The 120,337-nt window shown below is 38.1% G+C and overlaps 5 protein-coding genes across 13 annotated transcripts; 4 read left to right on the plus strand and 1 right to left on the minus strand.

The window, feature by feature from the left end:
- Window positions 1–1,754: 1,754 nt before the first annotated feature.
- On the minus strand, window positions 1,755–6,141 carry LOC127451455 (serine/threonine-protein phosphatase 4 catalytic subunit B-like). 2 transcript variants are annotated; one of them, XM_051716183.1, is made up of 9 exons: window positions 6,044–6,141; window positions 4,358–4,639; window positions 4,134–4,185; window positions 3,997–4,047; window positions 3,717–3,818; window positions 2,889–3,062; window positions 2,623–2,749; window positions 2,303–2,492; window positions 1,755–2,174 (listed from the first exon to the last, which is right to left on the minus strand). In XM_051716183.1, exons 2-9 carry the CDS (start codon window positions 4,465–4,467, stop codon window positions 2,045–2,047), a joined length of 936 nt encoding a protein of 311 aa, XP_051572143.1. In that variant the 5' UTR covers window positions 4,468–4,639; window positions 6,044–6,141; the 3' UTR covers window positions 1,755–2,044. The 2 variants fall into 2 exon arrangements, with proteins under 2 accessions (XP_051572143.1, XP_051572144.1); XM_051716184.1 differs by lacking the exon at window positions 2,889–3,062.
- A 612-nt stretch (window positions 6,142–6,753) lies between these two features.
- atad5a (ATPase family AAA domain containing 5a) lies at window positions 6,754–24,414 on the plus strand. Of its 2 annotated transcripts, XM_051716192.1 has the most exons (24): window positions 6,842–6,876; window positions 7,002–7,076; window positions 7,338–7,414; window positions 9,185–10,908; window positions 10,995–11,073; window positions 11,176–11,331; window positions 11,455–11,596; window positions 14,089–14,167; window positions 14,286–14,467; window positions 14,563–14,711; window positions 15,100–15,250; window positions 15,408–15,770; window positions 15,951–16,047; window positions 16,612–16,691; window positions 16,798–16,937; window positions 17,129–17,300; window positions 17,383–17,538; window positions 17,699–17,926; window positions 18,003–18,067; window positions 18,173–18,353; window positions 18,450–18,577; window positions 19,873–20,741; window positions 20,903–21,061; window positions 23,792–24,414. In XM_051716192.1, exons 3-24 carry the CDS (start codon window positions 7,364–7,366, stop codon window positions 23,868–23,870), a joined length of 5,430 nt encoding a protein of 1,809 aa, XP_051572152.1. In that variant the 5' UTR covers window positions 6,842–6,876; window positions 7,002–7,076; window positions 7,338–7,363; the 3' UTR covers window positions 23,871–24,414. The 2 variants fall into 2 exon arrangements, with proteins under 2 accessions (XP_051572151.1, XP_051572152.1); XM_051716191.1 differs by having other exon boundaries at window positions 6,754–7,076.
- A 65-nt stretch (window positions 24,415–24,479) lies between these two features.
- LOC127451460 (arf-GAP with dual PH domain-containing protein 2-like) lies at window positions 24,480–57,648 on the plus strand. Of its 2 annotated transcripts, none has more exons than XM_051716194.1 (11): window positions 24,480–25,675; window positions 26,432–26,562; window positions 26,764–26,855; window positions 28,333–28,415; window positions 32,169–32,278; window positions 34,264–34,413; window positions 34,619–34,702; window positions 36,064–36,126; window positions 36,409–36,486; window positions 36,787–37,015; window positions 37,112–46,375. In XM_051716194.1, the coding sequence occupies exons 1-11, from the start codon at window positions 25,588–25,590 to the stop codon at window positions 37,138–37,140; spliced, it is 1,137 nt and encodes a 378-aa protein (XP_051572154.1). In that variant the 5' UTR covers window positions 24,480–25,587; the 3' UTR covers window positions 37,141–46,375. The 2 variants fall into 2 exon arrangements, with proteins under 2 accessions (XP_051572154.1, XP_051572153.1); XM_051716193.1 differs by lacking the exon at window positions 37,112–46,375 and adding an exon at window positions 56,385–57,648 and having other exon boundaries at window positions 24,613–25,675.
- A 4,692-nt stretch (window positions 57,649–62,340) lies between these two features.
- Window positions 62,341–95,517, plus strand: LOC127451103 (mitochondrial Rho GTPase 1-A-like). 5 transcript variants are annotated; one of them, XM_051715529.1, is made up of 20 exons: window positions 62,341–62,695; window positions 64,205–64,263; window positions 64,470–64,551; window positions 64,697–64,749; window positions 64,841–64,894; window positions 65,057–65,109; window positions 65,849–65,957; window positions 70,341–70,442; window positions 70,722–70,820; window positions 71,229–71,337; window positions 71,435–71,555; window positions 71,785–71,869; window positions 73,985–74,130; window positions 75,003–75,103; window positions 75,199–75,329; window positions 75,438–75,521; window positions 75,622–75,744; window positions 76,033–76,235; window positions 79,549–79,671; window positions 93,948–95,517. In XM_051715529.1, exons 1-20 carry the CDS (start codon window positions 62,659–62,661, stop codon window positions 94,063–94,065), a joined length of 1,992 nt encoding a protein of 663 aa, XP_051571489.1. In that variant the 5' UTR covers window positions 62,341–62,658; the 3' UTR covers window positions 94,066–95,517. The 5 variants fall into 5 exon arrangements, with proteins under 5 accessions (XP_051571489.1, XP_051571490.1, XP_051571491.1 ...); XM_051715530.1 differs by having other exon boundaries at window positions 64,706–64,749; XM_051715531.1 differs by lacking the exon at window positions 79,549–79,671.
- Window positions 95,518–96,376: 859 nt separating this feature from the next.
- On the plus strand, window positions 96,377–105,457 carry LOC127451107 (uncharacterized). 2 transcript variants are annotated; one of them, XM_051715539.1, is made up of 10 exons: window positions 96,377–96,450; window positions 96,626–96,703; window positions 98,095–98,127; window positions 98,237–98,323; window positions 102,183–102,283; window positions 102,375–102,505; window positions 102,983–103,087; window positions 103,197–103,259; window positions 103,379–103,444; window positions 103,642–105,457. In XM_051715539.1, exons 1-10 carry the CDS (start codon window positions 96,382–96,384, stop codon window positions 103,746–103,748), a joined length of 840 nt encoding a protein of 279 aa, XP_051571499.1. In that variant the 5' UTR covers window positions 96,377–96,381; the 3' UTR covers window positions 103,749–105,457. The 2 variants fall into 2 exon arrangements, with proteins under 2 accessions (XP_051571499.1, XP_051571498.1); XM_051715538.1 differs by having other exon boundaries at window positions 103,379–105,457.
- Window positions 105,458–120,337: the final 14,880 nt, after the last annotated feature.

Raw genomic sequence — 120,337 nt, forward strand, 5'->3', positions numbered from 1 at the left:
CTTACCATACCAACATACCTCTTCACAGACTGTGATGACGCGTTTCCGCCTTATTTATCAGCATAAATCTTGCTGTTGTTTTTAATATTATACATTTTTAAAATATTTAGTGTAAATTTATAACATTATGTTTTGTGTTATATTACCCTGGAATTCGTTTTAAAAACTGAATTACCACAACTGCTGAGAGAGTGACAGTAAATTTGTCATCTTCTCCCATCTGACTGTCTTAATCCACCTCTCCCTATTTTTTTTTCCCTCTTCTGGAATGTCATTCAAATGTAATAGTGTATTTTTTCTTTTGGTATTGGAGCAAATGGTTATGTGAAAATAATGTTTGCTGTGATCTTCCATTCCCCGCTGTCGAAGTTTACCCTGCAAACGTTTACTTCCGTATTCCAAAACCCGGAGTGAGAAAAGGTACATTCTGTGACCATCGAAGAAAAAACAATATCCATTTCAATGCAATTTAATTTTCCTGAGCAGGTTGATACGCGCTTGCTTTTGTGTATCATTTGAAATGCGTACCATCATGATCAATCACTTTTATCAACAGTTGCTCCTCCACAGCCTGATTCCAAATTGGTTCTTTTTGTGTGGTTCTTTGTATGCAGGAGCACTTTGATTTGACATGAGCATAATGTTGCCATATTATTTGAAACTGCTTTAGTAACATCACATTACAGAATTTAAAAATAAAGTATTTAGAGAAGACCAGTGAGATGAATGAAAATTCTCTCATCATTTACTCACCCTAATGGCACCCCAGATATGCATGACTTTGTTTCTTTTGCTGAACACAAATTAAGATGTTTAGAAATATATCTCAGCTCTGTAGGTCCATACAAAACAACTGAATGGTGATTAGACCTTTGTAGCTCCATAAATCACATAAAGGAAAAAGTTTTCCATACAACTCCAGTGGTTAAATCTATATCTTCAGAAGCCATATGATAGATGTGGGTGAGATACAGATCAAAATTCAAAGTCCTCAAAGATCAAAGTGCTTTTTTACACTAAATCTCCACTTGTGGTGCCTGTTTAGTTTCACTTTCACATCTGAAAGTGAAAGTGGAGATTAAAGTAAAAAAAGGACTTAAATTCATATCTGTTTTTCACCCACACCTATCACATCACTTCTGAAGATATGGATTTAACCACTGGTTAACTTAGTTATTTCTGATGCTATTAAAGTCTGATCACCATTCACTTGCATTGTACGGACCTAGAGCTCTTTGTTTGTGTTCTGCTGAAGAAAGTAAGTCATACACATCTGGGATGGCATGAGGGTGAATTAATAATGAGAGAATTTTCATTTTTGGGTGAACTGTCCCTTTAAGTGTAGGATAATGGAGAGGAATAAATGGAGATAACTGTGAAAAGGATTTTGAGAACAGTGTATAGAGAAAAATTTGTGCGTGTCTTCAGTTCCAGCACATTGCATTAGGGTTAGCGCAATGATGATGCAATTAGACCCTTTGCTTCACTTGCGCTTGGGGGGGGGGGTCCAGTGCTGGACCCCCTAGATCCAGCACTGGTACACTACACTGAATTCAGGCATGAAAATGTAATATTTTCCTCAAGGATGAAGATGCTTTGAACGTGAACGGTTATTACCCAATCACATATATAGGTAGATTTTTTTTAACCAGCTTTAAAAAAAAAACCCCAACAACATTACAACAACTGTAATTACATTTTCATGGAAATTCCCTTTTTTGTGCAGATGTTCACATGCAACTAAATAAACCCACTCATTTTATTGTTTTTGTTGGTAAAAATATCACTGAGTTTGAAAATACAAAACTACCACACAATAAGGAATATTCAAAACAGGTTTAAATACTTGCACATCATTTTACAATATTCTGGGGGGAAGAGGAAGGAATGTGGAAAGCTAATGAGGAACGGACAGTAAATGCTGCAACTGCTCCATTCACAGAAGTACTGAATTTTGTGCAGAATAAAAGTTGGCCAGGGGAAAAAAGTATTTATTTAAAAAAGTCTATACAGGCATTTCCGATGCTTCTCCCAGACTGAAAGGTCAAAGGAAGTAGTCAGCCACAGGTTTCTTAGAAAGGAGGCCTCTGGTTTCCTGAGGAGCAGCTTCAAATATTATAAACTCCTTCTGGAGATGCTCATCAAGTTCCAAAATGGCTGCCACATTACCACACCTAAAGAAAAAAAATAATACAAGTGTAAGGAGGACAATTCCTGAGGAGACAAGTCTGCATAATGTACTCCAATCATTCTTATGTACAAAATGTATGGGACTAAAGTATGGCAGGCAAAAGAAACACACCTATAACAGTAGTTGGGAGCAGACCACACCGTCAACACTGTCTCATTGAAATGCCACTTATAGCCCTCCATAACTAATTGATGAGCTCTACAGATCATGCTGATATCATTGGCAGCATTAAACTGAGCTACCACATCACTACCAAACAGATATCCAGCTCCCCTTGGACTCACACCCCACCCTGTGGTGTCTGGAGACAATACAAAAAAGCAAAACGAATATTAGGTTTGCAAATACAGCATATTTTGAAGACCTTTATGTCACTTTATAGTCCAAACATTTGGATTTAAAGAATGGGCATGGAAGGCACTATGTCTCACCCTCTGGGTCAGACCATAAAAGGTCACACATAGGTCCATCGTGAGGAACTTCCTGTTTTCTATCAATGGTTCTGATCTGGTCTAAAGTTTGAATGGATGGAGAAAGGCCACCATGCACACAGAATATCTGGGGGCAAAGAATTGGGGAAAAAGATTAGGTTTACTGTCAATGGACTGTTTATGCCAAGTACAATAGAAAAAAACAAAAATGTATATACTAGTTTGAAAGTACAGAAAGTGGCTACTAAAAATATAAGAGGACACACCTTGCCATCAACAATGGCCGAGAGGGACAGGTAGTCAAAAATTTCTGTGCAGTATCTCCAGACTGTCACAGAGCCATATTTTCTAAGACATTCGTCATAAAAACCATAAACTTGAGTGATCTGCCGTGACTCATGATTCCCTCTGATCAGTGTAATCCGGTCAGGGTATCGAACCTGAAGTCATAAATATAAAGTAATGAGAATAAGTGCTGACTACGAGGTATGGAACAGGCTTAATGCAGCTATTACAAGATTAGCGTTCTCATTAGCTGCGTTTCCACTATCAGGCCAGTGCAATCCAGGGCTATCAACTGGTCAGCAGGGAACAAAAGCCTCAGACCTCGAGATGAAAATCGATCTGCATTCCAACCATCGGGCCAATAGCCATGCAGTGTTGACATAAAACCTGCCCTTATTAATATACTGCCCTGGTGCCAACGCCACACACCATTTCACAAGCAAGAGGGAAACTCAAGCTAAGCTAACCCTCGAAATGAACATGGTGGAGACTGAAGCTGCCATTTGTTTGCTTATTTTGGTGTTTGCTTGTTGGACCATTACTCAGCAAAACTCTACCTTTGACACTGACCCCACCTCAACCCCCAGTTGGCTTTATTTGGCACAAGGGTAGTCGGGGGGCCAAAGGTGCTTGGCCGTTGGCCCTGAGGAGCCATGATGAAGCCCCGGAAGTGACAGTGGGAACACAGCTGGCTCTGGCAAGCACTCATTTGGCCCGATAGTGGAAACACGGCTATTGACTTCATATTTGGGGTGTTTAAAATTGTCTGGTTTTAAATATCTGTGCAAGCTTTGCAAGTCAAAGTGCACCTTCAATGCTAGCAGCAATAGAAACGTCTCCACACTGTAAAACCCTCGGTCCACAAAGTCTCCCATGAAGAGGTAGTTTGTCTCTGGAACTTCACCCCCCACCTGCAGACACAGAAGATGATGATCAGAATCAAAGGATAGTACAATGATATGGATTTTAAAATGTTACAATCTATTTAGGTCCATACATGTGCCCGGTGTACAAATGTCAATGTAAAAAAGTGTATCTATGGTAAATCATGTCTGCATTTCCAATTCAGTAGTACCTGATGGTACCTACCCTGAATAGCTCCTTTAGATCATAAAACTGCCCATGTATATCACCACAGACCTGAAAATGAAGAAAACAAAAGAAATGGGTTTCACAATGACATAATGCTTAGACATGGCAAAAAAAAACTTTATAAAAATACTCACCGTAACTGGGGAATCGACCCTCTGGACATTACTCTCTTCTACCAGGATCTCCCTATCATGTCAGACAGACAAAGACATCCACAATTCATTTTTAAAATCAACATTGACTCATTTAAATGTGGGTTGTGCATAGCTTTTCTGTAAAAATGTGCAAAACGAATAAAGCATGCATGGGATGAGATAACTGGTTTCTACCAAGTGTCAGGTGTTATCGGTAGTATTACCTTGCTTTGGCACATAGCGCCTTGACTTCATTTTCCTTGATAAGATCACAGCGTCTGAGTTGCTCGATCTGTCTGTCCAAGTCAATGACATCCCCCATGTTGACACACATGCATATACTCTCAAAGAAACACTCCTCAATGTGAGGCTGATTATAAAAAAAACTCTCTCACTCCCTCTCGAGCCCTCTGATAGTCTCACAGAGACCATACACAAGACTATAAAGTTGTGCACATCCTTACACACACCGAGATGATCCTGAGATGTTCAGAGATGAGAAAAGACTGCAAAATGAAGAGAAAAATAAACATCAAACAATCATGCTTGAAAAATAACTTTAAAAAAAGTGGTCCTAAATAATGCAAATAGAGCACTTTTTCAAAATGGTTTAGTGTTATGTTGAGCATTATATATATATATATATATATATATATATATATATATATATATATATATATATATATATATATACACACACACACACACACATTATGCTTAACGTACGACGAATTTAACCTAGAATCTACAATTGCTGGGTTTTAAACACGTCATCGTTTTGCGAATAAACCTTTTCCATCACCTTAATGCGCATTTTACCTAATGCGAAACTCTAGAAAATCCACCTCCTCCTAGCACATTCAATTTTAAGCTGAATTTAGAAAGTTTATTAGCATATTAAGCATTTCCATTCAGGATTTTTTATGCAAATTTTCAAAATGGCATAAAAATAGTTGGATGGAAACCTGTAACATATTAGGCTTGCTAACGAGGTCACATAAGGCGGGTTTCCATCCAACTACTTTTATGCGCATTTTGAAATTCGCTTAAAATTTCATGCTCTAGGTGGAGGTGGAGTTTCTAGAGTTTCGCATTAAGGTGATGGAAATGGTTTATTCGCAAAATGATGACGTGCTTTGACCATTCGTGCATGTGTTATGAGTGTGCGATAGCTTGGTGTGACTAGCCCACCGAAAGGTCCGACTTGGCACAGAATTCCTTGAACATAGCTCTTGTGATTCGGAAGTGTTTGACCCACAGCAGGTCGATAAAGTGGGTCCTCACAATCCGCCAGAACAGTTTTGAAAGCGAGCGCTCCCAGGTATTTGGAGACTGGCGGTGTGTGGGCATCGCAGCTATTTCATCCCACATTATATCAGATATTACACTTATTCTGCGGTGTCTCGTGGATGCACTTAATAAAATGAGATACTTGCTCTAATCTTGAAAATAAAACTGTCCCCAAAGCAGGGAGAGGTCATTCAGCTGCTCCATCAGGACGAGGCGGCTCCCTCATGATAATGCGCATTATGCAGAGGATGGAAAAGCGCAACAATTAGTATTTTCTTAAATCGAATATTTAGAAATGCGCTTAAAAAAAATGCAAAACATTTTGGATGGAAACCCAGCAATATTACCTTCTGTACATTTTAAATACATTAAAGCAATTTAAAATGATCTTTAATGCAACTACAGCACGAACAATTCAGCTTTCACTTGATCTACAAACGAAATTAATTGCAAAAATTAGCACCAAAAAAAAAAAAAAAAAAAAAGTGTACAGCCAACGCGGTTAGCGCGAATGCTAGTTAAACAACGCAGTGTTTGCTTGAGTTTTCTAATGAGAGTACGTCTAAAATCAAGATTGCATTTTACATGTTGAAATGTATTTGTAAACGCATTTAAAATACCTTGGGCTTTGGATGAGAATATTTTAAGCATCAGTTTCTTTTGCACATTTTAATTTGAAAAAGTGGCGTTTGTGAGAGTGAACGCACATCAAAAGCCCATAACAAATGTTATGATCTGTCTTCAAAATAAAGGTTTTGATCACCTGTTCTACACAATGACACATTTATTGTCTTTATTAATGAGAGCAAAAAGGATTTCATTCGAAATAAAAAAAATTAAAAAAAATTCACAGGAAGAACTTTGATCTGTTAGGATATATTAAGAATATTAAACTATAGTGTAAGTGTCATTAATGAACAACATATATTTTTGGCAGTGGCAAACGTATGCTTCACGGTTTATATAATTGGGATATTTGAAATTTGTGTTGACAAATTTATATATATATATATATATATATATATATATATATATATATATATATATATATATATATATATATATATATATATTATTTGTAAGGTCATTAAATGTTAGGGGAGTTGTTTTTTTTTAAAAATTATTATTATTATTATATATTTATTTATTTTTTACATGTACGTTTAGTTAATTTAATTTACGGTTTATTTTTGTGTCAATCCTCCACCAAAATGAATGTTATTATTTTGAAATCTAATGTCGTTTGAAAACGCGATTTTCCTGTTTCTGAATGTATGACGACACGAGCTGTGATTGGCGCAGCCGGCGCGGTGAAAGACATCCGTGATATTTGGCGCCATTTGTCGAAAACAATTCAACCACACTGTCTAAATGCTACATTATTATATAATATGGGCTCTAACTGGTAGCTTCAAAAGCACTATTGATTTTCATACATTGTCACGAAAGACGGGTTTGTTAATGTTTAATAACACTTGTTATGTTTATTTTTAGCCAGTTTTTGGCATTTGTGTCGTTGTTTGGGAAATGTGTAGCTAGAAAGGCTTTGTTTTTACTGAAATTCATTGTTGTATTCAGATAGCTTTTTATGCCTTTTCCAACTGTAATTTTGGAGTATGTATCAACGTATCCCTAAAGGAAGGAAAAGAACCGGTGAGTGTCTGCATGTTTGTGCTTTATCGAAATAAACATAATTGACAGGTTAACTTTCTAATGTCTAGTAGTTCGGGTACAGTAGTATAACTGATTGACAGATTATGTGTTTTTATAGAGTTTATTCATACTGTAAATGGAATTTAGCCTTATTCAAACTCATGCTGTAAAACGTAAAAATTGTCATCTTGAAGAAATGTTTATGTATCTGTTTTTATATTGTTTAAAATATTTTTGTTTTGAACTGCTGAATGCATACAGGTTTTTAGTTTGGAGGTAAATCAACAATGGCTGGGGCTGTTGCTATGGCAGCTGTCATGGAGGATTTTGAGGGTCAGGTATGTGTTATTATGATCTTGTTCTGTATGACTTTCTTCTGTTGAATAAAAAAAGATGTTAAGCAGAATGTTAAAGAGATTGATTAACATTATCTCAATATTTACTCATGCTATCCCAGATGTGTATGCCTTTCTTCTGCAGAACACAAAGATTTTTAGTAGAATAATTCAGCTCTATAGGTCCATACAATGCAAGTGAATTGTGACAAGAACTCCAAAAGCTCCACAAAGTTGATACAGTCAGCATAAAAGTAATCCATAAGACTCCAGTGGTTTAATCAATGTCTTCTGAAGTGATCCAGATGGTTTTGGGTGAGAAAAGACCAAATATACCCTACTGGTCAAAAGTTTTGAAACACTTGACTGAAATGTTTCTTATGATCTTAAAAATCTTGAAAAGGTGTATGCTTAAATGTTTGAAATTGGTTTTGTAGACAAAAATATAATTGTGCCACCATATTAATTTATTTCATTATAAAACTAAAATTTTTGAAATTGATGACTTGGACCAAATAATAAAGAAAAGCAGCCAATAAGTGCCCAACATAGATGGGAACTCCTTCAATACTGTTTAAAAAGCATCCCAGGGTGATACCTCAAGAAGTTGGTTCAGAAAATGTCAAGAGTACATGTCTGCAAATTCTAGGCACAGGGTGACTACTTTGAAGATGCTAAAATATAACAGTTTTGATTTATTTTGGATTTTGTTTAGTCACAACATAATTCCTATAGTTCCATTTATGTTATTCCATAGTTTTGATGACTTTACTATTGTTCTAAAATGTGAAGAAATAAAAATTATATAAAGAATGAGGGTTTCAAAAATTTTGACTGGTAGTGTAACTATATAAATAAATATAAAAAAACATTTCTCCGTACATCTTGACAGCAGTCTCCTTGGCGATCATGATTTCAAGCTTGATTAGACTTCCTACCACTTGACGCATGCCCAGAGCACTAGATGGCGCTATAGGAAGTGTAATCAAGCTTGAAATCCCGATCACTGAGGAGACTGCAGATATGAAGATGCACACGAAAAAGGAGTTTTACGTTGGTCTGTTTTCACCCAAAACCCACTGGATCGCTTTAGAATACATTGATTAAACCAGCATTTTATGCTGACTTTATCTCCTTTTTGGAGTTCTGGTCACCATTCATTTGCTTTGTATGGACCAACATAGCTGATATATTCTTCTAAAAAGCAGAAGAAAGTCATACACATCTGGGATGGCATGAGGGTTAGTAAATGATGACACTGATTTCATTTTAGAGTGAATATTCCCTTAAAGAAATAGTTCACACAAAAATGAGAATTTGCTGATAATTTACTCACCCTCAGGCCATCCAAGAGATATCTGAGTTTTTCTTCATCAAAACAGAATTTAAGATTTTTAGGATTTCATTTCAGGCCTCCTTTAAACAATGCAAGTGAATGTACTCCATTTTTTTGATGGTCCAAAATGCATATTTAGGGTGCATCAAAATAATCCACACGACTCCAGTCGACAAATAAAGTTCTTCTGAACCCAAATGATTGATTATTTTTAGAAACAAAACAATACTTATATACTTTTTAACTACAAATGTTCAAAAAAATGGAGGACATTCACTTGCATTGTTTAAAGGAGGAGGCCTGAAATGAAATCCTAAAAATCTTAAACTCTGTTTTGATGAAGAAAGAAACTGGATGGCCTGAGGGTGAGTAATTTATCAGCAAATTTTCATTTTTGGGTGAACTATACCTTTAGCCTTAAATTTCTGTGCCTCTAGCCTTGCAAGAAATTGAGGAAGGATGCAGATCCACCACCTGTCAGGACTATTACTAATTACTTTATGCCTAAGCAAGTGGAAAAACCATTCTCCCCACCACGGTCAAACAACATTATGGACTACTTTAAGAGGGCCTTGCCTGCACAAGAAATAAAAAGCTCTCCAGTAACTAAAGAGAACTCCCCACAATCTTCAGAGCAAGTTAGAAGCCCTGAAATTCTAAGCAAATCTGTAAGGGCACAGGGTCAGAAGCGGATAAGAAAGCCCAAGGAAAACAAGAAGTACAAACAGGAGGATGCACAAGAGGCCACAGATGATGTTGTCTTGATCGAGAGCCCCAGTGAATCAGCTGTGAAGGAAAGAGCCATCTCCTCTACCAGTGGTAGTGATACTTCTGACCTTCTGACTCAAACTAGTCATGATGTCTCTTCAGATAAGGAATCTGGTGGGAGGAAAAAAGCCACAGAGCCTGATCCAAATGCCATGAAGGTTAAGAATTCTGTGGAAAGTTCTGCACCAAATGATCCTGTGGAGGACAAGAGTAAGAGCAAGAAATCTGCTGTTAGGAGAAATAGAAAAGCAAAAGGTAGTTGTGAAGAGACTAGGTGGTGTGCCAGTGATGCTCAAAAGTCTGAGCAGCCAATTTGTGAAACTAAAATAGAGAGCAGTGCAGATAAGTCACCCACGCAGAGTAGCAGCACCATCAAAATATCATTTGAAGACTTCCTGCAGAATCATAGCCAAGATCAAGATTTAGGTAATGCCATTCCCAAGTCTGACAGCATTGTTCCTGACACTGTAAGTGAAGGCAACACCTGTAATGATCAGAGAGACTCTGCTATTGGTCTTGTGCAGGTGTCGCCCCGAACTCTCACGATCCAAGCAGAGGTGCATCCCATTTCTCCTGATCATGAGTCAGTCAAGGATTCCAAAGAGTTGAAAGTTGCATCTATTTTTAGTAGAAATAGAAAAAGTAAAATAAAAGAGGACAAGACTTTGTCTGTTCCTACACCAGAAGTTAAACCAGACATATTCCCTGACCACAAAAGGAAATCTAATGTTGTTCTTCTGGAGGAAGATTTGGAACTTGATGTGGTGGAGTCCAGCCCCATGCCTAAAAGCATAGAGGCAGAAAGAAAGCAGTTTATGAATGCCTTCAAGCAGCCTAGCCTTGATGGATTGAAAAGCAAAACCAACAAGGGTCAGAGCAAGCAGAACCAGGTTGAAGAGCAAGTTCCTGAGGCAGTAGACAAGGAAGATGTTGAACAATCTATGGAAAACAAACCAGAAGTGACCAGCTCTGAGCAGAATAAAGAACAGAAAAGCAGTACTGGTGGGGGGGAAAAGCAAGTTAGGAAGCCTGGGAAGAAGGGAAAAGCAAAGACAGCCGAAGATGCACTAGTTCCAACTCAGAAACCCGAGGAACTTCCTACGGAAATGGGGGTTGACAAAAAAAGTAGCCCAGCTGATGATGATGACGACAGCAAACAGACTGTAAGAGAGCTGAGGAGGTCAACCCGAGAGCTTTCACGTAGACAGTCAGCCACTGTGCTTGAAACAGATGCCACGTCACAGAAGAAAGGGAAGCAAGAGAACAAGGTAAAAGATGATGTGACCCAAAACACACCCTCCTTGGCCTCCACCCCAAAGGTTCACAGGCCGAAAAGGGGCATTTATAGAGCTGAAATGGTCTGCCCACCAGACACGAAAGGCAGCCCTATCAGGTAAAATCAACTTTTTTTAACGTTCCATAATCTTTTAATCATTTTCTTGTGTTTTATTATCTTTTAATCCACTTATTATCTACCAGGATGCGAATTACCAGAGTACTTCCATCATCTGCCACAAAAGCTGGAGATTTTGAAATATCAAGTCCTCTTGCCACAAAGGTAACTAACACTTCTGAATGTTTTCGTGGCGATGAGAATCATTTCTTATGTAATTTGCAGATATTACTGGTTTATGATAACACACAAAAATCTCTTTGTTAGGAATTAAATGCATGTAAAAAAAGAAAACAAGCTAGAAAGCTGGTGCAGAAAGCCAAAGCTCTTCAGCAAAGTAAAAAGGACACTACTAAGGTGAAGGAAACTCCACGACGCTCTTCAAGAAGCAAAGAATCCATCATTAATTACTGTGAGGATGAGGTATGATAGTGAATGCGTTTTGCTAAGTACACTGTAAATTTTACATTTTTCAAGAACTGCTGCTAATAATTGCTGAAGTTATTTTCTCATTTGTGTATATTTCTTGTTGATCCTTCCCTTTAGGAATTAGTAGTGTTTTTGGATCAGAGTAAAAGCACTCCAGTCACTTCACAGGAAAGTGGCAAAAAACAGAAAAGGCTTCGCAGTTTAAATGAGGTTTTGGGGAAAGTTACAGCTCAAAACAAAGAATCCAAGACACCTGCAGGTAAATTACTCCTCTAAAATAAAAAAAATATGAAAAATGAAAGCTGACGTGTATACATTTTTCGGCGTTAAAATACTTTCTCCTGTCCCAGCTTAATATGCAGAGACAACTTTAAGAAAGCCATTCGTAGGTTCATTTTCTCGAAAACTGTAAATACTGCCTCTGTGGCACTTTAAAAGATTCCCCTGTATATTTTCAGTGGCCCGTTGAGCCCTACACAAAAACATTGACTCGACCAATGCTGTGAGTTGGGGGCGGGACTATCGGATTGTTCGATCAACGGTAGTCTCGCGCAACCAGATCTTTTTTTATTATTATTATTATTATTATTATTATTATTATTATACCCTTTTCTCCCCAATTTGGCATGCCCTATTCCCACTGCTTACTTGGTCCTCGTGGTGGTGTGGTTACTCACCTCATTTCGGGTGGTGGAGTACAAGTCTCAGTTGCCTCCACTTCTGAGACCATCAATCCACGCATCTTATCACGTGGCTCGCTGTGCATGACACCGGAGACTCACAGCATGTGGAGGCTCATGCTATTATCCACGATCCATGCACAACTTACCACGCGCCCCATTGAGCGAGAACCACTAATCATGACCACAAGGAGGTTACCCCATATGACTCTACCCTCCCTAGCAACCGGGCCAATTTGGTTGCTTAGGAGACCTGGCTGGAGTCACTCAGCACACCCTGGATTTGAACTCACGACTCCAGGGGTGGTAGTCAGCGTCAATACTCGCTGAGCTACCCAGGCCCCTCGCAACCAGATCTTTTGACTAAAACGGCAAAGGTCTGAGATACACTATATTGCCAAAAGTATTCACTCATCTGCCTTTAGACGCATATGAACTTAAGTGACATCCCATTCTTAATCCATGGGGTTTAATATGATGTCGGCCCACCCTTTGCAGCTATAACAGCTTCAGCTCTTCTGGGAAGGCTTTCCACAAGGTTTAGGAGTGTGTTTATGGGAATTTTTGACCATTCTTTCAGAAGCACATTTGTGAGGTCAGACACTGATGTTGGATGAGAAGGCCTGGCTCGCAGTCTTCATTCTAATTCATCCCAAAGGTGCTCTATCGGGTTGAGGTCAGGTCTCTGTGCAGGCCAGTCAAGTTCTTCCACACCAAACTCTCTCATCCATGTCTTTATGGACCTTGCTTTGTGCACTGGTGCGCAGTCATGTTGGAACAGGAAGGGGCCATCCCCAAACTGTTCCCACAAAGTTGGGAGCATGGAATTGTCCAAAATCTCTTGGTATGCTGAAGCATTCAGAGTTCCTTTCACTGGAACTAAGCCCAGCTCCTGAAAAAACAACCCCACACCATAATCCCCCCTCCACCAAACTTCACAGTTGGCACAATGCAGTCAGACAAGTACCGTTCTCCTGGCAACCGCCAAACCCAGACTCGCCCATCAGATTGCCAGATGGAGAAGCGTGATTCGTCACTCCAGAGAACGCGTCTCCACTGCTCTAGAGTCCAGTGGCGGCGTGCTTTACACCACTGCATCCGACGCTTTGCATTGCACTTGGTGATGTATGGCTTGGATGCAGCTGCTCGGCCATGGAAACCCATTCCATGAAGCTCTCTACGCACTGTTCTTGAGCTAATCTGAAGGCCACATGACTGTAGCGATTGACTCTGCAGAAAGTTGACGACCTCTGTGCACTATGCGCCTCAGCATCCTCTGACCCTGCTCTGTCATTTTATGTGACCTACCACTTCGTGGCTGAGTTGCTGTCATTCCCGATCGCTTCCACTTTGTTATAATACCACTGACAGTTGACTGTGGAATATTTAGTAGCGAGGAAATTTCATGACTGGACTTGTTGCACAGGTGGCATCCTATCACAGTACCACGCTGGAATTCACTGAGCTCCTGAGAGCGGCCCATTCTTTCACAAATGTTTGTAGAAGCAGTCTGCATGCCTAGGTGCTTCATTTTATACACCTGTGGCCATGGAAGTGATTGGAACACCTGAATTCAATTATTTGGATGGGTGAGCGAATACTTTTGGCAATATAGTGTAAATAGTAGCTTCAAATGGCCAAGAACCACCCAGTTAGACAGGAAACGCCCTCTAAATTTTTGAGGACTAACCTGGCAAACTCAAACAAATCCGGTGATTATTTCGTCCTCAAAAGCGCTCATTGTATCAACCGGGATCCTTGTGAACACGATTCTGTTTCCAGGTGGACTGATGAAAAGTCCTGTGTGCTTCTACTCATGGAAGTTCCATCAAACCAGCCAATAAGATTTGCGCTGAGTGGTGCAAGAAAGCTTTTTGCAATTTTGTGTGGTATGTGCATCAGAAAACAATGTTTGTTTTTAATTTTTTAAATTTTTTTTTTTTATTCCATATGGTGTTGCTAGTGAGAAATTATACATTTCAGCTTGAAGAAAATGAATTCAACATCTGCTTTTTCCCCTTTTTTTGGAAGGTTTGAAAAAAAAAAATTAGATTTCTATTTACTTTTTCAGCTTCTAAACTGGCTCCTCTATTTGTTGAGAAAAAAGCACAGAGACCATCAGGTGTCATCTCCATCTTTGACGACAGCAGGTTTTCCACTATTAATTTCAAAATAATTGAACAAACATGATCTCTTTAATTCTCTGATTTTCACTATGTATTGTAAAAATTCTAACAAATGCCTTGACCTCAAACTGTCCCTTTTTAGTCAAGAGGCATCAGAGAACTCTCAAAGTGATGAACAGTTCAGAGCAAAGAGAGAGTTTCTAAAGAGTGGCCTTCCAGAGACATTTAAAAAACAGATCGCAAAGACAGCGGCTAGCCGAGAGGCTTACAGTCAAGCTTGTGCTTCATTCCAGACAGTGGTGCATATCCAACAAAGGGCTTCAGGTAAGTTAGCATATCATTCGTTTTCTTTTTGGAGGACCATGTTTATGTGTCCTTGGGGGAATGAGTGTGCTAATTTCTCTCCTTTTCTTTGTCAGATTGTTCAATCTGGAAGCTCCAGTGGCCTTTAAATCCCTTCCTAATTTGTGTAAAGGAGTCCTATAATTTACCATCTGTACCACTGATGATTTTGGAGAGGTCTTTGGGTTTTACTACAGTTCCTACTAAGAGAACATTTTCCCAGCGGGTTGGTAGTTTTTATTTATTTATTTTGTTGACATTTAGTAAACATAAAGAGAGCGTTCACCCAAAAATGAAACTTCTGTCATTATATAGTCTCCCTCATGTTGTTTGAAACCTGTATGCTTTTCTTTCTTCCACTGAACACAAAAGGAGATCTCTGGCAAAATGTTACCCTCAGTCACCATTTACTTTCATTGCATCTTTTTTCCATTAAAGGAAAGTGAATGGTGACTGATGCTAACATCTCCTTTTGACAGAGGTTTCATTTTTGGGTGAACTGAGTCTGTGTTTTTAAAGGTGAGTTTTTCATTGATTTATTATGTGTGAGTGACAGTGATATAAAATTCTCCATCCATTTTACATAAGAAAGGTAACTTTTCTTTTACGTCAAGGTTTCTTGCTGTCGGAAAGAGATTTCTGAGCCTGTCAGACAGCATCTTTTGGAGGAGATCAGAAGCTCAAATCCATCTTTCCCTCACCAAAGATTCTTCACACTTTTCGTTAAGAGACACGAAGACTACATCCTTCAGGCCTCTGCCTCAGGTGACTATAAAATACAATGAATTACATCATTGAACATTTGTTCACAGCCTCAAGAGATGAACATACTGTAAGTCAAAAGGATTTTCTTTTTTTTTGTTGTTGTGTTTTTAAAAAAATTTTTTTTTTTTTTTTACTGTATTTATTGTGTTCTACATAGAACCTGAAGGTGAGTCTAAAACATTCTGCCCTGCTGGATCATCAGAGTCAGGCATCGGAAGGAAACGGAAGCGTGTGGATGAAGGGGAAGGAACCGGCAAAGTGGGGAAAAAAACAAAGTCCAGTCACATAGAAGGGGAGGTCATATTGATTGAAGGAAGTCCACCATCAGGGAAGTCAGGGGGTCTGGTAGCACAGGGTGTCACTGAAATTAAGCCTTTTGGCCGAAGTCGAAGAGGTCGATCAAAGAGACAAAAGCAGAAAGAAGAGCCCAAACCTGCAGAGGTGACCTCACCTGTGGGGAACCAGAGTGATTCTCCCATTACATTGGTTTCCCCTGTCCCAGGAGCTACAGGCACAGAAGGTGAGAAATGAAATGAAACAATGTTAAGAGGCAGTTTTATTTACAATAGTTAATCTATGTAAAGTGTGAATAGTTGTCTTCCTATCAAAGACAACTTTAATGGAAGGGCTTGCATGTGTTTCTTAAATTTACTTAACTGTTTGATGGTTTTAATATTGTTGTTTATTCTCTCTCTTGTAGATGGAGTGAAAGAGGATGTGCTTTGGTCAGAGAAATATCAGCCACAGCACTCCGATGATTTAATTGGAAATTTGGAATCTGTTCGGAGGCTACACAGGTCTTCCCTTTTAATTGAATTTCATTATTAACCTGGAAAGTGTAATCCAAGATTTTGAATCATTAGGCCTGTCGCGATTATTAAATAATCATCTGATCGCGGTTATTTGATCTAACCTCCGTTATTTGAGATAACCGCGATTTATTGTGCACTTTAAATTTCAATCACATTTTACCGTCCAAATAAGGGAATGAATGGCGTGTTTGTGTCTCATTTAATTGTACGTCTCCGCGCCATGAAGAGTTTGTGAAGATTAACTGCTGCTGAATCAGGATTGAAGTGCTGTGATTCATGTTTTTAAAGCCTTAAAAAATCATGTAAAAGTTAAATATCAATACATTTCTTCTTAAGGTTTATGAAGCACACATACACCTCTGACAAAAGTTTGATATTTGTATGACAGTTAATCGTCATAATTACGAAAGCCCTAAAACAAACAATTAATCATCATAACTATTTGTTTGACAATTAATTGTCAGCCAAATTTCATAATCGTGACAGCCCTAGGAATCATCCTATTTCCTAACTGACATGTGTCAATTGATAATGTTTGATTACTTTTAGCTGGCTGAAAGAGTGGAAACTCAGAGCTGATCGGGAGGAGAAAAGGAAACAGCAGGAAAAGAAGCAAGAGGAGAGTAATGGTATTTAAAACTTGCACACAGAGGCTCAAGTACACAGTACCTGCTGTTCTGTCTGGCATATTCACAACTCTTAAGTCCTAATTGTCTTATCTGTATATCTATGCAGACTCTTGGCTCATAGGTGATGGTGGTGTGGGACTGGAGGAGATGGAAGATCTTCTGTGTAACACACTGCTTATCACTGGACCTACTGGGGTGGGCAAAACTGCTGCAGTGTATGCCTGTGCTCAGGAACTGGGCTTCAAGGTCTGGTTCATTTGTCAATTCAGATCCATATTTTAGCATGTTTATAAAATGTACACTGTATGTCTTGTATGTACTCGTCTTGTTATCTCTGAAATAAGGGGTTGCCTCTTGAAATTCTCATTTTGAACACTGTCTGGTGTTCTTTAGAAAGAGAAATTTTGCAACCCAGCCTGTTGGTTTTCTCCCTCAAGGTATTTGAAGTGAACTCTTCTTCACAAAGAAGTGGTCGTCAGATCTTATCCCAGCTGAAAGAAGCCACTCAATCCCACCAAGTGGACATTCAGGGTGTTAATGCCCACAAACCGTCCTACTTCAGCAATTATAGCAGCACCAATTCCAATACTAGGCCTGGCACCTCTCCCAGTATGTGCACATCCCACTGTTAATTCTTTTAAAAACAATTTCCTCTATCATGATTTCTCATTACATATTCCTCTTATCACAGGAAAGGTGAACTCTCCCAGAAAGCCGCCTCAGTCTCCTCGAAGTGCTCCGTCTAGGCGAGGAGGCTTGGCTCCTACATCTCTGACCAGTTTCTTCAAAGCAGGTGGAAGGGCTACAGTCAAAGAAGCAAGCAATCAAGAAAAGAAAGCACAGCCTGGTAACAATGAAAAACCACTGATCTTAGTGAATCATCACCAAACATGAATATTGAAGTTATTTTTAAGTTTAACCTGCAGACAGCCTTATTTTGGAAATTGTTAAAAGGTTAATGTGGCCGAGCTTCCTCAATTTTTGTTGCTTGCTTTCTTTTTTGAAAGCTTGTCCAAAGAAGTCTGCTAAAGCAAAGGAGACTGACAGCAAAAGCAAAGAGTGTCCCTGTGAAACACCAGCAGGGATCTCTACTGAAGATCAGGGCAAGAGAACCGCAACATCCCTCATCTTATTCGAGGAGGTGGACGTCATATTTGATGATGACACTGGGTTCCTGGCTGCAGTAAAAACCTTCATGACCACAACCAAGAGACCAGTGATTCTTACAACTAGTGGTAAGTGGAATTAGAAAGTCCATAAATGTGAGTTTGTAATGAATGAATTGGTCATCATAGGACCTTTTTCTTGCAGATCCTACCTTCATTGCTACATTTGACGGGTACTTTGAGGAAATCCATTTTAAAGCTCCTTCAGTGGTAAGGACACTTAATTGTTTTCTTTTTCCTTTTGCAAAGACCATGTATCCACTATGTTGTTATGTGCTTCCTAGCTGTGGTAGTCAAAGCTTTGGGATCTTTCAGGCAGATGTGTCCAGTTACCTACAGCTACTGTGTCTGGCTGAAAACATGAGGACAGACGTTAAAGATGTGTCCTCACTGCTGGAATGGAACAGATGTGATATTCGTCAGAGCCTCCTGCACCTGCAGTTCTGGGCCTGCAGTGGTGGTGGACAGCAGGTGCAAAGGCCTCTACATTCCTCAGGTAACATATTTTACCGATTCAGAAAAGAGATGCTAAAAGCTGTATGCCATCATATGTAAATATGTGTAATGAGAAACACTTCGTTTTACCCCATAGAGCTCAAAAGTGAGGTTAAATTCGTCAAAGCTGAGTATAGTTTACCACCCTGCCACACTGCTTGCACAGAGAGTTTGCTGGGGATCCTGAATGTGCAAACAGAAAACATTGCTGATTCTCTACTGAAGGTGAGTGGTTTTTCATCCCTAAAAAATAGCAAAAATGTCAGAGCATTTTCAGACCTGTAGCTTGTTTGATTTGTTCTGAAACAAGGGCTAAAGTTGTTACATTGTTGCATTTTCTTGGTTTGGTTTGCTTTCACAAGACAACATTTCAAAACGACCAAAACTGTTTCAATAAAACTCGCGTGTGAGCAAACTGTCCCCTTATTGGTCGCAATATTTGCACGCTGTTCCAAGGTTAACATATCCATTGATATACTGATTAAAATTAAATACCTGTAAAGATTTGTCAACCGTTACAAATTTTCGAGTATTGTTTGTCACGCTTATGCAAAATGTCACCGCATGATACAGACTGCGTGTTCCAGGCAGAGGTTGCGCTGCAGAAACACATTATCCGGCACGTGGATGATACGAGCTGTAAAATTTATGTCATTTTTATTCGTCATTAGTTGTTTTTTCATTATTTCTGCATTGTAAAGTGCCTGTTCTCACGGTCACTTCTGACTCTCTCTCTCACACACACACACACACACACAGCAGAGTGAAGCCACATAATGTTTATATAACATATCTTTTTATCTGACAGAGAGAAGTGATCACATGGAATTATAAAACAACTCCTATATTAAATGAGCAATGATGTCTAATATAGTTGCCAAAAGTCTATATCCACATTTTGATTATGAATTACAGTGACGTGCTGGCCCACAGATGTCTTCTCTAAAGACCAATCAGGTATGATCATGGTTTTTATAGGGATATTGTTTGGTTCATTGGTCCGTTGGGTCCGATTGCATTCTCACCACAACCGAACTGCTCCAGGGTTCGTTTACAGTCGGGCCTGTTGTTTTGGAGTGGATCCGAATGCGATTGCCGTGTTCATATATATACCTAAATGAACCGAACTAAGGGAGAAAATGCACCAGTTTCTGAAACAAATTCTCCAAATGAGCCAGGTGTGAAAATGCCATTAGAGTTTCCACGGAATTATCATGGAATTTTAAATGCGTTATTTGTCCAGGTCTGGAGTAGTGAGGTAAATTCTTAAAAGTTGTGAAAATGTACTTATATAGTGAATAGAAATTCTTCTATTTTTGCTCTACTCTAAAATACATCATCAGCTAGATTTTGCTCTGTGAGTGTTTGTGTAAAAACAGCTAGGATGATGACATCAGTCTTTCCATTGAGAGTAATGGCCTTAAAATCTCAGGAAATTTTTTTATCTTATTGGAGGCATTTGTACATTAAAAGGTAATATAATTTCATTTCAAGCATTTCAAATGATTCCCATTTCTTAGCATGAGTCTTCAGTACTAGAGAGCATGAGGTGCTGGGATCTTCTCTCAGAGGTCCAGAGAAGGGGAGTAGATCTTCTCTACTCCAATATGGAGAGTCTACTCCCTCTGCCCACTCAACTGTTATCGCTGTCAACCCTCAAATCACAAGCACCACCAAACCCTCCACCCCAACCTGAGCAAGTATCTCAGGCTGTAAGTTTAAAAGTTTTGAACGAGACCTCTGATGATGGAAGTCCTCTTAAAGTGTCTTCCATAATGAGGGGGAAGAAGAAGCTCATCATGGCCAATAAAAATGTTTTCCAGTCTGACTCCGAGTCAGAGGATGAGTTCCTCTCACTGCCCAAGCCCGACAATGCTCCTGTTCAAAGAACTAATGCAGAACTAGCAGATCAGCCTGTGAAGGAGTCTGATGTATCTCAAGCTGCACCCCTAAAACTGAGGTGCGCTGTGTTAACTGAAGCCGATAAAAAGAAGAGTGTGCCAGTGTTGCAGTGCTTGAGCAGTTTAGCAGAGTATATGGACCATATTTCCTTCCTGGACTCATCAATGCACTACCAGCCCTCACAGACTGAGGGTTCCTGCAGACCACACGACTTTGTCTGGACTGGTGCAGAAGTCAAGAGTGGGATGACCGATGAACTTCGGTTACAGTGGGACAGCCAGGTAAATGGGGTCAGTGCAGAGGAAATCCACTCTGCACTGGGGCATTTAAGTTTTAGGAAGTGCAGGGCAGCAATCACTGAGGCCTGGGGAAAAGCTCAGGAACTGGAGGAGGACATACGAAGAAAGGCAGAGGAGGAACTCACCCTCCCCGTGGCTCCACACAGACAAGGTTTCAGTCTCACTCAAGCTATGCCCTGTGAATCAAGGTGAGAATTCAGCTTTTATGGAGCTTATTGTTTTCATAGAAAACTGTAATAAATATAATCCAGTCTTACTTGGATATGCATTACATTGACTTCATAATATCCTGTAAGACCGTTGATGCAAGGCATATTATAAGGTGAGAAGGTATTATCGTGTTTTACAGGGTGATGGAGAGGAGAAGCGAGGTGATTAAGTCAGTGCTTTCCAGCAGGTTGGCTGGAACTCTGGGAAACCGGGCAGCAGTGGCTCTGGACTACCTCCCCTCTCTACGTAACATCTGTAGGTCAGAGAGACTGAAGGAGCAGGGAAAGATAAAACGCAGGTGAGTATCAGCTATCCAAAGTACAGATTTATTAACATATTAAGTGCTTATTAGAATGTTATGTTAATGCTCATACATTTTCTGTGACATTAATGAATGCAGAATGATACATTTAAACTATTTACATTTCATTTTTTAAATTAGGTTTATTACTGCTTTATTATGGCAGATATCCGTTTCTCAATAGGAATCTCATTCCTGATTTGTCCACTAGGTGGGGCGCTAACTAGAAGTCAGGAATTTGTTCAGAATTTTTATGCTACATGCATCTGTAAATTACAGCGAAAAACCATGTATCAATTTGGGAATATTATTTTATTGAACACACCTCAGTTTAAGGTTTTTCCCAGCAGTTTTTTGGCATTAGGGAACTTGCTAATATTCATAACTTAAGAACAAGCCAAACCTGCATATAAAATCAAAAGGCATTTAAAGGGATAGTTCACCCAACAATTTAAATTCTCTCATCATTTACTCACCCTCATGCCATCCCAGATGTGTATGACTTTCTTTCTTTTTAAATATTTCAGCTCTGTAGGTCCATACAATGCAAGTGAATGGTGACCAGAACTCCAAAAGCTCCAAAGAGGAGATAAAGTCAGCATAAAAGTAATCCTTAAGACTCCAGTGGTTTAATCAATCTCTTTTGAAGTGGTCCAGTTGGTTTTGGGTGAGAACAGACCAAAATGTAACTCCTTTGTTTTTTTTTACTGTACATCTTGAAAGCTGTCTCCTTGGTGATCATGATTTCAAGCTCGATTACACTTCCTATAGTGCCATCTAGCGCTCTGCGCATGTGTCATGTACTAAGAAGTGTAATCGAGCTTGAAATCATAATCATGCCTAGGGACAGCAATGACAAGATGTACAGTAAAAAAAAAAAAAAGGAGCTATATTTTGGTCTGTTTTTGCCCAAAACCAACTGGATCGCTTCTGAAGAGATAGATTAAACCACTGGAGTCGTGTGGATTACTTTTATGTTGACTTCATCTGCTTTTTGAATTCACTTGCATTGTATGGACCAACAGAGCTAATATATTCTTCTAAAAATCTTTGTGTTCTGCAGAAGAACGAAAGTCATACACATCTGGGATGGCATTAGGGTGAGTAAATGATGAGAGAATTTTCATCTTTGGGTGAACTATTCCTTTAAACCTATTTACCTATAATTTTTTTAATTAGAATTATTACTGCTTTATTGTGGCAGAGGTCTGTTTCTCAATAGGAATCTCATTCCAGATTTGTCCACTAGGTGGGGCGCTAACGAGAAGTCAGGAATTCATATTCAGATTTTTTTTATGCTACATGATTCTATAAATTACAGAAAAAGACCATGTGTCAATTTGGGAATATTATTTTATTTAAAAAAATACACACCTCCGTTTGTTTTTTTTTCCCAGCTATTTTTGGCATCAGGGAATTTGCTAATTTTCATAACCCGTAAAGAACAAGCCACACCTGCATCTAAAATGAATAGGCATAAAGCTGGTTTCTCACCACTGAAATAAATACATTTTCATTTTAAAAACTGACCATTGTCACCCTACCGTATACCTTCATTATACAAAGTATATTCACTTTTGAATTCAATACAACAGTTTTTGGTGTACATAAAGCACTATAACAAACCTAAATTTTTCATTTATAACATTAACTGCTTATACAAATAGGTGTGCATCCATCAACCTATGACACAAGGCAACGTGCTTATAAACTCAAGTATCTGTTTTGTTGCTTGTTAAAACAGATGTTTAAGTCAATGAATCATGCTTATATGTTTCCTATCTTTACAAAAGTAACATGAAATGGTCACTAGCCAGGGGCACTCCTTTGACCACCCTGATTCAGTTTTTTTTTAGACCTGCAAAGTTTCAGTTTCAATTTTCAATCTGTGAATTTAAACTTGCTTATATTTATCACAGTGGTTAAAACTACACTATGTCTCATAACCACTGGGGACCTGCACCCTAACACCTCTTAGACAACACACCCATGTTTATGAACAGAGGCCCCCGCTCTAGAAATATCTATAGTCTACCCTTTGTTAGACTCTGTACAAGTGAGTTCACTTCCAGTTATTCAGATGCCACACAGATGTTGAATAGTGAAAAGGGATACACCCTTTGCACAGTGGGTGGATTTCAATAGTTATTACTCACAGCATTTACAGCATGCAAAAGAGTTCAAACAAAACTGTCAACACCACTATGTGGTTCATAAAGTTTAAACCACTTTATTGATGGCTCATGATGCTAACCACAGCTTTGTTTTCCCAACGTGCATCTCTAAAATTAGCCAAAAGTATGTGTTCTTATGCCATGCAATAAATAAAATGCAGGATGTTTAATGCTGAATCTGTTTTCATCCTGATGCTTATTATTTGATGAGCTTTCAAGAAAGTGTGAATTTTAAACTTGGTTGTGGTGCACACACAGCATGATAAACAAAATGCAATGGAGGAACAGGATGTGCGTTTTGCAAAGCTTAAATAGAGCATGAGGTCATAAATGACTAAGTGGTGTTTTGTTCCTATTATAAATATTCTTATCCACACATATGTCTGTTATACTCTTTCAAAGCAGCATTTAGCCAGCATTTGTGCTGTGGACATGTCAATGCTCACCATTCTGCCATGTTATCACACTGACTTGACTTGTAGTGCTAAAAACCTACTTAATGATAATTTTATGTTAAATGTGGAACTTCAGTGTCCTGTTTTTTCCTTTTCAGATTCCTGCACTATTTGGATGGCATACACTTCACTCTCCCCAAAAGCACAGTGGAGTTTCTAGCTTCAGAGTTCCCATAAATAACATCTTTAGGCAGCCACTTAAGTGCTGCTGGTAAATATGCATTTGTACAGTAATATATATATATATATATATATACTCGGATAAGGAGTGTGGTTTATGTTGTCTTGTGTACAGGACTTATTTGTATTGATGTTTTAAATTAGCGTTTGCGCATTATGAAGATCAGTATGTATCAGTATTTTCTAAATGTTTTATCAAGTAATAAATTTGGATTTGCTATTTGCAAGCAAACAAGTTTTTTTTTCTTCATTAGAATTGTATGTAAATTACAAGAACTCTGTAAATGTGATGGTGCTATAAGAACTTGTGTACAAATATGATTTTACCTGGTTGCCCGGTTTATTTAATCATTTATGTGGTCAAGGCATGGAACTCGGGCGTTAGATGTTTTTTTTATTTTTCATGAAACATACGTCATGAATGTCCTGTGTTCACTTCCACAGTGAAACGATCTAGAAGTTTTAATCCACTTGAATCCAAGACAACAAATGTATACCTGTTGTTTTTTTATTGTTATTTAAAAAAAAATTACCAGTAAAAAGCCAATGATTGTTGATCTTGATGTGATTTATGAAAGTTGACATTTTGGAAGAATAAGTGACTGAAATTACTGGCTTACTGGGCAGATTCTTGTCTGGCATGATTTAAATTATAGCAGTTGTTACCACCTTAAAGGGATATTCCGGGTTCAGTGCAAGTTAAGCTCAATCAACAGCATTTGTGGCATCTTTATTACCAAAAAAAAAAAAAAAAGGTTACAGTGGGGTCACTTACAATGGAAGTGAATGGGATTTTTTGAGGGTTTAAAGGCAGAAATGTGAAGATTTACACGGAAAAGGTTGGTACGTTTTATCACACTAAAATCATGTTAACACACATAGTTTACATCTTGTGGCTATACTTTTATAACAGTATTTTAATGTTTAGGGATTGGCTCCATTCCCTCACTGGAACACAGATTTTTATTTATGTAAAGAAAAGGAGGGGCAAGACATCATAATTGTGGTAATCAATATGCAACAAATGCTGTGGAATGAACTTAGTACTGTACAATGAACTTGTACTGAACCCGGAATATTCCTTTGATAATCAAAGGTAGGGCAATCTAATGGATTTGTGTTAAGGGCCGTTCCCACCGAATGAGTTTGTCAGTCTGCGATCTTATCCATTGTTTTCTATGTAAACGTGCTCTAGACTTTTTTTTTTCCTTTCTCCCTCAGTAAAAAAAAAAAAGAACAAGTTTTAAAAGCGCATCTCGAGACATGGGCTCATATTTATGCTTTGTGTAACGTCAAGCTTTTATAGCGCAATAACGAGTTCGTTTTGAACGGCCCCTCCTGTCCTTTCATTATTCACATATTGTCACTGTCTGCAGAATGCACTGTCATCGTTGCCTAAATACTCTCGTACTCATTGTAGATTAATGCCAGTAGCTGTGTTTATTTAACTAAGCAGATGTAGATTGTTTCGCTTGTTTGTCCAGGAAGTATGAAGGGTGTTTTTTAGTAGGCTACTTGGATGCTTGCGGAAGACCTTGTTGAGTCCAGCCGCTGGGACCGCAGTCAGTTTCGAGTCTGATGTGAAAGGACCACCACAAGGATCACTGTGTGAAATCTATCGGCGGAACGACTCTCTCCGTGATAAACTACCTGTCAAAACCAGAGACCAACGAACACGGCTTAATTTTAAAAACACATGTAAATTATTTCGCTTATGGCAAATCGGGAAAAGAACAAAAAGGAACTTCTAGAGTTGGTGAAGCTGCCAGAGAATAGTTGCTGTGCTGACTGTGGAGCTCCAGGTGTGTACAGTAACACCATCGCAGGCACTAAGCGAATAGTGCTTTGTCTGCTATTGGCAAATGCAAAAAAAAAAAAAAAAACAATGTGAATATTCTGATGAAATTATATTTGTGTTGTCACAAATTAAATGGAGTGGCATTTGGTGTTTCTCCTGCTGTTAGTTTTCAACTGACGCACTGTTTGACTGTATCAAACTGCTTAAAGATTATTCTACAGTTTAAAGTATTTTTATAAGAAGGCAAGGGTAAAAACATGGCTTAGATCGATGTAACTATGGTTTATATTAAATAAGCTCTGATGTTATGAAAAGCAATAGCTATGAACACAATTAGAAACTAGAACTACAATGTGTTCACTCAATATGTAGTATAAATTATTCCTGCCAAAATGATTGACTACATTTAGTGTTAAAGTGAAATATAACCATGGTAAATTTTCCGTGGATTGCTAAGTAATTGTTGTCATCATTTGGAACCAAATCCAATCCACCAGATCTAAATTAAAATGAATTTAGAATCAAAAAAGATTCTACTGGATAAACTGAAATTCTAAAAAAAAAAAAAATGAACTGTCCACTATGATTTTATTTTATCCTTAGTGATTCTAATTTGAGCCCTTTAGGATTGGTTTCAAATTATGATGGAATATTTTTTATTATTAATATTTATTTATTTAAAATATACATTTGACAGATATGTTTGTCCATTCATCTTTAGTCAGTGATTAATTTATTTTCCATTTATTACCATTTGAAGAACCAGACTGGGCTTCATGTACACTTGGAATATTTGTGTGTCTGAACTGTTGTGGAACTCATCGCAATCTTCCTTCTGTAAGTCGTATCAAATCCATACGCCTAGACTTCTGGGATGACGAGGTTGTGCAGGTATGGGGACTGACCTGGGAAATACCTGCTGTGAACATTATTTGACACATTATTTCACCAACATTAAATTGTATTGTATTTTGATGACAAAACGTCGTTATTTTTTGCATGGTTTTACATCACAGAATATAGTGATTATATTATGTCATGCATGTGAACCCTCATGTCATTGTATTTCCTTTCGAATATTCGGTCGAGAAGTTCATGAAGGCCAATGGAAACAGAGCTGCCAAAAACTTCTATGAGAAATTTGTCCCTGTCTTTTATTATCAACCCCAGAGAGGAGACTGCGAGTAAGTAGTCCACCCTTTTCTGCAGATTTAAAAGTCAAACTAAACTCCTAAACTAATTTACTGCTGAATAACTTAAAACATGTTAAATTTGTATCGTGATAGAGCAAATGTATGTTTTGGGAAGTTTGGGGGGAACAAAGGCTGATCAAGCAAACATTTTGCTGGCAGTGAAAAAGGCTGTGTACTATTGTTGGTCACAGTAAGAGGAACTACTAATTCAACCAAAGGGGTTTCTGGTATTGAATTCTAGTTCTTTGATTCTGTCCACAGGGTTGGGAGGGTTACTTCTGAAATGTATTCCACTACAGATTAAAGAATTCATGCCGTATAATGTCATTTGTAATGTATTCCGTTAGATTACTCCAGGTCAGTAACGTATTCTAAATACTTTGGATTACTTCTTCAGCACTGGTAGATTTTTTTTAACTTGTTTTGCCTATAAAAAATCTGCCAGTACAGTAAGACAAAATACACGTTAAAAATACATTCTCTGAAAAACCTAAATATCTTATTCAGTGTTGCCTCTAAAACAAAATAAAGAAAATTGATCTTGTTTTAAGATATCTTAAATATCTTACTAGAGAAAAAGATTATGATCTAATGTGGATTTTCTTGATGAAAAATATGATTGTGTCTGGTAACAGGCACATGCAAAATGGCTAGAAATAGCATTTTAGCTTAGCTTAAAGCTAAATGTTGACATGAGAATTTACTCTGTTTATTTCTATTTCTGCTGCTCCAAACTTACTTTAAACTTACTACTTTGCCTGCTCATATGAATGTAACACATCTGAAGAAAGTGTTTCACCACTGTTCAAACCCTCTTTGAATCAGGACATTTATATGGATAAATGTTTTCCAACTGAATAGACAGAATTTTAAATGAAACAAATGAAAAGTAATCTCTTCAGTAATCAAAAAACTTTTTGAATGTAACTGTATTCTGATTACCAACTATTTAAATTGTAACTGTAGTGGAATACAGTTACTAATATTTTGCATTTTAAATATGTAATGCCGTTACTCCCCAACCCTGTCTGTCCATAGATCTCTTGATATGCTACATAACATGCATTTGTTGCATTAGTTAATGGAATAGTTCACACAGAAATGAAAATTTATGATTTACCAACCTTATTTTTGTTCCAAACCCATATGATTTACTTTCTTCTATGGAACACAAAACGAGATGTTAGGCGCAGAGTCTCAGTCTCACCATTCACCTTCATTGCATCTTTGTACCATACGCTGAAACATTCAGCCTAACATCTCCATTTGTGTTCCATAGAAGAAAGTCATAGGGGAACTATTGGTTTAAATATATCATCATATTCGGCTGAACTCATCGTATGTACCTTGTTGTTATATAGTTGTAAGTGTGTGTTTAGACTTGCACAATAAAATAGATAGTATGATTTACACATTAATTGACTGAAGCATATAACTGAACAAAATGGATTCTGTGTGTACTGTTTAGGGTGTTGAGAGAACAATGGATTCGAGCCAAATACGAAAGAATGGAGTTTACAGAGGAAAATACAGAAAGACCCTACACAGCAGGTAATCCAGTTTAGTTCCTAGATCTTTTCTTATATATATATATATATATTTATACATACACACACACACACTGGCAGCCAAAAGTTTGGAATAATGTACAGATTTTGCTCTTATGGAAAGAAATTGGAACTTTTATTCACCAAAGTGGCATTCAACTGATCACAATGTATAGTCAGAACATTAATAATGTGAAATATTACTATTACAATTTTATTTTATTTTTAAACTACTTCAAAGACTTCTCATCAAAAAATCCTCCACGTGCAGCAATGACAGCTTTGCAGATCCTTGGCATTCCAGCTGTCAGTTTGTCCAAATACTCAGGTGGCATTTCTCCCCACACTTCCTGTAGCACTTGCCATAGATGTGGCTGTCTTGTTGGGCACTTCTCACAGACCTTACAGTCTAGCTGATCCCACAAAAGCTCAATGGGTTTAAGATCCATAACACTCTTTTCCAATTATCTGCTGTCCAATGTCTGTGTTTCTTTGCCCACTCTAACCTTTTCTTTTTGTTTTTCTGTTTCAAAAGTGTCCTTTTCTTTGCAATTCTTCCCATAAGGCCTGCACCCCTGAGTCTTCTCTTTACTGTTGTACATGAAACTGGTGTTGAGCGGGTAGAGTTCAATGAAGCTGTCAGTTGAGGTCATGTGAGGTGTCTATTTCTCAAATTAGAGACTCTTGTTTAGTTGTATATTTGGCCTTCCACATCTCTTTCTGTCCTGGTTAGAACCAGTTGTTCTTTGTCTTTGAAGACTGTAGTGTACACCTGAGTGTGAAATCTTCAGTTATTTGGCAGTTTCAAGCATTGTATAGCCTTCATTCTTCAAAACAATGATTGACTGATGAGTTTCTAGAGAAAGCTGTTTCTTTGTTTTTTTTTTTTTTTTTTTTTTTTTGTTGCCATTTTTGGCCTAATATTGAGCTTAAGATATGCCAGTCTATTGCATACTGTGGCAACTCAAAAACAAACACAAAGCCAATGTTAAGCTTCATTTAACAAACCAAATAGCTTTCGACTGTGTTTGATATAATGGCAAGTTTTTTTTCTAGTACCAAATTAGCAATTTAGCATGATTACTCAAGCATAAGGTGTTGGAGTGATGGCTGCTGGAAATGGGGCCTGTCTAGATTTGATCAAAAATGACTTTTTTCAAATAGTGATGGTGCTGTTTTTTACATCAGTAATGTCCTGACTATACTTTGTGATCAGCTGAATGCCACTTTGGTGAATTAAAGTACCAATTTCCTTCCGAAACAGCAAAATCTGTACATTATTCCAAACTTTTGGCCTCCAGTGTATATATACAGTTGAAGTCAGAAGTTTACATACACTTAGGTTGAAGTCATTAAAAAAAAATTTTAAACAATCCACAGATTTCATATTAGTAAACTATAGTTTTGGCAAGTTGTTTAGGACATCTACTTTGTACATGACACTTGTACTTTTTCCAACAATTGTTTACAGACTATATCACAATTCCAGTGGGTCAGAAGTTTACATTCACTAAGTTAACTGTGCCTTAATGCAGCTTGGAAAATTCCAGAAAATGATGTCAAGCCTTTAGGTAATTAGCCAATTAGCCTCTGATAGGCTAATTGGAGTCAATTAGAGGTGTACCTGTGGATGTATTTTAAGGCCTACCTTCAAACTCAGTGCCTCTTTGCTTGACATCATGGGAAAATCAAAAGAAATCAGCCAACAAAAATTGTGGACCTCTACAAGTCTGGTTCATCCTTGGGAGCAATTTCCAAATGCCTTAAGGTACCACGTTCGTCTGTACCAACAATAGTACGCAAGTATAAACACCATGGGACCACGCAGCCATCATACCACTTAGGAAGGACACGCATTCTGTCTCCTAGAGATGAACATAGTTTGGAGCGAAAAGTGCAAATCAATCCCAGAACAACAGCAAAGGACCTTGTGAAGATGCTGGAGGAAACAGGTAGACAAGTGTCTATATTCACAGTAAAACAAGTCCTATATCAACATAAACTGAAAGGCTGCTCAGCAAAGAAGAAGCCACTGCTCCAAAACCGCCATAAAAAGCCAGACTACATTTTGCAAGTGCACATGGGGACAGAGATCTTACTTTTTGGAAAAATTTCCTCTAGTCTGATGAAACAAAAATTGAACTTTTTGGCCATAATGGCCATCATTATGTTTGGAGGAAAAAGGGTGAGGCTTGCAAGCTGAAGAACACCATCCCAGCTGTGAAGCATGGGGGTGGAAGCATCATGTTGTGGGGGTGCTTTTCTGCAGGAGGGACTGGTGCACTTCACAAAATAGATGGCATCATGAGGAAGGAATATTATGTGGATATACTGAAGCAACATCTCAAGACATCAGCCATGAAATTAAAGCTCAGTCGCAAATGGGTCTTCCAAATGGACAATGACCCCAAGCATACCTCCAAAGTTGTGGCAAAATGGCTTAAGGACAACAAAGTCAAGGTATTGGAGTGGCCATCACAAAGCCCTGACCTCAATCCGATAGAACATTTGTGGGCAGAACTGAAAAAGCATGTGCAAGCAAGGAGGCCTACAAACCTGACTCAGTTACACCAGATCTGTCTGGAGGAAAGAGCCAAAATTCCAGCAACTTATTTTGAGAAGCTTGTGGATGGCTACCCAAAATATCTGACCCAAGTTAAACTATTTAAAGGCAATGCTACCAAATACTAACAAAGTGTATGTAAACTTCTTACCCACTGGGAATGTGATGAAAGAAATAAAAGCTGAAATAAATCATTCTCTCTACTATTATTCTGACATTTCACATTCTTAAAATAAAGTAGTGATCCTATCTGACCTAAGACAGGGAATTTCTACGATTAAATGTCAGGACTTGTGAAAAACTGAGTTTAAATGTATTTGGCTAAGTTGTATGTAAACTTCTGACTCAGCTGTGTATATATATATATATATATATATATATATATATATATATATATATATATATACACACACACACACACACACACACACACACACACACATACTTGCTGAGCACTTTATTAGGAACACTGTGGTCCTAATAAAGTGCCCGACATGGTTTTCTGCTTTTGTAGCCCATCCGTCTCAAGGTTCGACATGTTGTACATTCTGAGATACTATTCTGCTCACTTCAGTTGTACAGAGTGGTTATCTGAGTTACCGTAGCCTATCTGTCAGCTCGAACCAGTCTGGCCATTCTCTGTTGACCTCTCTCATCAACAAGGCGTTTCTGTCCACAGAACTGCTGCTCACTGGATGTTTTTTGTTTTTGGCATCATTCTCATTAAACTCTAGAGACTGTTGTGCATGAAAATCCCAGGAGATCAGCAGTTACAGAAATACACAAATCAGCCCAACTGGCACCAACAATCATGCCACGGTCGAAATCACTGAGATCACATTTGTTTCCCCATTCTTATGGTTTATGTGAACATTAACTGAAGCTCCTGACCCGTATCTGCATGATTTTATACATTGCACTGCAATTTCTTTATTTTTTTCAGGAAAAACTTTGCAACAATTCATATTTGGTGCATATCAAGAAATTCAGTAAAGTCTCACTGAAAGAAAACTACTGAAAGTATTTAATAAAAAATACTACTGTATATGATTATGCTATGCATATTATAGTTGGCTAGCTTCATCCACTCAGCTTGGTTCAGTATATATTTGTACTTGCTTTATTTGTACTTAGTCTGCTTGTATTAAGGATATAATAGAAATCTTTCAATAAAACTGTTTTGCCTGTTGCTAGGTGTCTATGAGGGCATGTTATGGAAGAAAGGAAAGGATAATGGACAGTTTCTCGAGAGGAAGTTTGTTCTTTCAGTGCACGATTTTACCCTCAAGTACTACAAGGAGGATGTAAGGAAAGCAACATTTTTGCTAAGCAATTTTTTCTGGCTGGAAATCCTTAGAGGACATGGCGGTAATTTATTTCTGAAATAGTTTTGAGATCCCTTGCAATAAATTTTCCATGGTTTTACTATAGTAACCATATTTTAAATTTGACATTCATTTGTAAAACCATAGTAATAATACAGGAAAATGAAAACTATGGTAATACAAATCATATTTTTGTGGTTATTATGGTTTTACTACAAATACCGGGGTATTTGTAGTAAAACCATAGAAACCACAAGAATTACCATGGCTAATCAAATCAAATCAAATAAAATCACATTTATTGTCACACAGCCATATACACAAGTGCAATGGTGTGTGAAATTCTTGGGTGCAGTTCCAATCAACATAGCAGTCGTGACAGTGATGAGACATATACCAATTTACAATAACATCAAATTAACACCGCACAATTTAAAGTCAGATATACACATAATTACACACAACAATATACAAATAATAACATACACTGTACAGTATATGATACACACAATATAAATACACATTATTCAATAAAAATAAAAAAGTATATATAGAATGTACAGTAGGTTGTTTTGTACTGTATTGACATTCAGGCTGTCGGTTGATAGTCAGTTGTTAAGAGAGAATATAATATAATAATAATATAATTTATGACAGTCCGGTGTGAGATATAAGAGTAAGAGTAATAAAGTGCAGTGCTGATGTATTTGATCGTGGGAGATCAGGAGTTCAAAAGTCTGATTGCTTGGGGGAAGAAGCTATCATGGAGTCGGCTGGTGCGGGTCCTGATGCTGCGATACCGCCTGCCTGATGGTAGCAGTGAGAACAGCCCATGGCTCGGGTGGCTGGAGTCTCTGATGAGCTTTTTTCACACACCGCCTTGTATATATTTCCTGGAGGGAGGGAAGCTCACCTCCGGTGATGTGTCTGGCAGTTCGCACCACCCTTTGCAGTGCTTTGCGGTTGTGGGCGGTGCTATTGCCGTACCAGGCGGAGATGCAGCCAGTCAGGATGCTCACTACAGTGCAGGTGTAGAACCGTGTGAGGATGTGGCGGCTCATTCCAAACTTCCTCGGCCGTCTCAGGAAGAAGAGGCGCTGATGAGCCTTCTTCACAACGACTTCAGTGTGGATGGACCATGTGAGTTCCTCAGTGATGTGGACACCCAGGAACTTGAAGCTGCTGACTCTCTCCACCGGTGCTCCATTGATGGTGATGGGACTGTGTTCTCTGTCCTTTCTTCTGAAGTTCACCACAAGCTCCTTGGTCTTACTGACGTTGAGGGAGAGGTTGTGCTCCTGACACCAGTGTGTCAGAGTATGAATCTCCTCTCTGTAGGCTGTAGTAGGCTGTAGTAATTTAATCTATAGTAATACTGCGTTAAAATAGTTTCTGCTGCTAAAAAAAGTGGTTACTAACTTTTCATAGTTAGTACAATATTACTATAGAAAAATGATTTCCACCAAAAAGTATGGTTGCTATAGTCTACAATATTACTATAGTAAAACCATAGTGAAACTAGGGTATTTGTGTAATAAAACCATAATAACCACAAATTTATGGTTTTTATTACCATAGTTTTTGTTTTCCTGTATTATCATGGTTTCACTACGAATATCATGGTGAAAATATGGTTACTATACAAAAAAAATAAAAAAATAAAAATGGTACATTTATTGCATGCCGCAATTTAAAAAAAAAAAAAAACACGCCCTGTCCTCTAAGGGGCTCTGTAGAAAATCAGTTATTTACTGTATAATCTGCAAACCATATTAAGACAAGGGATATCTTTATTTAAATAATTTGTTGTAGAAGACAGCACAGACTGTAAACAACTGCATGCATCAGTTGCATTGTGTCCATTGTCTTAAAAATAAATAAATAATTAGTTGTTCACATGAAATAAAGTATTAGGTGCACAAATGAGTTGTAGCCACTAATTTAGTAATATCTGTGCTTTTCAGGAATCTAAGGGGCCAAAGGTTGTCATCTCTGTGAAGGATCTGAATGCGACCTTCCAGCCTGAGAAGATAGGACATGCTCATGGCCTTCAAATCACCTACTGTGTGGATGATCACACACGAAACCTTTTTATTTACCATAAAAGTGGACAGGTGAAAACTTTTAAAAATATTTTCCCCTCTTTCTCCTTTGTGTGCAAGCAATGAAAATGTTATGTACACTTACAATACAGTATATCCTATTTTCTATATTGTCTTCTTTTTTCAAAATTGAGATATACTTTTTGAAACTTGAATTAGTTTTAGTTGCAAAGCCAGTTTTGCTACTAAAATGTATTTGCTTTGTAATTCTTTTTAGGAAATTGTAAATTGGTTTAATGCCATTAGAGCTATTCGCCATGTCTACCTTAAAACAGCCTTTCCTACAGCATGTGATGGAGATGTAAGTACATTTGGTCAGTAAATATTTGCCTTTCAGTTACTAGAGCACCATGTGTTTCCTCTGTGCTTTACATGATGTTTGTTTTTGAATATCTCAAATGTCTTGCTCAAAAACCTCTCCTGTTGTAATTTTAAATTGTCATGTAAAAAAGGAAGTTCTACAAGTTTCCTCTTTTCCAGGTTCTTTTACTTCCTAAAACCATAAACAGCTCAAATAGGTCTTCCCTCCTATTTCACGACCTAAAAAAAATCTCCATTCAAATATTTATATTGCTCTGTTAAACATGAATGTGTACTAAGGCCCAGCAAATTTGGTGTTTGGTGGTTAGCTAGCAGAATGCTCTGTGTGTAATACATTTCACTAGTTTTCTGGTCATAGACTGGTAATTCAGAATTAAATCGTCCTGTCAATGGTGCATCACCACTCAAAATCACTTCACTGGAGATCTAATCTTAAAGGGATAGTTCACCCAAAAATGTTAAATTCTCTCATCATTTACTTACCCTAATGCCATTCCAGATGTCTATGACTTTCTTTCTTCTGCTGAGCACAAACAAATATTTTTAGAAGAATATCTCAGCTTTGGAAGTCCATACAATGTAAGTGAATGGTGGCCAGAACTTTGAAGCATAAAAGTAATCCAGACGACTCCGCTGGTTATATCCATGTTTTCAGAAGCGACATGATAGGTGTGGGTGAGAAACAGATCAATATTTAAGTCCTTTTTTACTATATATTCTCCTCCCTGCCCAGTAAGTGGAGATATGCATGAAGAATCCGAATCGGCAAAGCAAGAATGTGAAAGTGGAGATTTATAGTAAAAGACTTAAATATTGATCTGTTTCTTACCAACACCTATCAAATCGCTTTAGAAGATATGTAATTAACCACTGGATTCATATGGATTACTATTATGCTGCCTTTATGTGCTTTTCGGACTTTCAAAGCACCATTCACTTGCATTGTATGGACCTACAGAGCAGAAATATTCTTCTAAAAATCTTTGTTTGTGTTCTTCAGAAGAAAGAAAGCCATACATCTGGGATGGCATGAGGTTGAGTAAATGATGGGAGAATTTTTTTATTTTGGGGTGAACTATATAAGTACATTTGTGCAAAGCATTACACAAAACAGTTTTCCTATAAAAATGTCCTTAAGAAATAATAAAGACTTGGAAACATGACTGGAATTGAATCTTAACAAAACATTTCTGTGAGCCATTTTGTTGGCTCTGAGAGCACTGTAGAACAGTCAGTGAGCAATTTTTTGTTTTCGTGTCTTGTGTTTTTAAACAATGTGCCCGATTTGTCATTTCTCTATTCTCGTCCAAAAGATCCTTTACCAGTATTTCTTATTTTAAGTTAATACCATGGATAACCAGAAATTATCTGAAAGAGGGTTACATGGAGAAGACTGGTCCTCTGGTAAGAGTTTACACAAATTACACTATGAATGTTGAATGTGTGCCCTGATTACCAACACATCTTAAAATACTGTATGTCTGCTGTACTTGTTTGATTTTAGGATAGATACAAAACTCTTGCTATTCTTGTAAAACACCTCTTTGCACACACACCTCTACACACAGCTACATATAACACCACTATGTGGATTTCTTTATTTTCTGTGTATTGTATTTAGATATTAATATACAAATTATCTGGTATATAATCAAATAACTCGCACTGTTTGTGTATGTTGAACAGCAACGAGAGCCCTTCAAGAAAAGATGGTTTATCTTGGATTCCCTGGACAGGAAACTGCTCTATTTTAAAACACAGCTGGTATGAATTGTTTTGCTTTTTTGTAGCAGCAGTAGCAGAGTCAGTGTTGACTCAGTTTAGCAACTCCAGGAAGTCTACCAAGATTTCAATTTAATTAATAATTTACAGGTCATCCATTTTTCCAAAAGTCCTGAATTCAGATAATATCCAGATAATATAACTTTTATATTGAAACTGAACTGACTCTAACCCTGTAACATACAGTATAATACATGTGTTATAGACTTTAGAGGTTATCTAAATGTCTAATATCTTTTGAATGTCATCTAAAACTATCTTTTGTTGTTTTTCTTTCTCAAGGATGCTATTGAACTTGGGGTTGTTTTCATTGGCTCAGAGAATCATGGGTATTCAGTAAGAGAGTGTGTGCCTAAAGGGACGAGAGGCAACAAATGGAAGTGTGGGGTAACTGTGGAGACGCCGGATCGACAGTTCGTCTTTATGTGTGAGCAAGAACGCGACCAAAAGGAGTGGGTGGAGGCCCTCAAAAAAGTCATCTCAAAACCCATGCTGCCCCAAGATTATATCAGTAAGATTGCTCCACTCTACATCAAATGTGCTAACTGAATGTAACAAGATGTAAAACATGACTGAGCTAAAAAAATAACACTCTGTCTTATTTCAGCTGAAGCCAATATACGTAGACGGAGATAAACACAATGACTGGATGGGACAATGAGCTCAGAATAAGATGTGCCATTGGACTCTATATTCATTTTAGAAGAACCCTTATTTTCTGATTTCAAATCTTGGGTTGAACATTTGATGACAAACAGTCCCTGAGCATGACCCTTTGGGCATTATCTCTAGCAATAAGTTAAAAAATTGATCTCTCCTGGTCAATTTTAAGATGTGAAAATGCTTAACATACTGACAGATCATTTAAGCACTGAAAGGACATCAGAATGATTGTGGTTGGTCTGGAGGGGATGAAAGAATTGGTTGAGCTTTATCTGAAGAGCAAAAATATTAATCTGACTGCTGTGTGAAGATCTTGGCTGTTCATACAAGGAAAGATCCTGAAGCTTTGTCAAAAGACCTGAAGTGATTCATGGGCCTATAACATTTTATGCCTATAAGAGAGAACTAAATTAGACTCACAGGTGACTAAATGCACCATACAGGAGCTGATTGAGACACAAAATAGAACTGGAAGTGGTCCATGATAATGTCCACTAATCACACTAACAATATTGTCTCAATATGAAGACGGTGATGAGTCTTGGAGTTTGTGATGAGCAAACACTTGAGCTTCATAAAACTGACATTTGGCCAGTTTTTGCTTTCTGATTTAGAACCATGTGGGTTATTGAACAAAGCTGAATTATTATGTCCACAGTTTTTTTATTTTATTTATATTAACATGTATCTTCACACAGGTGCCGTGGGTGCTCGGGCACTCAAGTACCCACGGGAATGGCCGAGCACCCACGGAAAAGCACAAGATATCCCCCATTAATTTTCTCTATATGCATTTAAAAAAAAAAAATTATTATCAATATTTCTCAGCTTTGACCCAAACCAGAAAGCTCTATTATTAATTAACGACATTAAAATATTTTATTTGAAGCAAAGCATTTTCAAAAATCGAAAAAAGCGATTGGTAATTGGGAACTTCTCTGATTGGTGGATCTCATTTAGAGATTGCGGTTCCAGCAGGAGATCTGGACACTGATCAGCCACAACATTAAAACCACTGACAGGTGAAGTGAATAACATTGATTATATTGTTATAGTGGCACCTGTCATAGGGGTGGGATATATTAGGAAGCAAGTGAACATTCAGTTCTTGAATTTCATGTGATGGAAGCAGGAAAAATGGGCAAGCATTAGGATCTATGCGTCTTTGACGAGAGCCAAATTGTGATGGCTAGACGACTTTGTCAGAGCATCTTCAAATCGGCAGGTCTCGTGGGGTGTTCCTGGTATGCAGTGGTTAGTGGTACGCAGTGGTTAGTACCTACCAAAAGTGGTCCAAAGAAGGACAGCCGGTGAACCGGCAACAGGGTCATAAGCGCCCAAGACTTATTAATGCACGTGGGGAGGGAGGGCTAGCCCGTCTGGTCTGATCCCACAGAAGAGCTGCTGTAGCACAAATTGCTGAAAAACCTAATGCTGGCCATGATAGAAAGGTGTCAGAACACACAGTGCATCGCAGCTTGCTGCAGACCGGTCAGAGTGCCTATGCTGACCCCTGTCCACTGCCAAAAGCACCGACAATGGGTACGTGAGCATCAGAACTGAATCATAGAGCAATGGAAGAAGGTGGCCTGGTCTGATGAATCACATTTTCTTTTAGATCATGTGGATGACCTGGTGCATGTGCATCGTTTACCTGGGGAATAGATGGCAGCAGGATGCACTATGGGAAGAAGGCAGGATGGCAAAGGCAGTGTGGTGCTCTGGACAACGTTCTGCTGGGAAACCTTGGGTCCTGGCATTCATGTGGATGTTACTTTGACACGTACCACCTACCTAAAGATTGTTGCAGACCACGTACACCCCTTCATGGCAGCGGTATTCCCTGATGCCAGTGGCCTCTTTCAGCAGGATAATGCGCCCTGCCACACTGCAAAAAATTGTTCAGGGATGGTTTGAGGAATATGACAAAAAGTTGACTTGGCCTCCAAATTCCCCAGATCTCAATCCAAGGTCCCACCTCACAACTTAGAGGACTTAAAGGATCTGCTGCTAATGTCTTGGAGCCAGATACTACGGGACCCTCAGATGTCTTGTGGAGTCCATGCCTCAATGGGTCAGAGCTGTTTTGGAAGCACGAGTGGGACTACATGATATTAGGCTGGTGGTTTTAATGTTGTGGTTGATTGGTTCCTTGGATTTTACGAGACACAACTGCAGATTAAAGTCTTGAATAACGAATTCATTAAAAGCACCGCCGCATGGAGAAAAAAACGTTGTAACTGACCAGGCTGAGCATGCACAGTCTCATATTCCTTCCTGTTACTTAGGATAAAAATGTTTATAGTTAATGGGCATTTGTTGCGTGCGTGGATGTGTTTGTGCATGCACCGTGCTTAGCCCAAATTAAACTGCTTTGTTCAGATACGATTTTTTTTTTTGACACTGTTCAAACTGCAGGTTATATGTGGACAGATTAGATTTTTTCGTTCCTGTTCTGATTGCAGTCATTTTTGCTAGCACGATTTTGAAATGTTAAAAAACATTTCAAAATCGTTATAACCTGTTAGTTTGGCGGTTAGTGATGGGAAGTCTGATTCTTTTGCACGAACCGGATCTTTCGGACGGTTCGTTTCAATGAACTGGTTAAAAAAACCAATTCACTAGTTCATTTACGTCATCGCGTAATGACGTCACTATATATAATGCTAATATGCCGGCGTCGTAGAATATACGCACAAACACATTCAATAAATGGCATATTTCTGATTATAGCATTTTATTTAATTAAGTTAGAATAATAAGGGTGTTTATTGTCATCAGTTTCATTCAGTGATCTTACAATACATCCTACATTAAATTTTTGCACCTAAAGCACCCAATACTGACACTGATATACAAACGTGGATGTTCTACACGTTTAAAGCATAAAAAGTGATTAAACTAGTCTTAATCAACTTACCCATTTTTACACAAACCATGATCCAGCTCATCACAACTTCAGATATAATCTGCATGCACAATACTCAATAGTAAAATTTGTTTACATCTCTCGACTGAAACGTTTCGCCCCCTCATTCAAGTCCTCAGTTCATGCATGCTCATCAACTGCTCACTGATCAGCAGTTCTCCGTATTATGTCCAAAAGAGGCAATTCTCAGTTCAGTGTACTGGTGACTCGAGAACTGCTGTCCTCGGATCAGTGTACTGTTGACTCGAGAACTGCTGTCCTCAGATCAGTGTACTGTTGACTCAAGAACTGCTGTGATCGACTCAATGTACTGTTGACTCGAGAACTGCTGTCCTCGGATCAGTGTACTGTTGACTCGAGAACTGCTATGAATGACTCCTTGTACTGTTGACTCGAGAACTGTTACTAGCGACTCATTGTACTGTTGACTCGAGAACTGTTGCGACCCTAGTGTTCAGTCTGATTTGTGAACTAGTTGGAGCGGAGTTGGCAAAAGCAGATATCACCAGTTCTAGGATCATATTACTCCCGGTTTTTGGCTCATTTCGATTTGGAGTGTCAGTCACATCCGATAGACAGGTTAAGATTTAGTAACTTGTGGATCAATGTTGACTCGAGACGCAAACTGTTTCAAACGATTCAGTCTAATCTAGTTAACTAGTTCAACTCGTTCACTAAAAAGAACCGGTTCTAAAGAACGATTCGTTCACGAACTGGACATCACTTATGGTGGTAGGTAGAGCTGCACAATTAATCGTTAAAAAATCATGATCTCGATTCAGACACCCACACAATCTAATTTCTATATGATAGGGTGACCAGACGTCCCCATTTTCCAGGGACAGTCCCTGTTTTTGGTGGCCTGTCCCCGACTGGAGCTTTCCCCGGAAATGTCCCCATTTTTCCAGAGTGTTCAAGACAGTGTTCATAGTGAAATATTACATTGCAAGAAAGCCAGAGCAGCAAAACCTACCGTGTGCTGTTTATTTTGACCAATAGAAGGGCTGCTCGCTATAGCAGCTTCAATTCATTCCCCCTCCTAGACTGATTACTTGGTTGGGCCAGTTTTGCCATTAAGAACTGGAACAGGCAATTGAAGAGAATTATCATTATTGTTATAAGCTGCAAGGCACATACTAGCTATTTAAGTTGTAAAGTTATACTGTTGTGTATTTTAAACAGGTTCTGAATTTGCAGCGGGATTGTATTGCACTGTGTAAAATGTTCCTGAAAGTTTGGCCTTAATAATGTGAGAATTCCCGTACAAACTATAACATGCTGCTAAAATTAGTCAAATTAATCCCCGCAGATGAACAAATAAAATCAATAATTTTATCTTTAATCTGTATGTATTGTGTATATCAGCGCTATCGGCCCACCATCCCCTCTCCCTCCCTCCTGCACTAGTAATATTCATACACTGACTAAAGGAAACACCTTCTCACATACAGACCTGAAATAAATTTCAAATAAGAATATGACATTAATAACATGGAAAAATAAATAAAAATTTATAAAACAAAATTTCTGCAAAGAAATGTACAGTAAGTCAGTACATTACATCATAGATTTGCACCTTGCAGGGAAACAAGTGAGTGAAAGGAGCACCATAATGCATAAGACTTGATCAAAATAAAAGGTGGTAATTAAGAAAAACAGGTCCATATGAGATACACAAACAGTTAGGTAAAATAGTATTATGATCATTATTATGATCATTATTATACAATATTGAATATCTTTGTGTCATATGATAAATTATGTTTTAGATGTTAAATGTTTACATTCTTCACCGTATTCCATGAAATGATTAAGATGCTCAAAGGGCAGGACCCCTGTGCTGTAGAGTCAGCTGCAATAGTTCCTCATTGTTTATACATGTTTGTTTAGTTCACTTTTATGCCACAATGTCATCTGTACAGCATAGAAAAGAATGAACTCATTGAAGATGAAACAGAAGAGCACTAAAAATGATCGACTTTACCTCTGTGTTTGAATTTCATTGAGACATAGGCTACAGTATTCAATAAAGCATAATATACCACACGGTAAAAAAAAATATTTCCATGATTTGTTAACTTTATATTTTTGCCAGATCAACTTAGATATACTAATTTGTTTAAATAACATAAGAATCTGTGTTTTTATTGAATAAACTAATGGCACAATGGCAATGCACTGATATAATGTAAAAAATAAATACAAAATAGTAAATTCCACTCATTTCTAGTTAACGAGACCTTTTTATTCAAATTATTATTTATTTTATTATAAAATTTTATTTTAAATGAACAACATTTTAAGGCAACCAGTTTATTTACTTTAAGTTTAATCAAAATAATTTCTTACAGTGCATAGTTCACCACATTACCACATTCACCATGGTCAAAATACATCAAATCTGATTCGTCCCCTTCTTTAATAAGTAACATGAAATTTCAATGACCTAATGAACAATGAACTTGAAATGTCCCCTTTTTTCATTTCAGAAATCTGGTCACCTTACTATATGACAGCCATTCTGCAATGTATAAAGTTCCAGTGGCATGCATTTGTAAAGCGGTAAAAATGTAATTCGAAATTCACTTCAAGACGCTTTTTTAAATGTTGTTAAACTTTAAATGGAATCTACAAAACACAGCGCAAGTTTACACCACGACGATGTACTAAAAACGGAAAAGTTTTTCCTTTGCATTTTTGAAAAGTTTCGCGTACAGACGACAACGTTGTCAAAACGATCCCCGTTCACACGGATCCGCGAAAACGACTAAAAAACACTGTATTATGCATGCCAGGCCAGTAGTTGGCGATGTCACTTTGTAAAGAAACACTACGCGCCTGCGCACATAAGCATTCTTCCACAGAGCGGTGAATACAAACAATGAAGATGGCGAAAGCATCGAGCAATTTTGTCTGGACATACGATGAGGTTGCTTTATTACTACAATTACTTTGCTGGAGAAGCGTCAATAAACTCAAAATCTTGAGCAGCACAAACACAGTCTTGTAGTCCGCCATTGCAGTTTTGAATGTCTCGCACGTTGTTTTGAAGTAACAAAAGTATAGACTGAACTCTCAAGATTATTCAATAAACTCTGCTCATTTTTACCATCATTCCCCCTGCTGACTCTTGGGCTGGTAGGAGAGTAAGTTAACATAAGCTGTTGATGTTGACTAGTTTTGGATATCAGACAGAACTCTGATATATGGATATCTTCTAATGGAGAGAGAGGTCTTGTGTACACTGGATCTAACATGCATTTTCACTGCCTCATGTTTTCATATTCTAAGCATATCATTGAATACATGGCATCACATCTCTGTCTATAGGCTATATACATAAGCGGTGGGTGAATGAATTGCAGGGTATAGGTACATCAAATAAAATTATATAAATAACATTTAAAATACAAATAAATTCTCCCCATCTGAATCCATACATTAATTTCAAGATTTTCAAATTGCAGGTTCTGCCTACTGTACAATGTTCACATTCCATACAAAACACTCCAAATGAATAAACTGTTGATTATTATTTGCACAGACACCAGTATTCAGATTCATATCTCAAACTGATGCCTATCAATCCATCGTTCTTTATATAACACGTAATACGCATGCGCATGGCGTCATCGTTTTCACAAATTCGCGTTTTTGTATGTTTACACGGAGACGATAACGGCATCGTTTTCAAAAACTTTCACTCTGAAACCCGTTTTCAGGCCCCAAAACGCCGTTGTCGTGTAAATGAACAGCCAAAACGCATAAAAAGTTTTCCTTTGTGAAAACGTTGTCGTGTAAACGGCCCCTAACGCAACGGCCAAAGACGTTTGTCCAGCACAGTGCCTTACAAACTGCAGCGTGCAGCTACGATTAGCTAGGAGTGTGACATAATCTCTGTTCAGTTCAATATTTTGATAGCCACCGATGCTACAAAAATATCGGCATTACCCAGATCTGACTAAATTCGCTACCCGTGAGCTGTTTGATTACAGCCGGCTGCTTTCCAACGCTCACATGCGTGTGTCTGCACTTGTGTCTGCACTTGTGTCTTGTGATGAATGAAGGGCTCCTGCATGAGATTCTGCGCTGCTTTTAATCAAAATACCCCTCTTTAGGCGATATTAATGTAAACCCAGCTGTTAATTAATTACGAGAGCATAAACAGACGGGATTAAATCTGTCTTGATGAGATATTAAAGCAAACACAGACGATAATGTAAGCAGACGGGACAAATTCTTCAAAATGTTAGATCTGTGTGATGTCTAAATGTATATAAGCTGCATGCTGTCTGTTATAGTCATTTAGGCTGTCTTACTGCATCAAGTCAATATTAATGTATATCTATCACACAGTAAAGAGTGTCAGATATTTAAGTACTTTCATTTGCATTAAATTACCTTTTTAATGTTTTTATAATTTATTTTTTTAAATGTTTAATTGCTACTGTTGCTAAAAAAACTTAAAGCAGTGTTTACTCTGTTCTCTATTTAATTACTGGCTCTTGAACAAGCTTGAAGCAAGTTTTACAAGAGAAACACTGAAGGCCTCATTGTTTTAATTTAAATAGTTAATATTTATTTAAAAAAAACTTTTGTAAAATAACAGTGTTTTATTGCATATTTGCTTACAAGTGCAATACCAAGTTAAACTGTTAATGATGCTGCTTGTTTGCTTTTTACTTAGCAAGTGAGAAACAGGTTAAATAGTTTTTTTTATTATAATTTTTATTATTATTATTATTATTATGCAGTTTTTTAACAGGGTTTTTTTTTTTTTTTTTATTTTTTTTTTTTTTTTTGCAATAATCACAAGGTGCTGTTTGGTTTATAATGTATTCGTGGCACCCCTTTGTGGACTTAGGACATTTTAAATTTATATATTTGATTAACAACTTTATTGCATTTTTGCATAGACTGAAGCAGATAACATTTTGTCAGAACCTCTAGTAAATTATATATTACTTTGTTTAATAACCTTATGTCCAGGTTTTTTTAATCACTGAAATCAGCATCAGAATCGTGAGAGAATTGTGATCTTTATTCTAAGCAAAAAAAATTGTGATTCTCAATTTATCCAGAATTGTGCAGCCAGGGGTGGACTGGGACTAAAAAGTGGCCCTAGACTTTCTTGCCCAGAGCGGCCCACCAAACCCGGCCCGCAGCACACCATACCATAACATACTGGCTCATTGATTTAATTTTCCGGCTCAATTTAAAGTTTTTGTGGTGAAAAAAAAAAAAAGAAGACATATCTATTGACTGCTAGTCGTGACATGGGACCCACAGTGCATACATTGTCATAACTTTAAAACATATAAAACCACTGTAAATGTGATGAGTTGATTTTTTTGAGAGAAAGAGATAAAATAAGCACTTTATAGCTCAGACAAGTAGCATGTCCAAAAACATTTTTCCCAACAAACAGATGTTAGGTTAAAATGTACATGAAAGTACAAGGGAAAGTGTGTATTTTAGGATCTGTGACAAGTCAGCATTTTTTCAAAGTTTTTAAAGATCTTAATCACCTTTCAGCTTTTCTCTAGAAGTGCCAATAATCTGTTGTCTTAGTTACAATGAGGTTGTGGAAACAAGTATAATAATAATACATTATATATGTATTTATATATAGCTATACAAGATCATAAAATGTTGTTTAAAATAGTTAGATGAAGTGTCACACAGCAGGACACTGATCAAATGCTTAAAATTTCATGTCAATTACTAACATAACTATGTGTAAATATTTATTTGAAAAAAAATCAATGAAAACAAAGTTGGCCAGAATATGTACATATATAAATATATGCAAAACAAAATAAACATACTTCTTAAAGTGTAGAACTTTGCAGATTAATTGCTTATATTTTCCCTCTATGTGAGTTTTTTTGCGTCTTTATATCTGAAGTGTTTTAATTCCTTCTCCAGATTATTCTTGAGAAAAAATGAAAAGCCCTATGCTTAGACAAGCGCTGTTTCTGCTATCCTTTAAACAAAGTAAGCATCAAAGACTCAAATAGCCACAAAGTAATATTTTTCATGACTTATTTTCCACATTTTTATCATTATTCAGCAAGCCACACTTCAGATCCCTGCAATATGAATAAATTATGCAAATGCTATATACTGCTCATAGCTTTACTGTTTGCAGATTTTATATACGCTGCTGTTATTGTATTTGTTGTAACTTGTAGTTATTTGTCATTTTGTGATTATTCATAGCTCTTATTATACTTAATATGTTGTCTTTGGTTGTCACCATTATTGTGATTTGTATGTCATTAATGAGGTCAGGGCGAAGTACAAAATTAAAGTGCTTACACGATAATCAGAATCAGAACCAGCTTTATTGCCAAGTATGCTTACACATACAAGGAATTTGTCTTGGAGCTTCCAGTGTACAACAATACAAAAACAGCAGCAAAACATAGATAATAATAAAAAATTAAAAATAGTTATACACATACATACATACACATACATAGTGCAATCTAATACAAATCTGTTATTTGTTATGTACAGTGCAAATACAAATCTGTTATGTACAGTGCATATTTTTTGTTTTGTTTGTTTGTTTGTTTGTTTGTTTGTTTTTTGTTTTTTTTGTTTTTTTGTTTTTTTGTTTTTTTTTTTCCCCAGAAGAATGAAATGGCAGAAGAGGTTGGATAAATATAAAAAAGACTAAACTGTGTATTGCACATAGTTATTGCTCAATGGGGCAATTTATCTGTTCATGAGATGGATAGCCTGAGGGAAAAACTGTTCCTGTGCCTGACGGTTCTTGTGCTCAGAGCTCTGAAGCGTCGGCCAGAAGGCAACAGTTCAAAAAGGTAATGGGCAGGGTGAGTGGGGTCCAGAGTGATATTTCCAGCCTTTTTCCTCACTCTGGAAGTGTATTGTTCTTGAAGAGGGGGCAGGGGGCAACCAATAATCCTCTCAGCAGTCCGAACTGTCCTTTGTAGTCTTCTGATGTCTGATTTCATAGCTGAACCAAACCAGGCAGTTATTGAAATGCAGAGGACAGACTCAATGACTGCTGAGTAGAACTGTATCAGCAGCACCTGTGGCAGGTTGAACTTCCTCAAATGGCAAAGGAAGAACAACTCTGCTGGGCCTTTTTCACAATGGAGTCAATGTGTGTCTCCCACTTCAGGTCCTGTGAGATGGTAGTCCCAGGAACCTGAATGACTCCACTGCTGCCACAGTGCTGTTTAGAATGGTGAGGGGGGTTAGTGTTGGGGTGTTCCTCCTAAAGTCCACAATCATCTCCACCGTTTTGAGCATGTTCAGCTCAAGGTTGTTTTGACTGCACCAGACAGCCAGCTGTTCAACCTCCCTTCTGTATGCAGACTCATCGTCATCTCGGATGAGGCCGATGACAGTGGTGTTGTCTGCAAACTTCAGGAGCTTGACAGAGGGGTCCTTGGTGATGCAGTCATTGGTGTAGAGGGAGAAGAGTAGTGGGGAGAGCACACATCCCTGGGGGGCACCAGTGCTGATTGTACAGGTGCCGGAAGTGAGTTTCCCCTGTCTCACAAGCTGCTGCCTGTCCATCAGAAAGCTGGTAATCCACTGACAGATAGACATGGGAACAGTGTGCTGGTGTAGTTTAGTCTGGAGTGTAGCTTGGATGATGGTGTTGAAAGCCGAACTGAAGTCCACAAAAAGGATCCTTGCATATGTCCCTGGTCTGTCCAGATGTTGCAGGATATGATGCAATCCTATGTTGACTGCATCATCCACAGACCTGTTTGCTCGATAAGCAAATTGAAGGGGATCTAGAAAGGGTCCAGTGATGTTCTTCAGGTGGGCCAACACCAGTCTCTCAAATGATTTCATGACCACAGACGTCAGGGCGATAGGTCTGTAGTCATTAAGTCCTATGATTTTTGGTTTCTTTGGGACAGGAATAATGATTGAGCGTTTGAAGCAGCATGGGACTTCACACTGCTCCAGTGATCTATTGAAGATCTGTGTGAAGATGGGGGCCAGCTGGTTAACACAGGATCAAAGACACGCTGGTGAGACGCCATCTGGGCCTGAAGCTTTCCTCGTCTTTTGTTTCCGAAAGACGCGGCTCACATCATCTTCACAGATCTTAAGTGCAGGAGTAGCAGGAGGGGGGAGGAGGGGGGTTGCAGGAGGTGTTGGTGTTTGTGTGAAGTGAAGTTCAGAGTGGGTGTGGGGTGTGAGATTGGGCCTTTCAAATCTGCAGTAGAACACATTCAGGTCGTCAGCCAGTTGTTGGTCCACCACAGGGTTGGGGGTAGGAGTCCTGTAATTTGTGAATTGTTTCATGCCACTCCACACTGATGCAGGGTCGTTAGCTGAAAACATTTTTCAGCTTCTCAGAGTATCTTCTTTTAGCCACTCTGATTTCCTTGTTCAGTGTGTTCCTGGCCTGATTGTACAAGACTTTATCCCCACCCCTGTAAGCATGCTCTTTGGCCTGACAAAGCTGCCTGAGCTCTGCTGTAAACCACGGTTTGTTGTTGTTGAACTTTAAATAAGTCCTAGTAGGAATGCACATATCCTCACAGAAACTGATATATGATGTAACCGTATCTGTGAGTTCGTCCAGGTCTGTGACTGCAGCCTCAAAAACACTCCAATCTGTGCAATCGAAGCAGGCTTGTAGTCCCCGCTCTGCTTCATTGGTCCATCTCTTTACAGTCCTTACTACTGGCTTGGTTTATTTTAATTTCTGCCTGTAGGTTGGAAGAAGATGAACCAGAGAGTGATCAGAGAGTCCCAAAGCTGCTCTAGGGACAGAGCGATATGCATCATTTATTGTTGTGTAGCAATAATCCAGTATGTTCCTGTCTCTGGTGGGGCATGTAATGTGCTGTTTGTATTTGGGCAGTTCACGTGTGAGATTTGCTATGTTAAAATCCCCAAGAATAATAATAACTGAGTCCGGGTATTGTTGTTCCGTCTCTGTGATTTGATCAGCCTGCTGTTGCAGCAGCGCATTCAATCACGTGTTTGGCACGATATAAACACTCACTAGAATAAACGAGGAAAACTCCTGCGGCAAGTAGAAAGGCTTACAGTTAATAAAGAGCGCTTCCAAATTAGGACAGCACATCCTCTTTAACGTTGTTACATCTGTACACCAACTTTCACTGATGTAAAAGCATGTTCCACTGCCTCTCGTTTTCCCCGTTAACTCCGCGATGCGATCCGCTCTGAACAGCTGAAAGCCCGGCAGATGTAATGCACTGTCCGGAATGGCTTCACTCAGCCAGGTTTCTGTGAAGCACATGGCAGCAGAGGTTGAAAAGTCGTTGTTTGTGCGGGTGAGGAGATGTAGTTCATCCGTTTTGTTAGGAAGAAAGCGAAGATTCACAAGATGAATGCCCGGCAGTTCTGTTCGAAAGCCTTAGAAGAATATGTATATGAGGTCACAGGCCCGCCGGGCGGTAACTTATTATAATATGTCTTCAAGTGTGTATGAAAATGAATAACCCCACATGGTGAAAACCAGGCGGAAAGTTAATCTTAGTCTGAGGATGTATATGAGTCATATAATACACATAGTATAATTTAACTCCTTTCCAGAATGATCCAGATTTGGAAATCCCATGTTTTGCTATCCAGGATCAGGTAATCAATCTTACTTTTGTGTCGGTTTTTCAAAGCAACATTGGATTGGATCACCCTGATCCAGATACAAACTTTTCACGATTACCACATCTGGATTACCAGTGCTCTAAATGGGATTACATAATCACAATGTAGGCTACTGGCTATGTAAAGAACAACAGGTAGAATAGCCAGCATGGGGTCACTTTAAGTGTTTTTATTTGAAGAGACCGAAAACATCACAATAAAACAATGCAAACATCCCCTTCCTTTTTCAATTTCTTTTAAACAGTCAGACCCCTCATCTAAGCCACAACAAGTAAATACAAACAAACAAATATACATTATTCACAAATACATGGTGGATATTTTGAATGTGTTTTAAATTATTAAAAGGATAAATGTCCAATAGTTAACTAAATAAAAAAATGTTTAGAGCTCTTCATTTGTAGAGAGTCCAGCTTTTTGAAGCTCTGCTTTTTGGAGTTGTATCTCAAGTCTTGCTTTGGTTTGCTGTAGTTGGGTAAGAGTGATTTGTTCCTCTGCCAGACAAATCTGTACTTCTGCTCTTTCGGTTTCTCTTTTAACAAGTGATTTATAGGCATCATCATCTGTGTTTGGGAAAGAACGCTTCTGGACTCTTTTCGGAGCTCCTGTGGCAATAACTACTGGCTCTACCAGTGAGGATCCACCTGCTTCCTCAATAACAGGGCTGAGATCCAGAATAAATGCTCCTTCTGCATTAGAAGGATCTGTGTCAATTTCCTTTTCAGTCGTGGACTCACCGTCCCCAACAGCACCTTGAATCCCATACAGAGATTGAGAGTTTCTACCTCCAATAATGTCAAGAACCACATCTGTGTAATCACCTCTCCTAAAGGGCCTGTTGCCTGTTTGGGTGCATTTTGTTTCAGCATGGTCCTTTGTTGCACTGGCCTTCAGATTTTTCCATCTAAATTTCATTTGCTCTGTAGTCCTCTTCTGGCCACACCCCATGGCATTCACATTTTGGGTGATTTCATCCCAAATAGCTTTTTTCTTTTTGTTAGACACTTCTCCACCCTTAGTAGATTTAAAACTTCCTACTATTGAGGTATAATGGTGTCTAACACCCTTCAGCAATGCGTGGGTTTCTGCAACTGTGAAATTAGGTCCTTTTGAGTCCATGGTACAACCTCTTTGGTGTAGTGAATGTAGAGTTTATAGGCCTTGGTCTTGATTGAGTTAAGTGAACACAAGCCAAAGCACATCAGATAATTTATGTTTACTGGGTGTGTGTTTGAAAAGACCAATCACAGTTGTCTTATTCAGCCTTTCTCAGAGGACTTACAGAGAGGCACTGACATGGCAGACATTGTCCATCGCCACCACCAGTTTGGAAGGAGAGAATTTCATCAAAGGGTGTATGCGGAGCATACAAGACCACTGGAGCAGTACACCACTGAGGAACTGTATGCTCGGCTTCACTTTGGGAATGCTGATATTAAGTACATTGCAGACCTTATCAGGCCAAAACTTCAACGCAGAACCCAAAGGAGTCATACTCTGTCTGTGGAAGAACAGGTCCTCATTGCTCTGTGCTTCTATGCAACTGGGACTTTCTACCAAGTTGTTGGTGACAATATAGGAGTGAACAAATCAACTGTCAGTGATGTGGTGAAATCTGTGTCAATCGCATTGGCGAGCCAAGTCAATCAAGTTGTTTCATTTCCAAAGGATGACCAGATTGCACAGAGCAAGCACAAGCTTTTTTTTTAGGAAACATGCCCATTACTATTGGGGTTATTGACTGCACTCATGTGCACATACAAGCACATTGTGTGTAGGAGTGGTTGTGGCGTAGTGGACTAAAGTGGACGTGATGATTCATTAAAGCACATAACTGGTAATCAGAAGGCTGCCGGTTCAATCCCCACAGCCACCACCATTGTGTGCTTTGAGCAAGGCACTTAACTTCAGGTTGTAATAAGTACACTGTAAGTCGCTTTGGATAAAAGCGTCTGCCAAATGCATAAATGTAAATGTAAGCACCTCATGAGAGGGAGGGGAAGTATCGAAAGGGAAGGCACAGCATCAACATCCAATTTGTGGGCGATGCTGACCTCATCATCACAAACTGCGTTGTGAGGTGGCCTGGGTCTGTCCATGATGCATGTATCCTGAGGGAGAGTGCTCTATACAGAGAGCTCCAAAACAGCAGACTGGATGGCATAATATTAGGAGACAGTGCCTATCCACTTGTACCATGGTTGAACCCATTTTCAAGATTTGATCCAATCCGATAGCCATAATCCGATCAAATTACTTTTGAACAACTGGCCCCAGGTGTTGGAATATTAAGCTATCTAGACAGAGAGGACTCGCATAGCGATGGACACCACGCCTAGGATATAAAACCTTTCGAACATGTTCGGCGAAGACCATCCTGCTGCAAAGCATATATCCTGTAGGGATACACTATTTGTCCATGCCCATGAAGAGGCCATGCCTCTAGTTGAATGCGCTTTTACGCAAATAGGGCATCTCATGCCCTGTGATTCATAAGTGAGGGTGATCGCATCAACGATCCAGTGAGATAGCCTTTGTTTGGAGATGGACATGCTTTTTGTGCATCCTCCATAACAAACGAAGAGCTGATATGACAGTCTAAACTTGAGAGTTCGCACCACATACGTGTGCAATGCCCGCACAAAGCCTTTTTTGGGTTTGATGGTGGCTTTTGAAGGGGCCGGACCGAATTCCAGGCATGAACTGTCAATCGACAGCACCTGTATATCACCAACCCATTTGACTGAGGCCAGAGCCAACAGCAGTGCCGTCTTTAAAGAGAGCACACGTAACTCAATGGATTCCATTGGTTCGAACGGGGGGCTCATGAGCGCTCTCAGCACCAAATTCAAGTCCCATGTTGGAACCGTAGCAGGGCGAGGGGGGTTCAAGCGCCTTAATGATCTATAACTTTATGATCAGATCATGTCTGCTTATAGAGGAGCCAGCCTCTGGGGCATGAAATGCCGAGATGGTCGCTACATAAACCTTAAGCGTTGATGGAGTTAGACCTGCACTTTAAGGAATGTAAGGATCTCCGTTATGGAGCAATTCACTAGGTCTTTGCTGCATGAAGAGCACCAATCTGCAAACACCATTTTAGTGCATAGAGGTGTCTCATAGATGGCGCTCTAACCTGCAAAATGGTGTTTATTACAGACTGAGCCAATTCAGGCTCGTTCGCTGTGCTCCGTTCAGGGGCCATACATGTAGGATCCACAGCTCCGGCTGGGGATGTCAAATTGTGTCCTGCGCTTGAGAGAGCAGATCCCTCCTCAGCGGTATCCCATGGGGGGCCGTCTAATATCTCCATCATTTCCGGAAACCATGGCTGGTTGGGCCATTTCGGTGCAACCAACAGAACCGTTTCCTTGTCCTCTCAGACTTTGCTGGTGAAAGAGACGTACTGGGAGAACTTTTCATTGGCCACTTGTGGGCCAAGGTATCTAGCCACAGTGGGGTTGAAGTCTCCATTCCCCCGCTATCGGTTCCTGACACAGCAGCATGTGTGCGCAGGGAGAGATGGCGCGCGCTCCACACAAGGAGGCGTTGTGCGAAGTGGAAGCAATTGAGGGCCACCCTGGCGATTTATGTACACTACCACTGACATATTGTCTGACCAAATCAGAACGTGATGATTCATTATGTCGGAATGGAAAGCCTTCACACCTAAGAAGATGGATAGCATTTCCAAGCAGTTGATGTGCCACACCTGACCCAGCATCCCAACACCCTGCTGATAAAGTTTTGTAGCTGTCCATGGTGCTAGAGCAGCCAGACAGCGGTGAGTCACGGTGATGCGTGAGGTACGTGGTGTTTGAGCCAGCACTGGAGAGGTCTCATGTGTAAAAGACCTAACGGTATGACGCTGGCTACTGCCGCCATAAAAACCAGCATTTTCTGAAAAGACTTCATTGGAAATGCTTTCCCCAGCTTGAACTGAGACACTGATGAATGGTCCATACGTGCTAGCTCGTGAGGTGCGCACGCATGCTCATGGAGTCGAGTCGAACCCCCAAAAAGGAGATTTGTTTACTCTGAGAAAGTGTGCTCTTTGTTTAAATGGTGAAGTATCAAGGCCCTGTGCTCACATAGCAGAGCCTCTGATCAGTAATTGGGTCAGTAATAGCCAATCGTCGAGGTAATTCAGAATGCGCATGCCATTCATCTTCAAAGGGGCGAGCACTGTATCGGCACATTTTGTGAACGTGTATAGGGCCAGAGACAATCCGAAGGGGAGGATTTTGAATTGATATGTTGTTCCCTCAAACGCGAATCTCAAGAACAGCCTGTGATGCAATACAATTTGGAATTGAAAGTACGCGTCCTTTAGATCTATTGACGCAAACCAGTCCTGTGGACGGATGTGTGATAAGATCTGTTTCTGAGTTAACATTTTGAGTGGCCATTTTGCAAGCGCGGTTCAAGTGTCTCTTTCTTCAAAAGAAAAGGTAGCAGCTGTATAACCCTTTACGGGCATGGCAGCTTGGAACAATCTCTATCGCATCTTTTGCGAGGAGATTGTGAATTTCTGCACGTAACACAGGCACGTCCCGTAACGGAACCGTCGTGGACAAAACGCTGTTGAAGCATGTGAATTGGATTGAATACCTGTGTTCGATCACTTTTAGCACCCAATCTGACATGCACGTGAGCGCCCACCACATGTTCACGTAACGGGATAGTGGGTGCTTTATATTTGATGCTAAATGTGATAGCGCGCCGCTCACCATTGGGAAGCGGTTGTGTGTGAAATGGGGAACAAGGCAAATTCTCAAGAATGGCCTGAGCCAAAGTTAATTAGTACACTAAGTTATAGTTTATGAGCGTGCAAACATAAGAGAGAGAATTGTTTGTTTGTGATCATTATGAACAGAAATCAATTCAAAATTTCACAGATGCAGATAGGCAGTAGGCCACCGTCTTTCTGCGTTTTGATGAGAAAATAACGGCTGTTACATTCTCTCTGTGCAACGTATGGGGAACGACCACTTTTGCATCTCTCACTAGGAGATTTCCTACCTCAAAGCACAGAATGGGCGTGTCCTGCACTGTAACGTGTAGGCGCGGGTGGGCAATGAGTTTCGTGCGTGTGTTGAGGGGAGCTGTCTTTTATAAGATGGGAGCATTTTGTGTGGAGTGTGGGTTGATTTTTCTCTGAGATGCCCGGAAGTGTGCCACGTGATTGCAAAAGGTGTGAGTGGGCGTGGATAATGGTGGGCACAGATAGCTGCCTCTTATCAGATGGAAGCTTCTCAGTCAGAGCACGTCACGCATCCGTGCACAGTGCTAATAGGGTAAAGGCTCGAGTGAGCTAACAATAGACACCAATCACCCGCTGTTATCATGCCGAGTAAGTTTGGTTGGAGAGGAAGTAAGAGCTTTTTCATCCTTCATCGCACGTCAAGAAGCCGCTACGTGGTACGCGCATTATTCAAGCAATGCAAGGAAGCTTTGCAATAAAAACTGACTCGTTCCCAGCGAGAATACTAGAAACATAATAGAAAAGGCAGGAGCTCTAGATTCCTATAAATGTTATACTTACAAATACGACCACACCGTGCTCATTCATAGAGGGCCAGAGGTCGTCATGTGCATAACGCACTGGTGAAGACGTTACGTGGGAAGATCGAGGGGCTTGCCCGTCGCGAGATCCTCCTCGGTTTCAACCAGCTTCTTGAGGTATCACCCTGGGATTCTTTTTAAACAGTATTGAAGGAGTTCCTATCAACACTGGGCACTTATTAGCTGCTTTTGTTTTATTATTTGGTCATCCATTTTAAAACCTTTTTTTTTATTTTTTATAAAATGTTAGTTTTATAATGAAATTAATAAATATGTTGGCACAATTATATTTTTGGCTACAACACTAATTTCAAACATTTAAGCATACCCCTTCAAATCAAAAGGTTTTTAAGATCATGAGAAACATTTCAGGCAAGTGACCCCAAACCTTTGAATGGCAGTGTAAATATATATATATATATATATATATATATATATATATATATATATATATATGAAAGGATACAGCTCCTGCCTGGATGCTAAGGGAAGCAGGTAGATGTCTCGCTGAGCGAAGAACCCAATCCGGCTGCGAGGCGGAGAGACATCTTCGTGGAACACTAGAGGGGGTGGGTGATTCTTCCGCTGCAGGCGCTGAGAGTCAGTTGAAGAACGTCCTGATGTGTCTGCAGGGAATCCCATCCACTGATGGGTGTCCATCGACAGCGAAGAGAGAGCTGATCCAGACGAAATGATGTTGGTCTTGAAGGAATAAAATTCTGAAGAAATGGTGTGTGAGCGCCTGTTCATATAGGGCTAATGCGCACCTAAAAGGGTGGGGCTCAAACACCATTGCCAATTATAAGATTGCGGTTATGATACAAGGGCTTCAGCTATGTTGTGGAAAAGAAATTTACTCAAAGCGTTCATTGCAATGTCTCGAGAACTGAATCGATAGGAATCTCCAGACAACATGAGTTGTGGACAATTATATGTGATATAGGAGGTTCATACAGCTTTATACAGTGCATAACATTGAAGAGAGTGTAAGACTATCCCTCACAACCTCGTTTTTATTCCTGTCAAAAATCAAAGATGGCATTGCTGTGAATATGGTCTATAGGCATATACCGTTTTTTTTATATTGCAGTTCAAATGCTGGACCCCCTTCAGTTTGCTTACCAAGCAAACAGGTTTGTGGATGATGCTGTCAGTATGGGACTGCATTATATCCTGCAACACCTCAACAGACCTGGGACTTATGCAAGGATGCTAATTGTGGACTTCAGTTCAGCCTTCAATACCATCATCATGCCTGATCTTCTTTCAACCAAACTGACCCAGCTCTCTGTGCCCATCCCAATCTGTCGATGGATCATCAGTTTTCTGACAGATAGGCAGCAGCTAGTGAGACTGGGGGAACTCACATCCAGGACTCTCACTATTAACACTGGTGCTCCTCAGGAATACGTTCTCTCTCCACTGCTCTTCTCCCTGTACACGAATGACTGCACTACAAAAGACCCCACTGTCAAGCTCCTGAAGTTAGCTGACGACACCACAGTCATTGGCCTCATCTGCGATGGTGACGAGTCTGCATACAGATGGGAGATTGATCAGCTGGCTGTCTGGTACGGTCACAACAACCTTGAGCTGAACACGCTCAAAACAGTAGAGATTATAGTGGACTTCAGGAGAAATCCCCCCCACCATCCTGAACAGTTCTGTGGCAGCAGTGGAGTCATTCAGGTTCCTGGGCTCTACCATCTCTCAGGACCTGAAGTGGGACAGCCACATAGACTCCATTGTCAAGAAGGCTCAGCAGAGATTGTACTTCCTTTGCCAGCTGATGAAGTTCAACCTGCCACAGGAGCTGCTGACACAGTTCTTCTCAGCCGTCACTGAGTCTGTCATGTGTACATCTATAACTGTCTGGCTTGGTTCAGCCACCAAATCAGATGGACGAAACTACATTGGACAGTCAGGAATGCTGAGAAGATTATTGGTGCCTCCCTGCCCACCCTCCAAGACCTGTACATCTCCAGAGTGAGGAAACGTACAGGTAGAATCGCTCTGGACCCCACACACCCTGCCCACTCCTTCTTTGAACTACAGAGCACAGAGCGCCAGGACATCCAGGCACAAGAACAGTTTTTACCCTCAGGCCATTTTCCTCATGAATAATTAAACTGGCTCCGGACTTCCCCATAGTGCATTAATGTAAATACATATCTCATGTCCATATGTAAATTCACATATTTAATTCATTAACTGTACATTCCCCTGCCTTGCACATACATTACCACTTGCACATGTACATACGCCATTCTATGTCCTATTATTTGTATGTCTTTTTATATTCTGTGACTCATTGTAATGTTCAGTGTGCACTGTTTCTCCTATCACCAAAAAAAGTCCTTGTGTACGTGAAAACATTTGGCAATAAAGCTAATTTTGATTCTGATTCAAATCTCAAGATTTTTTCAAAATAATCCCAATATGACTTTTTGTCCAAATCGTGCAATCATAAAACTATCCCTTAAATGTTTTTTTTGTTGTTGTTGTCTGGATCGCTCATTTCTGTAGTTTTTATAGTGCTTCCTTTGGGGACAGCAACCCCAAAACAGTCCAGCGGCAAACAGAATCATAGCACCGCCCAGTGATTGGTCAGAAAAAATGGACTGCTTGATTACAAATAGTAAACGATGCTGTAATATGGCACAGTGATTGTATCAGATGATAACACCATGGTAATGTGCAATGTGGTATTTACATAGTACTCCAAGGTAGATACTTCAAATAATACAATAGTATTGTCATGTTACATATCCAAAAATGGTAATCCCATCCCTGGAAAAACAAATAAAAACGAAACAGCCAAAACCTGCCTGCCTAAAATATAAAATCAAAACAAAACATAAGGTAAAAACAAAATGGGTTTTTAAACAAGACTTAAAAACAGACACAGATTCAGCAGATCTAATATCCCAGGGCAGGCTCTATCACCTTTTTGTTTTGCATCTGGATTTTGGAACAGCCAACAGTTCACAACAAGAAGATCTAAAAGACTGAACTGTTACATAAGGTCTTAAAAGTTCTGTTAAATAATCTGGCACCAGCCCATGTAATATCTTATATGTAATTAATAAAATCTTAAAATTAACCCTAAAATGAATTTGTAACCAATGTAAAGAAGCTAAAACTAAATTAATGTGAATAAAATACCTAGTTTGTGTCAAAAGTCTAGCTGCAGCATTTTGCATTGATTGTAGCTGTGGTAAAGTGTGTTGATTTAAAGCTTTTTAGCCCCTTTTCTTCCCAATTTTGGAATGCCCAATTCCCACTACTTACTAGGTCCTCATGGTGGTGCGGTTACTCACCTCAATCTGGGTGGCAGAGGACATGTCTCAGTTGCCTCCGGTTCTGAGACAGTTAATCCGTGCATTTTAGCTCACTGTGCATGACACTGCGGAGATTCACAGATTGTGGAGGCTCATACTACTCTCTGCGATCCACGCACAACATACCACACACCCCATTGAGAGCAAGAACCGCTTAATCGCGACCACGAGGAGGTTACTCCATGTGGCTCTACCCTACCTAGCAACCAGGCCAATTTGGTTGCTTAGGAGACCTGACTGGATTCACTCAGCACACCCTGGATTCAAGGTAGTTAAGGTCAATACTCGCTGAGCAACCCAGGCCCTGTGTTGATTTAAAGTTGAAAACAGTGCATTACAATAATCTAGGCGAGACAAAATACAAGCAAGAATAAGCTTCTCTGTATCCCTAAAAAAATATCTCACTTTGGAAATGTTCCTTAACTGATAAAAACAAGACTGATTTAAATTCCTGATGTGATATTCAAAATTGTAATTTGTGTCAAAGTAGACGCCCAAGTTTCTCACCATCTGCTAAATATTCGGGACCACTTGATTAAGTGCAGACTCAATCCGATTTAAAAAAAAAAACCATTATGACAACCTATGTTTTATCAGAATTTAACTACAGAAAATGACATGCCTTGCAATTTTTTATATCTACTATACAAACTTGAAGAATATTTAAACTAGACAGATCATTGGGATTTCACAACAAATATAACTGTAGGTCATCTGCATAGCAATGAAAAATAATATTGTGTTTTCGAATCACTGAACAAAGAATTAACATATAGAGAGAAAACAAAACTGGCCCTAACAAGGATCCTTGTGGAACATCACAATTCATTTTTGAAGAGGAGGACATCTCATCTCCAACAGACACTACAAATTTCCTATTCGTCAAGTAGGACACAAACCAGTCTAAAGCCACCCCAGATATTCCCACCCATCTCTTCAATGTATCAATTAAAACTGAATGATCAACTGTATCAAACGCTGCAGTTAAATCATGCAACACTAAAATGGAGCACTCTCCAGCGCCCTCCGCCATGTCATTGGTAACCCTGAGCAGTTTCTTTACTGTGATTTTCTCTAAAACCTGACTGAAATTTCTCAAAAATATTGTTATCCTTCACTACCTTCCACAGTTGCTTTGCTACTGCTTTCTCTAAAAAAAATTTAATGTAAGGTAATTTTGAGATTGGTTTATTGTTATTTGCAACCGAAGGATCTATAATGAAGGCTTCTTCAGAAGCGGTTGAACTATCGCAGTCTTAACTCCTCTGGGACACATCCTGACACAAGTGAGCGATTCACTATAGACAACAAAGAAGGGCCTAAAGTCCCAATAACTGCCTTGAAAAGTCTTAAAGGAACAACATCTGTACGATAACTAGATGGTTTCAGCTGTTGTACAATTTTAGAAAGATCCTGCTCTGAAATAGGAGATAACGAGTCCAACAAACTCTCCCTACAACCCGATTTTTCCACACATGGCAATGGAGCAATAATTAATGCCCTTATTTTAGAGAACTTATTAACAAAAAAGATCAAAATGTTTTACAGTCTATTGGACAAAATGCAGCACTAGACACAGAGTTGATCAGATTATTAATTGTGTTGAATAAAAACCTAGCATTAAGCAGTTATCAGTTATTATATCTGAAAAATACGCAGTTCTAGCAGCTTTTACCATCTTATTATACAGCACTAAGAGATCCTTCATGTGCTCAAAGTGAACAATATGTTTAGTTGATTTCCAAGCATGTTCTGCCTTCTTACTCTTTCTCCTAAGACCAGCCAACCAGCTAAGGCAACATTTAGCAGGGAGGTTTTTTCAGCAGGGATGGTAATTGTTGGTATGTTTTTGTCAGTGCTTAGGAGACCTAAATAAAGGTTAAAAGTCAGATCAACTGCGAAATATTTAAGTCCCTTTAAAGGCTAGTCAGTCCACTCGGCCGCCATCTCTGGAGCGCTCCCGGGCAGATATTTTCCATGGATACAAGCAGCATAAAAGTACAGTACTTGAAAGGGGAATGACCGAAATCTCCAAAACGGTTGGTCATAATTGCGATCAAAAAACATATTTCAAATCAGCAATTAAATCTGACAACAATGGTATCTGTACTTCTTTAGCTCAGATCACGCAAAAAAATGCTTTTTTTTCTGGCTGGTCCAGTTAATCCGCATGTGCATTCTCGAGTTGACTGACAGGTAATGTCTGTATCCAAAAGGTGATTGGCTCTTTTACCTATAAGGTGGGACCAGAGATTATTTAGCAGAGATGGGTCACTTCTATTAAATGAATGGGAGAAATTGGAACACCCATCCAAGGAGCTCTGAGAGCCCAGTGGTCAAAGGATGTAGAAAGGAAGTCCCGCCTTACAGTTAAAAGAGCCAATCACCTTTTAGATACAGACATCACCTGTCAATCAACTCTGTGAATTAGCTATACAAGCTGGGAAAATTTTTATTTTTTTTTTTCTCTCCCCCTTTCTCCCCAATTTGGAATGCCCAATTACCAATGCGCTCTTAGTTCTCATGGTGGTGTAGTGACTTGCCTCAATCTGGGTGGCAGAGGAAGAATCTCAGTTGCCTCCGCACCTGAGACCGCCAATATGCGCATCTCATCACGTGGCTTGCTGAGCGCGTTACCGTGGAGACAGCATGTGTGGAGGCTTCACGTTATTCTCCGTGGCATCCATGCACAACTCACCACGTTCCCCACCGAGAGCGAGAACCACATTATAGCGACCATGAGGAGGTTACCCCATGTGACTCTACCCTCCCTAGGAACCGGGCCAATTTGGTTGCTTGGGAGACCTGGCTGGAGAAAATTGCTTTTTGCGTAATGTGAGGTAACGAATCACAATTTATGATTCCAGTATTATAAGATTTTATTGCTGATTTGAAATATGTTCTTTGATCGTAATCTTGACCAACTGTTTTTGAGATTTTGGTCTTTCTCCATTCACGTAGATAGGAGCTGCACTGGCATAACTGGAAATAGCCTACCGAGAGCATTCCAAAGATGGCCTACAGTGGAGCTATAAAATACCTGGAGAGAGCTATCCGTTAGCCTCCCCATTCATCTATAATATGACTGTGTTCAGCTAGTGCAGGGTTCCTAGAAAGCTAGTGAAATGTAGGCTGCCATCTTTGCTCATGGGCACTCAGTTCCGGGATCGGATGTCACGTGACTGATCAATCATCAATGGGAATAGATAGGGAAAAATATAAATCAATTTCACACTTTTAAAAACAACCAATCACCGAATGACTATGTGCTATAATGTAATTAAATAATTTAAATGTAAATGGTTCTTTTTTCATTTCGTCATAAAACACGGCTACTTTTGAATGGCTATCTATGGAGAAATATGCTTTTTGCCATCGGGTGATGTAGTTCCAGCATCTACCAGCAGAGGCTAACAGGGACCTGCTAACCAGCCAATTCCTGACCTCCTGGGACTGACTTGCTAGAAAGACTTTTGCTTTTCTACATCCGCCGTATTTGGGTATTCCAATTTCTTCCATTCATTTTAATCAAGTGGTCCGTCTTGGGGCTAGACAATGTTTAGAAATATTTTGACTGCAACACACACGCGTTTACACTCCAGTCCTAAAGGAGGCGGTAAAACGTCATGACCACGAGCGGTAAACAGGAAAAATAAGTGAGTAGATTCGCGTTTGACCATCGCTGAATTCCGTAGTTACCACTGGTTATTGGAGGTGAGCCGCTTCTGGAGTGAGCTTGAAATGTCAACTCTGAAATATCATAAACTGAATCTGAAGCGAGCCACTAGTACCTTCATCTATACGGTATCTCTTTGTCTCAATGGCATGAACCACATCTTTGTGTTAAACTCGTGTGAGCAGAGATTATCTTCACATTGAAACAGACTGAAGTTCATCTGTCCGTTTTGCCCTACACAGCGGCAGCAGCGCGCGGGCCTGCGCTAATATATACATCAGCGCGGATAAATGAATCAAGCCAAAGAACTTTCATTTTTTTAGTTTAATCAAATAAGTGTTGCAACCATGAGAAAGGACGTGAGGATATTACTGGTCGGAGAACGTAAGTCGGTTGATTCAGTATTTTTCAGATTCATGACTGTCAATTGGCTGCAGTTGATTAATTGTTTTGCATACATCTAATTAGTCAACAAGCACTTGTTATTTGCACATGAAACTCTTCCCAGTCTTTATATTCGCATCTTAAAACATGACAATTATAACCTTTCATTCATCAACAGAGACGGAAAGCTCTATCATTACGACTAACGAACAGTTATTATTATTGATGCTTAAAAATGAGTGTACATCTATATGGTGTAAAACACGGTACATTAAAAGAAATTGGTTTGTTGACATGTCTTTACATGTCAACAACCATATATTTTCAAGGCATATATTTTATGAAAAGGCACATATTTTTCAGGTCAAATGGAGTAACCATAAGAAAACTTCTTGATATTTGTGACTCAACAATCATGATATTTGTAAAAATATATATACCAGCAGGGGCTAACAGGGACCTGCTTTTTTGTAAACATTTTTTTACAAAAAATAAAATAATAAAATATATATATATATATATATATATATATATATATATATATATATATTATATTTATTTATTATTATTATTTATTTATTTATTTATTTATTTTTACCTTGAAAAATATCTTTAAAAACTTTTTTGAAATTAATGATAAAGTTGTGTTCCCTTTTGTGTACTCAGGGTTCAAGGAAAGTATTTTAATACCTTATTTAAAGTATTAAACAGAACACAAACAAAGATTTTTAGAAGAATATCTCAGCTCTGTAGGTCCATACAATGCAAGTGAATGATGGCCAGACCTTTGAAGCTCCAAAAAGCATATAAAGGATTAAACTCCAGTGGTTTAATCCATATCTTCAAAAGTGATACAAGTGTGGGTGAGAAACATATCAATATTTCAGCCCTTTTTTTAACTAAAATATCCACTTTCTCACATTCTTTCACATTTTGAAAGTGAAAGTGGAGATTTATGGTAAAAAAAAAAAAAAAAGGGTACTTAAATATTGAAGAAAGTCATTCACATCTGGGATGGCTTGAGGGTAAATAAATGATGCAATAATTTTAATTTTTAGGTTGAACTATCCCTTTAATGATAGAGATGTGATCCATAATATTTAGTTGTTTTAGTTAGTTTCACCTCTGTTTATCAGGGCTATTTAAAAGTTTTAGGAAACAGTCTTAGGAGACTCTCAGTGGCGTTCAGACAGTAAGAGCTACTAAAGTTTAGACAGGACAGCCAAAAAGGTATGTGTCAGTGTAAATGCACTGCTCACCCATGCCAAACCATCAAGCTTAAAGCACCTCAGTCTAGCCTGTTAATATATATTTACTCATATCATATATTATTTAATTTAATCAATTTGCTAATGTTATGATTCCCCCAATTCTGAACACTTGTTAAGAAAGTGCTTTTATTTCTATTTATGGGTTCTCTAATCTTGACAGGCATGAGTCAGGAAATTGTTTGGAGCTATTAATAGATCTAAAACAGTGGTCACAATATGTAATGCTTTCTCTCCACAGCCAAAGTTGGGAAGACCTCCCTGATCATGTCACTTGTCAGTGAGGAATTCCCTGACGAGGTAATCATTCCTTAAACTTGCTCTTGATGAAAAAGGGACATCATGAATCCTTAATTTTAAACATACAGTATTATGAAATAAATCGAGTACAGAAATGCGTACATGCATTGCATTAGTGTTGTGTTTCCCAGACTTTGCCTGCTTTTGCCTGTCTACCAATGCCTACCATTATCATTCACCATGCACTGTTTATGATTGTATTGAAGGTCCCTCTCCGAGCGGAAGAGATCACCATTCCTGCTGATGTTACACCTGAGAGAGTGCCTACTCATATAGTGGACTATTCAGGTAATACCGTTTTATCACTTATCTCTTTATGCTGAGATGCATATAGCCTGAGTCTGCATTGCTGTTCTTATGATGTAAATACTGATATGTAACACTCTCTTGGCATGGTTTATACTTCTTCGCTTATATTGTCTCGTTTTATGAGATCCAACAGAAGCAGAGCAGACAGATGAGCAGCTTTACCAAGAAATTTTAAAGGTGATGCTTGGATTAATCTCCATACTGATGTAAATTATTTAGATCTTGTGTTGTTTATTCACCTAATTGGTAATTTTTTATGTTGGTACAGGCAAATGTTATATGCATAGTCTATTCAGTAAACAACAAGAAGTCAATCGAAAAGGTAGGTCTTGTTTCCTTGTGTACCGAAGACAAATACCCATTAGTCTTACTGTTGACTAGATTGTAATTAGTAATTGTAAATGATTTGATGCGTAGTTATTGGTTATAAACTTGCAGTTTTAATGGTGTTAAATTTTGTCCCATTGTATTGTTTTCCCTGAAGGTGACAAGTCATTGGATTCCCCTCATCAATGAATGGACAGATAAGGACAGCAGGTGTGTGGCACCTTGCTTCTTGTCTGTGCTGTGTTTGAAATGGATGCCTCATTGGTCCTTCCACGTGCTAGAAAAGAGAGCTGCCTGTCATTCTGTCATTCTTTTGACTTGACATGTTGAGTATTTTTATCAAAATTAGAAGATATGCAAACATACAGTACCATGCATTGTATATTTGCATATTGCAATTTTAACTGATAGGTTGCTAGTGGAAATGCATCAAATAGCATTACAAATTTAACAGTGTTTCCATGTGCTCCCTGAACAACACTTTCTGTGTGTACTCAGTAAGTCACTACAGTATACTAACTCCTAGAGTTATGTGGCAATTTCTTTAGCAGTTAAAGGTGAAGTGTGTAATTGTTTCAATGTTAAAAATATTTTCACTTACCCCAGATTTATGTGCAGGAACAACTATAAGTAACCAATTCTTAGGTTGACTTATTAAAAGAGTGTAAACTTTGATGCTCTCTGGCCCTTACAAAGATTGATTTGTTTGTCCGAGTGGTCCGACATGTCAACATCTGGCTCAACCAATGTGTGAGTTTGGAGCAGGACTGCCAGTTTGTCCGAACACGAATGATGGGGGGTGAGATGGCATGAGTGCTTGGAAACAATCATTATTTTTGGTTTGGTTCCACTAGTGAAGCAGAAATTGCACACTTCACCTTTTAAGCATTGTGTCTTGAAACAGTCAAATGTACATGTTTTAAATGAGTTTTTTTAAACGCTGTCACAGAGTACCATTGATCTTGGTGGGGAATAAATCTGACCTGGTGGAGCACAGCAGCATGGAGACCATCTTGCCCATCATGAATCAGTACTCGGAGATAGAGACCTGTGTGGAGGTGAGAGAAGCACTCAGTCTAAAGACATCACGGTCTTTTATACCTTTTTAATACCTTGAATGAGACATTAGTTTTAGTGTTATATTTTACATTAAGCTGCTTCTAATCTAAACTTGATGATGCAGATGCATGTTGTACACGCCTATCTGTGCTCTAGTGTATAAGACACTGAGTGTGTGCAGAGGGAGAATAGTAAGATGGAGGAAAGTGACTTCACTCTCTGGGTCATGTGTATGTCACTCACTCCTGTTGCGCTAGTGGCATTGGTTTCAGTCTAAAAGAAGAGACAAATTAAATCATTAGTCCTTTAATTTGTCCACCATTACTACTTTTTTTTTCTAACTGGGTTCCTATAAAAGACAAAAGGGCCATTGTGGCCATTTTTTTTTTTCTCCCCAATTTGGAATGTGCAATTTCCAATGCGCTGTAAGTCCTCGTGGTGGTGTTGTGACGCACCTCAATCCGGGTGGCGGAGGACGAACCTCAGTTGCCTCCGCGTCTGAGACCGTCAATCCGCGCATCTTATCACGTGGCTTGTTGAGCGTGTTACCGTGGAGGCATAGCGCGTTTGGAGGCTTTGCACTATTCTCCACAGCATCCACACATAACTCACCACGCGTCCACCGAGAGCGAACCACATTGTAGCGACCACGAGGAGGTTACTCCATGTGACTCTACCCTCCCTAGTAACCGGGCCAATTTGGGTGCTTAGGATGCCTGGCTGGAGTCACTCAGCATGCCCTGGTTTCGAACTCGTGACTCCAGGTGTGGTAGTCAGCGTCTTTACTTGCTGAGCTACCCAGGCCCCATCAAAAGGGCCTTTGTTGAGAGTTTAAAAATGTTTTAATGTAATTTTTTTTTTAGTTTGCTGTGTACTGAAAACAAAAAACAAAACAAAAAACGTAAATTTGTCGGTTAATTTATTAAAGTAATATTCCGGGTTCAATACAAGTTAAGCTCAGTCGACAGCATTTGTGGCTTAATGTTGATTACCACACAAATTTATTTTGACTCGTCCCTTCTTCAAAAAAAGCAAATATCTGGGTTCCAGTGAGGCACTTGCAATGGAAGTGAATGGGGCCAATCCGTAAATGTTAAAATACTCACTGTTTCAAAAGTATAGCCACAACAATAAAACAATATGCATGTAAACATGATTTTAGGGTGATAATATCTCTTACTAATCAACACACAACACACAAGTTTTAATAGAAGTAGTGTAAGTGCTTTTATAAAATTATAAGCTTCACATTTCTGCCTTTAAACCTCACTGTAACCTTGATTTTTGCTTTTTTTATTGAAAAGGAGGGACAAGTCAAAATAAAGTTTTGTGGTAATCAACATAATGCTGTCGATTGAGCTTAACTTGTTCCTTTATGCTTTTATTATATAAGAAGGGTTTATTTTAGAAGTAGTAGTAAAATTAAAAGAGTAAAGGAAACATTACAATTATTAAAGCTGCACTACGTAACTTTGTGCTCTAGCTACATCTGTGGTTGAAACTTAAAAGAAGAACACATTACGCGAGTCGTGTTTCGACACTGCTCTTCTGGCAGATGAATTTCATCCACCTGCCACCTGGACATCACCTGTGTGTGATCATGACTGGAGCCGGAGTCATAATGTGCTATTTTCATGTTGATATTATGTTATACAATAAACATTTAAAACTGAAATATGACTTGCTTTGATGATGATAAAAAAACACTCCTATTTACATAAATGCATTTTATACTTATAGCGCTTTTCTGACACTACACTCAAAATGCTTTTACATAGAGAACAGGGGGACTCCCCTCAGTTATCAGTATATTTTAATAAGATTATTCAAGTGTTTTATCTACTTAGAATGTTTGTATTGTACTACAATTATAAATTTAAGAGGTGAAACTCATGTTATGGCTGATACAAGTTCAATAGAAGACTTTACTATTTTTATATTATATTGTACAGCCTCAGTTGATAATGCAAGTGAATCGTAATACTACAATAGTACAGTTGAAGTCAGAAGTTTACATACACTTAGGTTGAAGTTTTTTTTTAAAAACTAATTTTTTAACCACTCCACAGATTTAATATTAGCAAACTATAGTTTTGGCAAGTCGTTTTGGACATCTACTTTGTGCATGACACGAGTAATTTTTCCAACAATTGTTTACAGACATATTATTTCACTTTTAATTGACTATATCACAATTCAAGTGGGTCAGAAGTTTACATACACTAAGTGAACTGTGCCTTTAAGCAGCTTGGAAAATTCCAGAAAATGATGTCAAGCCTTTAGACAGTTAGCCAATTAGCTTCTGAAAGGAGGTGTACCTGTGGATGTATTTTAAGGCCTACCTTCAAACTCAGTGCCTTTTTGCTCGACATCATGGGAAAATCAAAAGAAATCAACCAAGACCTCTGAAAAAAAATTGTGGACCTCCACAAGACTGGTTCATCCTTGGGAGCAATTTCCAAATGCCTGAAGGTACCACGTTCATCTGTACAAACAATAGTATGCAAGTATAAACACCATGGGACCACGCAGCCATCATAGTGCTCAGGAAGATGCATTCTGTCTCTTAGAGATGAACGTAGTTTGGTGCAAAAAGTGCAAAAGTGCAAATCATTCCCAGAACAACAGCAAAGGACCTTGTGAAGATGCTGGAGGAAACAGCTAGACAAGTATCTATATCCAGAGTAAAACGAGTCGTATATCGACATAACCTGGAAGGCTGCTCAGGAAGGAAGACACTGCTCCAAAACCACCATAAAAAAGCCAGACTACAGTTTGCAAGTGTACATGGGGACAGAGATCTTACTTTTTGGGTGAAATGTCCTCTGGTCTAATGAAACAAAAATTGAACTGTTTGCCATAATGACCATCATTATGTTTGGAGGAAAAAGGGTGAGGCTTGCAAGCCGAAGAACACCATCCCAACTGTGAAGCTTGGGGGTTGCAGCATCATGTTGTGGGGGTGCTTTGCTGCAGGAGGGACTGGTGCACTTCACAAAATACATGGCATCATGAGGAAGGAAAATTATGTGGATATATTGAAGCAACATCTCAAGACATCAGCCAGGAAATTAAAGCTCAGTCACAAATGGGTCTTCCAAATGGACAATGACAACAAAGTCAAAGTTGGAGTGGCCATTACAAAGCCCTGTCCTCAGTCTGATAGAAAATTTGTGGGCAGAACGGAAAAAGCGCATGCGAGCAAAGAGGCCTACAAACCTGACTCGGTTACACCAGTTCTGTCTGGAGGAAAGGGCCAAAATTCCAGCAAAATATTGTGAGAAGCTTGTGGAAGGCTATACAAAATGTTTGACCCAATTTAAACAATGCTACCAAAGTGTATGTAAACTTCTGACCAACTGGGAATGTGATGAAAGAAATAAAAGCTGAAATAAATCATTCTCTCTACTATTATTCTGACATTTCACATTATTAAAATAAAGTAGTGATCCTAACTGACTTAAGACAGGGAATGTTTTCTACGATCAAATGTCAGGACTTGTGAAAAACTAAGTTTAAATGTATTTGGCTAAGCTGTATGTAAACTTCTGACTTCAACTGTATGTCTGTGCAATGCTCACAATAACACTGTAAACTAAAACATAAAATGAAGATTCAATAATGATGGGGATAAAATATACTTTATTAAACATGAAAATAATGTGCTTAAATATGTAATAAAACAATTACAAGAAGTACATTTCAGAAGTCATACATATTAAACATGTCACAGTAACTTCCCCCGACAACTTGTTCATCGCGATCGGTTAACACATGAGTAATGTTTGATTCATAAAAGCATGACAAGCAATATAAGCTTCAACAACCCTACTAGAAAATATTTCCAAGCATTATAGCAGGTAAACAACTTCGCCAAACGGATAAAAGATATACATCCATGCAGACTGCAGCGATACTGTGAACTGCGTGAGTGTGACTGACAGAACTGAACAGCGTAGTTCCCCCAGTACCAATCATTTTTATAGACTTACCCTAGTGAATCGGGGTAAGGACATTGTTTTGAACACTGGTTGTTTATGTACTCAATAAATGATGGCAATTTGTTAATTTTTAACCAATAAAATCTTGCGTAGTGCAGCTTTAAGTAAAAAGTGCTTTCTTTTTGGATTCTCAGCCTTAGGAATTAAATCTTACATTTTAATGCTGTTCTTACCTTTGAAGTCAAGTCGTGTCATTTTTATTTGTATAGCGCTTTTAACGAGACACATCGTTTCAAAGCAAATTTACAGAAAATTATGCATTAACAAAAAATGACACTGTAATATCTATAAAGTCTTGAAAATATGTGTCAGACATGAACCAAAATCAGATGTGTTTTCCTGATGCAATGTTCATTTAATGGCTTTATTACTCTTTCTTAGTGTTCAGCCAAAAACCTGAAGAATATCTCAGAGTTGTTCTACTACGCCCAAAAGGCCGTTTTACACCCCACAGGACCTTTATACTCCCCTGAGGAGAAAGAGGTAAGAGATTTAGTTGAGGATAAACAATTCAGATTATGCCTGTAGAGCTGTTGGGGCTGTTATCAGGACCACCGAATATCTGAATAGAGAACATGAGACACCGCAAATTGCCTTTGTTTTACTCTATTGGCTCTCACCATTATACTACCTGTTTGTTTTTTGTCAAATGGAGATTACAGCATTAAGTGTTCGATTTGAAATATTGGTTGTATTGCTGAATCAAAACACCCACATGCATTGATATTTTTGCAGTAATGAGTTTCTTTTTTTTCTCTCCAGATGAAGCCATCTTGCATCAAAGCACTTACTCGCATTTTCAAAATATCTGATTTGGACAATGATGGCATTCTGAATGACAATGAGCTTAATTTCTTCCAGGTAAGAGAAGTTTGCTTTAAAGTCGTCATGAAATCAAAATTGACCCTGTTTATTTTCTTAATGCATGTTACTGGTCTTATTGTGAACGATTCATCCATTAATGAAAATGTAATAATATATCCTGTCCCCTGAAAAATTAGGCAGTTTTTGGCAATTAGTCCACAGTATGTGTAAATGGCGAACTTTTACATTTGAGTGTGAAAAATTGCAGGCAGCAGCCCAAAAATGCCCCTGAGTTGAAGAGGTTTATGTCTGACACTGCTTTGTGCTGAAATTGCTGTTGTTTCCCCCCCAAAAAATTATGTGTGAGGTTGTTGGGCTGATGTCGTTTTCTCATTGCACAGTACCGAGTGCAGAGGATGATGTGCTCTGGCAATATGGTTGATAATTGGTCATCCTATCTTGCAGAGAACTTGTTTTAACATACCCCTGGCACCTCAAGCCCTGGAGGATGTTAAGAATGTTGTGCGGAAAAATATGTCAGATGGGGTAAAGGACAACGGCCTCACACTGAAGGGTGAGCTGATAAGAGTGACAAATAATGTTGCCACTGTTATATCCTTAGCCCTGTGTGTTTGTCTCTGACTTGACTATGTATATTCTCTTTCTGCCAGGCTTTTTGTTCCTTCATACACTCTTTATTCAGAGAGGAAGGCATGAGACCACATGGACCGTGCTCAGGAGGTTTGGTTATGATGATGACCTGGAACTGACCCAAGAATACCTGTTTCCCCTGTGAGTCCCAGCCCATATCTTTTCAACACTTTAACTTTGATGGGAAATAGCTTATAAATTGAAATCCTCTGTCTCTGTTGGGTGGAATTGCATATTTCCCATGCATACTCCCAAATATTTTCCTGACAAATGTCTTACTGCCCTGTTTTGTAAAGAAACAGAAACAAAGTGTCCCTTTTCGGTTTCTAATCAGGTCAAATGAATTTTTAACATTAATTTGTTTTCCCAGGTTCAAAATACCTCCAGACTGCACCACAGAGCTGAACCACAATGCATACCTCTTCCTCCAGAGTGTCTTTGATAAGCATGACAAGGTGAGCTCAGCAAAATGTCATTCAGTTTCCCAAATAGCTGACTTTGAAAAGAACAGTTATGTAACTTCAGTCAGTGGATGGTAGTTTGAATATAGAACATTGAAACTGCTATATGATAAAGGTATGTTTTACAACATCATCCAGGTGGATGCTGCACACTGGTGGTGGTTGAGGAGAGTCCCCTGTTCAATGTGTAAAGCGCTTTGAGTGTAGTGTCAGAAAAGCGCTATATAAATGTAACGTTCATTCATTCATTCATCACCTTGTTGATGGACATGTTGGGGGCCGTTCAGACAAGACGTGTTCTTGCGTTCAAAACCATTAAGATGCAGTGCATTGGAATAGAATACAGGTCTCTCAAGTTAAACATATTGACACAACATCTTAAAGGGGTCATGACATGAGGAATCAAATTTTCCTTGATCTTTTGACATATAAAGAGGTCATTGTACTATAAAAAAATATAGAACTGAAAACGTCTTCCTTAATAGAAAAAGAGCATTTATTTAAACCAAGCTGCAAAAAGAACTCGTTTGGAACTTTCTCAGCCCTGGAACTCAAACCATTTTCTGATGCCCCCCAAAATTTGTATATTTAAGTAATTAAATTAATATCATAAACATGCGACAACTAGTCGACTAATGGCTTAAACTAACGCCTATTGATTGACTAAGAAAATCTTTGGTCAGGGGCAGCCCTAATTGTATGTTTGGCTCGTACCAGTCATAATACTATTCAAGCTTTGCAAAGGAACTGTTATTGAAGGATGTGGCAGTTATAACACTTGGACACGATCGCAAAAACCGTGAGTAAACAGTTTCATTCATGAATATTTAATATGTCATGACTGTGTGATAGTTTATGGTGCTTACATCCTGTTTACACCGGGTGCATCCGTTAACGCAACACAGCAGCTTGAGGCTGTCTACACCGGGCGCTTTGACACAAACTTTATAAACCGTTTATTTGTGTTGTTGGCAGTAGTAGCGCCACCGTGTGCACGGGACACTGTCGGCGTGCCGTGCTGCAATGGCGCTTCGATGGTAGACAGCAGATTGATTATAATGGGTTCTATTGCTTTTGACACAACGCGACTCATGTCTGGTGTCAACAGGGTGTGAGTGTTAATTTTTGTGCTTGAGATGAACAGTTTAATATATTCGGATGCAATGTGTTGGATGTGCATTATGTGTAAACCCTGACATTTAGTTTTATAATGTTGTTGAGCTGGTACATTCTCTTCAAACTGAGTTTCAAAAATGGCTCTATTCGAGGGGCTGCATGATGTTAGCCAATCATAACAGTTGGTGTTTACGTTGAAGTTTAAAGGAGGCGCTTATTCCAAAACTGACCGTTTCAGACAGAGGGCCAAAAACAGGGTGGAAAATGATCATTTATGACTGAATTATGATTAAAAAAAATTAACATTTTTTTTTATTGATTCATACATTAAACAAAGAAAAGCAAAACATACAGTACTGTGCAAAAGTTTTAGGCACTTGTGAAAAATGTTGCATAGTGAGGATGTCTTCAAAAATAATGCCATAAATAGTTTTCATTTATCAATGAACATCATGCAAATTCTCCTAGGTACACCTGGACACAGTTTTTCTTGGTTGTTGACAGATAGGATGTACCAAGCTTCTTGGAGAATTTACCACAGTTCTTCTATCTGTTTAGACTGTCTCAATTGCTTCTGTCTCTTCATGTAATCCCAGACTGACTCGATGTTCAGTGGGGGGCACTGTGGGGGCAGTCAATTCCAGTGATTTCAGCAATCTCCTTAGTTGTTTTCTTTGCTTGATGCAGGCCAATAATTTGCCCCTTCTGAAACACGACCACGGGATATGTCTTCAGACATGGTTGTTTAAGAAATGAGAAGCTACACACTGCATCAGTTAGGGTTAAAAGAAACATATTAATCACTGTAATAATGAACCAATCATAGGCTTTTAAGTACCTGCTTATTGAAATCCAAATGGCGACTTTTTTTTTGGCCAGTCAGTGTAAATAAAAATGGACCCTTTATGCGTGGTTTGACTGCCCTCAATAAATATATATATATATATATATATATATATTCTGTTTTGTTTTTTCCCTAAACTTGTGTGTCAGGATCGAGACTGTGCCCTGTCGCCAGATGAGCTGAAAGATTTATTCAAGGTCTTTCCTTACATGCCTTGGGGCCCTGATGTCAACAACACGGTCTGCACCAGTGAGCAGGGCTGGATCACTTACCAAGGCTACCTTTCCCAGTGGACGTGAGTGCTTCACTCATTCTACATTGCTAAAACATGGGAAGTTATCAAACATATTTTGTTAGTCACATGCATGGTCATAGTTCTCCAATGAACTAGTTTGCAAGCTTATTATAGTTTTGCAACTTCAAGTTAGTTTTAATGGTAATACTGTTTTAAATTTTCCTCAGTTTCACTGTAGTTTTAGCTAGTTTCATAAATGGTTTTGCTAGTTACAGTTTAGTTTTTATTTTGTGGACACTTTTTTGTTTTTATGTATTTTAATTTCAGTTTTAGAAATTATACTTAACAAAATACCCCTAAAAATTGAGTTACAAAAATGAAGAAGTCAAAAAAAAAAAATCACAAATACATTTACATATCACAGCTACAGTCACTTTGTGCTTCTCTCTGAGCATTTCCTGAGTTTCGGTTTTAGCGCAATCATGGAATTAATTCGTGCAGCACTTGGAGTGATGAACTTGGGGTCAAGAGCAGCATTAAAAGTTTTGATCGCTGCATAATCGCAGTCTAGTCTCAACACACAAGAGCTACTAGCACAGGCTTCATCAATTTCGATGGTACTCTTTCTTTCTGCATCTTGAAATAATTTGTACTTCTCGTGATGGTTGCTTTGCAAATGCATTTTTAGGTTTGTGGGATTTTTTTTTCTTTTATTTTAACACCACAAATTGTACAACTGGATGTGACAATGCATTTGCTTTTTCCAGTTTAATAATTAAACTCGAAATAGTCACACAGGGCTCTGTTGTTTCCTACCAGCCATCTTTCACGTCCCTGTCATCCTTATCAGTATCAGCTAACCTCACATGCCATATCGCAATCTGCAGGTCTTAACAAAATTAACCTTGGTAGTTTCGTCACCTCTATCTTAGGCTAACAACATACCTGGATGTGCAACGCTGCTTAGAGTACCTGGGTTACCTTGGTTACTCCATTATTCAAGAACAGGAGTCACAAGCAGCAGCTATAACAGGTAAGAGAGTTAAATCAAGATCAAGTCTGTATTGTCGATAGAGTCTGGTTATTCTATACATTGTGTAGTCGATTGATGTGTCCTCCCATGTGCAGTCACCAGGAATAAGCGCATTGACCTGCAGAAAAAACAAACCCAGCGAAGTGTGTTCTGCTGCAAAGTCCTGGGAGCTCGAGGCAGTGGTAAAAGTGGTTTTCTGCAGTCTTTCCTGGGCAGGAATCTGGCGGTGAGTACAGATTCTCACAAAATAAACGGCTTCTCAATTAAATGGTTGGTTGATTGGTTAGTTGGTTCGATGGTTGCTTGGTTGATTTTCACTGTTTTCATATTTCAGCATCAGAAGAAGATAAGAGAAGACCACAAATCTTACTATGCCATTAGCACCACTTATGTTTATGGACAGGAGAAATACTTGCTTGTAAGTCTAAGCCCTGTTGCTTTGTATACTAATATATGCTCATCTTCATGTCTTACCACTACTGATGACCTCTCTCTCTCTCTCTCTCTCTCACACACAGTTGCATGAGATGCTTCCAGAATTTGAGTTCCTCTCTGAGGCTAATCTGGCCTGCGATGTTGTTTGCCTGGTGTATGACATCAGCAACCCTCACTCTTTTGAGTACTGCACTAAAGTCTACAAGGTGAGCAAGTTTTATATTTACTGGAAAGACCTTTGCAATAACAAAAAGCATCATGAGTTTTGGACTGTGGTTGGACCTTGATATTTCAATAATTCATCGAATTATCTTGGAGTACCATGTATTAACCATTGGAAATGAATTGGGCAATCATTCAATTTCTTGATTATTGCTAAGAACCTCCTTTCTTAGGATCTGCTTAACCCTACGGTTTGCCGATTATGCTGGTTGAGGGTATTTTAACTTTTTTTTAATTTTTTTTTTAACCCTAATGTCGATGTCCATTTACAGAAATACTTCATTGACAGCAAGACCCCATGTGTAATTATTGCTGCCAAGTCAGACCTGCATGAATCCCGTCAGTACTACAGTCTGTCACCATTGGACTTCTGCCGGAAAAACAAACTTCACCCGCCTCAGCTGTTCACCTGCAACACAGCCGAAGCACCCAGCAAAGACATCTACACCAAACTTGCCACTATGGCCATGTATCCGTGAGTACAGCCTGCCTTTGCCCCTCTTTAACCAATTAGCCCCTTTGTTTACCCTTTATGTTAGATTGTCTCTTGTGTGTCTGATGTTGTTTTCTATTTGTGCTTATAAAGATTTAAGGTGTCCTAGTAGGCAACTGCATTTTAATGCTGGATCTTGGACATCGTAGTGGTGCAGTTTCAGAGACACGTATTTCAGCTATTACATTATTTATTCTGTGGTCTTTATTGCATAAGTTCTTAACAACTGCAGGTAGAATTGGTGTTCTGTGTAGGCTGGAGATAATTTATTTCCTTAGTTTTTTTATTGGGACTTTGTTTTCAGTAGTAACTGGATTAAGCCAGACTTTACAGTAAAATTTAATTGATGGTCTGAAGTCTGGACCTGATTGACCTTTAGTAATTAAACTCACAGTAATAATAAGTGTATTAAGTGTTTTTTGGAAATCAGTTCCTTGGAGAGAACTGCATACAGAAACTTGCCATTCAAAGTATTAATTTTAATGGACTTTATTTAATGCCATTCTAGCTTTGCTGGGTTGTACCAGGTTTTTAGGAATCTTTCCTTTGAATCTCTCTTGTTATGTTGAGAAATTATGTTTCAAGGCTTTCCAGCATGATACACCTTTCTTTTCCTACTGTTTTCAGCCTTTCTTTTCCTACATTTTCTTTTACGTGTTGTGTGCATAGGTAGTTTTTATTTTCCAAAATGCTGCTCCCAGCAATTGATTTTTTTATTTTTTTATTTTTTTATTTTAAGGGTATCACAACTATTTGACAGTATTAGGGCTGTCATTTGTTTTATTTAAATTAATAACATACTGAGTATATCAGTATTTGTTGAGAAAGGCCCTAAGTCCAAAACACTACATTATTGTGGCAGACAAATAAATGGTAACACTTTTCGTGCCCGACCGATATATCGGTCAGCCAATATTAGCTTTTCAACGATATATCGGTATTGGCATATATTTTACCGATATGCGCCGATATGAAAACTTTTTCAGAACATATAATGCAGAAAACAATGCTTTAGAATTGGTGTCATTACATAGTTTGTCCAGCAGAGCGCGCTCCGACTCCACTGTTTACAGAGCTGAGCAGACAGAGCAGAGTTGAGCTTCGTCTCGGTAAGTTAACTAGTTTGTGAAATACATACTGGAACCTTAACACTTTTATTAAACAGTAATACTGATGTTTATTTAGCTATTTATTTGTATTTATTCTTTATTTTAATGGTCAGCATTTGACTGATACTGATGTTTATTTAGCTATTTGTTTTATTTTTATTTATTCTTTATTTTAATGGTCAGCATTTGACTCATACTAAACAGTACTGATGTTTATTTAGCTATTTTTTACTTTTTTATTTATTCTTTATTTTAATGGTCAGCATTTGACTCATACTAAACAGTACTGATGTTTATTTAGCTATTTTATTTTTATTTTAGTGGTCAGCAGTTGACTGATACTAAACAGTACTGATGTTTATTTAGCTATTTGTTTTATTTTTATTTATTCTTAATTTTAATGGTTAGCATTTGACTGATACTAAACAGTACTGATGTTTATTTAGCTATTTATTTTTATTTATTCTTTATTTTAATGGTCAGCATTTGACTGATACTAGACAGTACTGATGTTTATTTAGCTATTTATTTTTTATTCTTTATTTAAATGGTCAGCAATTGACTGATACTAAACATACAGTACTGATGTTTATTAAGCTATTTATTGTATTTTTATTTATTCTTTATTTTCTCAGTGTTCATTTCTAGAATGTGTTGACAATGTATAATAATAATGTCAAATATTCTTTGATCAAAATATTTGTTTAAGAAAGCAGCCTTCTGAGTACCTTTGCATAGTCATATTGGTGCACAATCGGTGAAAAATCCACATAGAAAAGGTCTGTTTTCATTCCAGCTCAAAAGTTAAATATATCGTCCACCATATCGGTAATCGGTGAATTTTCCCTCTCTAAAATCGGTATCGGTCTAAAAAAAAAATCCCATATCGGTCGGGCTTTAAACACTTTACAATAAGGTTTTATTTGTTAGCATTAGTTAATGCATTATGTATCATGAACTAACAATGAACAATATATGTTTTTATGGAATTTATTAATCTTTGTTAATGTTAGTTAATAAAAATACAATTGTCCATAGTTAATGCACTATGAACTAACAAATGTTAGTGCATTTAAAAAATGTTACTTTATGTTGAAAGTAACATTAACCAAAATTAAATGCTTTAAAGCTAATGTTGTTAACTAAGGTTAACAAATGGAACCTTATTTTAAAGTGTTACCACATAAATTATAATAATTTCATGCCACGTTTCAAGGATGCCTTGTCAAGTTTAAAAGTAGTTTAACCTTTACTTAAATGCATCTCAAGATCTTATGTTCCATTCTGTTGTGCTCCGTCTAGCTGTATTTTGATGCAAAATGCACCCTGAGTGAACAGCCCCTTACTCATTCCATGCTGCCTGCTCTCAGCAAGTTCGTTGAGGCACGTTGCCTAAAGTTAGCAGCTGTTACAGGGCTGATTATGGACTCGCATTTAGGCAGTACTTGGAGCTTGAATGGCTCCAATCGAGAAAAATCCTTTATTATGGAATTTATGTACTGGTCAGGGGGCATGATTCTTTTTTTTACATTTTTATCCCCTTTTCTCCCAGTTTGGAATGCCAGTTCCCACTACTTAGTAGGTCCTCATGGTGGTGTGGTTACTCCCCTCAATCCGGGTGGCAGAGGACAAGTTTCAGTTGCCTCCGCTTCTGAGACCATCAATCCACGCATCTTATCACGTGGCTCATTGTGCATGACACCACGGAGACTCTGCATGTGGAGGTTCGTGCTACCCTCCGCGATCCATGCACAACTTACCACGCGCCCCATTGAGAGTGAGAACCACTAATCATGACCACAAGGAGGTTACCCCAGAAACCAGGCCAATTTGTTTGCTTGGGAGACCTGGCTGGAGTCACTCAGCATGCCCTGGATTCGAACTCACGACTCCAGGGGTAGGGGGCATGATTAATTCAGTTAATTGCATTATTTAAAAAAATTTATATATGTAGTTAATCATACTTTTTGTCCGCCATTTATTTCACATATAGAGCAGGTGCTTTTGGCCTTTTACTGTTGCTTGTTTGTTTCCTGTGCTTACCTCCCTGCATCTCCAAGCCCTATTTGCCCTTGCTAGAGAGGAGGGGCTGGAGCAACAATCTTTGAGGATCAACTTTGGATTCCAGCTGTCCTGGAACTACGTCACATGACACTGACTCATCCTGTCTGTGTGTATTTCTGCAGCCACGCCAAGTTACGCTGCATGTGCACCTGCAACAGGTGTACCATTTGCATCTGTCCCAACCTCCTGAACTCTGAGCTGGTGCGCTCTGTAAAGGCCAAACTCTACAGTGCTGTTCTGAACAGGTCTCTATGTATAGCCCTAAACCCCCCCATTCTCCCTCTCTGCGGGGCCTCCTTTAACCTTGACTTTGTAACACCTTGGCCTTCTCTCTTACCTGCTGTTCGCTTGTCAGATTTACATTGCATATCCACAGAGGGATATTAAGAAATATTCTAAGTATCTGTACAAGAAAATGGCACTTTTTATTAGGCTTGGTTAAATTTAGTCTGTTAACTTAAAGGAATAGTTCACCCAAGAGTAAACATTTTGTCAATGACCATGTTTACAAATACTTAAACGGTTTATTCCAGGATTTTTGCAGAAAGCGGACATCTAAAACGTTGTGTAAACGAGAATGCCGATTTCCTTACCCCGCTTAAGGGAATAAGAGAAAACTGTTTAACACACCTGGGTTTCTCCCGGAGAATGCGGCTTTTGTGATCGTGTACAAGCATAAGCGGTGTTCTAACAGGTTTATGTAGAGTGTGCATTTGCGTGAACAGACCGGGTAACTAACGTCATAGGATCAAAATCAACAATTCAGTTGGAAAAGTACACACTATAAACTATAACCATTTATACCCACACCAATGTAAAATATCGACTGTCCCTCATGTTTGTATATGCGCTCAAGTACACTGGGGGAATCCCAGAGTTTTACGTAAGAGGAAAACCCCACTACATTTACATTTATTCATTTGACAGATGCTTTTATCCAAAGCGCCTTACAAAAGAAGAATAATACAGCAAAACCGATTCATCTTTACGACAGCATTACGAAAAGTACCACATTACAAAGTTTCACTAGCATCAGAATAGTAATATCCAAGACATATTAGAGTGCAACAATAATATACAGTGCATTCAGAAAGTATTCAGACCCCTCGGGGCTCCAGACTGGGACTAAAATGGTTACAGATGCGACCAAAAATAATTGATTGCGACAATCATTTAAAATCTAGTCGCTGTTGGCAACAGTCGGGTTGTGTGTGTTCATACGCGGTTTCGTCAGATATTATCTTGTGAGTTATTGAATAGAGTGCGCACCAGTGTGTCTCATGCCACTTTTCACCCGTTCTGTTGTGATGACGAGCTCGCTGCACCGCACGCAACAACAAACCCAGCGTGAGTCGTGAACAAATTAATCTTTTGAACCGGATCTTTTTCATGAATCACCCGAAAAGAACTAAAGGTTTGAACTCAAGAGCTCAGGTTAGCAGTTTGAGTCAGATTTACTTTCTCAACGAATCAGCCATCAGTGAGTTCACAACTGGGAATGTAGACATTTCAAAATAAGAGTCCCATGTGTATTTCGGGCTTCTTTATAATTAAAAGTCCTGTATTGTGTACCACTTTTGTTTTTCTTCTGGTAATTATTTATTGGGATTGGAGTAGCACAATAAACTGCATCTGGGATTTCATTCAGTTTGCACTCTTGTAGTCTCTGTGTCTGGGCCATCCGGTAACAGTAAAGAAAGACAAAGGCAGTATTGTAAAACAATTTAAATTATATACACTGGCGGCCAAAAGTTTGGAATAATGTACAGATTTAGCTGTTTCTGAAGGAAATTGGTACTTTAAGTCACCAAAGTGGCATTCAACTGATGTGGCATTCAGGACATTACTGATGTAAAAAACAGCACCATCATTATTTGATAAAAAGTCATTTTTGATCAAATCTAGACAGGCCCCATTTCCAGCAGCCATCACTCCAACACCTTATCCTTGAGAAATCATGCTAAATTGCTAATTTGGTACTAGAAAATCACTGGCCAATATATCAAACACTGCTGAAAGCTATTTGGTTCGTTAAATGAAGCTTAACATTGTCTTTGTGTTTGTTTTTGAGTTGCCACAGTATGCAATAGACTGGCATGTCTTAAGGTCAATATTAGGTCAAAAATGGCAAAGAAACAGCTTTCTCCAGAAACTCGTCAGTCAATCATTGTTTTGAGGAATGAAGGCTATACAATGCTTGAAATTGCCAAAAAACTGAAGATTTCATACAAAGGTGTACACTACAGTTTTCAAAGACAAAGGACAACTGGCTCTAACAAGGATAGAAAGAGATGTGTAAAACCAGATGTACAACTAAACTAGGCTAAGTATGGCAGATTCTCTAGTTTGAGAAATAGACACCTCACATGTCCTCAGCTGACAGCTTCATTGAATTCTACCCACTCAACACCAGTTTCATGTACAACAGTAAAGCGAAGTCTCGGGGTGCAGGCCTTATGGGAAGAATTGCAAAGAAAAATCCACTGTTGAAATAGAAAAACAAAAATAAAAAGTTAGAATGGGCAAAGAAACAGACATTGGACAACAGATAATTGGAAAAGAGTGTTATGGATCTTAACCCATTGAGCTTTTGTGGGATCAGCTAGACTGAAATGTGCGTAAGAAATGCCCGACAAGACAGCCACATCTATGGCAAGTGCTACAGGAAGTGTGGGGTGAAATGTCACCGGAGTATCTGGACAAACTGACAGCTAGAATGCCAAGGATCTGCAAAGCTGTCATTGCTTCATGTGGAGTACTTTTTGATGAGAACACTTTGAAGTAGTTTAAGAAGTTCTGAAAAAAAAAATTAAATTGTAATAGTAATTTTTCACATTATTAATGTCCTGACTTTGTGATAAGTTGAATGCCACTTTGGTGAATAAAAGTACCAATTTCTTTCCATAAGAGCAAAATCTGTACATTATTCCAAACTTTTGGCCGCCTGTGTGTGTGTGTGTGTGTGTGTGTGTGTATATGTACATATATATATGTACATATATATATATATATATGTATATATATATATATATATATATATATATATATATATATATATATATATATACAGTTGTGCTCAAAAGTTTGCATACCCTGGCAGAAATTGTGACATTTTGGCATTGATTTTGAAAATATGACTCATGCAAATTGTCTTTTATTTAAGGATAGTGATCATATGAAGCCATTGATCATCACATAGTTGTTTGGCTCCTTTTTAAATCATAATGATAACAGAAATCACCCAAATGGCCCTGATCAAAAGTTTACATACCCTTGAATGTTTGGCCTTGTTACAGACACACAAGGTGACACACACAGGTTTAAATGGCAATTAAAGGTTAATTTCCCACACCTGTGGCTTTTTAAATTGCAATTAGTGCCTGTGTATAAATAGTCAATGAGTTTGTTGGCTCTCACGTGAATGCATTGAGCAGGCTAGATACTGAGCCATGGGGAGCAGAAAAGAACTGTCAAAAGACCTGCGTAACAAGGTAATGCAACTTTATAAAGATGGAAAAGGATATCAAAAGATATCCAAAGCCTTGAAAATGCCAGTCAGTACTGTTCAATCACTTATTAAGAAGATATATATATTAGTGTGTGTGTGTGTGTGTGTGTGTATATACAGGTGCATCTCAATAAATTAGAATGTCGTGGAAAAGTTCATTTATTTCAGTAATTCAACTCAAATTGTGAAACTTGTGTATTAAATAAATTCAATGCACACAGACTGAAGTAGTTTAAGTCTTTGGTTCTTTTAATTGTGATGATTTTGGCTCACATTTAACAAAACCCACCAATTCACTATCTCAAAAAATTAGAATACATCATAAGACCAATAAAAAAAACATTTTTAGTGAATTGTTGGCCTTCTGGAAAGTATGTTCATTTACTGTATATGTACTCAATACTTGGTAGGGGCTCCTTTTGCTTTAATTACTGCCTCAATTCGGCGTGGCATGGAGGTGATCAGTTTGTGGCACTGCTGAGGTGGTATGGAAGCCCAGGTTTCTTTGACAGTGGCCTTCAGCTCATCTGCATTTTTTGGTCTCTTGTTTCTCATTTTCCTCTTGACAATACCCCATAGATTCTCTATGGGGTTCAGGTCTGGTGAGTTTGCTGGCCAGTCAAGCACACCAACACCATGGTCATTTAACCAACTTTTGGTGCTTTTGGCAGTGTGGGCAGGTGCCAAATCCTGCTGGAAAATGAAATCAGCATCTTTAAAAAGCTGGTCAGCAGAAGGAAGCCTGAAGTGCTCCAAAATTTCTTGGTAAACGGGTGCAGTGACTTTGCTTTTCAAAAAACACAATGGACCAACACCAGCAGATGACATTGCACCCCAAATCATCACAGACTGTGGAAACTTAACACTGGACTTCAAGCAACTTGGGCTATGAGCTTCTCCGCCCTTCCTCCAGACTCTAGGACCTTGGTTTCCAAATGAAATACAAAACTTGCTCTCATCTGAAAAGAGGACTTTGGACCACTGGGCAACAGTCCAGTTCTTCTCCTTAGCCCAGGTAAGACGCCTCTGACGTTGTCTGTGGTTCAGGAGTGGAATACGACAACTGTAGCCAAATTCCTTGACACGTCTGTGTGTGGTGGCTCTTGATGCCTTGACCCCAGCCTCAGTCCATTCCTTGTGAAGTTCACCGAAATTTTTGAATCGATTTTGCTTGACAATCCTCATAAGGCTGCGGTTCTCTCGGTTGGTTGTGCATCTTTTTCTTCCACACTTTTTCCTTCCACTCAACTTTCTGTTTTACATGCTTGGATACAGCACTCTGTGAACAGCCAGCTTCTTTGGCAATGAATGTTTGTGGCTTACCCTCCTTGTGAAGGGTGTCAATGATTGTCTTCTGGACAACTGTCAGATCAGCAGTCTTCCCCATGATTGTGTAGCCTAGTGAACCAAACTGAGAGACCATTTTGAAGGCTCAGGAAACCTTTGCAGGTGTTTTGAGTTGATTAGCTGATTGGCATGTCACCATATTCTAATTTTTTGAGATAGTGAATTGGTGGGTTTTTGTTAAATGTGAGCCAAAATCATCACAATTAAAAGAACCAAAGACTTAAACTACTTCAGTCTGTGTGCATTGAATTTATTTAATACACGAGTTTCACAATTTGAGTTGAATTACTGAAATAAATGAACTTTTCCACGACATTCTAATTTATTGAGATGCACCTGTATATATATATATATATATATATATATATGTATATATATATATATATATATATATATATATATATATATATATATGTATATATATATATATATGTGTGTGTGTGTGTGTATGTATATATATGGATGTGTGTGTATGTATGTGTGTGTGTGTATGTATGTGTGTGTGTATATATATATATATATATATATATATATATTAGTATGTATATATTAGTATGTATACTATATATGGAGACTGTCTATGTTTCACGTTACACAGACAGTTATTACCTACATTAGAGAACTGCTTAGCGTAAAATAAACCAGTTATCTAGCGATACAGAATGTCAACGTAAAGGAAAGATTAGAATTGTTTTTGATGATCAAATTTGGCATGTACATGGATACTATATTTGAAGATCTCGTTTTATTTCTACCAACGTCATATTTTACACAAAATCCAGAACAATCGCAGTGCCAAGATACTTTGCACTAAATGAATAAAGACGTAGATGCCTTAACATTATGATGATTACTGTTGTTTTTTGCCTTTGCCGGTCTTTCTGTCCTCTTGCTTGAAGCAAGTTGCTTCAGACCTTTTTTGCTTCTTCGGTAGTACAGCTACTGGATCTCCCGTTGTCTCCGCTGCTAAAGCACGATAAATAAGTATGTTCCATTGTGTTCTGTCACCATGACAAATTCCTTGTGTAAGCATATTTGGCAATAAAGCTCATTCAGATTCTTTTCACTCTTTGCGTCACCAAACAACATTCTAAGCATAGCCAAGAGTATCTACACAGGCGACAGCCAATGAGCACGAGGATTCTCTTCAACATTTAGTGAAACACTGAAGGTCATGTGATTTCAACATGGCGAAACACATTGAAGGGGTGACCCGCACCATGTAGAATAAAACTCTTTTTAGTTAAAACTATTATGAGTATAGTCTTCATCTCATGTGAGTGTACACCATCGAACTTCACAAAAACACAATTAATTCGTTAATGTGTAAAACTTTTTACATTGACTCCAAACTGCTGAATGCACTTTTAAGTGTCATAGCAAAGGGTCTGAATACTTATGTCAGTGTGAGATTTCAGTTTTTTCTTTTTAATAAATTTGCAAAGTTATAAAAAAATCTGGTTTTTGCTTTGTTATTATGGGGTGTGGATTGTAGACTGATGTGAAAAAAATATTTAAAGCATTTTAGCATAAGTCTGCAACAAAATGTGAAAAAAATGAAGGCGTCTGAATACTTTATGAATGCTCTGTGTATTATTATTTTGTTTTATGAGTGCATGGTTACATGCTCCTGGAAAAGATGTGTCTTTAGCCGTTTTTTGAAGAAAGAGAGTGAGTCTGCTTCACGGATGGAGTTGGGAAGGTCATTCCACCAACGAGGTACAGTGAAACTGAAAGTCCGGTAAAGTGATTTGGTGCCTGTTTGTGTTGGTACAACAACACGCCACTCATTAGCAGACTGCAGGCTTCTGCTGGGAACGTAGCTCTGCAGAGATGATTTTGTGTACGCTGGAGCAGACCCGGTGACTTGTGTATGCCAGCATCAGAGCCTTGAATTTGATATGTGCATCAACCGGCAGCCAGTGAAGAGAGACAAGGGCTCTCTTTGGTTCGTTCACTTCATTGAAGACCAGATGTGCTGCTGCATTCTGGATCATTTGCAGTGGCCTAATTGCACATGCAGGGAGGCCTGCTATGAGAGCGTTACAGTAATCCAGTCTAGTTTTGACATGTGACTGACCAAGAATTTGTGTGGTATATTCAGAGAGGAAGGGTCTTATTTTCCTGATATTGTAGAGTGTAAAGCACTGTTAAGGGACACACTAATAGCAATGCAAGTTTAACACAGTAAACAAACAACTCAACCAAGCAAGTGAATACCCTAGGTCTAGGACAAGTCAAAACAATGTAGCACACACACTTAAGCGACGCAAGTTCAACACAGTAAACAAACAGCACAAGTCTAGCGATGAATACTACTCTAAAACAAAGTGAAACAATGAAATAAACACACTTCCATGCAACTGCAGACTCCTGTAGATAGATCGCTTCTCTGTTGCAGCGCAGTTCCAGTTCTACCCGCTGCAGGTCATGATAGAAAGTTATCTAAACAAACAGCAACAACTCTGGAATATCTGGATATAAAGCGAAGCAATGTAGACTGAAAAAGCTAACTCTTCCCCGGATACCATGTTTGTTATTTACACAAGTGTTCCGGGGAAATTATGTTGCTGTGGAGAAAGCTGCTTACTGACCAAGCCGCATGTATACGGGAGTAAAGGCTACGCCACTTATACAGTGCATGTAAATTGGAACGCCGCTTTCTCACAATAAGCCACTTTCTGGTGTCCCTGTAAATGTAGTCATTACGCACGTTCATTTCATTCCATGTGTATGCTGTTATTTTTTTCTGTGTAACACAAAAATAGATATATTTGTTTCTGAAAAATTTTTATGCAGCTTTTTTTATTACACATCTCTCTGGAATACTGGGTTCTGATTGGTCAATCGTGCCAGTTTCCTTACATTTAAGGGAATAAGAGAAAGTGGTTTAACACACCTGGGTTTCTTTTATTTAGCGTTCGGATATTTCTGAATAATGGTCTTGCATTCGGGGATAAAGTTATATTTTACCTGTCATCCAGGTATTGCAAGTCATCTTTCCTACTTCTCGTATCTCTCTGCCAACTCAAGTAAGCTAATCAAATAAGTTCTAGTTAAATCGATATTTCACATCCATTTATTTATTTATTTGGCTAGTAGTCATATATTATGAGGGATAATAAGCAGTCAAGTATTTTCGCAATATAAACACCAATAGAACTCCAACGCAAACCGTAGGTTGATTTCAGCTGTTTCTGGAGAATTTTCGCACATAGTGTAATTTCGATAATGACTGACTGTATTTAATCCCTTACATAACAACCAGGTTCTGTCAATGTTGGGACATTTCATTCTTGGGTGAATTATTTATTTAAAATTGTGGTTATATGCACAGCGTGCCACAAATTTATGGTAACTGAAATATTAAGATTTTGAAAGACGTCTTTTGGCTGGCCAGATATTCTGTTCACTCAAAGTATTATCCACACTAAGCCCAAACATTTGGCCTCATAACAACTTTTGTCTATTAACACTTGTGTTTGAATACAGCATTCAATGCATTTGTCCTTTTGAGTTTTTAATCGCATACAGATTTGATGCCTTGTTTAAAATGTTTAATTGTATACCTGCTAATGCATGCAGCTCTGTCTGAATTTATGTCTTGAGTTTTTCCTCATGTTTCTCATCAACAGTTTCAAAAATGTTCATAAAAGCATCCTTTGGATTTTGGACAGAATAAAACGGATGCATTTGCCCTTGGTGTTTGACATCACGTCATGTCTGATATTTAACCCTCTTTTTACTGTAGCCCGTTGAAGTGGATATGCAAACAGTAAATCTGCAGTAATTCACTCATCCTTGCTTCAGACACCAATGTGAACACCATGTTTGAATGACACCACCTTTTCAGTTGCAATTCTTCCTGAGATTTTTTTCCCCACATACTAAGCAGTTAATCTTATAGATTTAATAGACCTTCTAAAAAGAATGCATGGGTGTGACTTCTGTGACTTCATTCTTATTTAGTTACATGTTTTTTTTTCTTCCTTTCTTCAAAACATGTCTTCCTTCACCTCTTTGGTTTTTCATCTCATGGTGCACAAACTTTGTAACTTGAAAATTATTTTAAAATGTAGTCTACTTATCTATTGAATTTAATCTTGTGAATTGACGTTTTTTGTCCCCCATAGGTGTTCCTTTTCTTTTGTTCGGCTGGCTCTTTTTGTATTTGTTTTGCATCTCTTTACATCATGCTAGCACTCATTAATGGCATATCAGTCCATGTCGCTCTCTCTAAGCATCTCATGTTTCACATAGATGGAGACTAACTGGTCATATGCTATGATTTGACATCTAAATGGCTTGGTTTGTGTTAGACTGTGTCTTTGTTTGAATGGCTAACATGTCTAACCTGTTGCTGCTAATATAGTGTTTCATCTAAAACACTCAAGCTTCTCTCACTATTGCTGTTTGGTGCTTTGGTGGATAGTGTTTCACATGATTTGTGTTTGTCAATATCATTTTGAGTTTTGAGCTAGCTCTACTGTCTGTATTGTCTTTACCTTCAAGTTTTTAATTAGTTGCTGACAGTGCAGCACTCAGTAGATGGCAGCATTTTTCTGTTAGTGAGATCTTTATGTTACCATCCAACACACTCTTGTTGGATATAATAAGTTAATTTTGTTGAATATTCTCTAAGGTTTTCAAAGGTAGAAAAATGTTTAGGACAAATTCTTCCCTGTTGTAAAATATTCAATTAGTGTGCCATGTTTTAACAAAACCAAGTGCAAGATTCATTCATTCTCAGAGGTGAAATCAAAAGATAGTGTGTTTATATGTAATCAGTTTAAAAGGGATAGTTCACCAAAAAATTTTAATTCTGTGATTTACTCACCCTTGTGTTTTTAAAAAACCCCTATGAATTTCTTCTGTGGATCAAAAAGAGATGTTAGGCAGAACGACCAGTCACTATTCACTTTCAGTGTATGGAAAAAAGATGAGCAAAAAACATTAAGTGAAAATGAATGTTGACTGAGGCTGTCAGTCTCTACATTCTCCTTAAAAGAATCTTTCGGGTTCAATACAAGTTAAGCTAAATCGACAGCAATCGTGGCATATACAGGTGCATCTCAATAAATTAGAATGTCGTGGAAAAGTTCATTTATTTCAGTAATTCAACTCAAATTGTGAAACTCGTGTATTAAATAAATTCAATGCACACAGACTGAAGTAGTTTAAGTCTTTGGTTCTTTTAATTGTGATGATTTTGGCTCACATTTAACAAAAACCCACCAATTCACTATCTCAAAAAATTAGAATATGGTGACATGCCAATCAGCTAATCAACTCAAAACACCTGCAAAGGTTTCCTGAGCCTTCAAAATGGTCTCTCAGTTTGGTTCACTAGGCTACACAATCATGGGGAAGACTGCTGATCTGACAGTTGTCCAGAAGACAATCATTGACACCCTTCACAAGGAGGGTAAGCCACAAACATTCATTGCCAAAGAAGCTGGCTGTTCACAGAGTGCTGTATCCAAGCATGTAAAACAGAAAGTTGAGTGGAAGGAAAAAGTGTGGAAGAAAAAGATGCACAACCAACCGAGAGAACCGCAGCCTTATGAGGATTGTCAAGCAAAATCGATTCAAAAATTTCGGTGAACTTCACAAGGAATGGACTGAGGCTGGGGTCAAGGCATCAAGAGCCACCACACACAGACGTGTCAAGGAATTTGGCTACAGTTGTCGTATTCCACTCCTGAACCACAGACAACGTCAGAGGCGTCTTACCTGGGCTAAGGAGAAGAAGAACTGGACTGTTGCCCAGTGTTCCAAAGTCCTCTTTTCAGATGAGAGCAAGTTTTGTATTTCATTTGGAAACCAAGGTCCTAGAGTCTGGAGGAAGGGTGGAGAAGCTCATAGCCCAAGTTGCTTGAAGCCCAGTGTTAAGTTTCCACAGTCTGTGATGATTTGGGGTGCAATGTCATCTGCTGGTGTTGGTCCATTTGTGTTTTTTGAAAACCAAAGTCACTGCACCCGTTTACCAAGAAATTTTGGAGCACTTCATGCTTCCTTCTGCTGACCAGCTTTTTAAAGATGCTGATTTCATTTTCCAGCAGGATTTGGCACCTGCCCACACTGCCAAAAGCACCAAAAGTTGGTTAAATGACCATGGTGTTGGTGTGCTTGACTGGCCAGTAAACTCACCAGACCTGAACCCCATAGAGAATCTATGGGGTATTGTCAAGAGGAAAATGAGAAACAAGAGACCAAAAAATGCAGATGAGCTGAAGGCCACTGTCAAAGAAACCTGGGCTTCCATACCACCTCAGCAGTGCCACAAACTGATCACCTCCATGCCACGCCGAATTGAGGCAGTAATTAAAGCAAAAGGAGCCCCTACCAAGTATTGAGTACATATACAGTAAATGAACATACTTTCCAGAAGGCCAACAATTCACTAAAAATGTTTTTTTTATTGGTCTTATGATGTATTCTAATTTTTTGAGATAGTGAATTGGTGGGTTTTTGTTAAATGTGAGCCAAATTCATCACAATTAAAAGAACCAAAGACTTAAACTACTTCAGTCTGTGTGCATTGAATTTATTTAATACACGAGTTTCACAATTTGAGTTGAATTACTGAAATAAATTAACTTTTCCACAACATTCTAATTTATTGAGATGCACCTGTATGTATGTATATATATATATATATATATATATGTGTATATATATATATATGTGCGTGTGTGTTATTATTGATAATATTGATTACCACAAAAAATAATTTTGACTCGCCCCTCCTTTTCTTTAAAAAGAAAAAATCTGGGTTACAATGGAAGTGAATGGTGCCAATCCGTAAACATTAAAATACTCACCGTTTCAAAAGTATAGCCACAAGATGTAAACAAAATGCGTGTTAACATGATTTTAGTGTGATAAAATCACTTACCTTGTCTGTGTTACTTTATATCCAATTTTACAACTTCATTGCCATGACAACTCAATGACTTAAACCCTAAAACGACTGTAAAAACGACGAATTAAACAACTTTACAGCTCAAATATCACAAAAGTTTTCACAGAGAAATTAATGCAAGTGCTTTTATAAAATTATAAGCTTCACATTTCTACCTTTTAAACACTCCAAAAATTGGCCCCATTGACTTCCATTGTAAGTGGCCTCACTGACAACATTTACATGCACTTAAGAAAACTTTTTTTCATGGTTTTTGCATTCCTTACGCTGTTTAAGGGATTAAGAGAAAGTAGTTTAACATGCCTGGGTTTCAACTGTTATAAGCAACATGGCATTAAAATAGCTTTAAGCCTCAATAATTCGCTGCAGCTACAATACTATGAGAATGCGCAAAATGACTGACAGGCAGAAAGCGTCAGAGACCGCGGCCCGCAAACACATTTTTGTTTGCTGTTTACAGAGTCTAGAGCTGTCACAGAGACCGGTGAGATTTCATGATGAAAAAAATCGCTTCGAGCACCTTTAAATTATATTGAACCCGGAATATTCCTTTAAGACATAGATAAGGTGTGTAATCATTACGAAGGTGGTTGCTTTGTAGGACGTGGGCTTTGAAGGCAGTGGTTTACTGAGCATCCTCAAATTACAATTAGCTTCAAATAAACGAGATGGCTTTCACAGGACAAATGGAAACAAAACGTATCAAAGGTTAAGACTTTTTGCTAAGGTCTAATTCATGCTACGGTTGTTTTCAGTGTCAGTTGCCGTTTCCTAAATCATTAAGCTTTAGTGGTGTATGTTTACAGCATGCGGTGAGCAGTGGGGTTTGGTGGGGTGGTCTCGTCGGGTGTGCAGTTGTTGAACTGCCATGCTGTGTGTATAAGGTTGAGACCATACAAGATGTGGGCACGTTTGTATTGGCTGATGAGGAGTCCAGCCTCAGCCATTAGGTTCATGCAGTAAGCTTTGTAGAAGACTCAGTCTACATGGAGTCGTCTGTTGATTGTAACAGGTAAAGTCCACTTTACTGAGGTACAAGATGCATAAATGTGTCAGTTGAATTCCTACTAAGCAAATAGATTTTAAGAGTCAAAATAAAATTCAGATTGATGAAAAAAGTAATCTACTCGTATTCCAACCAGTTTTTGTCAAGGTGTTTCAGTGAGATTGAATTATTTTTATTATTTTCTTCTCACCACAAAGTGTGTGGCAAAAATAATGACTGTTTTCAAACAGGGTTCCCAACACTCCCCTCCACCCTCAATGTTACTATGGCGGGATGCCCAAACAAACAGAGCAAAGATTTGATAGTACCACAGTGTTTTTGTGAGGAAATCAACCAACAAATGAATTACTTATAGTTATCTCTGTATATTAAAGGGATAGTTCACCCAAAAATGAAAATTCTCTCATCATTTACTCACCCTCATGCCATCCCAGATATGTATGACACAAAGTATGATTTTTAGAAGAATATCTCGCCTCTGAAGGTCCTTTCGATGCAAGTGAATGGTGACCAGACCATTCAAGCTAAAAAAAATCACATTAAGGCAGCATAAAAGTAATCCATTTGACTCCAGTGGTTAAATCCATCTTCAGAAGTGATATGATAGATTTGGGTGAGAAACAGATCAATATTGAAGTCCTTTTTCTTACCACTTTCTCTTTCACAGTTTGAAAGTGGAGATTTATAGTAAACAATAAATAAATAAATATCTGTTTCTCATCCAAAGTGATTGCATCACTTCTAAAGACATGGATTGAACCACTGGAGTCATATGGATTACTTCTATGCTGCCTTTTTGTGATTTTTGGACCTTCAAAGTTCTGGTCACCATTCAATTGCATTGTATGGACCTACAGAGCTGAGCTATTATTCTAAAAATATCTGTTTGTGTTCAGCAGAAGAAAGTAAGTCATACATATCTGGGATGGCATGAGGGTGAGTAAATAATGAGAGAATTTTCATTGTAGGGTGAACTTTTCTTTAAGGGGTGATAGGAGTAAGTAATTTAACATTGAAATTGTACACTTTACCTTTGAGGTATCTACTGATGTCATTGCTGGAAGTATATTGACTTCTATTGTTGGTTTATCATTACTGAAAATTGTTATATTTGTTGCTGCTTTGATAGTCATAAAAGTGTTTTTCCTCCATAATATATTTCACGTGTCACCCAGACATACTCCCAACATAGCTATGATAAGCCTTTAAAGTTTTGTGTCTGAGTCTGACATTAGATTGAAGTGTGTTTAAAGTGAGTTACACCCTTTGGACGTGTGTTTGAACAACCACTTGTCCTGTACTGAAAACATTAGCTGGCTCTCTCATGCTTGCTTTTTCTGCTTTTACATGCTGCCTCTTCCCTCCTGATTCAATTGTTCCTTTGTATATTAATATGGGATGTCCTAAAGGTAAAACAAAATGCATTTGTTTTGTTTTTTACAGATTGAAAATCCTACTAATGCTGAAATTAGACTATTACGTTTTGTCTTTGTTTCATTATGCACTGGCTATAGTTATGTCTACGAGGGTGAATCTCATGAAAACTTGTCAAGGTCACATTTAAGGGCAATAAATCTTCATTACTTTCATCTATAATTCTAGCAATAATTTTATTCTGAATTGGGATTCCATTTCTTTTTGTCATTTGTTATCTCACAAATCATTTGGACAGTCACATTAAGAATGTCATATTAACAAACATCCAATTTTTCTTCATACTTTTACTCTTTTTCAGACACATGACTCAAGCTGACCTAAAAAACTCTACATTTTGGTTGCGGGCCAGTGTTGGTGCAACCGTGTTTGCAGTTCTTGGCTTCGCCATGTACAAAGCTCTCCTCAAGCAGCGGTGATCAGCACAACCAGCATGTTAAAACAACTCAGTCCTCCCCTGATAAACAACAAAACCCATAGTCCCTTATTCCATCCTTTTTCCTTTTCAAGAGAAGACTAAATGCATAATAATAGATGGCTACATTTTGTATATAGTTAAAGAGAGAGTTCACCCAAAAATGAAATTCTGTCATCATTTATTCACCTTCATGTTGTTCCAAACCCATATGACTTTCCTTCCTCTATGGAACACAAAAGAAGATGTTAAGCAGCATGTTAGCCTCAGTCACCAGACATTTTCACTGGAGTGAGAAAAGATGCAATAAATGTGAATAATGACTTAGGCTAACATTCTGTTAAACATCTACTTTCGTGTTCCATGGAATAAAGCCATACAGGTTGGGAATAACATGAGGGTGATTAAATGATAAAAGAATGTTCATTTTTGGATGAACTATCCCTTAAAACGGCCTTTCCCAAACCATGTGTCTTTTCCCATAAAGTGTTACATGACCTTCTGTTCCCTTATCAGCCGTGTGACGGAACAGTTTATTTATAGTATAGCAGGACCTGAAATTGCATCCTCTGCTGTTTGGGCATGAGGTTTTTAATTTATACACACTGATATTTTCCTCAGGTCAGTATTAATTGGTGTCACCTATATTGGAAAGACAAAGCAGAGGGACTAGGTTTACTGATAGGTGATAGAACACTGTTATATATATGTATATATCTTACTAGACATTCTAAAATTGCCTGTAGTTAGTGAACAAAATCATATTTGAACTCTTCACAATAGAGATACACATGTGCTTGAGAAAGTAGCACTGAAATAAAGCCATTTCTCACATGTAAAGGTAATTTTACTCATAGTACATTGAAACTGTATTAATTTGTTTGTCTTTTGTCTGTTTTGCCATTGCTTGAAGCAGGCATAGAACAAGGGATTCTTTTTATGCAGCCTTGTTTTTATTTTGATAAGTTATATTTTTTCTTTTCCTGTTTACCATGGCCTTTATAAAGATTATGCACAGGAGACTCTCTGAATTGAATTCGCCCCTTTTTTATGTTAAAGGGTTTGTTCACCCATTTACTCACACTGTCATTCTAAACCCATATGTCTTCTGTGGAACACATAGGAGTCCCCCCTCCCCGCCTCAACATCTCTTATTGTGTTCTACAGAAGAAAGCCCGTCATATGGGTTTGGAACAACATGATGACAGACTAATTTTTGGGTGAACTATCCCTTTAAGTAACGGTGAGATGGAACGAGACGAATAAGATCTGCATACTACATTAAAAAGACTTTATCAATTAACTTTTCCTACTAACAATCATGTATAGACAAAGTTACTAAAATGCTGTTGTTTCAGATCTTATGCTTATGTAACTTTCAGCACAATTTTCCCCATTCAAAACCATGGAATTGTTGCATTTCTGAGTTTTCAAACATTTACAATAAATAATTGTGTGAATAATATTGTGTGTGTTTTGTTGGCTTTGGACACAGTAAGCTTAGCTAGCACATATATCAAGTGAAAAGAACACCGAGTGTTAATTTGTCATAATTCCTTACATTTATATAGCACTTTTCTAGACACTCAAAGCACTTTACATTGTATGGGGAAATCTCCTCAACCACCACCAGTGCGATGGCAGCCATAGCGCACCAGAACAGCCACCACACACTGGCTATTGGTGGAGAGTAGAGTGATGTAGCCAATTCAGGGATGGAGATTATTAGGAGGCCATGATATATAGGGGCCAATGGGGGAAATTTGGCAAGGACACCAGGATTATACCCCTACTCTTTACGAGAAGTGCCCTGGGATTTTTAATGACCACAGAGAGTCAGGACCTCGATTTAACGTCTCATCTGAAAGATTTTTTTTTTTTTTTTTTTTACACAGTATAGTGTCCCTGTCACTATACTGGGGCATTAGGACCCACACAGACCACAGTGGTGAGCACCCCCTGCTGGCCTCACTAATACCTCTCCCAGCAGCAACCTTCATTTTCCCCAGGTGGTCTCCCATCCAGGTACTGGCCAGACTCAACCCTGCTTGGCTTTAGTGGGCAACCAGGCAAGAGCTGCAGGGTGATATGGCTGCTGGTAGTAGTAATAATGAGGGAAAGACTGTGTGCATATTTAAAAAAAAATTAAAACTGCAAAAATCTCCACTATATTAAGGCATTTAAATGAGGGAGGATAGCCCCTGTCTTATTATATAAAGATCAGAAGTGAGGATGTGTCAGTTTCAGGAAAAGAGAAGTCATTATGTTCATTTGTGTATGGTGAAGTGTAAGCACTAACTGAATCAGATCGGAGATGAGCATGTCGACTGGAGTTGAGGTGCCGGCCCTGCTCTGCCAAGGCTTTCTGAAGAAACGCAAAGACAAAATGGTATGGATCTATACAGTTGTCCATATTGTATTTGTGTATGTAAATGTATTTGTCTTTTGGAAAGGTGCAAAAGACAGTTGTTACAGATATACATTCATCAATTATATTTTAGAATGCATACTTATGTAGAGTTAAATGATATTTTGTTCTCCGTGATTTAATATATTTTCATTAGAAGCTTCGGTGGGTGACTTACTGGTTCAGACTTCACAACACAACGCTTTTTTTCTACACTAAGAAACATGGAAGTGCAGTAAGTATTTCAGAGTTTGATTTAATATCATGATTTTTCTATGGTTTATATGATGTATTTTCAGTTAATATGATTCATTGATTGAATATGTACATGTAAAGACCTGCAGTGTTATTACACTTACAGTCATATGATTTCCCTTTTCAGTAGTTTCTAACTTATTTGTTCCCTCTAATTTAGAGCGCTCTTGTTCAAATAAACTTATTGAAGTTTCATTCTTCCTAAAATTGTTATTGAATGCTTCAGTTAATATATATATATATATATATATATACACTCACAGGCCACTTTATTAGGTACACCTGTACATCGACTTAGTCATGCAATTATCTAATCAGCCAATCATGTGGTAGCAGTGTAATGTATAAAATCATGCACATATGGGTCAGGAGCTTCAATTAATTTTCACATCAACCATCAGAATGGGTAAAAAATTTGATCTCAGTGATTTAGACCTTGGCATGATTGTTGGTGCCAGACAGTCTGGTTTGATTATTTCTGTAACTGCTGATCTCCTGGAATTTTCACGCACAACAGTCTCTAGAGTTTACTCAAATGTTGCCAAAAACATAAAACACCCAGCGAGCGGAAGTTCTGTGGGCGAAAACGGCTTGTTCATGACAGGGGTCAGAGGAGAATGGCCAGACAGGCCCAAGCTGACAGGAAGGTGACGGTGACCCAAATAAACATGCTAAAAGCATTTCTGAACACACAACACGTCGAACATTGAGGTGGATGGGCTACAGCAGCAGAAGACCCCTCTGGGTACCACTACAGTCAGCTTAGAACAGGAAACTGAGGCAGCCTCAGTTTTTTGTTCTTGGCTGACAGAAGTGGAGCCCAACGTGGTCTTCTGTTGTTGTAGCCCATCTGCCACAAGGTTCGACATGTTGTGCATTCTGAGATGCTATTCTGCTCACTACAGTTGTACAGAGTGCTTATCTGAGTTACTGTAGCCTTTCTGTCAGCTCAAACCAGTCTGGCCATTCTCTGTTGATCTCTCTCATAAACAAGGCATTTCCATCTGCAGAACTGCCGCTAACTGGATGTATTTTGTTTTTGACACCATTCTAAATAAACTCTAGAGACTGTTGTGTGTGAAAATCCCAGGAGATCAGCAGTTACAGAAATACTCAAACCAGCACGTCTGGCACCAACAATCATGCCACGGTTGAAATCACTAAGATCACATTTTTCCCCCATTCTGATGGTTGATGTGAACATTAACTGAAGCTCCTGACCCATATCTGCATGATCTTAGATAATCGCATGAATAACTAGATGTACAGGTGTTCCTAATAAAATGCTCAGTGAGTGTATATATTTATTGCCATTTTGCAGAAGGCTCTTGTAGGTATGGTTATTAATCCATTGTTTCTCAAATTCAACAGTTAGATCTCAGAGGACAATATTACATATATGAGGTAAATTGCATTTGAAATATCCAGCATCATTGTGTCATTGTTTTGGGGCTGGTAAATTGATACTTCAGTGTTCCATTGCAATTTAAGAGTCTATCATATGGTTTAACAGGTTCAGTCTGTGCGAGAGGTGAGCAGACCGGAGAACAAATGCTATCTATTTGAGATCACAATGAAAAACGGGAAGAAGAAAATGCTGGTGAGTTTCCAACTTTTGACTTGAGTCTATAATCTGCATTTGAGGATGTGGACTACCACCAACTACTACTTAACAATGGTATTTTGTTGACCTTAAACACCTACAGAATAATGATGACTTTTTAAAAAAGGAACATGCGTTGACCTTATGACTCAAAGCACTATGAATACTGTCTTTATCATTTCTCCATATCTATGTTTTGCCGTCCTAATACACCAACAATACAATATGTTCAAATGCACTTAAGTTAAAACTACTGATCAGAGCAGCGTTTCCCAAAACATCGCAAGCTTAAGTTGATTGTAGAGACCATTGGCGCCAATGGTTTCTACGATATACTTAGGCTTACGAAGATTTGGGGAAATGCTGCACAGTTTATTTTACGGTAGAGGCTATTTGCACTAAGTGTAAATAGCAACAAAAAGCATCCACTTTGCAATAAGTGCAAATAGTGTTAGATGCTATTTACATCCCAGTGCAAATATTGCAGATACTATTTGCACCCCTAATTAAATACTAATGTACAGTATAGGGGCATCACTGGAGTGTGTTTATTTAGAGTCCTACAGAAACCCTACACCAACCCATACCACTAACCCTAACCTTCTTTAATTAACCATGGTTTTACTACAGTAACCATAGTATTACCATGGTATTTTGTAGTAAAATCATAGTAACCAATAAATTAAACATGGTTACTATATTAAAACCATATTACTGTAGTAACACAATGGTTAATTGCATTAGAACTACATCTTCCACCAAAAAACATGGTTACTTCAATATTACCATAGTAAAACCATGGTTAATTTTACCCAGATCAAACCTTTCTCTCAACTCCCCTAACTTCACTGTGACAATCACTGCAAAGAAATCAGTCTCTATATTCATTTTTATTTATTATTATATGTAGTTTAAAAGGAAATATTAATAGTGGAGACTGGAAACAGGATGGGAAAAAGTGGGACAAAAGGCAGAATCAAACCTGGGTTGTACACACAAAAAAAGCACATCCACACCGTCGTTACACTCCACACCTGTGTAGCAACACAGGGGTCACAATTTCTCTTCAATTTCTGTTTTCACCTGACTGTTGGAGTGCAAATAGCCACGTTTTTTCCTGTCATATTTAATCTATTGTATTAGATTAGATTTAAGTTTAAAAAAAAATATTTGCGCTATAAAGTGTCCAGGTTTCTGCGCTACATGCATCACCAAATGGATAATATACACTGATAAGCCAAAACATTATGAGCACCTTCCTAATATGCCGTTGGTCCTCCATGTGCCACCAAAACAACGCTGACCTGCCGAGGCATGGACTCTACAAGACCCCTAACGTTGTCCTATGAAGTATCAGGCACCAACACATTAGCACAGATCCTTCAAGTCCTGTAAGTTGCGAGGTGGAGTCACTGTGGATCAGACTTATTGGTCCAGCACATCCCACAGATGCTCAATTGGATTGAGATCTGTGGAATTTGGAGGCCAGAACAACACCTTGAAATCTTCATTATGTTCCTCAAACCATTACCTAAGATGTGGCAGGGTACATTATCTTGCTGTAAGAGGCCAGTGCCATCAGGGAATATCATTGCTATGAAGGGGTGTATCTGCTCTGCAACAATGTTTAGGTAGGTGGCACGTATCAAATTGATGTCTACATGAATGGCCAGATCCAGTGTTTCCCAGCAGAATATTGCCCAGAGCATCACACTCCCTCCACTGGCTTTTGGCTTCCCAAAGTGCATCCTGGTGCCATCACTTCCCCAGGTAAACGGTGCACACATACATGGCAATCCACATGATGTAAAAAAAAAATGGGACTCATCGACCAGGCTACCTTCTTCCACAGCTCCAAGGTCCAGTTCCGACGCTCACGTGCTCACTGTAGACACTCTGACCAGCCTGCTACTATGCAGCCCCATACGCAGCAGGGTGTGATGCACTGTGTGTTGTGACACATTCCTTCCGTAACCATCATTAAAATTTTCTGTGACTTGTGCCACAGTAGACCTTCTGTCGGTTCAGACCAGACAGGATAGCCTTCGTTGCCCTCATGCACCGATGAGCCGTAGGCGCCCAACAGCCTTACGGCAGTTTGTGGTTTATCCCTTCTCGGACCACTGTTGGTAGGTACTCACTACTGCTGACCAATAGCACCCCACAAGCCTTGCCGTTTCAGAGATGCTCTGACCCAGTCATCTGGCCATAACGATTTGGCCCTTGTCAAAGTCGCTCAGGTCTTTACTCCTGCCCATTTCTCCTGCAATCAATGTTGACTAGGAGAACTGGTTGTTCGCTAACCATCTAATCTACCCAGATCTTGACATGTGGCCTTGTTAGGAGATGATCAACATTATTCGCTTCATCTGTGAGTGGTAATAATGTTTTAGCTCATCAGTGTACATTCATGATCTTACACCAATTATGCTTAATAAGAAGACAATGTATAAGGTCAAATGCCTTAAATGGTTTTCTTTTATAGCGATGAGGTAATAAACAGTTTAAGCATAAAACTATCACATATAGATTTTTGCCCATTCCCCCTTTTTCGTGTTGCATGCAAACACCTTTACTGGTGTTATACTGGCTTAATTATGGGGGCAAGTGATTTTGCGCATGCTTGTTTACATTTTGATGTCAAAAGCAGGAAATAATCAGATTATTCAGACACAAATCTCATGTAAACACGGGTTTCACGGTAGCCAGTTTTCTTGAATAAGATGATTTTTGATCATTATCAGCATAACCACAGTTTTCCTGACCAACCACTGGGCAGCGCCATGATGATTCTGATTGCCCCTGAATCGTTTTCTGGTTCCGGTCTCCATAAGAAGCAATGTAAAAAAACTACAGAAATGAGCGAACAACCATTTTAAGTGTTAGTCGAAGTAAAAAGAGTTCAGGCTCAACTTGTGCAGTTGTTGGCTGTCATAACATCTCGAAGTAGTTAATGATCAACGTGACTAACCTGGGGTCATCGCTTCATATCATCTACTCACTCGGGTTAAAATACGGTCATCGCGACTTTGTAAAGTATCAGCACTATGGAGCCACATGCTTTTTTTTAATTTGGTAATTTTTTACAAATAAAATATGCTAAACATCACATTTTCCGTTAAAAACACACACACAGATACGAGTGAACACTGGAGACCAGAAAACAGGCTGAATCGTTGAACACTTCAGATAGTCCCACCACAAACTCACATAATTGGTTGAGCCAATGTTGCTCTTTTTTTCTGCTCAAACAAACAGGGCAATATTTTGATATTGCCAAAGTGTTTACACTTTTAGAAGAAACCTTAGAAGAAGGCTTACTTATAGTTGCTTATAGTTGTCTCTCTACATCAAGCTAGGCAGTGTCGACGCTACGGGGGAGCCTTGCCCTCTCACTTTTGCCCTCAACTTCAAACACACATCAACCACCAACGTTTTAGTGCAGTGGGTGGACTTTTCAGATGGTCCCTTACGCACCGTGGGCAGATATACAACGAACTTCAAACCTAAAACTTCCATGCTTAGAATAAATGGTCTGCCCAGGAAAAAGTCTCTTTGATAGAAGCAAAAAAAAAAAAGGAGAATGGATGGTAATACCACCATACAGTACAGGACTGGTCAAGGATTAAGATAATCAAATCACAAAATAAAATGTACACAGTTATCATTCTCAAAGTGTGGCCCCCTCAAAAATTCCAAATGTCCCCCCAGGTATTACATACTGGCACCAAATCTGAAGCTGGGATAGGAGAACGTATTTTAATAAAGAAAACAATCAGATACTTCACTTTTAAATGGCCAATGAAATTATCCTCTGTAGCTGTACAAACCCTGATTGTGAATTGGGTACTAACAGGCTGCAGATACAGCTGATGTAAGACAAGAGTGGATGAACCAGCTGTGGAAAGCCATGCTGCTCAATGGACCACCTGACAGAACTGGACCTGTCACTGATGGGTACCGCTGCACAACAAGACTCTTCATGTCACTGGTTGCTTTTGCAAGAGATGCATAATATTCTGAATGATTTGTGTGTGATTGAGATTAGGGAGACGGTGTCAGGTAAAAAACCTGAAGCTCGGTCAAGCCTTTGTGAAAGTTCATATACTGAGACCACCAGCACTGCAATGAACAGTAGATACCTCTCTTTTGATCAAGAGTCATTCCAGTCCTTCGTTGGTAAGTCCAGCACTTCTTCAATTCCACTTCCAACAGCACAATTATCACCTGTTGATTTCTTATGCTTTTCTGTAATACTTTTATCAAAACTGTAAATCTGAAGTTGAAAAATGCATTTACAGGAGCCTATGAAGATTCTCACTCAATCTAGTCATCAAGAATTTATTTAGGAGGATCTAGATCTGTTTTTTTCTATTTATTTAGGAAATGTCATCTAAATGGCTTCATCATTAGGATACTACATTGACTGCTACAAGGCCACTGATTTGGCTGGAGGATTCATCTCATATGAGTGTTCATCATTTTAAACATAATAGAACTATTCATTTCTTTAGTGTAAAATAAATACATTTTTGGAATCTCCACCATTCACCCACTGAGGAAGCCACTTCATCCAGATGCAACTAATAAAATCCAATTCCATAACACATTTATGACTTCTCATAGCTTTTTTGTTGTTATTGTGACTGTTCTCAGATTCTGACACACAAGAAAGTCTGCAAGCAGACAATGAAATGGAGCAGAGTACTGAAGAGATTTTACTGACAGACTTTGACTATGACATTCTCCCACCACCAAAACGTCTGCATAATGATCTTTTTTCACACATGTTGTACCTATTTTATGTATGATATGGCAATTTATTACTCCTGATGATTGATTGATGATGATTTCTAATGATTGGTTGCAGCCACTGAAGAAACCATCTATGACACACACCCTTCCAACTGGCCATCTAATGAGGGAAAGCATGGTAAATTTCCACCCCCTTTTCTCATGAACTCACATTATTATTTACACTACTTAGATTACTCTATAGACTTGCATACTGTATATCCACCTCTGTGTGCTGTGATTATTCTCCTTTTTCAGTGGTAACTGATAGCATCTATGATGTCCCAAACTCCATAATCAGGAAAATGACTGATCATACAATTGGTGAGCAGTTGAAAATTGCATCAACACATTATTGTTACAAACAAAGATGTTATTTAAGCTATCGGTGGGATTTTCATGTCTTGATTTGTCCAATGCCAAGTGCCGTTGGATATAATCAAGTTAACTTGTTTGAAAATTAATATGAAACATACTGCAGTCCCCAGCAGTGGATGTGTATGATTTGTTTGCTTTTGCAGAATTTCACAGCAGTACTGGGAGGGCAGAGAGTGGAGGTCTTTTGAGTGACATGATAGCCTGTTTGGGCAGTGAATCTGCTGCATGGGTCAAAACTGCTCCTTTGTGAACCATTTTGAGTCACTTTGAGCAAGATGGAGATAACAATAAGTTTCTTTGATGTTTTCTTTTTGCATCCAAACTGTCATCACTAATGTGGAATAATGGACAAATATGGTCATTATGCAGTGTTTTAGAAATGTGAAAACTGTTTCCTCTAAGGTAAGTAGGGAAGTGCCAATGTCATTTTCCATTATTGGTCCTGAACTCATTCTAAATAAATAAATAAATAACTAAAATGAACGTGACAAAATTACAGACAGATTATAAACAGTCCAGTGACCGTTTGGAGGCAGAAGAATAATTCAGAGCATTGTTCCACCCCAATTAAACCACTGCCTATATGTTATCAATTGAATGTGATTTATTGATGCCTACTTAGTCAAATTTAAATTACAGAGCTCATATAAAATAAAAGACATTTTCAAACCTAGAAAATTAAATGCCAATAATTTATTTTATTTTTTTTTTAAAGCAAAACAACAAGCTGTCTTTTTCTATGTAGTTATTAGGGTTACTTTTACTTATCCACCTTTTTCCTGAACGTGGAAGTGTTCCACAATTCGACTGTTTCCAATTTCCGGTCTCCAGTGTTTTCACTCGCATCGGCGTATATTCTTATTGGGTAATGTAATGTTTAAGGTATTACGATTTGTAAAAATTGTCAAAAAACATGCCGATACTTCACAGAGACTGGTTTTTTTTTTTTTTTTTTTATAGACGGTGCCTCACCTGAGTGTGTAGATGACATGAAGCAATGGTCTGTGATAAGTTATGTTGATATCATTAATTATTCTGAGCTGTTATGACAGCTAACAACTGCACAAGTTGAGCCTGAAATTCATTTTTACACCAAGTAACACTTCAGTGGTTGTTGTTCTCCTCTGGTTCTTTCATTTTGGCAGTTTTTATTTGGCATCTCGAGACCAGAAATACAAAACAGGCAATTAGAATCATCATGGTGGCGCCCAGTGGTTGCTCAGGAAAATTGTGGATAGGGGAGACAGGAAGGCAGTTGTAAAGGGTCAGTTGTTTTGGGAGAAAGTAAATTTAAAAATGTGCAGAACATTCGATTGTGTCATCAATTTTTATGTAAATGAAACAGAAATATTCTTGTTTTGATTGTCTTGTTGGTAATCAGTTGGCATGATTGAGATGTGTCATTGCTGAAGTGTAGCTGCTTTGAAAAGATGTGTATTGTGAAAAATGTTGGTTGAAATTATTTTTTATTTTTTTTCAAAACTGTAATCACGGAAAGAACACATAACATTTGTATGTGTTTTACGCATGTAAATTTTGTTCATATTAACTAACATTTACAAAGTACAAAAACTTTCATAAATGCAACAAAAGGCCTTGATCACAGTCCGCGTGTCGTCACATCCAGCTCCGAATAGTAGCGAAACCAAACGTCCCACCATCGATCTGTCTGTGGACGATCGCAGTTATTCTAAATAAATTTAGCCAACTTGGATGCACTTGACAGAAAACATCAGACGTTTAATTGTTTCTTTGGATTAACAGCACTTCACCATATGTGTTATCTAGCACTTTAATGTGTAATAGTATTTGAGTGAGGCGATTATCAGCGCAAAGTTTTCCCAGTTCATTAGGAGCTGCCCGCGCTGTTCAGCTCACTCTCGGAGGATTATTGTGCTCAACTCAAGTCCGAAGAGACAGCGTTTAAAGGAATAGTTCACCCAAAAATTAAAATTTGCTGATAATTTACTCACCCTCAGGCCATCCAAGATGTGTCTGAGTTTCTTTCTTCATCAAAAAAGAATTTAAGACTTTTAGGATTTCATTTCAGGCCTCCTCCTCTAAACAATGCAAGTGAATGTCCTCCATTTTTTGACGGTCCAAAATGCATATTTAGGGTGCATCAAAATAATCCAGTCTACAAATAAAGAGTCCAGTCGACAAATAAAGGTCTTCTGAACAAAAACGATTGATTAATTTTAGAAACAAAACAATACTTATATACTTTTTAACTACAAATGTTCACTTCCGTACATCTCTTTTATTATTATTGCTGAAAACGGAAACATACAGAAAAATAAGTGTACAGCAGATAATATCAACAACAACAACAACAACAACACTAATAAAAGAAACAATTAAAAATAAAATAAAGTTAAAAAAAATAAAAAAACTTCCGTACATCTCTGTGAGTGCTCATGAGAGGGATGTAAGCTGGTTGGTAAGGTCATGTCACGTGGAGGAGGAGTCAGGAAGCATGTCATTGTTTACATTGGTTTTTTTTTTGTTTACATTTATTTGGAAATGATTTTTTTATTTTATTTTAAATTGTTTTGGACTGTTTTGGTTTGTGAAGGGCACAAGTTTTTCTTGTAAACAATGAAGAGCTTCCTGACTCCGCGTGACCTTACCAATGAGCTTAGTCATCCCTCTCGTGAGCGCACGTCACAGAGATGTACAGAAGTGAACATTTGTAGTTAAAAAGTATACAAGTATTGTTTTGTTTCTAAAAATAATCAATCGTTTGCGTTCAGAAGAACTTTATTTGTCGACTGGAGTCGTGTGGATTATCTTGATGCACCCTAAATATGCATTTTGGACCGTCAAAAAATGGAGGACATTCACTTGCATTGTTTAGAGGAGGAGGCCTGAAATGAAATCCTAAAAATCTTAAATTCTGTTTTGATGAAGAAAGAAACTCAGATACATCTTGGATGGCCTGAGGGTAAATTATCAGCAAATTTTCATTTTTGGGTTAACTATTCCTTTAAGTGTTTTAATGTCGTTGTTTTCACTACTGTAAATATAATACAGTTGTAGACACTGGGACGTTTTATTTACATTGCATTCGGTCGCGAGTGGACGCTTCCCCCATCATCACACTTAAACCACAAGGATATAACTCCACGTTTACAACGATTAAACCAGTTATTTTCTGTAATCGGAATCTGGGATGGAAAGGTTTCTTTATTTTAACATTTTTAAATTGATCTTGTGTCGTACATGGAGATTATAATAAGTCAATTCATGAAAGCAATGTGATCATTATCATCACAAATACACTGTATAATCTTTACTCTGAATATTGGTTTTTTATTTACTGTGTATAGTCTTGTTCTAATGCTCTTTAATGTAACATACTCTTGTTTGTATATATTCTTGCATTCATCTAATAAAAAAACGTACTTATACTATGTGAAGTGTTCCCTGCTCACATACATCCTATTTAAAATAATAAAACAACATGACACCGTTTTTCTTTACTCCATCATCCCTGAGTAATGATTGTACGGTGAGGTATTTGAGAGGAATTGTACATAAAATAGTCCAGAATAATTCCGCGCTGTGGGCACTGTTGTTGAAACATACTGCAACGGAAGTTGTTTTACGCTATTAAGCGACGCTTCCGTTCTGCGAACGCGTAAGTGTAGGCGTTATTTTTTTCCCCCACCCGTATTCTGGCAACTCCCGCTATTGATATAATTAGACGTCAAACGATTGGACAAAAGTTGTCTATACGTCACCAGCTTGACGACGCCTTCTGATTGGATGGTGACATGTCTTATGCCATTTTGCCGTTCCGACAGTAGAAAAACAGTTTGTGCATTTTCTTTTTATTAATAATAAATGACTGAATAAGTGTACTGGAAAGAAAATGATTAGTTGTATGTCACATTGTCCTGAACAATAACGAGTGAGAGAGTGAGATTTATTTATTTATTTTTAGTTTTTTCTTAATGACAAACCGATTTTGCCTGGCTCCCACATTTATAGTTTCACTGTATGCCAAATATAAGAATAAAAAATATCAAGGTAACCATCACTTCCCATTAGAGAATATGTATTTTTTTTATTTATTTTTTTTTAAATTTATTTATTTATTTATTTATTTTTTTTGTAGTTAACTATTTCAGACTTTTCTGAGAATGCTGTGGTAAAGAAATTGATCAGATAAGCACATAGCAATTGATGGTAAGCACATAGCCACCCTTAGAACTGAAAATATTGTAAGGTAATTTAATTCAATTTAAAGCAGAACTTGAATTGATTGAATAATATATGGAGTCAGATGCATTATTATAATTATAAGGCAGCAAGGTTGGAAAACAACATTTTTAATTCACAGTTGACAGTGTATTTCTCACTTTTCTGAAAGCCAAGATATATAAAATCTTCAATTATTTCTTACCATAGTCCTAGAAACATAAATATTAAAATCTAAACATTGACTTTCACTTGAGTAAAAAAGGACTTAAATATTGATCTGTTTCTCACCCACATCTGTCATATCGCTTCATTAAACAACTTCTATTGTGAAGTTATAGAAAAGAAGTGACAAATTATATTACATATCGTATATTGAGCTGTACTGAATATACCGTATAGTAAATAGGTCTATCAGTTGTATAGATTAAATTACTCTGACGTCACACTGCAGGAAACTGCGCTTCCGGGTTCTTTCGAGCAGCAGATTTCAATGGTGGAAAAAGGCAGCACTGCAGTTTTAATAATTGTTACGCTTTGTATAATGTAACAATGTATTTTAATGTTGGTAAAAAGTTATTATAAAGGAATATCTATGATTTACAGTGAAGAATGTGGGTTATTTTCTGAAATATCGGCAAAACAAGTTTAAACTTGGTTCAGTGAGCCTGTATGATAATGTCGGACATGTAACAGATTGATGAATACACATCCTCACATGTTTAACACACTTCTAAAGCCTAAGAATGTGGGTACTTTGAAATAAAAACTACCATCAGACAATATGTATCTTAACTGCTTAAATTATTAACCCACATAGGCGACAATAAATATTATTTTACTTCAATATCAACATATTCAATATCAAAACTTCATAACAGCCATTTCGATTGAACAATATTATTTACTGTATTCAAAATAAATGCAAAGACATTATTTTCGCAGTATGACATTATATTTATTAACTTATCCTGACGGGATCTGTTCCTCCTGTAATATCGTATATGGTGGTTTTGATCATAGTTAGATTATATTTGACCACATATCTGTCACAGTGACAGCACTTTGGAAATTAAGAACAGACGTTTGCGATCGAAGTTTGCGTGATTTCTTTGATAAAAAGCTAATATACACCAACAGCTCCTGCGGGTCAATTGGGTCTAATAGAGCAGACGTGATAACATTGACAGTGACCCGTGAAATATCATAATTTATGTAAAATCCTGAGTGTTTCCAGATGCAACAATCTGGCGGAAATTTAAAGAAGCCCCACTCTCCAATTATCTGTGGGAAACGGGGTGTTTCAACCCCACAAACAGCTATTTTTGGACAGTTTCAGCGCAATTTGTGCGAAGCGCCCATAGACAGCAGCTCTTTTCTGGGCAACCAAAAGAACCCGGAATGGGCAGAGCGGATCGTTTGTTTGTAAACCGTTCATACACTGGAATAATATTAATCAACAAAGCTTAAAACAGCTTATTAAATGCATTTGATAGTTTTGTCTAGTCTAATGTTAACCTTTTAAAATTCGCACTGAACTTCGAACTTAGTGGTTGTTTGTTTTTCTGCAACTTATAGGATATGATGTCCCACTCCTTACTAAAATAAACCATGGTTTTACTACAACAACCATGGTTTAACTATGGTTTTTGTAGTAAAACCATAGTAACTACAAAAGTAACCATGGTTTAACTATGGTTTTTGTAGTAAAACCACAGTAACTACAAAAGTAACCATGGTTGAACTATGGTTTTTGTAGTAAATCCATAGTAACTACAAAACTGACCATTGTTTTACTGCAGTAACCATGTTTTAACTATAATTTATGTAGTAAAACTATAGTAACTACAAAATTCACCATGGTTTTATTACAGTACCTGTACCTTATTTATATAAAATTGACTATGGTTTTACTGTGTAGTGAAACCAAAGTAACTTCAAATTAACAATGGTTTTACTGTAGTAACCAAAGCTTAACTCCGTATTTGGAGTAAAATAATTGTAATTACAGATAAAAACAACCAGAAAATGCAGAATTTCTTTGTCACTATAGTTTATGTATTGTTTACCATATAACAAAGACACATTAAAAGATGCATCTCTTTTCAGATAAGAAAAAATTAATATGAAAAATACAGCCATAATATCAGATGCATATTTTAGGGTTAAAATAAAAAACAAAATTACACTCTAACAAGCATATTTATTCATGCATTTGAGGAAATATGACAAGTTTCTTTAATATGACTTTCCAAAAAAAAAAAAAAAAAAGATGATTTTATCATATATACACACACACACACATATAAAGTTTTTGAAAAGGTTTCAAACTGTAACTACATACAAATTTAAGCAACATGTCAAAATATTTTTATATTACCAAGGCAATGCAGTAAAAGAATAAATAAATACATAAATAACTGTGTGGTTTAAAATGTTTACAATATTTAAAAGATACATACACATTTCCATACATCTTATCTGTACATGCACATTTGCTTTTGTTCTGATACTAGTTGAACTACTGTAGCCAATCTAAAGAAATAGACACTTAAGGTTTTCATTTCTATTATAAATCAGTCTGTTTCAATTGTGTTGACAACTGGGATGACATACCGGTTTTCTCTAATCTTAATGAAAACACGTTTTGTTTTAAGTAATGAAACAGAAACAGCAATTGTTTCAAGGCTCTCTCATACCTCTGTCACAAAATCCATACATAAGTTTAGCTCTTTGTCTTTGAATGGCTCTTTTGCTTTCTTTTGAAGAGGATGTCCAAGAATTACGGGCATTGCTGCACAAGAACATTCACCAGATGCACAGCGACACTGACCCTTCAGCAAGACTAAATGCTGAATTTGCAAAAAGCTTCCATCTTGAAGCATTGCAACTGAATTGATGCACTTTCGCATCTGTGTTCATGTTGCAGACGTGTACAAAGTACCTGCATGTAAAATCTTTTGAAGAACCACACAGGACCCAATCTAATGATATTAAAATTTCAGTTAACAGCTGCAAGTTGCCTTGGTGTCAGAGCTTGAAATTTAGGAGCACCAAATATATGCACATCATTTAAATGAACTGTCTCATTCCTTTAAGTCTACTGCAGTAACTCAACACAAGACTATTCCTCTGTGTTACAATCCATCTAGAGATGTAACGCCAAAGCAGAAATGTGCGGCATACCTGTTCAGGAACACATTAGGTGCCATGAAAATACAGCATGAGATTATGATTATCACTCTCAAATGTAAATGCAGATATACACCACAATAGACCCCATAACTTGACAGTATCAGCTAAATGTGTTAGCTGATGAACATTAAAGCTGATGTGTTATCTGCCATATAATGTTCCAACCTGTATCACAAATTTATGTAAAGCAAGATCAGCCTTCTGTATAGCTTGCCGTGAGATGCTATTCATGAGGAGAACATACATAGCATAAACCAGCAGCAGCCAGTGGTTTAGGTATTGTGAGGGCAAGATGCCTGAATGAACAGCAAATGAGTAGTACAAAAGCCAGTTTTTAAATTCTGAAGCGTTCCAAAATTTTAACTTGTCCAGTGGAGGAGTACGTGTGACTTTGCGGGGCTTAAGTGACAACACCCGACTGTTTAGGACTTGTTTTCTTGTTCCAATATACCAAGGTTTGCCATGATATGAGCCGTCTAACCACAAGGTCATGAACTGACGAACACCTAATAGGACAGCATGCATGTACTCCGGTACAAAACCAGTTATAATATTAAAAAATGGCAAAAACAGAAGTGGTAAGACTCCTTTTACTCCACTCACTGGAGAGCCCTCTTGTGAGGCCTTCATCACATCATCCTCCCGTTGTTGAGGTCGCCTTGTTTCTGCAGGGGAATCTTCATAAGGGTAGATGTTCACAAAGCCATTTCCCTTTGCCACATGTTCACCAGAGTGAAGGCACCAGTCACAGCCATACTTGCCATTGAACGGTGTGGTCTCTTTTAGCATTGGTCTGGCAACAGAGTCACAAGCACTGACAATTGCAAAAACTCTACTAGTGCAAATCTCATCACCATCAATCCACTGTAGTCCAGTCTCTTTTAAAACTTCCATCTCTTCAACAAATGGCTTTAAAAAGGTCTGAATGACTGGCTTTGACTTGCTAAACCAAAGTGAGGACAACAGGTTATGTTCTTTTCTCACAGCTGGTGGCAGCTCATTGACTGTTACTTGTATAGGCCAGAGAGAACATTGAGATGATTCAAAGACAGGAATTCCATCACAATTCCACAATAATAACAAATCCCACTGGCCAGTTGTTTTGTTCTGAATGTGATCTCTCATGATGTCACTGTCAAAAATATCGCAAACTGTGTCATCCCATACCTATTCAGCTTTGTTTATTAGCTGTTGTGAGTTCTTTTGAAGACCTTCAAGGACATCTTTCAATGAGGAAGACAATGGCAAATAGATCACAAAAGACCCTTTTTAAGGTTCGATGACATGTTAAAAGGAAGATCACAGTGAGAACATTTGCTGAGTACTGTTTCTTCCTTACAAATGTATCCTTTGCAGGACTCACAGTAAAAGTGAATTTCAAACTGATTGGTGATTGATGAAAAGTACTTATCAAATAAGTATTTTGTGACAGGCAGGATGCTTGGAAACAAGATGTGCAGTAGCGACAGGAAATCTTTCAGATTTTTTCTTCATTTTGTGATGCAGGACAAATGTGAGCATCATCAAAATAGTCTCTGCCCTTGTGACATCACTTCCTGGATATAGGTGCATCTCCATCAACCAAGTGTAAGGGATCCTAAAACATAAAACATTAAAAAAAAAATTAAACACCATACTTAAATTTATCTGCAAACTTTGCAATAATTTTGGAACATTCTCTCACAGGATTTTACTGACCTACATTGCAAAACTTACTGGCTAATGGCTAAAAATGAAGCCCTTTATTTCAAACACTACATACATTTTACGTCCAAATTCATACAAACAATAGGTGCAGTCTCAGTGTACATCATTGTTGCACTCAGCATTCTGTGGCTCATCCTGTTCCTACAACGAAAAAAAAAAAGTTATTGAATTTTTATGATCATTAACTGCTATAGAGTTGAATTTCAATACTCTTAGAGCCTAAGAGACACATTTGTGATATGCTTTCTCATTTTGTGCTTTATCATTTTGACATTTAAAAACATCAACCATTTGACTGTTCAAATTATCACAAAATTCAAACAATACATTTTGTTGTGATGCTTATTAATGTGGTGACAAATTGCAAAACAAATACTGTCATAATTTACTAACTCTCATGTCATTCAAACCCAAGTAATATGGACTTTTTATGGCTTGACAGCCCCATATCACTGTATGCTTTAATTGTATGGAAGAGAGCAGCATAAATCTGACAGATCAAGCTCCAGTAAACTTGATCATCTTTTTGAAATCTCCTTTTGTGTACCACAGAAAAAATAAAATCATGCAGATTTGGAACACGAAGGTGAATAAATCAAATTTCATTTCTGGGTGAACTATTACTTTTAAATTCTACTATACCTCAGATTCATCTTCTGAGCAGTTACTCGTCTCAGGGTCCAATTAAATGTTGCTTTCCTGTAATATTACCCCCAAAAATAATTGAGATACAGAACAACAACACAAGACACAAAATTGTGAAGTGTGCTATGGCTGGACCAAATTGAATTGCAAAAAAAGTGTTATCAAACAGGCTTCCCAAACACTGTTACGTTTTGGAAGGAAGTCACGAGAGCTGGATCTAGGTGCAGCTAAAGGAGTTTAATCAAAAAGTAAACAAAGTACAAAATAACTGGGTAAACACAGGAACATAGCAGAACCAGGACTTAGAAACATAAAAACAAATTAAACATCCACGACGGGAAGGCAGAACTTGGAACTAGAAACATGAAAACAAATGAAACATCCACGATGGGAACTGGTACAAAGGAACAAGAGTAAAACACATATATACATAACAACTCACAAAGACTGGGTAGAAATCAGGGCATTATATACACAGGGGATAATGAGTGAATGAAACACAGGTGAGAACAATCGAGGACAGCTAGCAGTGATGAGGGCAGGGAATCATGGGAAGTGTAGTCCGGGGGAAACAGATGACAGGGGAAAAACACATGGCAAACAACAGTGAATCATGACACCCCTGCTGTACCATTTTTGTTATACACTTGTACTTTTGATACTTAAGTAAATGTAATATCAGATATTTTAAAACTTGAGTCACTTTTCATAAATTATACTTTATTCAAATATGATTATTGGGTATTTTGTACAACACTTATTTTCCTACCAGATGATCATTGCAGTCTGATAAAATTATGAGCAACTAATACAGGGGCATGAAAGTGAAGAGGAATGTGGTCATGGAAAAAGGAAGAGGAAACCTCTGCACATCTCTTCCTCAGATGAAGAGTCTGAGGAAACTGAAAAAAAAAAAAAAAGAAGGTATGCAACATTTAAAATAGTTCAAAATAGTATTTATCCTAGATTATACACTAAATAAAGCAGGTTCTCTTTAAATGGTATCATCTCATACTTTTTTAATTGTCTTATGGAGTGGTAGAAGTTGTACAAATTATTATTATTATTATTATTATTATTCATTTTTTAGGTGACCATTGCTGATGGTGTTACAAAGTCAAGCTTTTGAGATGCAATCATCAACATCCCACTAAACTGGTCTGTGATCTTCTTGGAGTTGTCTTCACACGTGAAGAGTTGTCAACACACTCCCTAACAGGACAAAAAGGAAGCGCAACAGAGGCTGTGAAGCCATCCCTGGATAGAAAGCTTGTTAATGGCATTTTTGGTATACTTTTATTTCTTTTTTATTATTGTAGTGTGAATTTTTGTAGTGAATCAGTTTAGCTGACTTTGGCACTTTTTTGTTTAGATTACACTTTTAAAAAAATTCCCCACTGCCAGTATTAAGGAACTGAGAGGGGCAGCTCGAAACAAACTGAACAATGAAAGCAAGCTGTTCAAGAGAGGGTAGGACAAAATAAAAAAAAAAATCTGATATGACCCCTTTAAGCTACAGTATATTGATAGCATCTGTGGCATAAGGTTTTTTAAAAAAGACATGAAAAATGTGTTTACAGTAATGCCCTTACAGTGGGAGTATATGGGCCATTGTACAACACTGTACAATGTACGCTGTTGTCATGCTTTAAAATCATTATTATGATATGTACAAGGACACTTTAAGGGAGGTAACTAAGTTCTAGTATGGCTAATATCGCTTACAGCACCTTTAAAAAGCCACAGATGCTGTATGGAGAAAATTGAGAAAATGTTGTATGTAACCTAGAACATACATGATATGGTCTTGAATGGTTAGTAAGGATAGTTCAGTCCTGATTTACAGTGTATACATATTTGAGAAATATGAAAAAGCAGTTTTGTGACTGCTTTATGCTGATGTGTTTTGTGTTTGTGTGTTTACAGGTCTTACCAGACACTTTATGGAGAATAAAGGATGCATTGGTGTGTTTTCGTTTTCTGACTTTTCTATAAATCTGTTTGTAAAATGGATACCCAATAATTTAATGTCACTCTAGTCTAGTGCATTCCATTTTAACAAGAAAAAAGAAAAGAAAACAGTCAGTTATTCAATATATTGTAACCTCAAGCGTCTATCAGTGGGGTACAAGCAGATGGGAAATGGGGACATAATGCAAAATAACACAGTTGCCAATTCAATATATTCTTTGGATACAGTTGTATTCAATATAGGCTCATTAATCAATTTGTGCTGAAAATTTCATTGGTTTGTATCTGACAAGTGATGAGACAAATCAAAAATCGCTGATAAATTGACGACTAAAAATAAATACTTAAAGGAGTTGAAATATAAATCAGTCAGTTAAAAAACAAGCTCTTCTTTACCAAATGTCAGGTAAGTTTTCATATCAAGAAACTTACTTTTCAGTAACCACTACAATAGTAACCTAGACGTATTGTATATGGTACATAATCCCACACCTTGTTTTACAGCCTGTCATAAGGACCTGCACAAACAATACCTACATGAAAAAGAATTATAGGACTGGAATTAATGGTAAGTAAAATTATAAAACAATTAACTTTTGTCAAATAAATCTCTCCCCAAATTAAATATGGATAAACATAATCTAGTGTATATAGATATAATAAGAATCCTGACTGTGATCTCATCTCAAGCTTGGTGATCGATATAATCAAGACAACTCATTTGGCAAACCATATACAGGTGCATCTCAATAAATTAGAATGTCGTGGAAAAGTTCATTTATTTCAGTAATTCAACTCAAATTGTGAAACTCGTGTATTAAATAAATTCAATGCACACAGACTGAAGTAGTTTAAGTCTTTGGTTCTTTTAATTGTGATGATTTTGGCTCACATTTAACAAAAACCCACCAATTCACTATCTCAACAAATTAGAATATGGTGACATGCCAATCAGCTAATCAACTCAAAACACCTGCAAAGGTTTCTTGAGCCTTCAAAATGGTCTCTCAGTTTGGTTCACTAGGCTACACAATCATGAGGAAGACTGTTGATCTGACTGTTGTCCAGAAGACAATCATTGACAGCCTTCACAAGGAGGGTAAGCCACAAACATTCATTGCCAAAGAAGCTGGCTGTTCACAGAGTGCTGTATCCAAGCATGTTAACAGAAAGTTGAGTGGAAGGAAAAAGTGTGGAAGAAAAAGATGCACAACCAACCGAGAGAACCGCAGCCTTATGAGGATTGTCAAGCAAAATCGATTCAAGAATTTGGGTGAACTTCACAAGGAATGGACTGAGGCTGGGGTCAAGGCATCAAGAGCCACCACACACAGACGTGTCAAGGAATTTGGCTACAGTTGTCATATTCCTCTTGTTAAGCCACTCCTGAACCACAGACAATGTCAGAGGTGTCTTACCTGGGCTAAGGAGAAGAACTGGATTGTTGCCCAGTGGTCCAAACTCCTCTTTTCAGATGAGAGCAAGTTTTGCATTTCATTTGGAAACCAAGGTCCTAGAGTCTGGAGGAAGGGTGGAGAAGCTCATAGCCCAAGTTGCTTGAAGTCCAGTGTTAAGTTTCCACAGTCTGTGATGATTTGGGGTGCAATGTCATCTGCTGGTGTTGGTCCATTGTGTTTTTTGAAAACCAAAGTCACTGCACCCGTTTACCAAGAAATTTTGGAGCACTTCATGCTTCCTTCTGCTGACCAGCTTTTTAAAGATGCTGATTTCATTTTCCAGCAGGATTTGGCACCTGCCCACACTGCCAAAAGCACCAAAAGTTGGTTAAATGACCATGGTGTTGGTGTGCTTGACTGGCCAGCAAACTCTCCAGACCTGAACCCCATAGAGAATATATGGGGTATTGTCAAGAGGAAAATGAGAATCAAGAGACCAAAAAATGCAGATGAGCTGAAGGCCACTGCCAAAGAAACCTGGGCTTCCATACCACCTCAGCAGTGCCACAAACTGATCACCTCCATGCCACGCTGAATTGAGGCAGTAATTAAAGCAAAAGGAGCCCCTACCAAGTATTGAGTACATATACAGTAAATGAACATACTTTCCAGAAGGCCAACAATTCACTAAAAATGTTTTTTTTATTGGTCTTATGATGTATTCTAATTTGTTGAGAGTGAATTGGTGGGTTTTTGTTAAATGTGAGCCAAAATCATCACAATTAAAAGAACCAAAGACTGAAACTACTTCAGTCTGTGTGCATTGAATTTATTTAATACACGAGTTTCACAATTTGAGTTGAATTACTGAAATAAATGAACTTTTCCATGATGTTCTAATTTGAGATGCACTTGTATAATCAGAAGAACATTTGTTTCTTTGTTACAGACATGAGAAAAAAATAAAAATAAAACGTAATAGGATAGTTCACTGAAAATTATAATTTTCTCATCTTTTACTTACTGTCAAGTAGTTTCAAATCTGTATGGTCTTATCTTTCTCAAACCCTTTGAAGCTTGAAAACAATGGTCCCTATCTAATGCCATTGTAAAGAAAAGACAGACCAAGAAATTCTTCCAAATGTCTTTTTTTTTTTTTTTTTTTTTTTTGTTCAACTGAAGGAAAAAAGACATACAGATTTGAAACGAGTAAAAAATGACAGAATTATCATTTTTGGTTGAACTATCCCTTTAAGACTAAACTCCGAGAGTGTCTAAGAGCTATCTGTTGTTGGTCACAAGCGTCTCACACCAACTCCTTCTCGATCTCCTTCCTTTGTGGCCAACCCATTTTCAGATGTGATTATGCGTGAGAGTAAATGGTGATTTTTATGTTAAACCTTTCAAGTGTCTAAGTAAGGGATAATGTACTTCAACTGGTCATATAATGAACATTCATTCCACTTCACATCAGGGTCCTGTTGGGGGTTATTTTGTGATAACAGCCAGCTGAATATACATTATTCTGCTTATCACAGGGCTACTTGCCACGTAAGTAAATAATTTGACACAAAATATTGATGTGAGTTGAAATTTTTTATTAGCTCATTTGTAATAGAAAAAAAACTTTTACATAGGTTTTTATTCACTATACCTGTAAGGGCTGCATGATCTTTTGTATTTTAACCGCAATCACAATTTCTGTCTCTCACTGTGAATTAAGCATAACTGCCTGCAATTTTAGTGAGCTAGCAAGCATAAATTACAGACAAGTTATGTTACGAAATGTTGCTCATTTTCATTGTAGGTGGAGTCTACGGATGATAGATCAAATCATAAGCTCTTTAGAAGACCATTTTCACCGCAACTTCACCTCAGTCACACTCTCTTCAGAAGTTTGTCACTGACTAATTACCCTTTTCCCTTAGGAGCACGCTCTGAAATACATAGCCTCGTGGTGTATATTTTGTATGTGCGTTGCTCTGACGCTCTGATCTTTAGTAGACTATATTACACAAGGGGCCTACATCTGACGAATGAAGGAAAAGTGCTTAACGTGACAGAATGAATGAAAAGTGGAGACATCCATCTTCTTATGTTGAAGAAATATTCGCTAGACCGCGCAGCCCTAATACCTTTTATTGTATTTTTCACCTTCACCTTCATCAGCATGGAAACAGCCACTGAAGCTGGCATGGTGTTCAACCACAAATACACACTGGACTTAAAGCTTTTGTGAAAATCCCCATATGAACAGTCTGTTATCACTTGAGAAATATCAGACCATTGGATGGTGTGATTGACCAATAAGAATAAAGTATTCCAGAGAGCCATGTGATAATATGGTATATATTCTTATCATTTTAGGTCCTGATTCAAAATGGGATTAAAGTCAATAAAAAACAACCACAACCACCAGTCAAAGCTGGTCTGTAACCTACTTGCAGATTACTCTTTAGATTTCATACTGACAACTACTGGCATGGATGCAGCATCAGGCAAAAGTTTTTGAAAACGGGGGTTACCAAAATGAACTAGGCAATATTGGGCAGGAAATGACAGGGTAGAAGAGTGGGAATGGGATCGGGAAAGCACTGCCCACCAGGCCATGGCTCCAACACCAATATTTATGTAATAGATTGTTCTGAATCATTGTGTCACATATTACACTTTCTTACACATTATGCTAATGGTTTATATTCTCTTTCAAATATAATGTAACTGCTGTAATAAAGGCTGTTTCATAGAATGTTTTTTTTAATTTTTTTTTTAGGTTTGTTGCATAACTATGATGTAATGTAGTACAAGTTACTTTAGTAAAACCATGGTAATAATACAGGAAAACCACGGTTAAACTGTGGTAATACAACTATGGTTAATTTGTGGTATGTGAACCATGGTTTCAAAACCTACTGAAATTACTACAGTCATGGTTACTACAGTTTTACTCTGATATTACTACAATATTACTATAGTAAAACCATGGTTTTTAAAACCATTGTTTGCACCAAAAAAACATGGTTACTACAGTCATGGTTACTACAGTTTTACTATAGTAAAACCATGGTTAATTTTCGTAAGGGTCTGTTTACTATGGTTACAAAGGCTATATGTGTATGTATGTGTGTGTGTGTCTGTACGTATGTGTATAATTAGTTTTATTTTTTATTATTATCTCTGTCTTGCTGCTGTTTTTGTATTGTTGTACACACTGTCACCAAGACAAATTAATTGTATGTGTAAGCATACTTGGCAATAAAGCTCATTCTGATTCTGATATATGAACGACTTCTCAACTGCCCAATCGCAGGCCGCTTGTAAGTAGCTCTTAGTAGCCAATCCGACCACAGGAGGCGAGACCTGCCAGAATACGGGTTGGGGAAGAAATAACGCTTTCTCAATGTGCGTGCTTGTCTGTTCTTGTGGACCTGTGAAACGTCATCAGTCGAAGCCCATATACTGTTCAAATTCAAAATCCGTATCTAGCCAAGGACAGTCCAAAAACGTTAGACTGACACATCCGGGAACTTTGGCTTGTAACAGGTCCCCGCCCCTTTTTGGGGGAAAACATAGGACATTCGCGATAGACTTTAATGTCAAATAGCAATACAAAACAAAACCACCACAATTAAATTAGTTTATAAATGACACAAAGACACTGTCAAATATATGAACACTCTGCCTGCCATAGAACGCACAAGATACACAACTTAATCGGATC

This window comes from Myxocyprinus asiaticus, chromosome 14, assembly GCF_019703515.2.
Source record: "Myxocyprinus asiaticus isolate MX2 ecotype Aquarium Trade chromosome 14, UBuf_Myxa_2, whole genome shotgun sequence".
Taxonomy (NCBI): domain Eukaryota; kingdom Metazoa; phylum Chordata; class Actinopteri; order Cypriniformes; family Catostomidae; genus Myxocyprinus; species Myxocyprinus asiaticus.

Coding starts and splice junctions, on each gene's coding strand:
- LOC127451107 (XM_051715538.1), top strand. CDS start 96,382: ATGTCGACTGGAGTTGAGGTGCCGGCCCTGCTCTGCCAAGGCTTTCTG. Junction 96,451..96,625: donor AGAAACGCAAAGACAAAATG/GTATGGATCTAT, acceptor TATTTTCATTAG/AAGCTTCGGTGGGTGACTTA. Junction 102,284..102,374: donor ACTGGACCTGTCACTGATGG/GTACCGCTGCAC, acceptor GATTGAGATTAG/GGAGACGGTGTCAGGTAAAA.
- LOC127451455 (XM_051716183.1), bottom strand. CDS start 4,467: ATGTGTGTCAACATGGGGGATGTCATTGACTTGGACAGACAGATCGAG. Junction 4,186..4,357: donor GCGCTATGTGCCAAAGCAAG/GTAATACTACCG, acceptor CTGACATGATAG/GGAGATCCTGGTAGAAGAGA. Junction 3,819..3,996: donor ATCTAAAGGAGCTATTCAGG/GTAGGTACCATC, acceptor CTGTGTCTGCAG/GTGGGGGGTGAAGTTCCAGA.
- atad5a (XM_051716191.1), top strand. CDS start 7,364: ATGGCTGGGGCTGTTGCTATGGCAGCTGTCATGGAGGATTTTGAGGGT. Junction 10,909..10,994: donor ACGAAAGGCAGCCCTATCAG/GTAAAATCAACT, acceptor ATTATCTACCAG/GATGCGAATTACCAGAGTAC. Junction 18,578..19,872: donor TTGCTGATTCTCTACTGAAG/GTGAGTGGTTTT, acceptor CCCATTTCTTAG/CATGAGTCTTCAGTACTAGA.
- LOC127451460 (XM_051716193.1), top strand. CDS start 25,588: ATGGCAAATCGGGAAAAGAACAAAAAGGAACTTCTAGAGTTGGTGAAG. Junction 26,563..26,763: donor GGGATGACGAGGTTGTGCAG/GTATGGGGACTG, acceptor TCGGTCGAGAAG/TTCATGAAGGCCAATGGAAA. Junction 34,703..36,063: donor CTACAGCATGTGATGGAGAT/GTAAGTACATTT, acceptor TCTTATTTTAAG/TTAATACCATGGATAACCAG.
- LOC127451103 (XM_051715529.1), top strand. CDS start 62,659: ATGAGAAAGGACGTGAGGATATTACTGGTCGGAGAAC. Junction 62,696..64,204: donor GATATTACTGGTCGGAGAAC/GTAAGTCGGTTG, acceptor TTCTCTCCACAG/CCAAAGTTGGGAAGACCTCC. Junction 70,821..71,228: donor ATGAGCTTAATTTCTTCCAG/GTAAGAGAAGTT, acceptor CCTATCTTGCAG/AGAACTTGTTTTAACATACC.